General features: G+C 38.6%; 3 protein-coding genes and 3 pseudogenes across 11 annotated transcripts; all 6 read right to left on the minus strand.

Annotated features, from left to right (window-relative positions):
* Positions 1–6,444: 6,444 nt before the first annotated feature.
* On the minus strand, positions 6,445–10,096 carry LOC138898878 (small ribosomal subunit protein uS5x-like; annotated as a pseudogene).
* An 11,208-nt stretch (positions 10,097–21,304) lies between these two features.
* Positions 21,305–30,480, minus strand: LOC138899382 (uncharacterized). Of its 2 annotated transcripts, none has more exons than XM_070185571.1 (7): positions 30,304–30,480; positions 26,578–27,444; positions 26,283–26,495; positions 26,117–26,209; positions 25,895–26,011; positions 22,418–25,815; positions 21,305–21,592 (listed from the first exon to the last, which is right to left on the minus strand). In XM_070185571.1, exons 2-6 carry the CDS (start codon positions 26,842–26,844, stop codon positions 25,606–25,608), a joined length of 900 nt encoding a protein of 299 aa, XP_070041672.1. In that variant the 5' UTR covers positions 26,845–27,444; positions 30,304–30,480; the 3' UTR covers positions 21,305–21,592; positions 22,418–25,605. The 2 variants fall into 2 exon arrangements, with proteins under 2 accessions (XP_070041672.1, XP_070041673.1); XM_070185572.1 differs by lacking the exon at positions 30,304–30,480 and adding an exon at positions 29,972–30,075.
* A 1,096-nt stretch (positions 30,481–31,576) lies between these two features.
* LOC104098487 (uncharacterized) lies at positions 31,577–65,117 on the minus strand. Of its 8 annotated transcripts, none has more exons than XM_070185567.1 (14): positions 64,558–64,734; positions 61,738–62,031; positions 61,165–61,389; positions 60,870–61,082; positions 60,704–60,796; positions 60,482–60,598; positions 60,160–60,402; positions 57,499–57,679; positions 57,112–57,181; positions 56,213–56,276; positions 55,558–55,621; positions 55,383–55,438; positions 52,080–52,142; positions 31,577–31,991 (listed from the first exon to the last, which is right to left on the minus strand). In XM_070185567.1, the coding sequence occupies exons 2-8, from the start codon at positions 61,819–61,821 to the stop codon at positions 57,500–57,502; spliced, it is 1,155 nt and encodes a 384-aa protein (XP_070041668.1). In that variant the 5' UTR covers positions 61,822–62,031; positions 64,558–64,734; the 3' UTR covers positions 31,577–31,991; positions 52,080–52,142; positions 55,383–55,438; positions 55,558–55,621; positions 56,213–56,276; positions 57,112–57,181; position 57,499. The 8 variants fall into 8 exon arrangements, with proteins under 8 accessions (XP_070041668.1, XP_070041667.1, XP_070041666.1 ...); XM_070185566.1 differs by having other exon boundaries at positions 31,577–32,021; XM_070185565.1 differs by lacking the exon at positions 31,577–31,991 and adding an exon at positions 39,028–39,616.
* On the minus strand, positions 36,283–38,246 carry LOC138899383 (uncharacterized; annotated as a pseudogene).
* A 10,233-nt stretch (positions 65,118–75,350) lies between the features above and the next one.
* Positions 75,351–78,128, minus strand: LOC138899533 (uncharacterized; annotated as a pseudogene).
* Positions 78,129–96,295: 18,167 nt separating this feature from the next.
* Positions 96,296–97,219, minus strand: LOC138898879 (uncharacterized). Its single transcript, XM_070184984.1, has one exon. The coding sequence runs from the start codon at positions 97,217–97,219 to the stop codon at positions 96,296–96,298; it is 924 nt and encodes a 307-aa protein (XP_070041085.1).
* Positions 97,220–144,179: the final 46,960 nt, after the last annotated feature.

The following is a 144,179-nucleotide window of genomic DNA, read 5'->3' on the forward strand; positions in this document are numbered from 1 at the left end:
AAGGAGATCCTTGCAAAGAAAAGGAAGATTGAGGAGACATCGGTAGTCAAGCTCACAGAGCATTGCAACGCAATATTGCAAAACAAACTCCCACAAAAGTGTGGAGATCTAAGGAGTTTTACTATACCGTGATCGTTAGGCCCTCTAAATTTTGATAAATATTTATGTGATTCCGGTGCCTCAATTAATTTAATGCCTTTGTCTATTTACAGGAAGCTGGAGCACAAGATTGGAGAGATAAGGTCCGTACCAATTTCCTTATAGCTAGCTGACCAAACTACTTTGAAAGCTGAGGGGATAGTTGAAGATGTATTAGTTCGGGTAGATAAGTTTGTCTTTCCTGTAGATTTCATTGTGGTAAAGATGGAGGAGAACAAAGAGGTCTCCCTTATCTTTGGAAGGCCATTCTTAGCAACAGGCAGAGCAATATTAGACATACATGATAGAAAGCTCATGCTTAGAGTGGGTGAGGAGACAATGACTTTTGAGATGAACGTGGAGATGGGGGTGAGGAAGGAGAAGCCAACTGCGAGTGTAGAATGGAGAGTGAAAGGGTTGAAAGATAAGGTTTCAGGGATTGAGAAAGACAAATGTGGGGTGTACCCCAAGAAGGTTGAGAAGAAGCTGTCTGCATGGATGTGTGCACTAGTTTGGGCGAGAAGAATGGAGCCAGACTTCCACTCAGACCCCGACTAGAGATTCAGGGAAATTTCTTCTACCTTACACTTTTTAATTGTGTGTCATGGGGACATGTTACAAATTAAAGTGTGGGGTGGGGGACATTTGTATGTATGTATATTAGTTTTCTTTTTGTTAGTTGTAGTAGTTAGAGATATAAAAAATTGAAAAAAAAAACATACAAATTTTAAAATATTCGATTTTACCCGACGATGGATATCATATCAACAGGTTTCTTGAGGGATTAAAGTCGAAAGAAAAAGACAAAAAGATTTTCTTTTGTAGTTGGTGTAATAACTCCCCCTTGGTTTTTATTTGTGCCGTGGTTCCTTTCCAAGGGTTTGTTTGAACCGGGTGTAGTTAGTTTTTATTTTTTGTTAGAAGTAGGAAACCTTGTGCTATGATTTGAATTAGAAGAAATATCTCTTTGACTTTATAATGCCCTGAGAATAGTAAGTGCTTTAGTTGTGACGCTTAGGCTCAGTTTTTGACTCTTGCATAAGTACTTTAATTTGTATAAGTTTAACTTTGTTTAACTACTTTGACTAGAGTCTTGATAGTCTAATCCAGAGTGAGTTATGTGCCATGTGTGTGTGAGGTTTGTGGCATTCTGTGCATTGCATATGATGTCTAGAACATGCCCTGTGTGCTTACAAAGAGAAATAGTAGTTTTGTTCATTCTTGGAAGTGATATAGGAATTTCTTTGTTGAGCCAGATATATGTTTACCCACCTGATTGTTATATATCTTAGTTAACCTCTTTGAGCCTATAATCTTGTTTCTTTGGCAACCACATTACAAGCCTTACCCATTTATTTGAATTGACCATCTATTTGAACCATGTACCTCTCATGAGCACTTGAAATTTTTATAAACTGTGTAAAAGTTGAAGTGTGGGGTGATTGGTTTGGATTTTGAGTGGAACTATTGAAATAAGGAGAAAGGTGCACGGTTTTAAAAAAAAAAGAAAACAAAAGAGCCCCTTGAATTGTAAAAGAAAAAAAAATTGTATGGTTGTGGAAAATATTCTTTGATAGTGGTAACTCTTGATGTAATTGTGCTTAAAGAAGTAGCGAGTTAATGTATATTGATGTGAAGATGGAGTTATCGTTTGACATAAGTGTGGGGTTTTAAATGTTAAAGTGTATGTATTAAAGTGCTTAGGGAGGTATAGTCACTCTTATATCTAACTGTATCCTACCCGTCCTGCAGCTTACTTTACAACCAATTAAAGTCCTACTTGATCCTTGACTAAATGATCTCAATTAGTGGAGTAATACACTACGGCAAGCTTATGGTTCATCCTTTGTGGCATATAAATTTTATTTCTGAGAGTGAGTGAATTCTATCTATCTGAGTTCCTAATTGTTCTTAATTTCTAGCGTGTGTGGAACTACTCTCTTTTGTTGTGAGGGCACTTGATTCATGAAGTAAAGGTAATGCTTGACATCTATGTTGGAGTAAGTGAGCGGGTTCTAAATACTGCATGGTACTTTTGAGTCAAATCATGAGGTGAAGATGTTACACTATTTTGCTTAGTCTATTTTTAAATATTCTTGGTATGATGAGTTATCAGAGTTGTGTAAGGAGGTCGTGTCATTATAAAGTGTAGTTTGATTGCTCGAGGACGAGCAATGGTTTAAGTGTGGGGTGTTGATGGTAGGCTATAACTGTGTGTTTTTGTTGCTTGTTGTACTCTAATTCACTGCACTTTAATTGCATTTGAGCTTTAATCGCTAGTGTTTTGCACTAATTTTATGTTTTATGTCGTGTAGGGATGTTTTCGAGCTATGTAGATGTTATAGGATGAATTCACGCTATTTTGGAGCTTTGAAGTTTGAGTAAAACCCCAAGGACTTAGTTGGGATCAAGTTCGGGGATCAACGGACACTAATGCATTCAAATAGAGAAATGAAGAATCGAGCCGGGCATCACCCGGTGCGCGATCGCGCACTGGGCGCGCATATGAGGAAAGACGCTACACAAAGTGCGCGGCCTAATGCACGAGCACCTCCCCAGGTGCACGGTCGCACACGTCTTGTCGGGGAAAATTCCTATTTCATGAAGGAGAAGGTGTGTTTGTTTGGGCCCAACCCTACTTCGTATATATACATGAAAAAATAGTATGTTTGACACTTTTGACATAATTGAGACCTAAGAGGCTAAGGAGAAGTGGTAGAAGCAAGAGCACAAGGATTTCATCCTTCAATCCTCACTCAAGACAAGGGTTTGGATTGTTTTATGTTTTCCTTTAACTTAAACTTAATTGTGATGAATTTCTCCATATCTATGGAGTAATTCTTCTTTAGGGATTGATGGATTTGGTGTTTTGAGAATTGTTTGTGGATATTAACTCTAGTTTTTATGTATTGAATCATTTTGGGTGTTTTAATTGTTGCATATATATTCACATGTTTATGTAATCGAAAGAGGCGTAACTAGTGATGTTTTTTTTGTATTATCTTGTTGGTTGAGTTCATTGATTCTTCTTAGTAATCAAAAGAGGCTAGTTGAATTACTGTTTAGACCTAGTTAGGAGAATAATCAAAAGAGGTTCTCCTAAGGATCAATCCACTACGAATTCTTGCATATTTTCACCGAGCTTAACTTAGTTTATATTGCGAGGTTGAGACTTAATTGGGAGAGGAGTTTCTACTGAACGTTTGAACTATAATTGAGTGAATTCGAGAGACTCACTTGAACCTTAGAAGTGAATCAACTAGAGTTAATTCCCAAACAAGTATCTTGCACTTATCCAATCAACCCCTATTTTCTCCCATTGATATCTTTTTTGCTTACTCTTGTTGCGATTGTCATTAGCCAATAGTTTAGACTCTTAGTTAATTTTAGTTTTAAATCACACAAATCAAAATTGTTGATCATCTTTTATATCAATTAAACTAAAAGCTACGAAAATACTATTTAAATCCAATCCCTGTGGATACGATATTTTCTATACTATATCCGACTAGTGAGCCTAAGTTTTATACACTGGTTTTGCGCTCGTCACTCGTGCAGTTAAAACACCAAAAATAGGTCATCTTGACCCGATATTGACCACGGTCAAACTTCAAATCCTTAACTTAACTAGTTTCGCAACCAATAATCCAAAACACACCCCTGTCCCTCGGGACTCCATTCAATCATACCAAAAAGTACAAATACATTATACAGACTTATCCAAAGCCTCAAAACAACCTTAGAAACATCACAACAAAGAATCGAGGCTCAAATCGAATAGAATTTCTCTTAAGTTTTTAAATCTTCATTCTTTCAAAAGAGTGTCTGAATCACACTTAAACACTTTAGATTACTTCCAATCTTTGCACACAAGTTAAATTCAACTATATATAACTATTCAAAATATTGGAACACCAATTAGAGTCCAATAACATCAAAGTCAATTCTTGGTCAAACTTCTGAACTCTTAAGTTCTTCAAATTGCCAACTTTCGACAAATAGTGTCGAATTCTTCAACGAACCTCTGAAACCAAATCCGAACATACGTATAATTCGAAAATCATCATACAAACCTATCAGAACAATCAAAACCCGATTCTAAGTCCGTTTACCCAAAATTCAAACCTTGGTTAACTCTTCCAACTTACAACTTCTAAAATGAGAATCATTCCTCGAAATCAATCCCGAACCGCTCAAAAACAAAAACCAACCATCCACGCAGGTCATAATACATAATATGAAGCGACTCAAAGTCTCAAACCACTGAATGGAATGTTAAAGCTCAAAATGACCAGTCTAGTCGTTACATCTTTATTTGAGCTTCATTTTGACTTCTTTTCAGTTGGTTTCTTTCCCGATCACTTCTAAATCACATTAACATGTAAAATAGAAGTAAACCATAGTAAATGCACCTTTTTATCAATTTAAAATGGCAAAGGTCTAAGATTAAGGAAGAGATAAGTGGGTAAAATTCCAACTTATCAAACCTGTAATGACCCGGCCGGTCATTTTGAGTATTTTAGCCCCGTTCCGCTATTTATTGCCTCCTCTATATTATATTGTGGTTATGTGACTTTCTGGGATGGTTGGCTTGGATTTCGAATGAGTTTCAGAGTGAATTGGAACACTTAGTCCCAAGGTAGGAAGCTTAAGTTGAAAGAGTTGACCGAAGTTTGACTTTTTTATAGACGACTTTGGAATGGAGTTTAGATGGTACCGATAGCTTTGTATGGTAATTTTGAAAATAGGAGCATGTTCAGATATTGATTTGGAGGTCCGTAGGTCATTTTGGCTTGAATTGGTGAAAGCTAGAAAGTTGATGGTTTGGAAGGTTGAGAAGGTTGACCGAGAGTTGACTTATTGATATTGGGGTTGGATTCCAATTTTGGAAGTTGGAATAGTTTTGTTGTGTCATTTATGACTTGTGTGCAAAATTTGAGGTTAATCAGAGTTGGTTTGATGCGTTTCGACGTTAGTTTTGGAAGTTGGATGTTCATGGTTTAAATATGTTTGAATTGGGTTGAGATTCATAGAATCTATGTTGTTTGATGTGATTTTAGGCCTCAAGTAAGTTCGTTATGTATTTTGGAACTTGATGGTATGTTCGTACGGGGCTCGCGGGGCCCCGGGTGTGAATCAGATTGAAATCGGGTTCATTTGGACTTAGGTTATTGGCTGAATATATGCTAAGTCTAGTGCAATCGCACTTGCGTACTTTGGGCCACAGGTGCGGCACCACAGAAGCGTCCTCCGAGCTGCAGGTGCGAAGGGGATCTGAGTTTTTCTGGTATCACAAGTGCGGACACCTGAGTGTAAGTGCGCACCCACAGAAGCCGTTTTTCCTCTAGAGAAGTGGACTTTGGTCAGTTGCTTAAGGACCGCAAGTGCAATCAATCTTCCGCAGAAGCGAGCAGTTGTTCGCAAAAGCGAAACCGCAGAAGCAGTTTGTGTCCGCAGAAGCGGAAAGTTCTAGGCTTAATGAAAAGCCGCACCTGCGATGGATTTTTCGCGAGTGCGGAGCTGCATAAGCGGATGTTGGTCCGCAAATGCAGAATCACTGGGCTGAAAAGGGGAAGATCGAGGGTTTTAATCCATTTTCCATCTTTTGAGTTAGAGACCTCACCTTTGGGTGATTTTGGAAAGGATTGTCCAGGTTTTGATCGGGATAAGTGATTTTGACTCGGTTTTGACTATTATACATGAATCCATCATTATTTTTATCATTTATTTAGTGTTTTAAGTTGGAAAAATTGGGAAATTTTGTGAAAACTTCCTAAGCTATAATTTGAGGATTCGGAGGTCGATTTGCTATTGGAATTGAATAACTTTACCGTGATTGGACTCGTTATTGAACGGGTGTTCGGATTTTATTTTCCATTGTTGGGTTCCGAGATTCGGGCCCGGGGTTGACTTTTTGATTTTCTTTAAAGATTGCAACTTTATTATTCGGAATAGTTTCCTATGGTTTGTATTTATGGTATAAAGTTATTTTTGGCTAGATTCGAGTTGTTCAAAGTTGGATATTCGTGGAAAAGGTTTACTAGTGGATTGAGTTAGCTTGTTTGAGGTAAGTATCTTGCCTAACTTTGTGTGGGGGAATTACCCCATTAGGATTCGAGTTATTTTGTGTCATTTTTGGTACGTGAAAGTCGTGTACGCATGGTGATAAGTTGATACACGGGCTATATGTGGTAATTGACTGGTTTAGGCTATTTAGATTCTTTTCATGCCTATAAACGAATTGTTATAACGTGTTATATCATTCATCATTGTTTTTCAATCAAGCGTGGAGAAACTTCATATATATTGATGTTAAAAAAGAAAGCATTATCTTTTGTGAGTCTGCATAAAACATCCCTCGGAACAGAAAATAAAATTTAGAATACTAACATTTCATACTAGAAAACTACCAAGTAGAACCAAAAGAAGGGAGCATGACATCTAAACAATCATCAAGCCTCAACCCTCTCAGGTGCTGGTGCCTCCTCAGTGGTGTAGACAAAAACCTTGCTGGAACATTTAGACAAGATAACAGCGTACTCTTGGAAAGGGGATTTGGTGAAGCGGGTCTCCTTCCAGAAGTCTGGAGTCAAGAACCCATAAGTCTTCATCAAACAATCAAATATAGCCCTCACGAAGTTACCGAGGGTTTTGGTGGATCCACGAGAAAAGATGAATACATCCTCAATACCAACAAACTGAAGCACCTTCTTAGGAACATGCGCAGCCATAATACCAGCACCACGAGGAGCATGCACTATCCTCAAAATAACTGACCCACATTTCCCAGTTACCTTACACGGCACTGTGTGGCTTTCCGATCTTGTTACCACAGTATCCTCTCCTCACTGGAATCACTGATAACTTAGCCAATATAATTGCACCGCGTATAGAAGTCACCACTTCCTTCGAGCACTTCACTCCCAAACCAATACGACCAATCCTATCACCGACGACAACAAAAGCCTTGAACTGGATTCTCTGACCGGCCCGGGTCTGTTTCTGAACAGGCATGATTTTCATCACCTTGTCCTGTAGTGATCATCCGAGGAGTGTATCAATGATTTGGAACTCCTTAATAGGGAGTGAGTGGAGGTAAATTTGCTCCTCTCTCTGCCATAGTTGTTGCTATTTACGGCTAGGTTTCAGTAGATACTTGAGTCTTACTTGTTATTTTCCCTTACATGCTTAGTTGAATTTATTGTTTCCTTATGGCCTTGTTAATTATTTAATTGTTGAGTTACCTTTCTCGAAGTTTTTATTTCTTGGAATATCTTATTGGTGAGTTTTGATGTTGAAGTTGTAAAACCCGTTATCACTTGAGGCTAAGTTGTTAATTGTTGAGATATCATTCTAGTTGAGCTATTCAACATCATTTTGTTAATGTCGAGATTGTTGTACACATTGTGGTTGAGCCATGGTCTATTTGTTGTGGAAACAATGGTATTGTTGATTCTTTTGGCAAGTTGTGGCATATGGTCACTTGTGATGTGAGTTGTGATTATGTTATGATAGTGATGCACATACGAAGGTATAAGGATATGGGTTAACGTGCATGGGCCAGCATAATGTGGGATTTTTGTGTGTGTTGCTAGTACAGGAATTACTTGAAGCCACGCGACGACATAAGGTGGGCTAAAGTGTGTGTAGATGTCTCGAGAAAAATGTTTACAAACTATCTAAATGTAAGTTTCACACGGCGGTATAAGGAAAGATTGTGATTGAAATTGTGAAAAGTGAATACGAGGCGGTACCTCGGTTGTGATTCTTGGTGATTATCTTTCATTTCCCTCACTTGTAGTTGCCTGCATTGTTTTCTTGATGTTCTTATTATGTGTTTCTTCCGAGTTGCCTTTATTACTTTAAATTCAGTTGTAGCTTATTATGTTGTATTACTTTATTGCCTCATTTTCTTAGTTTTTCCTCATTAGACGGTACTACACTTGTTCATCTTATTTTTCTTATCCTAGTAAGTGTCTTGACCAAGCCTCGTCACTAATCTATCGAGGTTAGGCTTCATACTTACTGGGTACCATTGTGGTGTACTCATACTACGCTTCTACACATATTTTTGTGCAGATCCAGGTACCTCAAATCAGGCTAGGCACCAGTGAGTAGAACATTCAGTTTGGAGACTTCAAGGTATACCTACCCGGCGTTCGCATGTCTCAGAGTCACCTCTATCCTTATTTTTCCATTGCATACTCTTAATTATCCATTGTCAAAGAAAAGGTTGAAGGCACAAGAACGGTGCAAGGAAGGCCTAACATCATTTTTCAAATCAAGTTAGTCTAAGATTTCACCTTGAAGCACATTCCGAGCAAGTTCCTGGCTACAAATAATGCAAAAGAACTCATAACAAATCTCACCATACATGGCACATGCAAACTTGTGTGAAATATAAATCCAAAATTCAATTGAAACCAATGACCTCGAAGAAAGTAAGAAAGTCACATATAGCCTAAAAGACTTTTTAATGAATCAAAAAGCCAATAGTGTAACCTAAAAGTCACAACAAGGATTTTCACTTCAATCATTTTTCATTTCAAATCATCAATAATTCATATGCTAAAGTGTAAACATGTTGGTATCAAACAAGCAACATGTTGGTTTATGAACAAAAATCACACCCAATAACCATTCTATTCACTACTAGCTACGAAACTAATTAAAAATATTTTGCTTAAAAGGGAAAAACTAAACAGGACTAATCCCATGAAAGTTGTCGTGCCACTAATCACAGGAAAAAGTCACCCAGTTTGACACAAATTATTTCCTTGCAAAAGAATCGCGTCATAAAGAAAAACCAAAGAGTTTAATTAATACTACTAAAACTAATGCTAACATGCTAGAAATAAACTATGCCAACATGCAAGAAATAAACTACAACTTATCACCAATTAATTTAAAAAGTTAACCAATCTATCAAGTTCACAAAATAGTCATGCTCCACATACATCCATCATATATAAATGAGCCACCCCCAATAGAAAGTGTTGCACTGTCCTTAGCATAACTAAACAAAACAAGGTAAAATAGTGATAGGTGCTCCCTGAAATCGATATCACTCGGAGCTTTAAGTGGAGGAAAATGTGAGCTCCAAATCCTCCTCCTCCTCCTCATCATCTAAGTCATGTTTACAATATAATTAACTCAGCTTTTGCATCATTTTGGTCAGGAATTTTGCTCTTCTTTTTATCATGCTCCTTGAACTTTAGCTGCTGCCTCTCAATCTTTAATTGCCTCTAGCTCATGTCCTCCAACCTGCTTTTGAATACTCTTTGATATTTAACTACATCACCTAGAGAAGGATTTTCATCAGTCCCAGTAGACGTGCCCTCTGCAGACAAACCAGAAGGAAGGCCACCTACAAGTCGCCAAATATGTGCATCGACGACATAGATTTGGCTGGAGAAGTGGCATATAGTGGGAGGTCCTAAAGGAAGTGGTCCAATGGGTCATAAGGCTCTATTGCAGCCATGGAAGAACTATCAGGACCGGTGGTAGTCTCGGTATGCTGCCCAAATAAAGGAGATAAGATATCAATCATCCTCTTCTTCTGCTCGCCACTTGGTCACTTTTTGAACAATGAATAAATTACCTTGTCTAGGCCCTTCTCAAAATCATTTGGGTCATTTAGCACCCCCAAAATCATAACACAACTGAGTAATCAACGATGGAAAGAATAGACTCTTAGACCTCCCGTTACATGCTTCCTCAATCTCACCCACCATATACTGGCCCATATTCATTGTTAAGTCATCCGTAATAGCAACAATCATCAATGCTTTATTAGGTGTCACCTCAAACTCATGTCTATTATGGCACCAATAATGGACATCCAAGTCTTAACTTCAACTAAGAATTTAGAAGACTCAACCTTTTTGTGCAATCTTTCCTAATTCGGGGTTACCCTATCATGAAGCTTTTCCACCAACCACTGGCTTCCTCTCTCCATTGCCCTGGCTTTGTATACCTAATTGTGAGCACTAGGAAGGCCAAAGTGTGCATGTAAAAATTTGGCCTACTATTTTGAGCATTTTTATTTAGTTTGGTGATTTCAGATCTTGAGTAGCTGCATATGAGGTATTATGACTTGCGTGTATGGTCATTTTTGGATTTCGAGCGGCTCAGGATTGATTTGGAAGAATGATTCTCAATTTGGAAACTTTAAGTTGGAAGAATTGACCAAGTTTGATTTTTGTGAATTTGACCTCGGAGCAGAGATTTTATGGTTCCGTTAGATCCGGATGGTGATATAGGACTTGGGTCTATGCCCAGATTTGCATTTGAATGTTTCTAGAAGGTTTTGGCTCTAATTGGCAAAGTTTGGCAATTTGAAGGTTTGGAAAGTTCATAGGTTTTGCCTAGAGTTGAATTTGATACAACCACAATCACATAGAATACTACTGGGTAGTGCATATAAGATATTATATTTGAAGGTTTTACTCATTTTATCATATTTTGAGATTGGGAGCACAGATTTGGGCGATCTTTGAGGCGATTTTCTCCATTTGGATTGGGGGTAAGTGTTCTTGAATATGTTTTGATTATTATTCGTGATTGTATCTTTGATTTTGTCATTTGATTGTGAATATAAAAGAGAAATTGGGGGGGGGGGGTTGTCAAAAATCTTTTCTAAAATGAATAATTGAGTTTTGAACATTGATTTAGAGTCGGAATTGGATGAAACTTGTATGGTTGGACTTGTATACGAATGGGTTATTGGAATTTGTGAGTTTCGTGGGGTTTCGATGTGTTGCCAGGGTTGAATTTTTGGTTGAATTTGAGTATTTGATTAAAGATACGACCTTTATTGTTTGGGTTTGATTCCTATGGCATTATTTGGTGTTTATGAGTTGCTTTTGGCTAGTTTCGAGCCGTTCAGAGATCGATTCGCACAAGGAGGCATTTTTGGAGTATGGTTTTGGCTTATTTGAGGTTTTTATATCACCGAAATTTGGTTGAGGCACTAATTTCCTGAGTTATTGTGATAGTTACGTTCTATGGATGGCACACATGTGTGGGGTTGAGCCCGTGTGCGTGCACCAGGGTATTATTCATCAGGGGTAGTTTTTAGGCTATGATATGTGTTGAATTGATTGCTAAGCTTCATTCTGTGATGGTTCTTATATTTATACCCCTTGTGTGAGCTATTGAACCATGTTTGAGGTTACATAAAGGTTAATCTCCTGATTGAACCTGATAATTGCTACTTTCGTGATGTAATTGCCTGATTTGAGCTATGATAGCACACTTTGCACATGCATACACTTTAGCATGTCACTTATACCAGTCCGGGAATATGAAATTTGATAATGATTGATCATGTACATGGCATCTTATATATCTGCTTTCTATGTGCTATGGATTGGATTGGTGGCACGTGAACTCGCCGTGCGGATCGTGATTATTAGAACGTGAACACGTTGTGTGGATTGTGATTTTGGAACGTGAACACTCCATGCGGATTATGATTATTGGCACGTGAACACACCGTGCGGTTGATATTTATGGAACATGAACACGCCGTGAGGTTGAGATAGGATAACACGTGAGTTGTCCGTGTGGATCCAAGATATTATTGTTATTGGCACATGAGTTGTCTATGCAGCACGTGAGTTGTCCATGCGATTGATATACTATTGGCACATGAGTTGTTCGTGCAGTTTGTGGATATGGATTCATCCCCCTAGGGTCACTCTCTCATATTTCTCTCTTGATGGCGTAAATGCGGTATGAGGAAAGTTTATCAGTGGTTTAGTTCGGTTATGGTATTTCTGTGGAAAACTGGCCTATGTTTTTTTTGGTTATGGCATTTCTGCTCTACTTGCAATTTCCTTTGATGTATACGTGATTTTACTATATTTCCTATCTACTTTCTAGTTTTGGAGTGTATAATGGTGTTACACATATCTTCTTTATATTCCACCTTACTTGATGATTTAACGACATTGGACACATATCTCTTTATATGCTGGGTTGTTAACTCAAAAAGAGCATGTTATGTTATTCTTAGGCACCGAGGAATCTTTATTTGTGGTTTATGACTTGATAACATTTTTGTTGTGTACTTGTGAGATATATGAATCGAACAGGTTATTTTGTGAGTATCATTAATAATTCTTGCCATTATTAGCTCACCGAGGTTTGTTATGATACTTGGTGAGTACATGAGGTCGGTTATACTCATACTATACTTCTGCACCTTACATGCAGATCTTGGAGTTGATGCTGCTGTGGATGGCGGGAGTTGGCATTGAAGATGTACCTGCTTTCCGGATATAGTTACCCCTTCTCCTTGGTAGTTTTAGTTTCCTATTCCGTTTATGTATATTCCAAACAGATGTCATATTTATTTTCATACCAGCTTTATAAATTTAAGTCTTAGGGGCTCATGACTTGTACTACCAATCCTTGGATTATTGTATGGAAATTTTGTTATTTCACTTATTAATTTCTCATTATTTTATTAGAGATATGTTGACTGTTGTTCAGCTTACCTAGCAGGTTGGGTTAGGTGCCATCATGACTAGGTTAATTTTGGGTCGTGATAAGTTTGTATCAGAGTTCTAGGTTCATAGGTTCTACGAGTCATAAGCGAGTGTCTAGTAGAGTCTTGCAGATCGGTATGATGATGTACATACCTATCTTCGAGAGTAAAAACGTTCTAAAAGATAAATTGATGGTTTGAAGGCCGATTTGAGTTTGGAATTGAATGATTTTGGATGGTTGGACTCGTATAGAAATGGGTGTTCAGATATTGTGAGTTTTGTTGGATTGCGAGGTGCGAGCCTGGGGTTGACTTTTTTATTTTAGTTAAAGATTGAATATTTATTATCCGGAATTGTTTATGGCTTTTATTTATGATATGAAGTTATTTTGGCTAGATTCGAGCTATTCGAAGGTGGATTTGCACGGGAAGGGCTTAGTAGTAGATTTATTTAGCTTGTTTGAGGTAAGTATCTTGTGTAACTTTGTGTTGGAGAACCTACCCCTTGGAATTTGGGTTGATTGTACTATTTGAATTATGTGGAAGACATGTACACGAGGTGACGAGTGTGTAGGCGGGCTTATATGTGGTATTTGATCAATTTAGACTCTTAGACTCCTTTCATGCATTTAATTGAAGCTGTCATTTCATGTTATATTCTCTATTGTTAGGTTTTCTCTTACATGCTTTATTTGAAATTGCTAGTACATGTTCTATCTTTTAATGTCAAGTTTACTCTTATATGCTCTAATTGTAAATTCTAGTTACTTATTGAATTCATGTCCTTAGCCGTTACGTGCCTTAATTGTTAATTGATTCTTTCCAACGATGTCTCTATTTATGAACTGTCATCACTTGCTATTTGAATTTTTGAGCTACCATATTACTATTTTATCCGCTTTGTGACTTTCTTTGTTTAGTTCCTTTATGCATTTAATTTTGTGATACGCCGTAGTTGGTTGTAGCTTGTACATTTGATTCATATTATTTGGGTATCGGGTTGCACGCCGCAATGGTATTTATATGAAAGAGACATGTTATGAAGAAATAAGGATGGAATATAATGATATGGTGGGATTGGGTTGCGTGCCGCAACGGGTTTGATATGTTATAATTGTTTTAGACTGCAAAGTTATCCTCGATTGTGATTCTCATTGTACATTCTATGTTGGAAGAACTTGATGGTTGAGTGGTTATTGTTTTTCCTTGAATTATTTCACTTGCAATTTTGTCCTATTTGGGTATTTGTTGTTATTCTTGTCTTGGGATGATTTGGACTTCTTATTGTAACGACACGGCCGGTCATTTTGAGTATTTTAGCCCCGCTCCCCTATTTATTTCCTCCTCTATGTTATAATGTGGTGACGTGACATGCCGGGGGTGTTTGGTTTTTACTTCGGGTGAGTTTCAGAGTGAAATGGGACTTATAGTCCCTAAGTTAGAGCTTTAAGTTGAAAGAGTTGACCGTAGTTTGACTTTTATGTAGACGACTCCGAAATGGAGTTTTGACGGTTCCAATAGCTCAGTATAGTGATTTTGGACTTAGGAGCATGTCCAGATGTTACCTTTATTGAAATCGGGGTCGAATTTTGATTTCGGAAGTTGGAATAGGTCTGTCATGTCATTTATGACTTGTGTGCAAAATTTGAAGTCAATCAGAGTTTTTTTGGTATGAATCGGCATTAGTTTTGGAATTCAGATGTTCAAAATTTCAATAGGCTTGAATTGGGTTGCGACTCATAGAATTGATGTTGTTTGATGTGGTTTTTGGCTTCGAGTAGGTCCGTTATGTATTTTGGAACTTGTTGGTATATTCGGACGGGGTCTTGTGGGCCCCGAGTGTGATTCGGATTGAATCCGGAGCATGTTTGGACTTGTTTTATTGCTGAAGTGTCGCTAGGACTGGTGCAATCGCACCTGCACCTTTTGGGTTGTAGGTGCAACACTGCAGAAGCGACGCTCGAGCTGGAGAAGCGGATATTGTCTTACCCAGCTGGGACCGCATGTGCGGTCCATATTCTGGAGAAGCGGAAGGGTATCATAGGAGTGGAGTTGAGTGAGCAGGGGAAGGACCGCAGGTACGGTCGAAACTTCGCAGATGCGGGCTCGTAGAAGCGTTAGCACAGGTGCGCTTGGGTATCCGCAGATGAGCATACTTAGAACATAAGTCATCGCCACACCTGCGATGGAATTTTCGTAGGTGCATAGCCGTAGGAGCGGCTGTTGGCCCGCAAAAGTTAGATCCCTCGGCAGAAAAGGCCTAATTTCGAGGGTTTGATCTCATTTTCATTTTTGGACCTAGAGATCTTGGTTTGTTGTTATTTTTCATGATATTTTCAAGGTAATAATTGGGGTATGAAATTATAACTCAGTTTTGGCTATATTACACAAATCTATTGTTGTTTTCATCATTTAATTAGTGTTTTGATTTGGAAATTTGGGGAAAGATTTGTGAAACTACTTAGGCTAAATTTTGGGGATTTGAAAGGCGATTTGAGGTCAGATTTGAATAATTCTTGTATGGTTTGACTCGTTACCGAATGGGTATTCGGATTTTGTAATTTTGGTCGTGTTTCGAGATATGGGCTCGGGTTGACTTTTTGAGTTGACTTTTTGTTTCTTTGGAAAGATCGTAATTTTATTATTCGAAATAGTTTCCTATAGTCTATATTTATAGTATGAAGTTTATTTAGCTATATTCGAGCCCTTCGAAGTTGGATAATCAAGGGAATGACTTACTAGTGGATTGAGTTAGCGTGTTTGAGGTAAGTATCATGCCTAACTTTGTGTGGAGGAATTATCCCTTATGATTGGTGTTATTTTGTGATAATTGTGATGTGTGAAAGCCGTGTACGCAAGGTGACAAGTGTGTACACGGGCTAAATATGGAAACTTACTGGTTTTAGCTATGTAGATTCCTTCCATGCCTTAATTGAGTTATCTTAACATGTTATATTCATCATCATTAGTCTATTTTTACATGCTCTACTTGTCTTATCTCTCACTTGTTAACTGCTCTACATGTTTAGTCGAAGTTCTTGTTTCCTTTATTCCATATTCATTATTTATTGTTGAATTCTTTACCTGAAGTTGTTATTCTTGGAATATCTTGTTGTTGAAATTGATAGTGAGTTATAAAGGTCGTGATTCACATTTAGGCAAAGTGTTAAGTTGCGAAATACTATTCGTTGAGTTATTCACTTCCAGTTGTTATTGTTGAGACTCTAGTATACATTGTGGTTGATCCATGGGCTATTTATTGTGAAACACCATTATTGTTGATTTCTTTGGCAAGTTGTGATATTGAAAACTTGAGGTGCGATTTGTGATACGTTGTGATATCGATACGCATACGGTGGTATAAGGTTTTGGGATTAAAACGCATGCTGTGAGATAAGGTGGGCTTGAAACGCGTGCTGCTAGTAGAAAGCTTTTGGGCTAAAATGCGGGATGCTATTTTAGAAAAATGATTTTCAAAACTAAATGCAAGGCTCCCGCGGAGATATAAGGAAAGCTTTTGAATTGTTTTTGTGATTTGAGACTATGAGGCGGTACCTCGATAGTGACTCTTGTTGATAGTTCTCCATTACTTCACTTGTCTTTGGTTGTTTCGTTTCCTTGGCATAACATTCCTTGGTTTCTTTCGTGATGCATTATTTGCCTTAGTTCAGAGTAGTTAAATCTTGGATATCTCTTACTTTATTTCATTTCCATTGTTACTATTATTACACTGTTAATTACTCGTTCTGTTTCTTATTTATTCCAGTAGGGCGTTTACCTGACCTATCACTACTCTACCGAGGTTAGGCTTGACACTTACTAGGTATCGTTTTAGTGTACTCATGCTACACTTTTGCACATCTTTTTGTGTAGATCCAGGTACCTCTTACTAGTCTAGGCATTAGCTCAGCTTCAGAGACTTCAAGGTATACTTGCCGGTATCCGCAGGCCTTGGAGTCCCCCTCTACCTAGTCTATATTATTTCCTTATCCCTTTATGACACTAATGTATAGGGGATGTTTGGTACCATCTTATAGAGATTGTGAATTGTATTCGCTGGGTTTTGGGAAGTTGTATATACTGAGTTGCGGAGTTTCTTTATATTAGTTGTTGAGTTATTGAGACTTTAATCATTGTTTCCATTATTTCTGCATGAATGTAAGCCTTACCTACTTTTATAGAGTAGGTGCCATCACGATATCCTACATAGGGAAATTAGGGTCATGTCTAGTTGGTATCGGATCTCTAGGTTCATAGGTATTATAAGTCACAAACAGGTTTAACAGATTCTTGCGGATCGGTACAGAGACGTCTGTACTTATCCTCGGGAGGCTATGGAACTATTAGGAAAAGCTTAACTTCTTTGATTCCTTGTGGTGAGAATTTGCTAACTTCAAAACTCTAAATCTATGTCTTTCTATTCTCTCACAGATGGTGAGGACACGCACAATTGGATAGGATGATCAGACACCAGCGCCCCCTGCTAGATCCGCGAAAGTTCGGGGTCGAAGACGGGCACGTAGTGCAGCCAGAATACCTGCCAGAGCTATAACAGAGGAGCCACCAGTAGCTTTAGTTAGGGGGCAGGCACCTGAGATGCTTGTTGCTGCCCCTACACTTCAGGAGACCATCGCCTAATTTTTCAGCATGTTTGGCACTCTTGCTCAGGCAGGGTTGATCCCACTTGCTCCTACCACATCTCGAGTCGGGTGAGGAGCACGGACTCCTGCAGCCCATACCCCAGAACAGCGAGTCGAGGTTGATTAGGTCCTAGAGGTCATACTAGTGCAGTCGGTTGTCCTAGTTCAGCCTGAGGTTAGGGCAGCAGCTCAGGCTTGAGAGGTACAAGAAGTACCAGCCTTCTACTTTCAGTTTGGCTTCATAGGACGCACATGGTTTCTTAAGGAGTGCCACCGTATACTCCATACTATGGGTATTGTGGAGTCGAGTGGAGTTTCTTTCACTACGTTCCAGCTTAAGGGAGCGGCTTATGGCGAGCGTATGAGTTGGGTAGCCCGGTCGAGGCCGCTTCACTCAGCTTGGCTCAATTCTCAGAGATGTTCGTGAGAGATTTTGTTCCCCAGAGTCTTAGGGATGCATGGCGCGCAGAGTTTGAGCAGCTGTGCCAGGGTACTATGACCGTATTGGAGTATGTTGTCCGGTTCAACGAGTTTCCAGACATGCACCTGCATTAGTTTCCACTGTCAGAGAGCGAGTTCATCGATTTATTGAGGGGTTCAACCCTGGTATTAGATTCAGCATGGATCGAGAGTTGGAGACTAATACCCCATACCAGCAGGTAGTGGAGATCGCTAGGAGTTAGAGAGTATATCGTGTCAGGCGAGAGAGGATAGGGAGGTCAAGAGGCCTCGAGATTCTGCCACATATAATGGTGCTCATTCCTCAGTTGCAGCCCCGTCATGGTAGAGGCTATGTGAGGCATCCTGTTCATTTAGCACTCCCAGCTTCCAATGGTGTTTCGGCCACTACTAAATCTCAGGTCACCCATTATGCACCGCCACTGTCTAATGGACCTCCTGCACGGGGTGATTTCAATAGTCAGTCTAGCCGACTAGGCCCGAGCTAGTTCTAGCAGCCACGTCCTCTAAGAGCTTGTTTTGAGGGGTGCACATCCATAGACCACTCAGGCTCCACATATTCCACAGGGCCCCCAGACTTTTTAGGTCGTGGTTATCGCACAAGTTGCCACTCCACTTGAATAGCCAGCTAGAGGTGGAGGTCGGGCGGGTAGAGGTCGCCCTAAAGGAGGAGGCCAGGCCAGATGCTATGCTTTTCCTACTAGGACGGAAGCGGTTGCATCCGACTCAGTTATCACAGGTATTGTTCTAGTTTGTCAAAGAGATGCATCGATCTTATTTGATCCAGGCTCCACTTATTCCTATGTATCATCTTACTTTGCTCCATATTTGGGTATATGACTTGATTCCTTGAGTTCTCTTGTCTATGTGTCCATGCCAGTGGTAGATTCTATTATTTTTGACTGTGTCTATCGGTCGTCTTTAGTTGTTCTTGGTGGGTTTGAGACCAGAGCTAACTTATTGTTGCTTAGTATGGTAGATTTTGATGTTATTTTGGGCATGGACTGGTTGTCACCCTATCATGCTATTCTTGATTGTCACGCCAAAACGGTGACGTTAGCTATGCCAAGGTTACCGCAGTTGAAGTGGAAGGGTACTTTGGATTATATTCCTAGTAGGTAGTGTCTTTCCTTAAGGCATAACTGATGGTTGGGAAGGGGTGTAAGGTGTATCTAGCCTTTGTGAGGGATGTCAGTGTTGATATACCTACCGTTGAGTCAGTTCCGGTAGTGAGGGATTATCTAGATGTATTTCCGGCGAATTTTTCGGGCATGCCGCCCGATAGGGATATCGATTTTGGTATTGATTTATTGTCGAGCACTCAACCCATTTTTATTCCACCATATTCTATGGCCCCAGCGGAGCTAAAGGATTTAAAGGAGCAGTTTCAAGAGTTCCTTGATAAGGGTTTCATTCGGCCTAGTGTATCACCTTGGGGTGCTCCAGTCTTGTTTGTAAAGAAGAAGGATGGTTCTATGCACATATGTATTGATTATCGACGGTTGAAAAAAGTTACAGTGAAAATTAGGTATCCATAGCTACACATTGATGACCTATTTGATCAGCTATAGGCTGCCAGAGTGTTCCCAAAGATTGATTTGCGGTTAGGCTATCATCAGTTGAAGATTCGGGAGCTAGATATTTCAAAGACTGCATGCAGGACTCGGTATGGTCATTACGAGGTCCTTGTGATATCATTTGGGCTGACCAACACCCCAGCAACATTCATGCACTCGATGAAAGAGTTGTCCTGGGATCAGAGCTCTAGGTATCTAGATACCAATCCTAGCCAAAGCCCCCAAATCCTATTCTAGGTATCGACTATTCAAAAATAATGAATAGTCGATACCAATCCTAGCCAAAGCCCCCAACTCCTATTCTACTTCGCGAACACGACAAACACTGAATTTCTCTAATACCATGTTTGTCACGACCCAGACAAGGGTCGCGACTATTCATATCTTTGAATAGGTGACAACAAGAATAGTTGGTATCGCCTATTCATTACTTTCCACCAGAACAAGTATCGAATAACTCTATATATCCATCGAGGCTTAGTCAGTAGAGATGTTAAATAAGAAGAAAATAACCAAAGCAAGCATGGCGAGTCCCCATTCATTAGCTTCTGCTACGGAAAACATCACTTGAAAAGCCAAGAAGACCCTACCGGTGAGTCAGTTACGTTTGCTCTGCTTGGGCCATATGATATGGTGGAATAGAAATGGGCTGAGTGATCGGTAATAAATCAATACCAAAATCGATATTCCTATCGGGCGGCATGCCCAGAAAATCTGTCAGAAATACATCTGGATAATCCCTTACTACCGGAACTGACTCAACGGTAGGGATATCAACACTGACATCCCTCACAAAGGCTAGATACACCTCACACCCCTTCCCAGCCATCTGTTCTGCCTTATTGAAAGACGCCACATACTAGGAACATAATCCAAAGTATCCTTCCACTCCAACTACCGCAACCCTGGCATAGCCAACGTCATCGTCTTGGCGTGACAATCAAGAATAGCATGATAGGGCGACAACCATAATAGTTGATATCGACTATTCATTACTTTCCACCAGCACAAGTATCGAATAACTCTATATATCCACCGAGACTTAGTCAATAGAGAAGTTAAATAAGAAGAAAATAACCAAAGCAAGCATGGTGAGTCCTCATTCATTACCTTCTGCTACAGAATGCATCACTTGAAAAGCCAAGAAGACCAAAATAAGAAACAACAATCCCCATTTCGTAAACTCATATCCAACTCTCATTCTTGTTGTGATACAAAGAGATCTAGGTATCGACTATTTAAAAGTTGTTATGATACCAAGAGATCTATAATTTCAATTGAGAAATTAAAGAGCTTGTGACTTGTATTCAGTAGGTTTTGGGAAGTTGTATATACTGAGTTGCAGAGTTTCTTTATATTTGTTGTTGAGTTATTGAGACTTTAATCATTGTTTTCGTTATTTCTGCATGAATGTTAGGCTTACCTAGTCTTAAAGACTAGGTGCTATCACGATATCCTATGGAGGGAAATTGGGGTCGTGACACTTATGTTAGTCATGCATTCTCCGTAATTTGTTGTGTTGCTCTAAGGTGCCAACCTCTGCCTCTGTATTAGTTGGTGAATTGATTGTTAAGATGAATTTATTTACTTGGACTCATTATCTTATACTCTATTGAGTTGTTGGTAACATAACGAATTTAAATAAAAGAACTATTAACATGCTTACTTTATGTGACTCTTAAGTTAAAATCGCCCTGACGAGGAATCAAGAAGGGAAGTGCTCCTAACAGCCCTACAACCTCTAGAAGATAAGTACAGACGTTTCCGTACAAATCCGCAAGACTCTACTAGACTTGCTCGTGACTCTAGATACCCAAGTGAACCTAGAGCTCTCATACCAAGTTGTCATGACCCAAAAGCCACAATAGGTGGTGATGACGCCCAACGTCGCCGTTAGGCAAGCCAACGATGATTTACCAACTTGATTATCTATTTTATTATTTTTGAAATCATAAGTTTTTTTAAGTAAATAATTCAATGCATTTAAAGATCATGAATACATAAAACATTTGTAAGATATAAAGTAAAAGGTGACAATATCGAACCGAACCATAAACATCTACTAGGATATCCCAAAACCCAGCGTCACAAGTGCATGGGCATCTGCTAAAGAGTGTAATAATAATAATACATCTGTTTGGAATATGAAATAGATAGAATAAAGTAAATAAGTAAGATGGAGACTCTGAAGGCTGCGGTACGTAGAGAAGAGAACAACTCACCATAAAGTCTCATCAGTAGCTACGCCTATGCGCCAGGATGACCATCAAATGAACCTGTCAGATCTGCACATTTAGTGCAGAGGTGTAGCATGAGTACGTAAATCATCGCGTACCCAATAAGTATCTAGCCTAACCCCAGAGAAGTAGTGACGAGAGGTCGACATTGACACTTACTAGTGATCCAATAAATAAAATGCAGAAATCATAAAGAGACATGAAATACAACGGGATCAACAGAATAAGGAAAAGTAGATAACGAACAATTATTATCAGTAAAAACAAAATGCCCCAAAGGCCACATGTTATATACACAAATAGGAACCCTCAATTAGATATCCGATCTCATGTCATAAAGAATGTATTACGTAACTTCCAAGTTTAATTAAGAGGGTAATCTCGTGGGTATTCAGACTCTTAGCGATTTTATGCACAAATTACGCCAAGGTCATTCGGCCCTATCCATATAGTCGTGTATATACACTGCCGAGGCGTACAAACCGATTCATGGATGCATCCCATATATATATATATATATATATATATATATATATATATATATATATATATATATATATATATACATATATAAATATCGCCGAGGCTTGCGGCCCGATCCACAGGAATAGGAAAACTCTTCGGATTCGCGAATTATGTATTTACAACTCCAAGGTAAGCCCAAAAAGGATATAAATTCTTATTAATGATTAATAGCCCGCCAAATCTCTAGATAATGAGCTCATTTTAATATAATCTTTAGCCATTTTCTTACTTATTAATTCAAACAATTTAAACTACCAAATTGGGTTCAAATAGTGCAAGTAATAGCATAATAAAGGCCTACGTTTACCTAGACATAACATGAATCTAGCATAATAAAGGACTACTTACGGAGTCTCGTCACCTCGTACGTACGTAGCCCTTACAATAAGTAGCACATATCAAATACATCACCTAGGTGGTAGTTTCCCCCTCCCAGAGTTAGACATGAGACTTACATCGCTCCAAAGTTCCATAACCGGCTCCAGTGCCTCTCTAACTCCTCCACAAATGCCAAACGATTTGAAACTAGTTAAACAGCATGCAAACCAATCAAAATATACCAAAAACATCTTAATTAATTAATTTATACCAATTCTCAACTCCACTTGAAAAGTCAACTCTCGGGCCCACGTGCCTGGATTTCAAACATTTTTCGAAGATAAACGTTACCCATAACATCACAAACTCAAATATATAATTTATTCTAAATTCCATATCCAATTTCGTGGTTAAAATTAAAAAATTCTAGGTTTTCTCTTAAAATCTCACAATTTCCACAAATTCCATGTTTAAATCCAATTATAACTCATGTACTTAGTTCATAATGTGTAGAAGTTCCTTACCTCAAGGTAGATGATGAAGTTGGCTCCTCCAAATCGCCCCAAATATTTCCCAAGCAAGAGAGGAATGAGTGAAATGAGCAAATATTCTGATTAGGTAACATATATTCTGCCTAGGCATCTTCGCACTTCTGGGCACCCCTGCCGCACCTGCAGCTACGCTTCTGCGGAAAAATGTCTGCTCCTGCAGTTGGAATATAGATATGGCTTGATACAGCTTGTTCAGGCTTATACAGTGTATAGATGCGAGAATCGGGTCTTATAATAAATTTCGAATGTTGGAGATTGGGTTCCAAGGTTTATGGACTAAGGTTGAAAAATGAATCTTTAGTTGGGTGGTGTTGACAGGCTTATGTTGATTGAGGTGACATGGGATCACCCATGGGTAAGTGTAAGGTTAGTTTATATGGAGTTTTGATGTCTTTGGAACGACTCTCGGCACGTTCGAGGACAAACATATGTTTAAGTAGGGGAGGATGTAACGACCCTATCGGTCATTTTAAGCATTTGCACTCCATTTAGTGGTTTGAGGTCTTGAGTAGCTTCATATGAGGTATTATGACTTTCAAGAGAAGAGTGGTGAACCCATGACGCAGAATTAGATAAGCAATCACAACCTACCTGCTGGAAGTAATGAACGAAGGATGATCAGGAGGCAGTTCAAGTTGAAAATGTGAAGGATCAAAATAACCCCTACAATTATGATCTCGGTAATTTGGTACGGTCCTTCCCAGTTTGGTCCTAATTTACCTTTGTTCGGGTTTTGGGTGCTCAGTGTAACTTTTCTTAGCACCAAGTCCCTTGTATTGAAGTGTCGAAGGTTGGCCCTTCGACTGTAATATCTTTCGATCCTCTATTTTAAGATAGCTAGCCGGAGAAGGGCGGCTTCGCCCATTAATCTAATAGCTCTAGGCCCGTACTCATAGCCTTATCGTTCGATTCCTTTGTTGCATATCGGAATATGATGCTTGGTTCTCCGACCTCGACTGGTATTAAAGCTTCGGTGCCATAAACCAAAGAAAACAGGGTGGATCTGGTATTAGACTTCGAGGTTGTACGGTACGCCCATAGGACCCCAGGTAGCATTTTCTTTCATTTTCCTTTGGTGTCGATCAATCTCTTTCTTAGGTTTTGGATTATGGTTTTATTGGTGGATTCTGCTAGTCCTTTTCCACTAGGGTGGTAAGGAGTGGATAAGATCATTTTGATCTTATGGTCTTCGAGAAACTTGCTTACTTTGCTGCCAATAAACCGTTTCCCGTTATCACACACAATCTCAGCCGGTATTCCGAATCGACATATGATGTGGTCCCGAATAAAATCAATGACTTCTTTTTCTCTGACCTTTCATATGCTTGTGCTTCCACCCATTTAGAAAAATAGTCAGTCATAAATAAAATACATTTAGCCTTACCAGGTGCCCATGGAAGGGGGCCAATGATGTCCATCCCCCATTTCATGAACGGCCAGGGTGACAAGACCAAATGTAGCGGCTCTCCTGCTCGATGAATCATCGGAGCATGCCTTTGGCATCCATCGCATTTTCAAACGAATGCCTTTGCGTCTTTTTCTATGTCGATCCAGTAGTAATCGGCTCTGATTATTTTTTGAACTAGTGATTCGACGCCCGAATGATTTACACAGTACCTTCGTGGACTTACCTCAAAACATATTTGGTATCCCCCGGTCCCAAACATATAGCGATCGGGCCATCGAACATTGTTATGACTAAGGTTCCATCCTCGGACAAACTAAACCGGGTTGCCTTCATACGTAGGGTCCTCGATTCTTTTGGGTCCGAGGGAAGTTTTCTTGTCCTGAGATATTCCACGTACTTATTCCTCCAGTCCCAAGTAAATCTCGTTGAGTTGATCTCGGCATGACCTTTTCCATCACCGATCTCATAAGCTGTACAATTTCTCCCGAGCGACGATCCTATGTTAGCGAGGGCATCAGCTTCGCTGTTTTGATCCTGAGGTGCATGTTGCAAAGTCCATTCTTTGAACCGATATAATGTCACATGTAACTTGTCCAAGTATCTCTGCATTCGTTCTTCCCTGACCTAGAATGTCCCATTAACTTGGTTTACCACAAGGAGTGAGTCGCACTTGGCTTCGATCACCTCTGCCCCCAAGCCTCATATTTGGCCTCGTTGTTAGTCAATTTCACAATCTTAATAGATTGTCTAATTATTTTACATGTTGGTGGCTTTAGTACGATGCCAAGTCCGGACCCTTCTACGTTTGAGGTGCCATCCGTAAAGAGGGTCAAGATTCTCGAGGAAGTCCTCGAGTTAATCAGTAACTCTCTTTCGACCTCGGGTAGTAAGGTCGGCGTAAAGTCGGCCACGAAGTCTACCAAAATTTGGGACTTAATGGTGGTCCGGGGTCGGTAATCAATATCGTAACCACTTACTTCCACGACCCATTTGGCCAATCGGCCCGAGCGTTCGGGCTTATGCATAACGTTCCTTAACGGGTAAATTGTTACGACACATATGGGGTGACATTGAAACTATGGTTATAGTTTCCTGGAGGCGCTTAGCAAGGCGAGCGCCAGTTTTTCTAGGTGAGGATATCTAGTTTTGGCCTCAACTAAGGTCCTACTAACATAATAAATCATAAATTGTGTACCTCGTTCTTCCCGAACTAGGACTCCACTTACCGCTATCTTCGAGACCGCTAAGTACAAGTACAGTTATTCGTCAGTCTTTGGTGTGTAAAGCAGCGGCAGACTCGATAAGTACTTCTTTAGTTCGTCCAAAGCTCGTTGGAGGCCTCTTTCTGTATCCTTTTCCACGAACATAGCCAGTTCGTTCACAAATACAGTGGTTAAAATCTCATCTGCACTCATTGGATACTCATTCTCTTCAAATTGTTGTTGAACCATAATTTCTTGGAGCTGACCCTACAATTATGGATAACAGTTTATACTATAAAATAGGAAGAACATTACAAAAAATAAAATACTGATGTCAGAAAATTACATGAATTTGTTGTGACTTTGGATCCGACCACACCAATTCTCCTTGGTCATTTTTACGAGTGTTTTGGAGTTCCCAAACTCGATCGGGTGCTGCCTTTGTTCTATTATCAGGATTTCTCTACGATTTATAACAACAAATGAAAATGGTTTATATTTATAACCTCATAATAACATCAATGAATTAGAAATAATTATATAGTGGTAGGGGTAAATGCATTTGTACCGTCGATTCCTCTACTTCAGCAAATGACTTTGAGCCACATGAGTGCTTAGTTATTTGTTTCCCTCTGTTTAGTTTGTTCCTCTCACTCACAGCCTGCAATTAAATAAATTCATTAAGAGCCAACATTTAAATTATAATTTACTATGCATTTTTATTATCAAGTTACCTTGAATGCTGGACTTCCAAAATGTTCTACCAGAAACACCCAATCTTCAGGTGTAATATCATCTGGCCTATAAGACAATCTCTCTTCATCAATATCATAGAGGGAGTAGTCAGCATGCAGTCGAGTCTTCCATGCTCTAAAAAGCCTTTGCATAGTGTCGATCAAAAGAGCTTGCAACACATGTTGTCGCATACCACTAGCTTCAAATTTATCCTAAGATAAATATGTAAAGCTATTGAAAGTAAATATAACGTGTGAGACAAAAGTCGATTTGACATTGAAAGTAAATTGTTACCTTAACCTTCAACCACATTGCTTCTCCATGTTTTGCAATTATTGCCTGCCAATTACCATCTCTAAAAGAGATAGTGCTTCGCATAATCAAGCCACAATAGTTAACAATATCCCTAGACCCAGGACCCACGGCTCTCATAATGTCATCTGGAATGACAATAGGAATTTTACTTCCGTGCTTCGTTTTCATGTCCACTTGTAACGATTTATATTTCCCTCTGCCTTTCTTAGATTTGTTGCACGAAGTTGTGACGCAAAAAATCCACATAAACCGTTGTTAATTCACTATTATCATTGTTATTTTGCTTTATAGAATCACTTTAAGCATTTAAAAAAAGCATATGGCAAGATATTTAAAAAAAGCATATGGTAAAAAAAGCATATGGTAATTCACTAGTTTCAGGAAGTTTTGCTCAATAAATGTGGATGAATATTCAAAGGCTAGTTTCCAGGAAGCCAAATAGTTACCAACATGTTGAGAGGTAATAGCCAACATGTATTATTTTCACAAATCTTCATATTGCTCCCTGAAATACCAACTGAAATCATAATTCGATTTCAATAGAGAACTAACCTGGGCCACTATTTTCAATATCCGGTGTTGGATGTGCACTTTCAACAAAAATCTGATTTGAGTGTGACTCAATCCGAAGTCCATGACGAGAGTTACTTGATCCAGATTCTATTGAAGCTTGTGTTTGCGACTGAAATGCTTGTGGCGGTGACTGTCGTTGAGATACTTGTGGCAATATTTGTCTCTGAGATACTTGTGGCTGCGTTTCTGTCCGAAATCCTCCAATGTTGCCACGTCCACGGCCCTTTCCATCCCTTCCACTTCTACCTTGTCCAATTCCTGTCATTTAATTTCCTGCAGTATCATATAAGAAGTATGAATAAAGATTCATATTTTAGCATAACCTATGCATAGTCCAGGAACTATAGAGAAATTTTAGATTGAATAAAAATATATTGAGAAAAAGAAGCCAAATATCGGATCTGCATAGGAAAATAAGCAAGATATATCAATCAGAACAGAAAAGAATAATAGAATTATTCTCTTATAAAGAGAATCAAAACCAGCAAGATATAACAATCCAAATAGAAAAGAATAATAGAATTATTCTCTTCCAAATAAGAACCACTGTTTATCTAAGTCCCACAAAAAAGAGCAGCCAAAAGTTATATAAGAAAACTCCACAAAAAGACATAAGAAATCTATTTTTTGGTCACTCCACATCATTGTCCTCTATGTCAATGTCATCTTCTTCCCTTTCTTCACCCTCTGACATATTTATATCATTGTCATTAATAAAATCATCTTCCGCATTATGCACACTCTTCTGAGCTTGTTCAGTTGCATAATTATGAGTAATGCTTTGTGGATCAACATCACCCCTATGTAAAGATACCACAATATCATTTTCTTGATCATCGGTACACAACATATTAAATTCAACTTCATCTTGTTGATAAGCTTCTTCATTCATTAATGCTTCATCATCAATCTCTATACCACTATCATCCTTTTCAGGCATATTAAAAAGGTCGCGAGTACGACTATATCCCACAATTCTTTCAACTCTTCAATCATTGTTTGTAAGTATACATCTATATCATTGCCTGGACACTTAGGGCCAGGAATAAGTAGTGTCATAATGAAATATGAAGTCTTCATGCAATCCTATGGCGGCAAATTATACGGAGCGAGTACGACTGGCCATATACTATGATTGGTACTCATGTTCCCATAAGGTTGGAACCCATCACTTGCTAAACCTAGTCGAACATTTCTTAGTTCTGCTGAAAAAGTGGGATGTCGATCGTCAAAGGGTTTCCAGGCCATGGAGTCCGACGGATGTCTCAAGACACCGTCATCAATACCTTCCTCGTTGTGCCATCTCATCTTTTTTGATGTCTCTCTTGCCATGTACAATCTCTGTAGTCTTGGTTTGATTGAAAAATGCCGCAAGGCTTTATGAGCTACTTTCTTACCTCCATTTTCTTTTGACTTCCATCTTGGCTAACTACACTTAGGACATGATTCGGTATTGGCATACTCGCGCCAATATAAGATACAATCATTCTCACATGCATCAATTTTGTTATACCCCAAGCCTAAGTCTCGAAGCACTTTCTTCGCTTCATAGAATGAATTTGGTATCAATGATCCCTCTGGAATAACTTCTTTAAATAAGCTCAACAATGCATCTACAGATTTATTGCTCCAATGATTAAGAAATTTCAAGTGAAGTAGTCTAACTATAACAGACAACTTCGACACTTTCTTACATCCAAGATAAATCTCCGTTTCGGCATCTTCCAATAACTTATAGAATTTTTTTGCATGCACATTTGGCTCTTCATTGTCCCTTGGATGACTATTCATATCCTCCATGTTCGTATACTCAAAACCGTCTTTGTTTGCAACATTAGAATTTTCAACTCTTATTAACACTTCTCCATGCAAGTCCCACACTTTGTAACTCTCCCAAAAGCCCTTACCCAACAAGTCTCTTCTTACTTGGATTCTTGCCTTGAATACGGTATTTCTACATCCTTTACAAAGACAACGAATCACGGTACTCACATTTGGTTGACTGTATGCCCAATCAAGAAAGTTGTCTATCCCTTCAATGTACCTGATGTCACATCTATCCTTAATATTTAACCAACTTTTATCCATCTTTATTTTCTACAATAAAAAATCCAACCAATTAATAAGTAAAAAGTGTAATATGATCAATAATCAGAACAAACAAAGTTATATAGGCTTGTGTTTAACTATGCAATTCTGGCCGTGTACAAATACTAGCAAAAATACTTCTAGTAAAAAAGAATTCAAGTTCACATATATGACTATACAAAGACTCTCAACCCACATCTCATATAAGGAATAATAACTGCTACTATTAATTAGGTAGTTGCTTTACAAAATAAAATAATTTCAGTTCTTACATACAAAAAAAAAAAAACAATAGACACTACCTATTAAAAGGTTTAGACAGAAATTTAATTACACAAAACTACTTTTATTAGCTTAATTTTAACTTATTAATAATATTTAAAATTCAATGATAAAAAACAAATCTAGACACCCCAGCAGTAGCAAGAACAGAGAAACCAAATAAAGAAAAAAGAAAAATAAGGTGAACATAGAAGTGAGAGAATCAATAGAAGCTTTTGCTTCATAGCTTCAGCCGTAGAAGCTTTTGCCACCGGCAAAGTCGAAACATTCATCTTTGAACACAACCAAACTCGCTAATAAATTCAGACTCAAATACCCAAGATTAACCATTCATATATAGAGAGATGGATCAAAAAATAAATAGAGAAAAAAAAATTCAATAAACCCACAAAACATCACAAAATTTTAGGAAATAGAAAGAGAAACTAACCCAATTTGGTGTGCAAGTAGAATTAGAAACAGGCCTAGGACTATATATTTTATGTGGCGGCTTTGCGGAATCTCCTCCAAATCCCTTAATTCGGTGGTAACAAATTTAGTCGCCACTGAATAGCGCCATTGAAAACCTCATTTCTTGTAGTGTAACTAGCATCACATTCTTCCTAATTCCAATCTCCATATTTACTACTTTAGATCAGATATAGGAGCGGTCTTCCTCAAGAAGTTTTTTCTGACTATTATCTAGTTTGTTGCTAGTTATTAAACGGATAGCAAAAATTATAAAGTTATTAAACGGAAAGCAAAAATTTCATAAAAACTTACAAGTTTTTAGCAGTTGTAACCCTAAACAAACGAACTTCCCAATTGAAACTGATGTCCACCAAACCCAAATAAAGAGGGTTTTGACTTTTGAGAATAGCAATTAGAAGAAATTAAGCATCTCCATCAGCAATTATCACAAAATCTACCATAATATTCTTAACTAGATGATTAGAGCCCGTTTAGGGACTAATCTACTTAACTAAATGATTAGAGCCCGTTTTAGGGAAGAAGAAGTACGGGAGTTTTCAATGTAATTTGGATAAAAGTTAACTTAGTGGGATATTTTTGGGCATTATTATTTTTTGAGGGGAGAAAAGATTTAGGGGAAAAGTTTTGGCGGGAATATTTAGAGAAATATTAGAGCACGCTTTTATGGGGTAGCTTATACAAAGTTAAATTACCACGCTCAGTAAGCATCGTATTACATTTGAGTAAGTGTAGCCAATTATTTTGTTATTTCAGAACACTTGTAAAGTGTAGTGTTTACCCTTAAAAGGCACGCTTCATAAGCGTTGCCTAAAATCCGTATCCAAAAGTGCTTGACAAAGGCCACCCCTTATGAAGCGTCCCACAAATACTTTTGGCAACACTTTTCAAGTGTTGTCTAAAAAAGTGCGGCCTTAGATCAAATTTGTTGTAGTGGGAATTAGGGAAATGAGGGATCGGGGTTGGGACATGAGGAGTGTTGTATGTGTGTGTGCAAAGTGAGGTGAGAAACGCAAGGGGGGTGGGGATTTGGGATTGTTTATCTTTATTAAATCATATTTTTACGTTAGCTTCATTTAGTTTACTTTTTTTTTTGTCTTTTATTTTAAAAGATAAATTAAATTATAAAGATAAGAAGATTAACCAACATTTCTTACAATATAGGAAAATTAAATACTTACATGTACTAAATGATACTAAGAAAGATTCCATAACTAGCTTATTAAAATTCTAATTAAAAGAAACTAAATATTTTTTTTGTAAATTTTCTTTTCTCCATACAATTAGAAATAAAATTTGTACTATAAGTATATGAACATTTTAATTTAATTTAATTAATTTGTTTTTTAAAAACAAACCTATTAAGAGTAAGATAAAAGTTTAAAATATTAAGATTAGACCTAAAAGAAATATTTACACTAAAATAGTATAGAATTTAGGTGTGGTTAAAAATTAGTTGTTCACAGCATGCCCCTCTTTGCTTGGAAATATGAAGAGTTTTCAGGCAAAGAAAATGAACAAGGTGACTGATTTTTGACCTCACTATTATTTAAAAAGGAAAAGAAGATAAAAGAAAAAAATGTGATCGAGCCTTGATTTTAGGAAGTCTACATATCCCGGGTTATAAGGGAATCAGGTCACGTGTAGTTCAAGTGAAAAATGACTGATAGAATATGCTTAGATGGAGAGCCGAGCGAAGTTCCGTCGAGGTTCCGATCCGCGGTTCTTACTATTACATCAAAATGAAAAGAAAATTACATTCTCTTGAAATCTCAGAGTTATAAAATTTCTATCTTAATGCCATCTGGAGTCTTGTCTTGATTCTTGACATGCTTCCCCCATTGACGTTAGATTGAAACTTGATGCTCTCGATGTAACAGACTATAAAATATTCTCACAAGCTTTTTTCTTGATCAGATAATGAGAAGGTGGATTCTTGAGACCCTATGTCTCCGCATGCAATTGGTCAAAGTTGGTTGCACCTGGTATTGAGATCAAATATTCCACTTTCTCTGTCAAGAGCTGGAATCTTATTATTACACATCCAATCCGTACTTTGCAGAAAAACTTACAAGACATCATAAACAAACAAAACGAACAAAAAATTGATGTCACAGTTTGCACTAGGAAATTTTTGTGAATTATTGAAAACACAATAAACTAACTTTGCTATTGCAGAATGAAGAATTGAAAAAGATATCATTTTTTTTATAATATGGGAGCTCGTACCTTGTGTTCACAAGAAGGACGGCAACCAGGGGATATACTACCATGTGTTGACAATAAGATGGGGCTCGTGGAACTCTAGGATGCTATTAGTGAATGTCGTACCATATGTTTAAAGCATGAAATAAAATTAGGAGATGTAGTACCCTATGTTGACAATAAGATGGGGATCGTGGAACTCTAGGATGCTACTAGGGAATGTCGTACCCTATGTTGGCAGAAAGTAATACATCCAGGGGTTGTAGTACCCTGTGTTGGCGATAAGATAAGGCTTATGGCACTCTAGAGTGCTACTAGGGAATGTCGCACCCTATGTTGGCAAAAATATGAGGCTCGAGGCACTCTTAGATGCTACTAGGGAATGTCGTATCCTATGTTAGCAATAAGAAATGCAACTAAGGGATGTAGTACCCTGTGTTGGAAACAAGGTGAGGCTCTTGGCTTTCTAAGATTCTACTAGTGAATATCGTACCCTATGTAGGAAAAATGTAATGTCGCAAGGGGATGTAGTACCATATGTTGACAATAAGAGGAGGCATCATAGCGCTCTAAGATGCTATTAGGGAATGTCGTACCCTATGTTGGCAGAATACGAGGCTTAAGGCACTCTGCGATGCTACTAAGGAATGCCATACCGTATGCTAGCAATACAAAATGCAACCAGGGGATATAGTACCCTGTGTTGGAAACAAGGTGAGGCTCTTGGCTCTATAAGATTCTACTAGAAAATGTCGTACCCTATGTAGGAAGAAAGTAATGCAGCCAGGGGATGTAGAACCCTATGTTTACAATAAGATGAGGCATCGTGGCACTGTGAGATGCTATTAGGGAATGTTGTACCCTATGTTGGCAGAACATGAGGCTTGAGGCACTCTAAAATGCTGCTAGGGAATGTCGTACCATATGTTAGCAATAAAATACAACCAGGGAATGTAGTACCCTGTATTTGGGATAGGGTATTGATTGTAACGACCTGGCCAGTCGTTTTGAGTATATTAGCCTCGATCCCCTATTTACTGTTTTTCCCGTATCTGTTTCTACTTATGTGAGTTGACGGGAGGTCTTGTTTTTGGTTTCAGAGTGTTTTGGGACACTTAGTCCCTAAAACGGAAGCTAAGTCTCAAGATTTTGACCGTAGTCGGAATTGTGTGAAGACGACTCCGGAATGGAGTTTTGTCGGTTCTGTTAGCTCCGTTGGGTGATTTTGGACTTAAAAGCATGTCCGGACTGTGAATTTGAGGTATGTATCTAATTTAGGCTTGAAATGGCGAAAGTCAAATTTTGGAAAGTTTGACCGGAGGGTTGACTTTTTAATATCGGGGTCGAATTCTGATTCCGGAAGTTAGATTAGGTCCATAATGTTGAATATGACTTGTGTACAAAATTTGAGGCCAATCGGACGTGGTTTGCTAGGTTTCGGCGTCGTTTATGGAATTTGTGGAATTAGAAGTTCTTTAGGCTTGAATCCAGGTGTAATCGGTGTTTTAAAACCTTTAACATTGATATCAACCAAATTCAAACTTATATCCAACCCTAATTATTTATTCATGTATACTTAACTAACTAACAAAATCAAAGATCAGCTATATGAAACCATGAACAACTAACATGAACATATATATATTACCGAACAACTTATGAACTGACCGTGGAAGCTATTTTGAAATAAGGCCACAATAACAAATTAAAATTAACTAATAAGCTACTCCTCTTGCTTTCCATCACAAGAACCAAACAAAACATCACACAAAAGACTATATTAGCTAAATAATAGGTGTAGTAAAGAGAGAGACTGGACCTTTAAGCCAAATAATTTTCCATAACTTGATCTGGTGGAAAACTCCAAGTGAGATTTAAAGAAGAGTAAAGACGACAAAACATGAGCGGCGAACAACAAAAATAGCTTGAACGCCTTTGACTGGAAACTCGAACAGCAACCTCGGACGACATTAGCTAAACCTCAACCGCTGGAGTTATCTTGGAGTTGCTTTTCATGGTATTTTTCATTTAGTATAAGAGTGATTTACAACTGGTTTTGATGGAGGATGGTGGCTAGTTTGAACTCGGGTTTTAGGGGATGTTTCACGGTGGTTTAGGGTGGTTTTGGGGCATGAAAAAGGCTAGTTTTGGGACAGCTTTGTGGTTGAAAAAGGGTGACATTTTGTGATGACCCAAAATGTCATCTTATGTTTTAGAACTCGAATTTGCGCTCTTAAGCCTTAAAAATCTCATTTTTACCCCCCTCAATTTACGTACACAGTCCGGGCATGTTTCCTAAAAGCTATTATGTTGAAAATAAGAATTTATGCCTTAAAAGTTTATTTTAGTTGACTTCGGTCATTATTTTTGGTAAACATGCCCGAATCCATATTTTGACAATCTCGGTGGGTCCGTATCAAATTATGGGACCTGGGAGTATGCCCGGAATCGAATTCGGAGGTCCCTAACTCAAGTTATGAACTTTTGATGAAAATTAAAAGTGTGAAAATATATTTGTTTTTAAGAATTGATTGATGTTTGACATTGTTAGTGTCGGGTCCGTATTCTGGTTCCAGATCCCGATACAAGTTCATTATGATATTTAAGACTTGTATGTGAAATTTTGGTGAGAAACGGAGTTGATTTGACGTGATTCAGACGTCCAGTTGAGAAGACATGAATTATAAAGTGTTCTTCAGAATTTCATTTGATTTGGTGCTAAATTCGCAGTTCTAGGTGTTATTTTGGCGATTTGATCGTACGAGCAACTTCGTATGATATTTTTAGACTTGAGTGCATGTTTGGTTTGGAGCCCCGAGGGCTCGGGTGAGTTTCGGGTAGGCCACGAGATGTTTTGGACTTTGAAAATCTGGTATTTTGCTGTAGCAGGTGTTCTGGCAGGTCCTTCTTCGCGTTCGCGAAGGTACTCTCGCGAACGCGAATAGTAAACTGGGCAGCTGAAGTTTTCTACTTCGCGAACGCGAAGCGAATGGGGTGTTACCCTTCGTGAATACGACCAGCTCCTTGCGAACGCGTAGTGTTAGGCACACTTGGGGGAGGGTTGGTCGTTCCTTCATCGCGAACGCAAGCAATGTCTCGCGAACGCGAAGGCCAGGGAGGAGTAACCATTGCGAACGCGAGCAGGGTCTCGCGAACGCAAAGGCTTGGCAGCCAGTACCCTTCGCGAACGTGACAGTGGCCTCGCGAACGTGATGCACACTGTCGCCCAGTGCATAAAACAGAATCAAACACGGGTTTAAGCCATTTCTTCAATATTTTTCAAGAACCAAATGGGTAGAGGCAATTTTGAAGAGTCACTTTCTCCCCCAAAGTGTTGGTAAGTGATTCTAAATTATTTTCTTTTAATTACCCTTTATATTTCTTGAATTATCAACCTAAAATCTAGGGTTTTCATGGTAGAATTAGAGGTTAGGGTAGAAACTAGAAATTTTGCAAATTTGTGGATTTAGACCTCAATTTGAGGTCGGATTCCAAAACCAATTATATATTCGGTCTCGGGGGTGAATGGGTAAATGAATTTTGGTCTAAACCTCGAGTTTTGACCAAGCGGGCCCGGGGTCTATTTTTGACTTTTTGGAGGAAACTTTATCCAATATAATTGATTTCTTTAGCAATATTGATATTATTGAGTCATTTTTGAATAGATACGAGTGGTTTAGAGGTGAATTTCACAGGAAAAGCAGTGATTGAGAATTAAGTGGCCTTCGGAGCGAGGTAAGTGTCGTGTCTAACTTTGGCTTGAGGGAATAGGTATTATCTGTTTATTTTCTACGTGTTTGGTTGTTAAATACGATGTATAGGTGAGGTGACGAGCATCTATGCGTCGTTGTCGAGTCATATCATGCGAGTGAAATTCTATTCTTGTCTAATTTGTAGCCTTAAATTCTATTATCCATACTTAGCGGGTTATTTGAAATGTTGGGTGACTTATATTTGGTACCTTTCGAATATTGATTCAAGGTTGAGGTTACATTATGCTATTGATTATGGGTAAAATAATGGTTTCTTTGTGATACTCCTATCTATCCGTTATTATTGATTCTATGATTTGTGAACAGAAAATAAAATTTAGAATACTAACATTTCATACTAGAAAACTACCAAGTAGAACCAAAAGAAGGGAGCATGACATCTAAACAATCATCAAGCCTCAACCCTCTCAGGTGCTGGTGCCTCCTCAGTAGTGTAGACAAAAACCTTGCTGGAACATTTAGACAAGATAACAGCGTACTCTTGGAAAGGGGATTTGGTGAAGCGGGTCTCCTTCCAGAAGTCTGGAGTCAAGAACCCATAAGTCTTCATCAAACAATCAAATATAGCCCTCACGAAGTTACCGAGGGTTTTGGTGGATCCACGAGAAAAGATGAATACATCCTCAATACCAACAAACTGAAGCACCTTCTTAGGAACATGCGCAGCCATAATACCAGCACCACGAGGAGCATGCACTATCCTCAAAATAACTGACCCACATTTCCCAGTTACCTTACACGGCACTGTGTGGCTTTCCGATCTTGTTACCACAGTATCCTCTCCTCACTGGAATCACTGATAACTTAGCCAATATAATTGCACCGCGTATAGAAGTCACCACTTCCTTCGAGCACTTCACTCCCAAACCAATATGACCAATCCTATCACCGATGACAACAAAAGCCTTGAACTGGATTCTCTGACCGGCCCGGGTCTGTTTCTGAACAGGCATGATTTTCATCACCTTGTCCTGTAGTGATCATCCGAGGAGTGTATCGATGATTTGGAACTCCTTAATAGGGAGTGAGTGGAGGTAAATTTGTTCCAGTGAACGAATTTTGTTGTCTTTCATGAGCCTTACGAGCTTTGTGATTGGGATCCATTTCTCCTCCTCTGTCTCATGGCGGGGATGACAGCCACCACAACCGCATCCGCCGTGGTCTCTGCCTCTTCCACCATGTCCTCCAAACCCACGACCAAAGAAACCTCTCTCCCCTCCTCTCTCTGCCATAGTTGTTGCTATTTACGGCTAGGTTTCAGTAGATACTTGAGTCTTACTTGTTATTTTCCCTTACATGCTTAGTTGAATTTATTGTTTCCTTATGGCCTTGTTAATTATTTAATTGTTGAGTTACCTTTCTCGAAGTTTTTATTTCTTAGAATATCTTATTGGTGAGTTTTGATGTTGAAGTTGTAAAACCCGTTATCACTTGAGGCTAAGTTGTTAATTGTTGAGATATCATTCTAGTTGAGCTATTCAACATCATTTTGTTAATGTCGAGATTGTTGTACACATTGTGGTTGAGCCATGGTCTATTTGTTGTGGAAACAATGGTATTGTTGATTCTTTTGGCAAGTTGTGGCATATGGTCACTTGTGATGTGAGTTGTGATTATGTTATGATAGTGATGCACATACGAAGGTATAAGGATATGGGTTAACGTGCATGGGCCAGCGTAATGTGGGATTTTTGTATGTGTTGCTAGTACGGGAATTACTTGAAGCCACGCGACGACATAAGGTGGGCTAAAGTGTGTGTAGATGTCTCGAGAAAAATGTTTACAAACTATCTAAATGTAAGTTTCACACGGCGGTATAAGGAAAGATTGTGATTGAAATTGTGAAAAGTGAATACGAGGCGGTACCTCGGTTGTGATTCTTGGTGATTATCTTTCATTTCCCTCACTTGTAGTTGCCTGCATTGTTTTCTTGATGTTCTTATTATGTGTTTCTTCCGAGTTGCCTTTATTACTTTAAATTTAGTTGTAGCTTATTATGTTGTATTACTTTATTGCCTCATTTTCTTAGTTTTTCCTCATTAGACGGTACTACACTTGTTCATCTTATTTTTCTTATCCTAGTAAGTGTCTTGACCAAGCCTCGTCACTACTCTATCGAGGTTAGGCTTCATACTTATTGGGTACCATTGTGGTGTACTCATACTACGCTTCTACACATATTTTTGTGCAGATCCAGGTACCTCAAATCAGGCTAGGCACCAGTGAGTAGAACATTCAGTTTGGAGACTTCAAGGTATACCTACCCGGCGTTCGCATGTCTCAGAGTCACCTCTATCCTTATTTTTCCATTGCATACTCTTAATTATCCATTGTCAAAGAAAAGGTTGAAGGCACAAGAACGGTGCAAGGAAGGCCTAACATCATTTTTCAAATCAAGTTAGTCTAAGATTTCACCTTGAAGCACATTCCGAGCAAGTTCCTGGCTACAAATAATGCAAAAGAACTCATAACAAATCTCACCATACATGGCACATGCAAACTTGTGTGAAATATAAATCCAAAATTCAATTGAAACCAATGACCTCGAAGAAAGTAAGAAAGTCACATATAGCCTAAAAGACTTTTTAATGAATCAAAAAGCCAATAGTGTAACCTAAAAGTCACAACAAGGATTTTCACTTCAATCATTTTTCATTTCAAATCATCAATAATTCATGTGCTAAAGTGTAAACATGTTGGTATCAAACAAGCAACATGTTGGTTTATGAACAAAAATCACACCCAATAACCATTCTATTCACTACTAGCTACGAAACTAATTAAAAATATTTTGCTTAAAAGGGAAAAACTAAACAGGACTAATCCCATGAAAGTTGTCGTGCCACTAATCACAGGAAAAAGTCACCCAGTTTGACACAAATTATTTCCTTGCAAAAGAATCGCGTCATAAAGAAAAACCAAAGAGTTTAACTAATACTACTAAAACTAATGCTAACATGCTAGAAATAAACTATGCCAACATGCAAGAAATAAACTACAACTTATCACCAATTAATTTAAAAAGTTAACCAATCTATCAAGTTCACAAAATAGTCATGCTCCACATACATCCATCATATATAAATGAGCCACCCCCAATAGAAAGTGTTGCACTGTCCTTAGCGTAACTAAACAAAACAAGGTAAAATAGTGATAGGTGCTCCCTGAAATCGATATCACTCGGAGCTTTAAGTGGAGGAAAATGTGAGCTCCAAATCCTCCTCCTCCTCCTCATCATCTAAGTCATGTTTACAATATAATTAACTCAGCTTTTGCATCATTTTGGTCAGGAATTTTGCTCTTCTTTTTATCATGCTCCTTGAACTTTAGCTGCTGCCTCTCAATCTTTAATTGCCTCTAGCTCATGTCCTCCAACCTGCTTTTGAATACTCTTTGATATTTAACTACATCACCTAGAGAAGGATTTTCATCAGTCCCAGTAGACGTGCCCTCTGCAGACAAACCAGAAGGAAGGCCACCTACAAGTCGCCAAATATGTGCATCGACGACATAGATTTGGCTGGAGAAGTGGCATATAGTGGGAGGTCCTAAAGGAAGTAGTCCAATGGGTCATAAGGCTCTATTGCAGCCATGGAAGAACTATCAGGACCGGTGGTAGTCTCGGTATGCTGCCCAAATAAAGGAGATAAGATATCAATCATCCTCTTCTTATGCTCGCCACTTGGTCACTTTTTGAACAATGAATAAATTACCTTGTCTAGGCCCTTCTCAAAATCATTTGGGTCATTTAGCACCCCCAAAATCATAACACAACTGAGTAATCAACGATGGAAAGAATAGACTCTTAGACCTCCCGTTACATGCTTCCTCAATCTCACCCACCATATACTGGCCCATATTCATTGTTAAGTCATCCGTAATAGCAACAATCATCAATGCTTTATTAGGTGTCACCTCAAACTCATGTCTATTATGGCACCAATAATGGACATCCAAGTCTTAACTTCAACTAAGAATTTAGAAGACTCAACCTTTTTGTGCAATCTTTCCTAATTCGGGGTTACCCTATCATGAAGCTTTTCCACCAACCACTGGCTTCCTCTCTCCATTGCCCTGGCTTTGTATACCTAATTGTGAGCACTAGGAAGGCCAAAGTGTGCATGTAAAAATTTGGCCTACTATTTTGAGCATTTTTATTTAGTTTGGTGATTTCAGATCTTGAGTAGGTGCATATGAGGTATTATGACTTGCGTGTATGGTCATTTTTGGATTTCGAGCGGCTCAGGATTGATTTGGAAGAATGATTCTCAATTTGGAAACTTTAAGTTGGAAGAATTGACCAAGTTTGATTTTTGTGAATTTGACCTCGGAGCAGAGATTTTATGGTTCCGTTAGATCCGGATGGTGATATAGGACTTGGGTCTATGCCCAGATTTGCATTGGAATGTTTCTAGAAGGTTTTGGCTCTAATTGGCAAAGTTTGGCAATTTGAATGTTTGGAAAGTTCATAGGTTTTGCCTAGAGTTGAATTTGATGTTATCAGGTTTGGATTGTTGTTCTGGGAGTTTGAATAGGTTCGTTATGTCATTTGGAAGTTATGTGCAAAATTTGAGGTGATTCCGAATTGTTTAGACATGTTCATCGTAAGTTTGGAAATTTGGAAGTTAGAAATAGTTTATTAAGCTTGAATTAAGGTGTGATTCGTGATTTTGATATTATTATGTGTGATTTGAATCTTGGAGTAGGTCCGTGTTATGTTTTGGGATGTTTTGGTATGTTCGGACGGGGTCCAGAGGGGCTCGGTTGTGTTTCGGGGTGGTTTCAAATCATTTTGGATCACTTTGAGTTAGTTGTTGTTCTGGTGTGTTGTTGTTCTTCGCATCGCGATCAATATGTCGCGTTTGTGAATTTTATGGTCATTGTTTATTGTTCATCACGTTCGTGATGAAGAGGTCGCGTTCGTGAAATTTTGTGGTTAGACGGGGTTTTGGCTAATGTGTTCGCGTGGGTTGCACCGCGTTGGCAAAAGACTGGGTAGTGTAGACCTCCATGTTCACAAGGAAGTCTCATTCGCAGTGCTTTGTTGGGGATAGAGACAGTTTTGGCTTCACGATCACGAGGATACAACCACAATCACATAGAATACTACTGGGTAGTGCATATAAGATATTATATTTGAAGGTTTTACTCATTTTATCATATTTTGAGATTGGGAGCACAGATTTGGGCGATCTTTGAGGCGATTTTCTCCACTTGGATTGGGGGTAAGTGTTCTTGAATATGTTTTGATTATTATTCGTGATTGTATCTTTGATTTTGTCATTTGATTGTGAATATAAAAGAGAAATTGGGGGGGGGGGGTTGTCAAAAATCTTTTCTAAAATGAATAATTGAGTTTTGAACATTGATTTAGAGTCGGAATTGGATGAAACTTGTATGGTTGGACTTGTATACGAATGGGTTATTGGAATTTGTGAGTTTCGTGGGGTTTCGATGTGTTGCCAGGGTTGAATTTTTGGTTGAATTTGAGTATTTGATTAAAGATACGACCTTTATTGTTTGGGTTTGATTCCTATGGCATTATTTGGTATTTATGAGTTGCTTTTGGCTAGTTTCGAGCCGTTCAGAGATCGATTCGCACAAGGAGGCATTTTTGGAGTATGGTTTTGGCTTATTTGAGGTTTTTATATCACCAAAATTTGGTTGAGGCACTAATTTCCTGAGTTATTGTGATAGTTACGTTCTATGGATGGCACACATGTGTGGGGTTGAGCCCGTGTGCGTGCACCAGGGTATTATTCATCAGGGGTAGTTTTTAGGCTATGATATGTGTTGAATTGATTGCTAAGCTTCATTCTGTGATGGTTCTTATATTTATACCCCTTGTGTGAGCTATTGAACCATGTTTGAGGTTACATAAAGGTTAATCTCCTGATTGAACCTGATAATTGCTACTTTCGTGATGTAATTGCCTGATTTGAGCTATGATAGCACACTTTGCACATGCATACACTTTAGCATGTCACTTATACCAGTCCGGGAATATGAAATTTGATAATGATTGATCATGTACATGGCATCTTATATATCTGCTTTCTATGTGCTATGGATTGGATTGGTGGCACGTGAACTCGCCGTGCAGATCGTGATTATTAGAACGTGAACACGTTGTGTGGATTGTGATTTTGGAACGTGAACACTCTATGCGGATTATGATTATTGGCACGTGAACACACCGTGCGGTTGATATTTATGGAACATGAACACGCCGTGAGGTTGAGATAGGATAACACGTGAGTTGTCCGTGTGGATCCAAGATATTATTGTTATTGGCACATGAGTTGTCTATGCAGCACGTGAGTTGTCCATGCGATTGATATACTATTGGCACATGAGTTGTTCGTGCAGTTTGTGGATATGGATCCATCCCCCTAGGGTCACTCTCTCATATTTCTCTCTTGATGGCGTAAATGCGGTATGAGGAAAGTTTATCAGTGGTTTAGTTCGGTTATGGTATTTCTGTGGAAAACTGGCCTATGTTTTTTTTGGTTATGGCATTTCTGCTCTACTTGCAATTTCCTTTGATGTATACGTGATTTTACTATATTTCCTATCTACTTTCTAGTTTTGGAGTGTATAATGGTGTTACACATATCTTCTTTATATGCCACCTTACTTGATGATTTAACGACATTGGACACATATCTCTTTATATGCTGGGTTGTTAACTCAAAAAGAGCATGTTATGTTATTCTTAGGCACCGAGGAGTCTTTATTTGTGGTTTATGACTTGATAACATTTTTGTTGTGTACTTGTGAGATATATGAATCGAACAGGTTATTTTGTGAGTATCATTAATAATTCTTGCCATTATTAGCTCACCGAGGTTTGTTATGATACTTGGTGAGTACATGAGGTCGGTTATACTCATACTACACTTCTACACCTTACATGCAGATCTTGGAGTTGATGCTGCTGTGGATGGCGGGAGTTGGCATTGAAGATGTACCTGCTTTCCGGATATAGTTACCCCTTCTCCTTGGTAGTTTTAGTTTCCTATTCCGTTTATGTATATTCCAAACAGATGTCATATTTATTTTTATACCAACTTTATAAATTTAAGTCTTAGGGGCTCATGACTTGTACTACCAATCCTTGGATTATTGTATGGAAATTTTGTTATTTCACTTATTAATTTCTCATTATTTTATTAGAGATATGTTGACTGTTGTTCAGCTTACCTAGCAGGTTGGGTTAGGTGCCATCATGACTAGGTTGATTTTGGGTTGTGATAAGTTTGTATCAGAGTTCTAGGTTCATAGGTTCTACGAGTCATGAGCGAGTGTCTAGTAGAGTCTTGCAGATCGGTATGATGATGTACATACCTATCTTCGAGAGTAAAAACGTTCTAAAAGATAAATTGATGGTTTGAAGGCCGATTTGAGTTTGGAATTGAATGATTTTGGATGGTTGGACTCGTATAGAAATGGGTGTTCAGATATTGTGAGTTTTGTTGGATTGCGAGGTGTGAGCCTGGGGTTGACTTTTTTATTTTAGTTAAAGATTGAATATTTATTATCCGGAATTGTTTATGGCTTTTATTTATGATATGAAGTTATTTTGGCTAGATTCGAGCTATTCGAAGGTGGATTTGCACGGGAAGGGCTTAGTAGTAGATTGATTTAGCTTGTTTGAGGTAAGTATCTTGTGTAACTTTGTGTTGGAGAACCTACCCCTTGGAATTTGGATTGATTGTACTATTTGAATTATGTGGAAGACATGTACACGAGGTGACGAGTGTGTAGGCGGGCTTATATGTGGTATTTGATCAATTTAGACTCTTAGACTCCTTTCATGCATTTAATTGAAGCTGTCATTTCATGTTATATTCTCTATTGTTAGATTTTCTCTTACATGCTTTATTTGAAATTGCCAGTACATGTTCTATCTTTTAATGTCAAGTTTACTCTTATATGCTCTAATTGTAAATTCTAGTTACTTATTGAATTCATGCCCTTAGCCGTTACGTGCCTTAATTGTTAATTGATTCTTTCCAACGATGTCTCTATTTATGAACTGTCATCACTTGCTATTTGAATTTTTGAGCTACCATATTACTATTTTATCCGCTTTGTGACTTTCTTTGTTTAGTTCCTTTATGCATTTAATTTTGTGATACGCCGTAGTTGGTTGTAGCTTGTACATTTGATTCATATTATTTGGGTATCGGGTTGCACACCGCAATGGTATTTATATGAAAGAGACATGGTATGAAGAAATAAGGATGGAATATAATGATATGGTGGGATTGGGTTGCGTGCCGCAACGGGTTTGATATGTTATAATTGTTTTAGACTGCAAAGTTATCCTCGATTGTGATTCTCATTGTACATTCTATGTTGGAACAACTTGCTGGTTGAGTGGTTATTGTTTTTCCTTGAATTATTTCACTTGCAATTTTGTCCTATTTGGGTATTTGTTGTTATTCTTGTCTTGGGATGATTTGAACTTCTTATTGTAATGACACGGCCGGTCATTTTGAGTATTTTAGCCCCGCTCCCCTATTTATTTCCTCCTCTATGTTATAATGTGGTGACGTGACATGCCGGGGGTGTTTGGTTTTTACTTCGGGTGAGTTTCAGAGTGAAATGGGACTTATAGTCCCTAAGTTGGAGCTTTAAGTTGAAAGAGTTGACCGTAGTTTGACTTTTATGTAGACGACTCCGAAATGGAGTTTTGACGGTTCCAATAGCTCAGTATAGTGATTTTGGACTTAGGAGTATGTCCAGATGTTACCTTTATTGAAATCGGGGTCGAATTTTGATTTCGGAAGTTGGAATAGGTCTGTCATGTCATTTATGACTTGTGTGCAAAATTTGAAGTCAATCAGAGGTTTTTTGGTATGAATCGGCATTAGTTTTGGAATTCAGATGTTCAAAATTTCAATAGGCTTGAATTGGGTTGCGACTCATAGAATTGATGTTGTTTGATGTGGTTTTTGGCCTCGAGTAGGTCCGTTATGTGTTTTGGAACTTGTTGGTATATTCGGACGGGGTCTTGTGGGCCCCGAGTGTGATTCGGATTGAATTCGGAGCATGTTTGGACTTGTTTTATTGCTGAAGTGTCGCTAGGACTGGTGCAATCGCACCTGCACCTTTTGGGTTGTAGGTGCAACACTGCAGAAGCGACGCTCGAGCTGGAGAAGCGGATATTGTCTTACCCAGCTGGGACCGCATGTGCGGTCCATATTCTGGAGAAGCGGAAGGGCATCATAGGAGTGGAGTTGAGTGAGCAGGGGAAGGACCGCAGGTAAGGTCGAAACTTCGCAGATGTGGGCTCGTAGAAGCGTTAGCGCAGGTGCGCTTGGGTATCCGCAGATGAGCATACTTAGAACATAAGTCATCGCCACACCTGCGATGGAATTTTCGTAGGTGCATAGCCGCAGGAGCGGCTGTTGGCCCGCAAAAGTTAGATCCCTCGGCAGAAAAGGCCTAATTTCGAAGGTTTGATCTCATTTTCATTTTTGGACCTAGAGATCTTGGTTTGTTGTTATTTTTCATGATATTTTCAAGGTAATAATTGGGGTATGAAATTATAACTCAGTTTTGGCTATATTACACAAATCTATTGTTGTTTTCATCATTTAATTAGTGTTTTGATTTGGAAATTTGGGGAAAGATTTGTGAAACTACTTAGGCTAAATTTTGGAGATTTGAAAGGCGATTTGAGGTCAGATTTGAGTAATTCTTGTATGGTTTGACTCGTTACCGAATGGGTGTTCGGATTTTGTAATTTTGGTCGTGTTTCGAGATATGGGCTCGGGTTGACTTTTTGAGTTGACTTTTTGTTTCTTTGGAAAGATCGTAATTTTATTATTCGAAATAGTTTCCTATAGTCTATATTTATAGTATGAAGTTTATTTAGCTATATTCGAGCCCTTCGGAGTTGGATAATCAAGGGAATGGCTTACTAGTGGATTGAGTTAGCGTGTTTGAGGTAAGTGTCATGCCTAACTTTGTGTGGAGGAATTCTCCCTTATGATTGGTGTTATTTTGTGATAATTGTGATGTGTGAAAGCCGTGTACGCAAGGTGACAAGTGTGTACACGGGCTAAATGTGGAAACTTACTGGTTTTAGCTATGTAGATTCCTTCCATGCCTTAATTGAGTTATCTTAACATGTTATATTCATCATCATTAGTCTATTTTTACATGCTCTACTTGTCTTATCTCTCACTTGTTAACTGCTCTACATGTTTAGTCGAAGTTCTTGTTTCCTTTATTCCATATTCATTATTTATTGTAGAATTCTTTACCTGAAGTTGTTATTCTTGGAATATCTTGTTGTTGAAATTGATAGTGAGTTATAAAGGTCATGATTCACATTTAGGCAAAGTGTTAAGTTGCGAAATACTATTCGTTGAGTTATTCACTTCCAGTTGTTATTGTTGAGACTCTAGTATACATTGTGGTTGATCCATGGGCTATTTATTGTGAAACACCATTATTGTTGATTTCTTTGGCAAGTTGTGATATTGAAAACTTGAGGTGCGATTTGTGATACGTTGTGATATCGATACGCATACGGTGGTATAAGGTTTTGGGATTAAAACGCATGCTGTGAGATAAGGTGGGCTTGAAACGCGTGCTGCTAGTAGAAAGCTTTTGGGCTAAAATGCGGGATGCTATTTTAGAAAAATGATTTTCAAAACTAAATGCAAGGCTCCCGCGGAGATATAAGGAAAGCTTTTGAATTGTTTTTGTGATTTGAGACTATGAGGCGGTACCTCGATAGTGACTCTTGTTGATAGTTCTCCATTACTTCACTTGTCTTTGGTTGTTTCGTTTCCTTGGCATAACATTCCTTGGTTTCTTTCGTGATGCATTATTTGCCTTAGTTCAGAGTAGTTAAATCTTGGATATCTCTTACTTTATTTCATTTCCATTGTTACTATTATTACACTGTTAATTACTCGTTCTGTTTCTTATTTATTCCAGTAGGGCGTTTACCTGACCTATCACTACTCTACCGAGGTTAGGCTTGACACTTACTAGGTATCGTTTTAGTGTACTCATGCTACACTTTTGCACATCTTTTTGTGTAGATCCAGGTACCTCTTACTAGTCTAGGCATTAGCTCAGCTTCAGAGACTTCAAGGTATACTTGCCGGTATCCGCAGGCCTTGGAGTCCCCCTCTACCTAGTCTATATTATTTCCTTATCCCTTTATGACACTAATGTATAGGGGATGTTTGGTACCATCTTATAGAGCTTGTGAATTGTATTCGCTGGGTTTTGGGAAGTTGTATATACTGAGTTGCGGAGTTTCTTTATATTAGTTGTTGAGTTATTGAGACTTTAATCATTGTTTCCATTATTTCTGCATGAATGTAAGCCTTACCTACTTTTATAGAGTAGGTGCCATCACGATATTCTACATAGGAAAATTAGGGTCATGTCTAGTTGGTATCGGATCTCTAGGTTCATAGGTATTATAAGTCACAAACAGGTTTAACAGATTCTTGCGGATCAGTACAGAGACGTCTGTACTTATCCTCGGGAGGCTATGGAACTGTTAGGAAAAGCTTAACTTCTTTGATTCCTTGTGGTGAGAATTTGCTAACTTCAAAACTCTAAATCTATGTCTTTTTATTCTCTCACAGATGGTGAGGACACGCACAATTGGATAGGATGATCAGACACCAGCGCCCCCTGCTAGATCCGCAAGAGTTCGGGGTCGAAGACGGGCACGTAGTGCAGCCAGAATACCTACCAGAGCTATAACAGAGGAGCCACCAGTAGCTTCAGTTAGGGGGCAGGCACCTGAGATGCTTGTTGCTGCCCCTACACTTCAGGAGACCATCGCCTAATTTTTCAGCATGTTTGGCACTCTTGCTCAGGCAGGGTTGATCCCACTTGCTCCTACCACATCTCGAGTCGGGTGAGGAGCACAGACTCCTGCAGCCCATACCCCAGAACAGCGAGTCGAGGTTGATTAGGTCCTAGAGGTCATACTAGTGCAGTCGGTTGTCCTAGTTCAGCCTGAGGTTAGGGCAGCAGCTCAGGCTTGAGAGGTACAAGAAGTACCAGCCTTCTACTTTTAGTTTGGCTTCATAGGACGCACATGGTTTCTTAAGGAGTGCCACCGTATACTCCATACTATGGGTATTGTGGAGTCGAGTGGAGTTTCTTTCACTACGTTCCAGCTTAAGGGAGCGGCTTATGGCGAGCGTATGAGTTGGGTAGCCCGGCCGAGGCCGCTTCACTCACCTTGGCTCAATTCTCAGAGATGTTCGTGAGAGATTTTGTTCCCCAGAGTCTTAGGGATGCATGGCGCGCAGAGTTTGAGCAGCTTTGCCAGGGTACTATGACCATATTGGAGTATGTTGTCCGGTTCAACGAGTTTCCAGACATGCACCTGCATTAGTTTCCACTGTCAGAGAGCGAGTTCATCGATTTATTGAGGGGTTCAACCCCTGGTATTAGATTCAGCATGGATCGAGAGTTGGAGACTAATACCCCATACCAGCAGGTAGTGGAGATCGCTAGGAGTTGGAGAGTATATCGTGTCAGGCGAGAGAGGATAGGGAGGTCAAGAGGCCTCGAGATTCTGCCACATATAATGGTGCTCATTCCTCAGTTGCAGCCCCGTCATGGTAGAGGCTATGTGAGGCATCCTGTTCATTTAGCACTCCCAGCTTCCAATGGTGTTTCGGCCTCTACTAAATCTCAGGTCACCCATTATGCACCGCCACTGTCTAATGGACCTCCTGCACGGGGTGATTTCAATAGTCAGTCTAGCCGACTAGGCCCGAGCTAGTTCTAGCAGCCACGTCCTCTAAGAGCTTGTTTTGAGGGATGCACATCCATAGACCACTCAGGCTCCACATATTCCACAGGGCCCCCAGACTTCTTAGGTCGTGGTTATCGCACAAGTTGCCACTCCACTTGAATAGCCAGCTAGAGGTGGAGGTCGGGCGGGTAGAGGTCGCCCTAAAGGAGGAGGCCAGGCCAGATGTTATGCTCTTCCTACTAGGACGGAAGCGGTTGCATCCGACTCAGTTATCACAGGTATTGTTCTAGGTTGTCAAAGAGATGCATCGATCTTATTTGATCCAGGCTCCACTTATTCCTATGTATCATCTTACTTTGCTCCATATTTGGGTATATGACCTGATTCCTTGAGTTCTCTTGTCTATGTGTCCATGCCAGTGGTAGATTCTATTATTTTTGACTGTGTCTATCGGTCGTGTTTAGTTGTTCTTGGTGGGTTTGAGACCAGAGCTGACTTATTGTTGCTTAGTATGGTAGATTTTGATGTTATTTTGGGCATGGACTGGTTGTCACCCTATCATGCTATTCTTGATTGTCACGCCAAGACGGTGACGTTAGCTATGCCAAGGTTACTGCAGTTGAAGTGAAAGGGTACTTTGGATTATATTCCTAGTAGGTAGTGTCTTTCCTTAAGGCACAACTGATGGTTGGGAAGGGGTGTAAGGTGTATCTAGCCTTTGTGAGGGATGTCAGTGTTGATATACCTACCGTTGAGTCAGTTCCGGCAGTGAGGGATTATCTAGATGTATTTCCGGTGAATTTTTCGGGCATGCCGCCCGATAGGTATATCGATTTTGGTATTGATTTATTGTCGAGCAATCAACCCATTTTTATTCCACCATATTCTATGGCCCTAGGGGAGCTAAAGGAGTTAAAGGAGCAGTTTCAAGAGTTCCTTGATAAGGGTTTCATTCGGCCTAGTGTATCACCTTGGGGTGCTCCAGTCTTGTTTGTAAAGAAGAAGGATGGTTCTATGCACATATGTATTGATTATCGACGGTTGAACAAAGTTACAGTGAAAATTAGGTATCCATAGCTACACATTGATGACCTATTTGATCAGCTATAGGCTGCCAGAGTGTTCCCAAAGATTGATTTGCGGTTAGGCTATCATCAGTTGAAGATTCGGGAGCTAGATATTTCAAAGACTGCATGCAGGACTCGGTATGGTCATTACGAGGTCCTTGTGATATCATTTGGGCTGACCAACACCCCAGCAACATTCATGCACTCGATGAAAGAGTTGTCGTGGGATCAGAGCTCTAGGTATCTAGATACCAATCCTAGCCAAAGCCCCCAAATCCTATTCTAGGTATCGACTATTCAAAAATAATGAATAGTCGATACCAATCCTAGTCAAAGCCCCCAACTCCTATTCTACTTCGCGAACACGACAAACACTGAATTTCTCTAATACCATGTTTGTCACGACCCAGACAAGGGTCGCGACTATTCATATCTTTGAATAGGTGACAACAAGAATAGTTGGTATCGCCTATTCATTACTTTCCACCAGAACAAGTATCGAATAACTCTATATATCCATCGAGGCTTAGTCAGTAGAGATGTTAAATAAGAAGAAAATAACCAAAGCAAGCATGGCGAGTCCCTATTCATTAGCTTCTACTACGGAAAACATCACTTGAAAAGCCAAGAAGACCCTACCGGTGAGTCAGTTACGTTTGCTCTGCTTGGGCCATATGATATGGTGGAATAGAAATGGGCTGAGTGCCCGGTAATAAATCAATACCAAAATCGATATTCCTATCGGGCGGCATGCCCAGAAAATCTGTCAGAAATACATCTGGATAATCCCTCACTACCGGAACTGACTCAACGGTAGGGATATCAACACTGACATCCCTCACAAAGGCTAGATACACCTCACACCCCTTCCCAACCATCTGTTCTGCCTTAATGAAAGACGCCACATACTAGGAACATAATCCAAAGTATCCTTCCACTCCAACTACGGCAACCCTCGCATAGCCAATGTCATCGTCTTGGCGTGACAATCAAGAATAGCATGATAGGGCGACAACCATAATAGTTGATATCGACTATTCATTACTTTCCACCAGCACAAGTATCGAATAACTCTATATATCCACCGAGACTTAGTCAATAGAGAAGTTAAATAAGAAGAAAATAACCAAAGCAAGCATGGTGAGTCCCCATTCATTACCTTCTGCTACAGAATGCATCACTTGAAAAGCCAAGAAGACCAAAATAAGAAACAACAATCCCCATTTCGTAAACTCATATCCAACTCTCATTCTTGTTGTGATACAAAGAGATCTAGGTATCGACTATTTAAAAGTTGTTATGATACCAGGAGATCTATAATTTCAATTGAGAAATTAAAGAGCTTGTGACTTGTATTCAGTCGGTTTTGGGAAGTTGTATATACTGAGTTGCAGAGTTTCTTTATATTTGTTGTTGAGTTATTGAGACTTTAATCATTGTTTTCGTTATTTCTGCATTAATGTTAGGCTTACCTAGTCTTAAAGACTAGGTGCTATCACGATATCCTATGGAGGGAAATTGGGGTCGTGACACTTATGTGAGTCATGCATTCTCCGTAATTTGTTGTGTTGCTCTAAGGTGCCAACCTTTGCCTCTGTATTAGTTGGTGAATTGATTGTTAAGATGAATTTATTTACTTGGACTCATTATCTTATACTCTATTGAGTTGTTGGTAACATAACGAATTTAAATAAAAGAACTATTAACATGCTTACTTTATGTGACTCTTAAGTTAAAATCGCCCTGACGAGGAATCAAGAAGGGAAGTGCTCCTAACAGCCCTACAACCTCTAGAAGATAAGTACAGACGTTTCCGTACAAATCCGAAAGACTCTACTAGACTTGCTCGTGACTCTAGATACCCAAGTGAACCTAGAGCTCTCATACCAAGTTGTCATGACCCAAAAGCCACAATAGGTGGTGATGACGCCCAACGTCGCCGTTAGGCAAGTCAACGATGATTTACCAACTTGATTATCTATTTTATTATTTTTGAAATCATAAGTTTTTTTAAGTAAATAATTCAATGCATTTAAATATCATGAATACATAAAACATTTGTAAGATATAAAGTAAAAGGTGACAATATCGAACCGAACCATAAACATCTACTAGGATATCCCAAAACCCAGCGTCACAAGTGTATGGGCATCTGCTAAAGAGTGTAATAATAATAATACATCTGTTTGGAATATGAAATAGATAGAATAAAGTAAATAAGTAAGATGGAGACTCTGAAGGCTGCGGTACGTAGAGAAGAGAACAACTCACCATAAAGTCTCATCAGTAGCTACGCCTATGCGCCAGGATGACCATTAAATTAACCTGTCAGATCTGCACATTTAGTGCAGAAGTGTAGCATGAGTACGTAAATCATCGCGTACCCAATAAGTATCTAGCCTAACCCCAGAGAAGTAGTGACGAGAGGTCGACATTGACACTTACTAGTGATCCAATAAATAAAATGCAGAAATCATAAAGAGACATGAAATACAACGGGATCAACAGAATAAGGAAAAGTAGATAACGAACAATTATTATCAGTAAAAACAAAATGCCCCAAAGGCCACATGTTATATCCACAAATAGGAACCCTCAATTAGATATCCGTTCTCATGTCATAAAGAATGTATTACGTAACTTCCAAGTTTAATTAAGAGGGTAATCTCGTGGGTATTCAGACTCTTAGCGATTTTATGCACAAATTACGCCAAGGTCATTCGGCCCTATCCATATAGTCGTGTATATACACTGCCGAGGTCGTACAAACCGATTCATGGATGCATCCCATAATATATATATATATATATACATATATAAATATCGCCGAGGCTTGCGGCCCGATCCACAGGAATAGGAAAACTCTTCGGATTCGCGAATTATGTATTTACAACTCCAAGGTAAGCCCAAAAAGGATATAAATTCTAATTAATGATTAATAGCCCGCCAAATCTCTAGATAATGAGCTCATTTTAATATAATCTTTAGCCATTTTCTTACTTATTAATTCAAACAATTTAAACTACCAAATTGGGTTCAAATAGTGCAAGTAATAGCATAATAAAGGCCTACGTTTACCTAGACATAACATGAATCTAGCATAATAAAAGACTACTTACGGAGTCTCGTCACCTCGTACGTACGTAGCCCTTACAATAAGTAGCACATATCAAATACATCACCTAGGTGGTAGTTTCCCCCTCCCAGAGTTAGACATGAGACTTACATCGCTCCAAAGTTCCATAACCGGCTCCAGTGCCTCTCTAACTCCTCCACCAATGCCAAACGATTTGAAACTAGCCAAACAACGTGCAAACCAATCAAAATATCCAAACACTCTTAATTAATTAATTTATACCAATTCTCAACTCCGCTCGAAATGTTAAAAAAGTCAACCCTCGGGCCCACGTGCCCGGATTCCAAAAATGTTTCAAAGATAAACGTTACTCATCACATCACGAACTCAAATATATAATTTATTCACAATTCCATATTTAATTTTATGGTAAAAATCCAAAAATACTAAATTCTAGGTTTTCTCTTAAAATTCCACAATTTCCACAAATTCCTTGTTTAAAACCATATATAACTCATGTACTTAGCTCAAAATGTATAGAAGCTCCTTACCTCAAGGTAGATGATGAAGTTGGCTCCTCCAAATCGCCCAAGTAAGAGAGGAATGAGTGAAATGAGCAAAAATCCCGATTAGGCAACATATATTCTTCCCAGGCGTCTTCACACCAGCGGGCACCCTAGCTGTACCTGCGACTCCGCTTCTGCGGAAAAATGTCCGCCCCTGTGGAAGTCACTTAGGCCCCCGACCAGCCACACGTGCGGCCCAAAGCACGCACTTGCGAGGTCGGTTTTACGACCCTTCCCTCGCTTTTGCGCTCCCGCGCCTGCATGATCCCATCCGCTTCTGCGAAGCCAGCCACACCTTCTCAACTCCGCATCTGCGGAGCCTCATCGCATTTGCGAGCTCGATGATGCTGAAATCCTCCTCTTACCTGTGACCACTACCTATGCCACCCAGAACTGCTTCTGAGACTGCTTGCCCGCTTCTGCATTCTCGCACCTGCGGCCAAAAACCTCGCAGGTGCGATCACACCAGAAGCCATAAGCTTCAGCAATTCTTTAACTCCAAAACTCGACCCGATTCCAATCCGATTCGCACCCGAGGCCGTTGGGACCCCATCCAACCATACCAGCGCATCCTAAAACATGATACGAAATTAGTCGAACCCTCAAATAACGTAAAACAATATCAAAATTATGAATCGATGATCGAAACCTTTCTTTAAACTTTCAAACTTTGACGAACGCGTTCGATTCATACTTAAACATTCCGGAATGATGCCAATTTTTATGCACAAGTCACAAATCACGATACGAACCTATTCCAAGGCTCGGAACCCCAAACGGACATCAATAACACCAAAGTCCACTTCAAATCAAACTGAGGAAATTCTAAAACCTTCAAAATATTAACTTTCTACAATAAGCGCCGAAATGCTCCCGGGCCACCCGATACTCAACCCAAACACACGCCCAAGTACGAAATAATCATACGAACCTATTGGAACCTTCAAATCCCAATTCTGAGGTTGTTTACTCAAAAGTCAAACCTTGATCAACTCTTCCAACTTAAAGCTTCCGAATTGAGAATTTTCCTTTCTAAACAACTCCGAACTTCCCAAAATTGAATTCTGACAACACGTACAAGTCATAATACATGAAGTGAATCTACTCACAGCTCCAAACGGCCGAAGGATGCACTATAGCTCAAAACGACCGGTTGGGTTATTACATTCTCCCCCACTTAAATGTATGCTCATCCATAAACTTGCCAAGAACTGTTCCGAAGTTTCTCAAAATCGTTATTTAATACCTTGTGCATCTATCTGTGCCACCACAATCCACACGAGCACACTAGCTCGAGCCAGACTAAAGATCTTTCCTTTATCTTTGCCAACAACCCTTAGAACCAGGTTCCAACATCCGGAAGTCTCCACAAGACCCGATTTTACATACGAACACTACATCATTCAGCATACACTGTACCAAAACATGATCATGCTCCTACTTAAAATCACACCATGCACCACATTTACGGTACCACTACGACTCCTCGATGCCCAATTGACAACGGGTGCCCAACATCGTAAAAGAATGAATAGGAAGGAAATAAAGACATAAGCTTCATTAGAATCAAATCGCCCGACGAGTAATCAAGAAGGGAAGTGCTCCTAACAACCTTGCAGCCTCTCGAAGATAAGTACAGACGTCTCCGTACCAATCCGCAAGGCTCTACTAGACTTGCTCATGACTCGTGATACCCGAGTGAACCTAGAGCTATGATACTAAGTTGGCACGACCCAAAACCCATAATAGGTCGTGATGGCACCCAACGTCACCGTTAGGCAAGCCAATGGTGATTTGCCGACTTGATTATCCATTTTATTATTTTTGAAATCATAAGTTTTTATTAAGTAAAGAATTCAATGCATTTAAAGATCATGAATACATAAAACATTAGTAAGATATAATGTAAAAGGTGACAATATCGAATCGAACCTTAAACATCCACTAGGATATCTCAAAACCCTGCGTCACAAGTGTATGAGCACCTGCTAAAGAGTGCAATAATAATAATAATACATTTGTTTGGAATATGAAATAGACAGAATAAGGTAAATAAGTAAGATGGAGACTTTGAGGGCTGCGGTGCATAGTATAGAGAACAACTCACCATAAAGTCTCCTCAGTAGTTATGCCTACGCGCCAAGATGACCATCGAATGAATCTATCAGATCCTACACATTTAGTGTAGAAGTGTAGCATGAGTACGTAAATCAACGCGTACCCAGTAAGTATCTAGCCTAACCACGAAAAAGTAGTGACGAAGTGTCGACATCGAAACTTACAACATGATTAATAGAATAAGGAATAGTAGATAACGAAATCCCTTAACAACTTGCTCATGATTCGTGATACCCAAGTGAACTTAGAGCTCTGATACCAAGCTGTCATGACCCAAAACCCATAATAGGTCGTGATGGCACCCAACGTCACCGTTAGGCAAGCCAACGGTGATTTACCAAATTGATTATCCATTTTATTATTTTTGAAATCATAAGTTTTTATTAAGTAAAGAATTCAATGCATTTAAAGATCATGAATACATAAAACATTAGTAAGATATAATGTAAAAGGTGATAATATCGAATCGAACCATAAAAATCCACTAGGATATCCCAAAACCCTGCGTCACAAGTGCATGACTATCTGCTAAAGAGTGCAATAATAATAATACATCTATTTGGAATATGAAATAGACAGAATAAAGTAAATAAGTAAGATGGAGACTTTGAGGGCTGCAGTGCGTAGCATAGAGAACAACTCACCATAAAGTCTCCTCAGTAGATGCGCCTACGCGCCAAGATGACCATCGAATGAACCTATCAGATCCTGCACATTTAGTGTAGAAGTATAGCATGAGTACGTAAATCAACACATACCTAGTAAGTATCTAGCCTAACCCCGGAGAAGTAGTGACGAGGTGTCGACATCGACACTTACAACATGATCAATAGAATAAGGAATAGTAGATAACGAAATCCCTTAAAAATTATTATCAGTAAAACAAAATGCCCTCAAATGCCTCATGCTATATCCACAAATATGAACCCTCAATTAGATATCCGATCGCATATCATAAAGAAAGTATTACGTAATTTCCAAGTATAATTAAGAGGGTAATCTCGTGGGTATTCGACTCTTAGCGATTTTACGCACGAATTACACTGAGGTCGTTTGGCCTGATCTATATAGTCGTGTATATACACTACTGAGGTCGTACGACCCGATCCATAGATGTATCCCATAATATATATATAAATATCGCTGAGGCTTTTGACCTGATCCACAGGAAAAGGGAAATTCTTCGGATTCGCGAATTATGTATTTACAACTTCAAGGTAAACCCAAAAAGGATATAAATTCTCATCAATGATTAATAGTCTGCCAAATCTCTATATAATGGAGCTCGTTTTAACATAATCTTTAGCCATTTTCTTACTTATTAATTCAAATAATTTAAACTACCAAATTGGGTTCAAATAGTGCAAGTAATAGCATAATAAAGGCCTACGTTTACCCGGACATAACATGAATCTAGCATAATAAAGGCCTACGTACGGCCTATCGTCACCTCATATATATGTAGCCCCTACAACAAGTAGCACATATCAAATACATCACCTAGGGGTAGTTTCCCCCTCAGAGGGTTAGACAGGAGACTTACCTCGCTTCGAAGTTCCATAACCGGCTCCAACACCTCTCTAACTCCTCCACCAATTCCAAATGATTTGAAACTAGTTAAACAGCATGCAAACCAATCAAAATATACCAAAAACATCTTAATTAATCATTTTATAATAATTCCCAACTCCGCTTGAAAAGTCAACTCTCAGGCCCACGTGCCTGGATTTCAAACATTTTTCGAAGATAAACGTTACCCATAACATCACAAACTCAAATATATAATTTATTCTAAATTCCATATCCAATTTCGTGGTTAAAATTAAAAAATTCTAGGTTTTCTCTTAAAATCTCACAATTTCCACAAATTCCATGTTTAAATCCAATTATAACTCATGTACTTAGTTCATAATGTGTAGAAGTTCCTTACCTCAAGGTAGATGATGAAGTTGGCTCCTCCAAATCGCCCCAAAAATTTCCCAAGCAAGAGAGGAATGAGTGAAATGAGCAAATATTCTGATTAGGTAACATATATTCTGCCTAGGCATCTTCGCACTTGTGGGCACCCCTGCCGCACCTGCAGCTACGCTTCTGCGGAAAAATGTCTGCTCCTGCAGTTGGAATATAGATATGGCTTGATACAGCTTGTTCAGGCTTATACAGTGTATAGATGCGAGAATCGGGTCTTATAATATATTTCGAATGTTGGAGATTGGGTTCCAAGGTTTATGGACTAAGGTTGAAAAATGAATCTTTAGTTGGGTGGTGTTGACAGGCTTATGTTGATTGAGGTGACATGGGATCACCCATGGGTAAGTGTAAGGTTAGTTTATATGGAGTTTTGATGTCTTTGGAACGACTCTCGGCACGTTCGAGGACAAACATATGTTTAAGTAGGGGAGGATGTAACGACCCTATCGGTCATTTTGAGCATTTGCACTCCATTTAGTGGTTTGAGGTCTTGAGTAGCTTCATATGAGGTATTATGACTTTCAAGAGAAGAGTGGTGAACCCATGACGCAGAATCAGATAAGCAATCACAACCTACCTGCTGGAAGTAATGAACGAAGGATGATCAGGAGGCAATTCAGGTTGAAAATGTGAAGGATCAAAATAACCCCTACAACTATGATCTCGGTAATTTGGTACGGTCCTTCCCAGTTTGGTCCTAATTTACCTTTGTTCGGGTTTTGGGTGCTCAGTGTAACTTTTCTTAGCACCAAGTACCTTGTATTGAAGTGTCGAAGGTTGGCCCTTCGACTGTAATATCTTTCGATCCTCTGTTTTAAGATAGCTAGCCGGAGAGGGGCGGCTTCGCCCATTAATCTAATAGCTCTAGGCCCGTACTCATAGCCTTATCGTTCGATTCCTTTGTTGCATATCGGAATATGATGCTTGGTTCTCCGACCTCGACTGGTATTAAAGCTTCGGTGCCATAAACCAAAGAAAACAGGGTGGATCTGGTATTAGACTTCGAGGTTGTACGGTACGCCCATAGGACCCGAGGTAGCATTTTCTTTCATTTTCCTTTGGTGTCGATCAATCTCTTTCTTAGGTTTTGGATTATGGTTTTATTGGTGGATTCTGCTAGTCCTTTTCCACTAGGGTGGTAAGGAGTGGATAAGATCATTTTGATCTGATGGTCTTCGAGAAACTTGCTTACTTTGCTGCCAATAAACCGTTTCCCGTTATCACACACAATCTCAGCCGGTATTCCGAATCGACATATGATGTGGTCCCGAATAAAATCAATGACTTCTTTTTCTCTGACCTTTCATATGCTTGTGCTTCCACCCATTTAGAAAAATAGTCAGTCATAAATAAAATACATTTAGCCTTACCAGGTGCCCATGGAAGGGGGCCAACGATGTCCATCCCCCATTTCATGAACGGCCAGGGTGACAAGACCAAATGTAGCGGCTCTCCTGCTCGATGAATCATCGGAGCATGCCTTTGGCATCCATCGCATTTTCAAACGAATGCCTTTGCGTCTTTTTCTATGTCGATCCAGTAGTAATCGGCTCTGATTATTTTTTGAACTAGTGATTCGACGCCCGAATGATTTACACAGTACTTTCGTGGACTTACCTCAAAACATATTTGGTATCCCCCGGTCCCAAACATATAGCGATCGGGCCATCGAACATTGTTATGACTAAGGTTCCATCCTCGGACAAACTAAACCGGGTTGCCTTCATACGTAGGGCCCTCGATTCTTTTGGGTCCGAGGGAAGTTTTCTTGTCCTGAGATATTCCACGTACTTATTCCTCCAGTCCCAAGTAAATCTCGTTGAGTTGATCTCGGCATGACCTTTTCCATCACCGATCTCATAAGCTGTACAATTTCTCCCGAGCGACGATCCTATGTTAGCGAGGGCATCAGCTTCGCTGTTTTGATCCTGAGGTGCATGTTGCAAAGTCCATTCTTTGAATCGATATAATGTCACATGTAACTTGTCCAAGTATCTCTGCATTCGTTCTTCCCTGACCTAGAATGTCCCATTAACTTGGTTTACCACAAGGAGTGAGTCGCACTTGGCTTCGATCACCTCTGCCCCCAAGCCTCATATTTGGCCTCGTTGTTAGTCAATTTCACAATCTTAATAGATTGTCTAATTATTTTACATGTTGGTGGCTTTAGTACGATGCCAAGTCCGGACCCTTCTACGTTTGAGGCGCCATCCGTAAAGAGGGTCAAGATTCTCGAGGAAGTCTTCGAGTTAATCAGTAACTCTCTTTCGACCTCGGGTAGTAAGGTCGGCGTAAAGTCGGCCACGAAGTCTACCAAAATTTGGGACTTAATGGTGATCCGGGGTCGGTACTCAATATCGTAACCACTTACTTCCACGACCCATTTGGCCAATCGGCCCGAGCGTTCGGGCTTATGCATAACGTTCCTTAACGGGTAAATTGTTACGACGCATATGGGGTGACATTGGAACTATGGTTATAGTTTCCTGGAGGCGCTTAGCAAGGCGAGCGCCAGTTTTTCTAGGTGAGGATATCTAGTTTTGGCCTCAACTAAGGTCCTACTAACATAATAAATCATAAATTGCGTACCTCGTTCTTCCCGAACTAGGACTCCACTTACCGCTATCTTCGAGACCGCTAAGTACAAGTACAGTTGTTCGTCAGTCTTTGGTGTGTAAAGCAGCGGCAGACTCGATAAGTACTTCTTTAGTTCGTCCAAAGCTCGTTGGAGGCCTCTTTCTGTATCCTTTTCCACGAACATAGCCAGTTCGTTCACAAATACAGTGGTTAAAATCTCATCTGCACTCATTGGATACTCATTCTCTTCAAATTGTTGTTGAACCATAATTTCTTGGAGCTGACCCTACAATTATGGATAACAGTTTATACTATAAAATAGGAAGAACATTACAAAAAATAAAATACTGATGTCAGAAAATTACATGAATTTGTTGTGACTTTGGATCCGACCACACCAATTCTCCTTGGTCATTTTTACGAGTGTTTTGGAGTTCCCAAACTCGATCGGGTGCTGCATTTGTTCTATTATCAGGATTTCTCTACGATTTATAACAACAAATGAAAATGGTTTATATTTATAACCTCATAATAACATCAATGAATTAGAAATAATTATATAGTGGTAGGGGTAAATGCATTTGTACCGTCGATTCCTCTACTTCAGCAAATGACTTTGAGCCACATGAGTGCTTAGTTATTTGTTTTCCCCTGTTTAGTTTGTTCCTCTCACTCACAGCCTGCAATTAAATAAATTCATTAAGAGCCAACATTTAAATTATAATTTACTATGCATTTTTATTATCAAGTTACCTTGAATGCTGGACTTCCAAAATGTTCTACCAGAAACACCCAATCTTCAGGTGTAATATCATCTGGCCTATAAGACAATCTCTCTTCATCAATATCATAGAGGGAGTAGTCAGCATGCAGTCGAGTCTTCCATGCTCTAAAAAGCCTTTGCATAGTGTCGATCAAAAGAGCTTGCAACACATGTTGTCGCATACCACTAGCTTCAAATTTATCCTAAGATAAATATGTAAAGCTATTGAAAGTAAATATAACGTGTGAGACAAAAGTCGATTTGACATTGAAAGTAAATTGTTACCTTAACCTTCAACCACATTGCTTCTCCATGTTTTGCAATTATTGCCTGCCAATTACCATCTCTAAAAGAGATAGTGCTTCGCATAATCAAGCCACAATAGTTAACAATATCCCTAGACCCAGGACCCACGGCTCTCATAATGTCATCTGGAATGACAATAGGAATTTTACTTCCGTGCTTCGTTTTCATGTCCACTTGTAACGATTTATATTTCCCTCTGCCTTTCTTAGATTTGTTGCACGAAGTTGTGACGCAAAAAATCCACATAAACCGTTGTTAATTCACTATTATCATTGTTATTTTGCTTTATAGAATCACTTTAAGCATTTTAAAAAAGCATATGGCAAGATATTTAAAAAAAGCATATGGTAAAAAAAGCATATGGTAATTCACTAGTTTCAGGAAGTTTTGCTCAATAAATGTGGATGAATATTCAAAGGCTAGTTTCCAGGAAGCCAAATAGTTACCAACATGTTGAGAGGTAATAGCCAACATGTATTATTTTCACAAATCTTCATATTGCTCCCTGAAATACCAACTGAAATCATAATTCGATTTCAATAGAGAACTAACCTGGGCCACTATTTTCAATATCCGGTGTTGGATGTGCACTTTCAACAAAAATCTGATTTGAGTGTGACTCAATCCGAAGTCCATGACGAGAGTTACTTGATCCAGATTCTATTGAAGCTTGTGTTTGTGACTGAAATGCTTGTGGCGGTGACTGTCGTTGAGATACTTGTGGCAATATTTGTCTCTGAGATACTTGTGGCTGCGTTTCTGTCCGAAATCCTCCAATGTTGCCACGTCCACGGCCCTTTCCATCCCTTCCACTTCTACCTCGTCCAATTCCTGTCATTTAATTTCCTGCAGTATCATATAAGAAGTATGAATAAAGATTCATATTTTAGCATAACCTATGCATAGTCCAGGAACTATAGAGAAATTTTAGATTGAATAAAAATATATTGAGAAAAAGAAGCCAAATATCGGATCTGCATAGGAAAATAAGCAAGATATATTAATCAGAACAGAAAAGAATAATAGAATTATTCTCTTATAAAGAGAATCAAAACCAGCAAGATATAACAATCCAAATAGAAAAGAATAATAGAATTATTCTCTTCCAAATAAGAACCACTGTTTATCTAAGTCCCACAAAAAAGAGCAGCCAAAAGTTATATAAGAAAACTCCACAACAAGACATAAGAAATCTATTTTTTGGTCACTCCACATCATTGTCCTCTATGTCAATGTCATCTTCTTCCCTTTCCTCACCCTCTGACATATTTATATCATTGTCATTAATAAAATCATCTTCCGCATTATGCACACTCTTCTGAGCTTGTTCAGTTGCATAATTATGAGTAATGCTTTGTGGATCAACATCACCCCTATGTAAAGATACCACAATATCATTTTCTTGATCATCGGTACGCAACATATTAAATTCAACTTCATCTTGTTGATAAGCTTCTTCATTCATTAATGCTTCATCATCAATCTCTATACCACTATCATCCTTTTCAGGCATATTAAAAAGGTCGCGAGTACGACTATATCCCACAATTCTTTCAACTTTTCAATCATTGTTTGTAAGTATACATCTATATCATTGCCTGGACACTTAGGGCCAGGAATAAGTAGTGTCATCATGAAATATGAAGTCTTCATGCAATCCTATGGCGGCAAATTATACGGAACGAGTACGACTGGCCATATACTATGATTGGTACTCATGTTCCCATAAGGTTGGAACCCATCACTTGCTAAACCTAGTCGAACATTTCTTAGTTCTGCTGAAAAAGTGGGATGTCGATCGTCAAAGGGTTTCCAGGCCATGGAGTCCGACGGATGTCTCAAGACACCGTCATCAATACCTTCCTCGTTGTGCCATCTCATCTTTTTTGATGTCTCTCTTGCCATGTACAATCTCTGTAGTCTTGGTTTGATTGAAAAATGCCGCAAGGCTTTATGAGCTACTTTCTTACCTCCATTTTCTTTTGACTTCCATCTTGGCTAACTACACTTAGGACATGATTCGGTATTGGCATACTCGCGCCAATATAAGATACAATCGTTCTCACATGCATCAATTTTGTTATACCCCAAGCCTAAGTCTCGAAGCACTTTCTTCGCTTCATAGAATGAATTTGGTAACAATGATCCCTCTGGAATAACTTCTTTAAATAAGCTCAACAATGCATCTACAGATTTATTGCTCCAATGATTAAGAAATTTCAAGTGAAGTAGTCTAACTATAACAGACAACTTCGACACTTTCTTACATCCAAGATAAATCTCCGTTTCGGCATCTTCCAATAACTTATAGAATTTTTTTGCATGCACATTTGGCTCTTCATTGTCCCTTGGATGACTATTCATATCCTCCATGTTCGTATACTCAAAACCGTCTTTGTTTGCAACATTAGAATTTTCAACTCTTATTAACACTTCTCCATGCAAGTCCCACACTTTGTAACTCTCCCAAAAGCCCTTACCCAACAAGTCTCTTCTTACTTGGATTCTTGCCTTGAATACCGTATTTCTACATCCTTTACAAAGACAACGAATCACGGTACTCACATTTGGTTGACTGTATGCCCAATCAAGAAAGTTGTCTATCCCTTCAATGTACCTGATGTCACATCTATCCTTAATATTTAACCAACTTTTATCCATCTTTATTTTCTACAATAAAAAATCCAACCAATTAATAAGTAAAAAGTGTAATATGATCAATAATCAGAACAAACAAAGTTATATAGGCTTGTGTTTAACTATGCAATTCTGGCCGTGTACAAATACTAGCAAAAATACTTCTAGTAAAAAAGAATTCAAGTTCACATATATGACTATACAAAGACTCTCAACCCACATCTCATATAAGGAATAATAACTGCTACTATTAATTAGGTAGTTGCTTTACAAAATAAAATAATTTCAGTTGTTACATACAAAAAAAAAAAACAATAGACACTACCTATTAAAAGGTTTAGACAGAAATTTAATTACACAAAACTACTTTTATTAGCTTAATTTTAACTTATTAATAATATTTAAAATTCAATGATAAAAAACAAATCTAGACACCCCAGCAGTAGCAAGAACAGAGAAACCAAATAAAGAAAAAAGAAAAATAAGGTGAACATAGAAGTGAGAGAATCAATAGAAGCTTTTGCTTCATAGCTTCAGCCGTAGAAGCTTTTGCCACCGGCAAAGTCGAAACATTCATCTTTGAACACAACCAAACTCGCTAATAAATTCAGACTCAAATACCCAAGATTAACCATTCATATATATAGAGATGGATCAAAAAATAAATAGAGAAAAAAAAATTCAATAAACCCACAAAACATCACAAAATTTTAGGAAATAGAAAGAGAAACTAACCCAATTTGGTGTGCAAGTAGAATTAGAAACAGGCCTAGGACTATATATTTTATGTGGCGGCTTTGCGGAATCTCCTCCAAATCCCTTAATTCGGTGGTAACAAATTTAGTCGCCACTGAATAGCGCCATTGAAAACCTCATTTCTTGTAGTGTAACTAGCATCACATTCTTCCTAATTCCAATCTCCATATTTACTACTTTAGATCAGATATAGGAGCGGTCTTCCTCAAGAAGTTTTTTCTGACTATTATCTAGTTTGTTGCTAGTTATTAAACGAATAGCAAAAATTATAAAGTTATTAAACGGAAAGCAAAAATTTCATAAAAACTTACAAGTTTTTAGCAGTTGTAACCCTAAACAAACGAACTTCCCAATTGAAACTGATGTCCACCAAACCCAAATAAAGAGGGTTTTGACTTTTGAGAATAGCAATTAGAAGAAATTAAGCATCTCCATCAGCAATTATCACAAAATCTACCCTAATATTCTTAACTAGATGATTAGAGCCCGTTTTAGGGACTAATCTGCTTAACTAGATGATTAGAGCCTGTTTTAGGGAAGAAGAAGTACGGGAGTTTTCAATGTAATTTGGATAAAACTTAACTTAGTGGGATATTTTTGGGCATTATTATTTTTTGAGGGGAGAAAAGATTTAGGGGAAAAGTTTTGGCGGGAATATTTAGAGAAATATTAGAGCACGCTTTTATGGGGTAGCTTATACAAAGTTAAATTACCACGCCCAGTAAGCATCGTATTACATTTGAGTAAGTGTAGCCAATTATTTTGTTATTTCAGAACACTTGTAAAGTGTAGTGTTTACTCTTAAAAGGCACGCTTCATAAGCGTTGCCTAAAATCCGTATCCAAAAGTGCTTGACAAAGGCCACCCCTTATGAAGCGTCCCACAAATACTTTTGGCAACACTTTTCAAGTGTTGTCTAAAAAAGTGTGGCCTTAGATTAAATTTGTTGTACTGGGAATTAGGGAAATGAGGGATCGGGGTTGGGACATGAGGAGTGTTGTATGTGTGTGTGCAAAGTGAGGTGAGAAACGCAAGGGCGTGGGGATTTGGGATTGTTTATCTTTATTAAATCATATTTTTACGTTAGCTTCATTTAGTTTACTTTTTTTTTTGTCTTTTATTTTAAAAGATAAATTAAATTATAAAGATAAGAAGATTAACCAACATTTCTTACAATATAGGAAAATTAAATACTTACATGTACTAAATGATACTAAGAAAGATTCCATAACTAGCTTATTAAAATTCTAATTAAAAGAAACTACATATTTTTTTTGTAAATTTTCTTTTCTCCATACAATTAGAAATAAAATTTGTACTATAAGTATATGAACATTTTAATTTAATTTAATTAATTTGTTTTTTAAAAACAAACCTATTAAGAGTAAGATAAAAGTTTAAAATATTAAGATTAGACCTAAAAGAAATATTTACACTAAAATAGTATAGAATTTGGGTGTGGTTAAAAATTAGTTGTTCACAGCATGCCCCTCTTTGCTTGGAAACATGAAGAGTTTTCAGGCAAAGAAAATGAACAAGGTGACTGATTTTTGACCTCACTATTATTTAAAAAGGAAAAGAAGATAAAAGAAAAAAATGTGATCGAGCCTTGATTTTAGGAAGTCTACATATCCCGGGTTATAAGGGAATCAGGTCACGTGTAGTTCAAGTGAAAAATGACTGATAGAATATGCTTAGATGGAGAGCCGAGCGAAGTTCCGTCGAGGTTCCGATCCGCGGTTCTTACTATTACATCAAAATGAAAAGAAAATTACATTCTCTTGAAATCTCAGAGTTATAAAATTCCTATCTTAATGCCATCTGGAGTCTTGTCTTGATTCTTGACTTGCTTCCCCCATTGACGTTAGATTGAAACTTGATGCTCTCGATGTAACAGACTATAAAATATTCTCACAAGCTTTTTTCTTGATCAGATAATGAGAAGGTGGATTCTTGAGACCCTATGTCTCCGCATGCAATTGGTCAAAGTTGGTTGCACCTGGTATTGAGATCAAATATTCCACTTTCTCTGTCAAGAGCTGGAATCTTATTTTTACACATCCAATCCGTACTTTGCAGAAAAACTTACAAGACATCACAAACAAACAAAACGAACAAAAAATTGATGTCACAGTTTGCACTAGGAAGGTTTTGTGAATTATTGAAAACACAATAAACTAACTTTGCTATTGCAGAATGAAGAATTGAAAAAGATATCATTTTTTTTATAATATGGGAGCTCGTACCTTGTGTTCACAAGAAGGACGGCAACCAGGGGATATACTACCATGTGTTGACAATAAGATGGGGCCCGTGGAACTCTAGGATGCTATTAGGGAATGCCGTACCATATGTTTAAAGCATGAAATAAAATTAGGATATGTAGTACCCTATGTTGACAATAAGATGGGGATCGTGGAACTCTAGGATGCTACTAGGGAATGTCGTACCCTATGTTGGCAGAAAGTAATACATCCAGGGGTTGTAGTACCCTGTGTTGGCGATAAGATAAGGCTTATGGCACTCTAGAGTGCTACTAGGGAATGTCGCACCCTATGTTGGCAAAAACATGAGGCTCGAGGCACTCTTAGATGCTACTAGGGAATGTCGTATCCTATGTTAGCAATAAGAAATGCAACTAAGGGATGTAGTACCCTGTGTTGGAAACAAGGTGAGGCTCTTGGCTTTCTAAGATTCTACTAGGGAATATCGTACCCTATGTAGGAAAAATGTAATGTCGCAAGGGGATGTAGTACCATATGTTGACAATAAGAGGAGGTATCATAGCGCTCTAAGATGCTATTAGGGAATGCCGTACCCTATGTTGGCAGAATACGAGGCTTAAGGCACTCTGCGATGCTACTAAGGAATGCCATACCGTATGCTAGCAATATAAAATGCAACCAGGGGATATAGTACCCTGTGTTGGAAACAAGGTGAGTCTCTTGGATCTATAAGATTCTACTAGAAAATGTCGTACCCTATGTAGGAAGAAAGTAATGCAGCCAGGGGATGTAGAACCCTATGTTGACAATAAGATGAGGCATCGTGGCACTGTGAGATGCTATTAGGGAATATTGTACCCTATGTTGGCAGAACATGAGGCTTGAGGCACTCTAAAATGCTGCTAGGGAATGTCGTACCATATGTTAGCAATAAAATACAACCAGGGAATGTAGTACCCTGTATTTGGGATAGGGTATTGATTGTAACGACCTGGCCAGTCGTTTTGAGTGTATTAGCCTCGATCCCCTATTTACTGTTTTTCCCGTATCTGTTTCTACTTATGTGAGTTGCCGGGAGGTCTTGTTTTTGGTTTCAGAGTGTTTTGGGACACTTAGTCCCTAAAACGGAAGCTAAGTATCAAGATTTTGACCGTAGTCGGAATTGTGTGAAGACGACTCCGGAATGGAGTTTTGTCGGTTCTGTTAGCTCCGTTGGGTGATTTTGGACTTAAAAGCATGTCCGGACTGTGAATTTGAGGTATGTATCTAATTTAGGCTTGAAATGGCGAAAGTCAAATTTTGAAAAGTTTGACCGGAGGGTTGACTTTTTAATATCGGGGTCGAATTCTGATTCCGGAAGTTAGATTAGGTCCATAATGTTGAATATGACTTGTGTACAAAATTTGAGGCCAATCGGACGTGGTTTGCTAGGTTTCTGCGTCGTTTATGCAATTTGTGGAATTAGAAGTTCTTTAGGCTTGAATCCAGGTGTAATCGGTGTTTTAAAACATTTAACATTGATATCAACCAAATTCAAACTTATATCCAACCCTAATTATTTATTCATGTATACTTAACTAACTAACAAAATCAAAGATCAGCTATATGAAACCATGAACAACTAACATGAACATATATATATTACCGAACAACTTATGAACTGAACGTGGAAGCTATTTTGAAATAAGGCCACAATAACAAATTAAAATTAACTAATATGCTACTCCTCATGCTTTCCATCACAAGAACCAAACAAAACATCACACAAAAGACTATATTAGCTAAATAATAGGTGTAGTAAAGAGAGAGACTGGACCTTTAAGCCAAATAATTTTCCATAACTTGATCTGGTGGAAAACTCCAAGTGAGATTTAAAGAAGAGTAAAGACGACAAAACATGAGCGGCGAACAACAAAAATAGCTTGAACGCCTTTGACTGGAAACTCGAACAGCAACCTCGAACGACATTAGCTAAACCTCAACCGCTGGAGTTATCTTGGAGTTGCTTTTCATGGTATTTTTCATTTAGTATAAGAGTGATTTACAGCTGGTTTTGATGGAGGATGGTTGCTAGTTTGAACTCGGGTTTTAGGGGATGTTTCACGGTGGTTTAGGGTGGTTTTGGGGCGTGAAAAAGGCTAGTTTTGGGACAGCTTTGTGGTTGAAAAAGGGTGACGTTTTGTGATGACCCAAAAGGTCATCTTATGTTTTAGAACTCGAATTTGCGCTCTTAAGCCTTAAAAATCTCATTTTTACCCCCCTCAATTTACGTACACAGTTCGGGCATGTTTCCCAAAAGCTATTATGTTGAAAATAAGAATTTATGCCTTAAAAGTTTATTTTAGTTGACTTCGGTCATTATTTTTGGTAAACATGCCCGAATCCATATTTTGACAATCTCGGTGGGTCCGTATCAAATTATGGGACCTGGGAGTATGCCCGGAATCGAATTCGGAGGTCCCTAACTCAAGTTATGAACTTTTGATAAAAATTAAAAGTGTGAAAATATATTTATTTTTAAGAATTGATTGATGTTTGACATTGTTAGTGTCGGGTCCGTATTTTGGTTCCAGATCCCGGTACAAGTTCATTATGATATTTAAGACTTGTATGTGAAATTCTGGTGAGAAACGGAGTTAATTTGACGTGATTCAGACGTCCAGTTGAGAACACATGAATTATAAAGTGTTCTTCAGAATTTCATTTGATTTGGTGCTAAATTCGCAGTTCTAGGTGTTATTTTGGCGATTTGATCGTACGAGCAACTTCGTATGATATTTTTAGACTTGAGTGCATGTTTGGTTTGGAGCCCCGAGGGCTCGGGTGAGTTTCGGGTAGGCCACGAGATGTTTTGGACTTTGAAAATCTGGTATTTTGCTGTAGCAGGTTTTCTGGCAGGTCCTTCTTCGCGTTCGCGAAGGTACTCTCGCGAACGCGAATAGTAAACTGGGCAGCTGAAGTTTTCTACTTCGCGAACGCGAAGCGATGGGGGTGTTACCCTTCGTGAATGCGACCAGCTCCTTGCGAACGCGTAGTGTTAGGCACACCTGGGGGAGGGTTGGTCGTTCCTTCATCGCGAACGCAAGCAATGTCTCGCGAACGCGAAGGCCAGGGAGGAGTAACCATTGCGAACGCGAGCAGGGTCTCGCGAACGCAAAGGCTTGACAGCCAGTACCCTTCGCGAACGCGACAGTGGCCTCGCGAACGTGATGCACATTGTCGCCCAGTGCATAAAACAGAATCAAACACGGGTTTAAGCCATTTCTTCAATATTTTTCAAGAACCAAATGGGTAGAGTCACTTTCTCCCCCAAAGTGTTGGTAAGTGATTCTAAATTATTTTCTTTTAATTACCCTTTATATTTCTTGAATTATCAACCTAAAATCTAGGGTTTTCATGGTAGAATTAGAGGTTAGGGTAGAAACTAGAAATTTTGCAAATTTGTGGATTTAGACCTCAATTTGAGGTCGGATTCCAAAACCAATTATATATTCGGTCTCGGGGGTGAATGGGTAAATGAATTTTGGTCTAAACCTCGAGTTTTGACCAAGCGGGCCCGGGGTCTATTTTTGACTTTTTGGAGGAAACTTTATGCAATATAATTGATTTCTTTAGCAATATTGATATTATTGAGTCATTTTTGAATAGATACGAGTGGTTTGGAGGTGAATTTCACAGGAAAAGCAGTGATTGAGAATTAAGTGGCCTTCGGAGCGAGGTAAGTGTCGTGTCTAACTTTGGCTTGAGGGAATAGGTATTATCTGTTTATTTTCTACGTGTTTGGTTGTTAAATACGATATATAGGTGAGGTGACGAGCATCTATGCGTCGTTGTCGAGTCATATCATGCGAGTGAAATTCTATTCTTGTCTAATTTGTAGCCTTAAATTCTATTATCCATACTTAGCGGGTTATTTGAAATGTTGGGTGACTTATATTTGGTACCTTTCGAATATTGATTCAAGGTTGAGGTTACATTATGCTATTGATTATGGGTAAAATAATGGTTTCTTTGTGATACTCCTATCTATCCGTTATTATTGATTCTATGATTTGTGAGGAGGAGTGTAAAGCACGAAGGGTGATGCCGTGCATGCATTATTTATATTATGAGGAAGAGTGTAAAGCACAAAGGGTGATGCCGTGTATATTACGAGAGGTTTAATGCACGAAGGGTGATGCCGTGCAGTTTTCCTTATTTATTTGGTGAGGTTGAGAGTAAAAGCACGAAGGGTGATATCGTGCAGTTTTCCTTATTTATTTGGTGAGGTTGAGAGTAAAAGCACGAAGGGTGATGTCGTGCAGTTTTCCTTTGCTGTTTTATTTGCTCAATTCGTTTAAGGATTTTCGGTTTAATTTTGCCTTTTCATTATTCTCACTCTTTATATTGTATTACCCAACTGTATGTCCCCTTCCGATTATTCCTGCGTTATTCCTTTATTTACTGTTGTTGCCACTAGCATGATTATACTGTTCAGGTTATATGTGGGTGTCTTGTCCTAGCCTCGTCACTACTTCACCGAGGTTAGGCTTGACACTTACCAGTACATAGGGTCGGTTGTACTGATGCTGCACTCTGCACTTTCTGTGCAGATTTTGGTACCGGCTCAGGTTGATCGAGATTTTGCTATTGGTCCGCTGTCCGGAGACTCAAGGTAGATCTGTCGGCATTCACAGACCTTGAAGTCCCCGTCTATCTTTTATGTTCTTCTGTTTTCTTTCATTCAGATAGTTGTATTTCTTTTGAGACTATTACTTGTAATAAATTCTAGAATGCTCGTGAATTGTGACTCCAGATCCGAGTGTTAGTAAATAATATAGTTTTATAATATTCTGCACTTATTATATTTCATCTTAGCTAATTATTGTTATTTACTGAATGGAAATAAGGAATTGGTTTAATGATTCTCTAACGTTAGCTTGCCTAGCAAATGAAATGTTAGGCGCCATCACGGTCCCCTCGGTGGGAAATTTTGGGTCGTGACAGTTGGTATCAGAGCCCTAGGTTGCTTAGGTCTCATGATTCACGAGCAAACTTAGTTGAGTCTGGAGGATCGGTACAGATACGTTTGTGCTTATTTTCCAGAGGCTATGAAGTTTAGGAACAAGTTTCACTTCTATTCTTCTTTGTCGCGCGATTTTGTTTTCTCAATGCTTATTGAACACTTCTACTCTTATTCTCTCATAGATGGCGAGAACACGTATCGATTCCTGAGCTGAGCAGCGGCCAGAGCCTTCAGTGACAGCTCCTATGCAGGGCAGAGTAAAGGCCGAGGCCGCGCCAGAGGCCGAGGCAGGAGCAGGGCTCAGCCTAGAGTCCGAGTTGCAGCCCTAGCAGTGGAGCCTCGGATAGAGCTTGACGAGAAGGTTCTAGTCCAGATTGTTCCTTCCGGACCAGCTTAGGTTCCGGTAGGGTTCATTGCCACCCCAGTACTTCAGGACGCTTTGGTCCGTTTGGTGGGCCTTATGGAGAGTGTGGCCCAGACTGGCGCATTTCCCATGGAACCACTAGTCTCTCAGGCTGGAGGAGGAGCCCAGACTCCCACCACTCCCGCTTTGGAGCAGATAGCTCCCCAGTATCAGGCTCCAGCAACTCAGCCAGTTGGATTAGTTTAGCCGGTTATTGCTGCACAGGTCGGAGATGGGCCAGCTATGTCTTATAATGCTTAATGGAGATTTGACAGGTTTATCAAGCTCTTTCCTGTTCACTTCAGTGGTGCTTCTTCAGATAATCCCAGGAGTAGCTTGAGAGCTGTCACGAGGTCCTACAAAACATGGGTATAGTGGAGACCGATGGGGTAAATTTTGCTGTATTTCAGATGACTGGTTCCGCCAAGAAATGATGGAGAGATTACTTATTGACCAGACCAGCTGGGTTGCCTGCTCTTACTTGGGACCAGTTCTCTCAGCACTTCATATAGAAGTTTCTGCCTATCACATTGAGAGAGGAGTGTCGCCGTCAGTTTGAGCATCTCCAGTAGGGTAGTATGACTGTTAATCAATATGAGACCAGTTTTGTGGATTTGGCCCGTCATGCTATTCTTCTTCTTCCTACCGAGAGAGAGAGGGTAAGGAGGTTTATTGATGGACTTGCTAAGCCTATCAGATTGCAGATGGCTAAGGAGACTGGGAGTGAGATTTCTTTTCAGGCGGCTGCTAATGTTGCCAGACGAGTCGAAATAGTTCTTACTCAGGCAAGTCAGGGGTCTGACAAGAGACCTCGTCATTTCGGTGAGTTCAACGGTGCCTCGTCTAGAGGCAGGAGTACTTTTGGTAGAGGCCATCCTCCTAGGCCGTTTCATTCAGTGCTCCAGGCATCCCACGGTGCCTCAGGTGGTCGTGGCCCTCATATGCATTATTTTGACCAGCTAGCCTACATTGCACCACCAGCTCCTATTAGTGCACCTCCACTCTAAACTTATCAGGGTGGTTATTCAGGTCGACAGGGTCAGTTTCAGGGTCATCAGTCACAACAACCGAGGTTATGTTATACTTGTGGTGATCCGAGGCTCATTGCTAGATTTTGCCCTACAACGGGTAGCTCACAACATCAGAGTTCTCGTGCCATAGTTCCGACACCAGTTGCTGCACCACCTGCTCAGCCAGCCAGAGGCAGGGGTCAAGCAGTCAGAGGTAGAGGCCAGACTGTTAGAGGTGGAGACCAGCCAGTTAGAGGCTGTCCTAGGGACATAGTTCAGGGTGGTGAGGCCCAGCCCCGGTGTTATGCTTTCCCAGCCAGGCTTGAGGCTGAGTCATCTGACGCTGTTATCACATGTACTATTTCAGTTTGCAGTAGAGATGCTTCAGTTCTATTTGATCCGAGATCTGCTTACTCCTACGTGTCATCCTATTTTTCTTCCTATTTGGTTGTGCCCCGTGATTCTTTGAGTGCTCCTGTGTATGTGTCCACACCAGTGGGACATGCTATTGTTGTAGATTGTGTTTATTGTTCGTGTGTGGTCACCATTGGAAGTCTGAGACTCGTGTAGATCTTCTACTTCTCGACATGGTTGATTTTGATATCATACTGGGTATGGATTGGCTGTCACCTTATCATGCTATATTAGATTGTCACGCCAAGACGGTGACCTTATCCTTGTAGGGGTTGCCTCGATTAGAGTGGAGAGGGAATCTTGGCCATTTTGCCAGCAGGGTTATCTTTTATATGAAGGCTCGGCATATGGCCGAGAAGGGGTGTCTAGCTTATTTGACTTATGTCCGCGATTCTAGTGCACAAGTTCCTTCCATGGATTTAGTGCTGGTTGTTCGTGAGTTTCCAGAGGTGTTTCCTGCAGACCTGCCGAGGATACCACCCGACAGGGATATTCATTTCTGCATTGATTTGGCTCCGGGCACTCAGCATATTTCCATTCTGCCATACCGCATGGGCCCGTCAGAGTTGAAAGAATTGAAGGAGCAGTTGCAAGATTTTCTTGATAAGGGCTTCATTAGACCTAGTGTCTCGCCCTGGGTTTCACTTGTGTTGTTTGTGAAGAAGAAAGATGGATCGATGATGATGTGTATAGGTTATCGGCAGTTGAACAAAGTCACCATCAAGAACAAATATCCATTGCTGAGGATTGATGATTTATTTGATTAACTTCAAGGTGCTAAGGTGCTATTTTTAATATCTTGTTAGGTATTGGGTAATTATATGTTTTAGTTTTTGCATTTAAATTTCGGTAATCTATAACCATTCTACTTTTTCCTCTTTTTTGTTCACTATGTTTATTTACTATAAATGCTGGACTTGTATGTTTACTATTACTTTCTTGTATATAATTGTTATCTAATAGTTCTTTTTATATGTATTTTAAATTCTGCTAAATCATCAAAGTTATATTTTAAGGGTTTTTGTGTTATTATACTATTTTCTTCTATTAGTTCTATTTTTATTTTTGTCTTATGTTTATTCCATCCTTGTAGGGGGTTATCATTATATAATTTTTCTAATTCATTCTGAATTCTTTTTACTTTATCTATTGTAAATATAATAATTTCTAATTGAGTAGTTGTATTTTTACTTATATTTTCTAATTTTTGTGTGACTTTTTCACTTCCTCGTATCCATTATGTAGTTTTTCTTTATTTATTATTTACTCTTTTTACTCCTACTTTATTTTTACATGGTGTGGTAAACCACCAGTGTGTCCTTGTTATTATATGTGGGTATAGTTTATCTAAAAATGGCATTCCTAGTAATATATCTTTCGTAGTGAATTCAAAGTTATATATTTCTTCTATAGTTAATATTTTATCCCATTTATTCTTTGGTAAGCAATTATATTTACATATATTAGCTTCTGCTCCTGTATCTATCATCGATGTATAGTATCTATTGTAATATCCTTCTACTATGATTTTTGCAAGTATATATATTTTCATTCTTCTGTTCTTTTTATTATTATTTTCTTATCTTTGTATGTTATGGTTAATTGCTTATCTCCTCGATTGTATGGTTTTACTTTTTCTAACCATTTTATTCCTAATGTAATATTTTCGTTTTCATTCTCTTGATATATTTTTAATTCAGGGCATAGTTGTTCAGTAGTTATTATTTCAGTTTCTGTTACTAATTCTCTTGTGATATAATTTTCTTCTTGACCTGTATTTATTAATATTTGATATTTTCTTTGTTCCATGATTCCAGTTATATAGTAATGGTATGGATTTATTTTTTCTTTTGTGTTTCTTATTAAGTTTTTTGGGATTATATATTCCCTTCTTGATGTACTTATCCTTGATGATGTTGGTGTTTCATAAGTTAATTGGTTTGGTATACTTGATGTACTTAATCTTTCTTTTACTATTTCTAAGTCTTCTTCCATGTCAATTTCTTTATAACTATATTCATTATTATCAATAACTGTAACTATTCTTTCAAATGGATTTTCTATTTTTATTTTATTAATTTTATTTTTTGCTGCTATTTTATGTTTTGTTGTTAAAACGTATAAGTTTTTACATCTAGCTGTAAATATCTTACTTCCAGGTGTTAATTCTATTCCTGACATTTTCCAGTATAATACTAATGATTTATCTATATTCCTATCGTTTATTGCTATTGAATAATTGGCACTTATTATGAATTTAAATTTTTGGTATATAAGATTTCCTTTTATTGCACTTATTATGCTTTTTTCTATAGGTTGGATTATTCTATCATCTGCTAAATATATTTCTATAGGGGTATCTATTCCTTCTCTAAAACATGCTTTTATTAATATTTCAGTTCCTCCTAGGTGTACATATTTAATTGGGTTTTTTGCCTTTATATCTTGTATTTCTTTATTTATTATTCTTTTGTTTATTATTGGTATTTTGGCTTTTCCTTTTGTATATTTACAGTCAATTATATGTTCTTTTTGGCTAACTACGTAGTATTCTTCTCTTTGTCTTTTGAACCAATTTTTTATTGTAGGTACTTCAAATATTTTTTCGACACTGAGGTCTAATTCTTTTCCTTTTATTTGTTCAAATATACTATTATCAAATATAATCTTTTGTTCTGAGGATTCTTCATCTTTATATTCTTCTCGTGTTATTATTTTTATTTCTTTTTCAGTCATTAGGTTTCATCATCTTCTTTAGTTATTTCATCTCCTATTTCATCTTCTATATCTGATATTTCATATACACTATCTTCACTATCTAGTTCATAGTCTATATATTCCATTTGCATATATTCTTCATCATCAATTATGATTTCAGTTATTTGTTTTTTCTTTAAGTTTCTAGGTGCTTTACAGTCTTTAGCTATGTGTCCTAATTTTCCACAGTTATAACAAGTACATTCTGTTAGTTTCTTTTTTGGTCTAAATGGTCTTTTATTCTGATAATTTTTTACATAATATCTTTTTCTTGGTTTTTTATTTTTATATTTTGACTTATATCTATTATATTTCTTTGTTTTCCATTTTTTATTATAATATTTATCTGTACATCCAAATTTTGGTGTTGTTTTATTTTTACAACATCTTAAGTTTTTTATTAATATTTTTTCCATTTTTGTTTCTTCTTTATATTTTTCACATAATTGTACAAACCATTGTTGTAGGAATTTTATTCTAGCTCCTAAAGTATCTGTTAATCCTGCTTCATTCCATTCTTTTATTATTTTAGAATTAAAAGGTTCTGATAATTTTGTGAAATATAATTTTCTTATTTCTTTACTTTCTTCTGTATTATATGTTCCTTTATAATAATATTCTCTAAATGCACAAGTATATTCATCTATATAACACATATTACATATTGCTAATTTTGTTATTAGATTTCTATTTGTTTGTTTTTCTTTATTTTATTCTTCAATTTCTGTAGTCATACTACTAAATTCATTTCTTATGGCTATTTCATATTTGTATAATATTTCTATATTTGTTGTTGCTATTTCACCATTAAATTTTTTATTGCTTCTTAAGGTATCTATACTTTCTCTTGTTAGATTGTGTAACCATAATTTTACGGTTCCTATAAGTGTTCTTTCTATATATCCTGGTGTTTCTGCCATTCCTATTTTATTATCTACTAATTGTTTAGATAAATATCCTATCCATAGTTGGATTGTTTTATTTATATCTGCTACGCAATCTAAATCTAAAAAGTTATATTGTTCAGATATTGGTTTTGGTGTCCATTTTTTATTTAATCTACTATTCCATAGTGTGTCATATCTATCAGATTGTTCATAGTTAGTTGTATAATAATCTGGGTTTAATCCTTTCGGATTTTTTACACCCGATGTACTAGGCTTTTTATCCATATTTACATCTCCTGTGTTTATTTCTACATTTTTTATTTTTTCTATGTTTTCTAAAAGTTCTGTATATGTTTCACTTATTTCACTTGATTCTGATTCTGATTTTTGGTCATCTATATTGTTATCTATTTTATCTATTTCTTCAATTCTGGGAATTTCTTCTGGTTGTAATATTTGTTTAAATTTATTTATTTCATCTGTTAATTCTATTTCTTTATTCTTTTCTCTTTGTTTGTTTTCATATAATATTTTTAACATGTTTAATTCTTTTTCTAATGCTATAATCTTTGTGTTTGTAGTTTCTTCTAGTTGTTGTATTTCTTTGCTTGCTTGTTTTTTAATAATTTCAATTTCTTTTTTCTTATCTATTTCTTTATTTTCTCTACTTGTTCTAGTCATAGCTGTTAAGCTATCTTCTAATCTTGCTGTTTCTTTTTCTATCATTAAGTATAATTGGTCTCCTATTTTTTTATATCTTCTGCCTAAGTTTGAAAATATTATTTTTATTTTTAATCCATCTTGATTTTCATATGTTTTTTCGTCAACAGCAAATTCTTCTTTGTTCATTTTTTAATTTATCTTATAGCTCTGATACCATTTTGAGTGTCCCTAAGTGTCCTTATTATTTTCATTTATAATTTAGTCGGATGTGAAAGCTTTTTCATAAAATTCTCTTTGTAGTGGAATTAGTCTAATTATTTCTGATATATATTCTAATACGTATTCTATATATTCTATATCTTGGGTTCTTTGATAATCTTCTATATTATCTTTTATTAGATTTTTCAATAAATTTATATTATCTGTAGTTTGTTGCCAGTATTGTAGATATGTATAATTCATTATGTGTTATCAAAATATAGATCTAGTTCATATAAGTCTGTTTCTGGTATAATTAGTTCTGTCCAGTTTTGGTTCATTATTTCTGTTATTTCAAAACTAATTAGTTTTTCATAGATTATTCTTCTTACATCATTATTAATGTTTTGTAGTATATATAGTATAAGTGTTTTATAACTAATATCGTCATCTATTAAGTAAGTATTCATCTTATCATATGATTTGCTAAACATATTCTCTTTAATCTCTATGTCTATTATCCTTATTCATCATATTATAATAAGTTATTTTAATCACCTTTTCTGGTCACTACCATGATTTTTTGCTTCAATCAGTTACCCTAACAGCGCTTCAACTTTTGTTTACTCCCCTAAACGGCCTTCTGCCTACTGGTTTCAACTTTAGGATGCATAGTCTGGGCTTACCTACTCTTAGCATATTTTCATGGCAAACTTACTCAAGATGATTTCTATAACAGTACTATTATATGATGGATAATTATAATCTACATGTAAGAGATTATCAGGAATATACTAATTTAGCTACTCATGATTATAGTGTAACATACCTATTTTTGTAGGTTCTTGGTGTCTTCTTGTTGGTTTATAGCTTTCATATTTTCTTGCTGATCTTTATCTTGTTGATCCATAGCTTTCCTTTAGTTTTCCTGTATTTTTATATTTTTGTATTTTAGAGAGAAGAGAGAGGGAAGAGAGAAGCCCTTGGCCTGAAGATGTAGCCTGTCTTATTTCATAAACGAAAAGCTTATTTAAAGATTACAAAATGACTTTTACTATTCATGAACGACCTTTACTGTTCATGAAACTGACTCTTGACTCTTACTATTCATGAACGACCTTTACTGTTCATGAAACTGACTCTTACTATTTACTTTACGACTTTTACAAAAAACAAAATAACATAAAGAAAAGAAAAGAATCTAATATATCTTTTATTTGTCTTCTAGCTTGTCGTCTTCTTCTTCAGTAATCTTCTTCTTGTTTATTCCAGTTGTACGTCTGGAACAATATTATCTTCTCCTTTGCATTTTGAGCATATGTGGTCTGGATATTTGTAACTGATTAACTTGCAATATCTTGTTAATAATTCTGGTGAAATAAAATTTGTCCTTATAGCTCTTGTGGTTGTAGATTGTTCTGGCTTCAAAAGACTTAAGACCCATTGTCTTAATTCTTCCATATCTGGTTCTCGTATTTCTCTGCAATTTGAATATATCACTGTCTGTTCTCTTGAATAATAACTCCAAATGGCATTCTGGTTTAGGTAGTTGTTTGCTAGTTCATTTAGTATAGTGGATATTCCGATAATCCTTTTATTTGCATAAAAGTCTGGAATATTTATTTTTTCTATCTCTTCTTGTTCTTCTATTTTTTCTGGTACGAGCATCTCTCTTGTAAGTCCGATCTTGATAACTTGTATGATAGGTTTTATTTCTTCATATAGTATTTCTGCTGTAGCTGAATAAAATCTTATATAGAACAATGTTCCTTTGGTTATCCTTTTGTATTGCATAAATGCTCTGTATAATTCTGGTATGGTAGCTATTTCTTGTCATGTTTGTGTATATACTGTATCTAGTAATCCGTAATTATAGCAAGTGGCTACTAGTTTTGCATTTGTATTTGGTAGTGCTATTAGTTTATTATATCCTGTTAGATAATGAGTAATATAATCTTCATCTGGATTTTGGGTAGTTTGGGATCTTGGATTTTTTTTTAGGAAGTTTTATATTTTGTATATGTTGTCTATATATGTACGGGTTATATGGTTGTATGTCTTTTTGGCTTGGTTCAGGCTTTCTTTGTAGGTGTTTATTTATGGTGGTAGGAATATTTCTTTCTGGGTATTTTGGATATTTTTCTGTATGAATGGTTTTGAAAATAAATTGTTCATATTTGTATTCGTATATCTAGGTTTGATTTCTTCCTTCTTCTTTGCAGATGAACTGCTAGCTGTGCTACTTCCTGCAACTGCATTTAACAAACTGTTATGAGTTTTTAGGTGTTTCTCAACGTCACCTTCTAGCTCTGGAATTGTAGAGACTTCCGATCGTCTTATCTCCGCATTTTTCAAGTCATGCTGCTGACCACTAGCTGTTTTCTTTAATATCTGTATCTCTTCTTCTATGCTTTCCACTTTTTTACAAAGTGTAGTCATAGCTAAGAGTAGATTTTCCATTGTATTATCTGGTTCAGTTTGGGTAGCTTTGTCTTGATAAGTAATCTGCAACAACATTCTTGTTAGTAGTGATTATTTCAATTGTAAATGTAAAATTTAATATATTTAATACCAGTCTGCGTATTTCTTTTGTTGTAACTGAATCTTGTACTTTTCTGGTTATCCACCATTTAACTTGGGTGTTATCTGTTCTTACAATAAATCTGTTATAAACTATATATGGTTCAAATGCTAATAAACATTTATATAATGCAAATAATTCTTTTCTATTTATTTCCCATCTTTCTTGTGGTTCAGTATAAGATCCTGAATAATATCTGCAATGATGTTCTATTTTTTCTTTATCATATTTATATTTAAGAACTCCTCCATAACTATGATTACTCGAATCTGTTTCTACAATATAAGTAAATTTCTTATTTTCATCTGGGAAGTATAATTTTGGTAATTTCTTGCACAATATTTTAATCTTCCTTATTTGTTCCTTATCTTTTTCATCGAACCCATATTCTACATCCTTTTTTAGTTTTTTCTGTAGAGGTTTTAGGTTTTCTGCTAATTTTGGTATATATTCTCTTACTTGGTTTACTAATCCTAAAAATGATTGTAATTTCTTTTTTGTATCTATGTTTTCATCAAGATTGATTATTTTTTGTACTATATGTGTTTGCATTTTTATTCCATTTTTATCTATTTGTATAGTCGACAAATTGGGAATGTTATAACATGTACTTTTGGAGTGAGACCAGGGTGTTTAAATTGATAAGTAGGTTATGTTATGATTTATATTAGTCATATTACATCCGTGTGTTATGTTTTTAAGTCAAGCGAGTTGTGGAACAAAAGTCGATGAAAGTCATCACAAGTTACATTCATAAGTTTTACTGAAACTTTGGGTCAAATGTAACTGCAATTTTCTCCCAATATACTTAGAGTTATGGTGTGTTCCACACATCAAATTAAAGATCTATGAGTCTATTTTCCAACGCATTAAACCATTTGTCAATACGACATCGGAGTAGAGAGATATGTGCATTTTTGCGATACTGCGCAAGCTGCTAGGTGACAAGTAGGTGTGTCACCTACTTGCTTAAATGAAAGCCCAAAAATGGGCCATTTCGGGTCGTCCAAAGAGGCCTTTTAAGGGCCTATTTTCTTCATATATTAGACTTAAAATAGAGCATAATAACCAGACATAAGCTCTGCAAAGAATCCTCCCAAAAATTTCCCACAAACCCTAATTGATTTTCTCTCCCTTTCAAGTTCCAATTGGAGGTAAAACTTAGAGTTTGAAGAACCAAGATAGGAGCTGAGTTATCCAACAAATAAGGTGAGTTTACTGCTCTCTTTCATCCATTTTTTCTGCTGTAAATTCATGGTAAGTCGTTCTATACTTGTAAGAACTCACGGGACGGTGATCGGAAGCCGTGAGTTCGAGTTATTCACTTGTAGCGGACTGTTTTGTGGACTGTTTTGTGTTGCTGTTGGGCTGCGTGTTTTACTACTATTTTGTGGAGTTTTGGAGGAGGAAGGGGGTTTATAAACACCATATAAATGTAGGGTGGTTGGCTGGTCGTTCGTCATAACATTTTCGGGTCGTTTGACACTACTACGGTGGTCGTTTTGTGTACGAAGAGATTGGGGTGTGTTGGGCTGTTTTGTAGTATTTGATGGTGTATATAGGGCTGGAAAATGATGTATATATGTTGTTATTGTTCTTTTCTTGTATTGTTGGTGTTATCTTGAATTTGGAGGAAGGGCATATTATAGGGGAGATGCTGCCCGTTTTAATACAAAATAGGTTTCTCGTTCGTTGTGCGATAGTTGTACCTTTCGTAACTTAACGATAGTATTATTATCATTATTGTAGATTAAGGTGCAAAGAGGTGAGTTCAACTTGGTGATTGGAAAGATTGTGATAAGGTATGTTAAGGCTAAGCCTTCCTTCATTTTGGCATGATCTCGTAGCTACATGTGTTAGTAATGAGACAAAAAGAGAAGTTCATATTCATGAATTTATTCACACTATTCTAGTCTCATAAGTTACAATATTATTCCTTATCGAGATTCTATATTCAATATAGTATTGTCTTCTTCCAGTCAAGAGAGCAGCAAGCCTATATATACAGTATTACAGTATTTTCATTACCATCGAGCTATAATCGATGGGCAGGCCCCTATTGGGCAACCTCTGATCAGATGGAAAGTTATATACCGAGCCTACTGTGGCCGAGCGCCTATGAGCGAGCCCAGCATGGTCGAGATACATAGCCTAGTATGGCCGAGCGCCTATGAGCGAGCCTACTATGGCAGAGCAGTTATATATACCGAGCCTTATAAGGCCGTACAATTATTTTACTTACTATATTGAAGGAGTTGAGTCAGTATCAGCAGGTAAGTATATCTCCAGATCATCTTTGACTCCCAGTTAATTTCAGTTATCATATTATCAGTTCAGTTTTAGATTTCAGTTATTTTATTGCCTTACATACTCGGTACATTATTTCATACTGACGTCCCTTTTTTGGGGGCGCTGCATTTCATGCGTGCAGGTTAAGACAGACAGACGGGTAGACCTCCTCAGTAGGTGTTTCCCGAGTTCCGCCTGATCGGTAAGCTCCACGTCTTTCGGAGTTGCCAGGTCTAGAGTTTTGTGTACATCTTATGTATATCTGTATATATGTTATGGGTAGGTCGGGGCCCTGTTCCGATCACAGTACATCTATCAGTAGAGGCTTGTAGGCATATCCTGTTGGTTAGTGCAGTATGTTGGGTTTGTATAAATTGGTGGTTTGTCAGCTGTAGTAGCTATGACGGCCTTGTCGGCCTAGCTTTATATTGATATTTAGTTAGCGCTAGTTTCCATTCAGTTTTATATTTTGCTTCGCAAATTGTCTTGCAAGGTGGCCCCATGGCCAAAGTATGACATTATGTGTTCAGAGTCCCTTAGTCGCAATTTGGTACGCCAGGTTAGGTGAGGCACCGGGTGCTTGTCTCACTCCTAGGTTCGGGGCGTGACAAACTTGGTATCAGAGCAGTTCTATCCTAGGGAGTCTACAAGCCGTGTCTAGTAGGGTCTTGTTTATAGATGTGTAGTGCACCACATTATATAAGCAAGGAACTACAGGGCATTTAGGAGTTGGTTACACTTCCTTGAAATCTAAATCGTGCTATAGAACTGAGTTATAGGAAATTTGAATTAAACTTATGTGTTGGTGTTTGCATGCACAGATGACGGTGACTAGGAAGACTACGGCTAGCCAGAGGAGAGATACAGTAGTAGGTGAGGGGACCAACAGGGTACCCCCAGTAGATGGGGCCCAGTCTGAGGCTCAAGGGGAGACCCCTACTCAGCCATTACCGGCTCCTCCACCAACTACGGAGATTCCTAGGGAAACCGCACATCCAGTTCCCCCTCCACTTCCATCAGATCAGGACTTAAGGAGTGCGGTGCATTTGTTGACACAGTTGGTAGCTACCCAGCAACATGCTAGGGCATCAGCTAGTGCAGGAACTTCTGAGGGGTCTGGGAGTTCAAGGGTCCGAGAGTTTATTGCTTTGAGTCCCCCAGAGTTCACGGGGACAGATCAGAGGGAGGACCCGCATGATTTCATAGATCAGCTTCACAGGATCTTTCGTGTTATGCATGCCACGGAGAAAGAGGCAGTTGAGCTAGCATCTTTTCGACTCCGAGATATAGCCATCCTTTGGTATGAGGGATGGGAGAGGTCCAGGGGACGTGATACACCTCCAGCTATTTGGGAGAATTTTTCAAATGCTTTCCTTGACCAGTATTTACCGCGGGAGATCCGACAGGCTCGAGTCGATCAGTTTCTAGCCCTCAAGCAGGGTAATATGAGTGTTCGAGAGTATAGTCTCCGTTTTGACTCATTGGCCAGATATGCACCATCCATAGTTTCTACTATGCGGGACAGGATTCACAGGTTTATAGCAGGGTTAGCCCCAGAGTTAACCGAGGCATGTGCCACCGCTGCATTGCAGGATAGTATGGATATCTCCCGGATTCAGGCATTCGCCCAGAATATAGAAAGGGGTAGGCGTCGGCAGCAGGGTACAGAGAGGGCTGAGCAAGGGCAACGTAAGAGGATGAGATTTCCTAGGTCTCAGGAGCAATCTCAGGGTAGTTATAGGAGCCAGTACTTCGGACGGCCACCTAGGCCTCCGCCACCTCGATTACAGGGTTATAGGTATGATCGCTATACTCAGTCAGGACCAGGTGAGAGCTCACGGGTATCGGGTTTGCAGCGATAGCGAGGATCTACGCAGACATGGTCATTTCCTCCATGGTGTGACATATGTGGTAGAGGACACTTGGGCCAATGCCGAGAAGGTTCTAATGCTTGTTATATATGTGGGCGTCCGGGGCATATGATGCGAGATTGCCCAAATAGAGATTCGGGGGGGAATGGCACAACCAGCGAGTTCAGCAACAGGATCATCTATGTCCGTGCATCCTTCAAGGCACGAGTCTCAGTCTTCGGCTGGTAGAGGTTAAGGTAGAGGTAGAGTCCCAGTCTTCGGCTGGTAATCAGAACCGTATCTATGCTTTAGCGGGTCGACAGGACCAGGAGTCTTCACCAGACGTTGTGACAGGTATATTAACCATTTGCTCTCACGATGCTTATGCTTTGATAGACCCAGGATCTACTTTATCGTATATTACCCTATTTGTCGCGAGGAAGTTTGGTATAGTGCCTGAAATACTAAGTGATCCTTTTGCGGTATCTACACCGGTCGAAGAATCGATTATTGCTAGACGGGTTTACCGAGGTTGTACGGTGACAATTTGTAGTCGTCAGACCTCAGCTGACCTAGTTGAGCTAGAGATGATGGATTTTGATGCTATCATGGGCATGGACTGGTTGGCAGCTTGCTATGCCACAGTTGATTGCCCAGCAAAGTTAACCAAATTTCATTTTTCGGGTGAGCCAGTCCTTGAATGGGTAGGTAATACACCAACACCCAGAGGTAGGTTTATTTCCTATCTGAAGGCGAGGAAAATGATCGCAAAAGGGTGCATTTATCATATTGTGCGAGTTAGAGATGCAGATGCTGAGATACCTACACTTCAGTCTATTCCCATAGTCAAAGAGTATGCAGATGTGTTTCCAGATGAGCTTCCAGGTATTCCTCCAGAGCGAGAGATTGATTTTAGCATCGATTTGCTTCCAGGAACTCAACCAATATCCGTCCCTCCGTATAGAATGGCACCTGCCGAATTGAAGGAGTTGAAGGAGCAGTTAAAAGATTTGCTGGAGAAAGGTTACATTAGGCCCAGTACCTCACCTTGGGGTGCACCGGTACTATTTGTGCGGAAGAAAGACGGCTCGCTGAGGATGTGTATCGATTATAGGCAGTTGAACAAGGTAACTATTAAGAATAAGTATCCACTTCCAAGGATCGATGACTTGTTTGATCAGTTGCAGGGAGCTAGATGCTTTTCCAAGATTGATTTGAGGTCGGGGTACCACCAGGTCAGAGTTCGGGAAAAAGATATTCCGAAGACAGCCTTCAGGACCCGATATGGCCACTTCGAGTTCCTTGTCATGTCCTTCGGGTTGACTAATGCACCCGCTGTATTTATGGACTTGATGAATAGCCTATTCCGGCCATTTTTAGATCTGTTCGTGATAGTATTTATTGATGATATTCTGGTTTATTCCCGTTCAGAGGATGAGCATGCGGACCACCTGCGAGCGGTACTCCAAACCCTCCGTGATCGTAAGTTGTATGCTAAGTTTTCTAAATGTGAGTTCTGGTTGAAGTCTGTAGCATTCTTGGGGCATATTGTATCAGATGAAGGGATAAAGGTGGACACTCAGAAGATTGAGGCCGTGAAATCTTGGCCTAGACCTACCACTCCGACAGAGGTTCGTAGCTTTCTAGGCTTAGCAGGATACTATCGGAGGTTCGTAGAGGGTTTTTCTTCCCTTTCGGCACCATTGACGAAGTTGACACAGAAAGAAACTAAGTTTCAATGGACAGAGGCTTATGAGCGGAGTTTCCAAGAGCTTAAGAACAGGTTGACCTCAGCTCCAGTTCTAACACTTCTAGAGGGTCTAGAGGGTTATGCCGTGTATTGTGATGCATCAGGTGTTGGGTTAGGATGTGTCCTGATGCAACATGGGAAGGTAATTGCGTATGCTTCAAGGCAGTTGAGGAAGCAAGAGAGGAATTATCCGACCCACGACCTCGAGTTAGCTGCGGTTGTCCATGCACTTAAGATATGGCGGCATTATTTATATGGTGTTCATGTTGATGTATTTACTGATCATAAAAGCCTACAATATATTTTCAAGCAGAAAGAGTTGAATTTGCGACAGAGGCGATGGCTTGAGTTATTGAAAGATTACGATGTTAACATTCTCTACCATCCAGGGAAAGCTAATGTTGTAGCAGATGCCTTAAGTCGCCGATCTATGGGTAGCTTAGCACATGTAGAGCCCGAGAAAAGACAATTAGCTAGAGAGATTCATCAATTGGCTTCGTTGGGGGTTCGGTTAGTAGATTCTGAGGATGGTGGAGTTGTAATCCAAAACACTGCAAAATCATCCCTCATAGCTGAAGTCAAGGAAAGGCAGTACGAGGACCCAGAGTTGGTCGAGTTGAGAGAGCGAGTTCCGCAGCAGAAGAAGCCATTGTTAGAGCTCAAGGGAGATGGGGTTCTCAGATACAGGGGTCGTTTGTGTGTTCCAGATGTAGCAGGGCTACGAGATAAGATTATGTCAGAGGCACATTATTCATGGTATTCCATCCATCCTGGATCGACGAAGATGTATCATGACATTAAGGATATGTACTGGTGGAATGATATGAAGAAGAACATTGCTGAGTTTGTCGCCCAATGTACTAGTTGCCAGCAAGTGAAGGTAGAACACCAGAAGCCCGGAGGGCTAATGCAGACTATAGAGATCCCGACATGGAAATGGGAGGCGATAAACATGGACTTTATCATGGGTTTACCTCGTTCTAATCGTAAGTTCGATTCCATATGGGTGATAGTCGATAGGCTCACGAAATCAGCTCACTTCCTACCGGTCAGATCTACATATACAGCAGAAGATTATGCAAAGTTATATATTAAGGAGATAGTGCGGCTACACGGAGTACCAGTTTCTATTATATCTGACCGTGGGGCTCAGTTTACAGCACATTTTTGGAGGTCATTTCAGAGAGGTCTAGGGACTCAGGTGAATCTCAGCACAGCTTTTCATCCACAGACTGATGGACAAGCCGAGCGCACAATTCAGACGCTCGAGGATATGTTACGAGTATGTGTGTTGGATTTTAAAAGAAGTTGGGATGAACATCTACCTCTTATCGAGTTTGCATATAATAACAGTTACCACTCCAGTATCCAGATGGCTCCGTACGAGGCTTTGTATGGGCGTAAGTGCAGATCTCCTATAGGGTGGTTTGATGTTGGAGAATCTGGGTTACATGGGCCAGACCTGGTTCAGCAGGCCATAGAGAAAGTAAAGGTTATCCGGGAGCGACTGTTGACAGCTCAGAGTCGTCAGAAGTCATATTCTGACGTGCGGCGACGAGACTTAGAGTTCAGGATTAATGACTGGGTATTCTTAAAGGTATCACCTATGAAGGGCGTGATGAGGTTTGGCAAGAAAGGAAAGCTTAGCCCACGGTATATTGGGCCTTATAGGATCATTCGGAGAGTGGGCCAACTAGCTTATGAGTTAGAGTTGCCCTCAGAATTGGAGTCTGTCCATCCGGTTTTTCACGTATCTATGCTACGGAAGTGCATTGGCGATCCTACCCGAGTGGTGCCCACGGATGATGTACAGATTACAGAGGACTTGTCATACGAGGAAATTCCAGTTGCCATCCTAGACCGACAAATCCGCAATCTACGAAATAAGGAGGTAGCTTCCGTAAAGGTTTTATGGAGGAGCAAGAATGTAGAAGAGATGATGTGGGAATCAGAGGAAGAAATGAAGTCTAAATACCCCCACCTATTTCAAAATGAAGATATGGTTCGAGATGGGACGCTACAACATAGCTCTATGTAGGCTAGCAGGTCATCAGGTAAGCTTTTATTTTTCACTTTCAATATTTATGATTTACGGTCGGTGAGGCAAATTGCTGCTATTTATAAAGATTGGCCATGTGTGGCATGCATAGTATGTTTCTGGCTACGTGCAGGTTGGTTTTAACCTAGTGTACGAAGGATACTCTGGAAAAAGTTTCCAAAGTCTCCAAGAGTAAACATTTGAGGACGAATGTTCCTAAGGGGGGAGTGATGTTACACCCTATATTTTCGTACGTAAAAATGCGTCGTAAGCAAACTAATGTAGGACCAAAAATGAGATAATATTTAAAAGTATATAAAGTAAGTTAATCATTTTACATCTGAGGTTACAAATATTGAAGATCATGAACAACAAGTACAAAGAGGGTTGGACAGTTCAGAAACTAAAGTAATTAAATAAAACAATGTTTCATCGAAAGTCGACAAGTTGGAAATGTTATAACATGTACCTTTGGGGTGAGACTAGGGTGATTAACATGATAAGGAGATTATGTTATGATTTAAATTATTTTTATGACATACGTGTGTTAGTTTTTGATGTCAAGCGAGTTGTGGAACAAAAGTCGATGAAAGTCATCACAAGTTACATTCATAAGTTTTACTGAAACTTTGGGACAAATGTAACTGAGATTTTCTACCAATATACTTAGAGTTATGGGGTGTTCCACCCATAAATTTAAAGATCTATGAGTCTATTTTCCAACGCATTAAACCATTTGTCAATACGACATTGGAGTAGAAAGATATGTGCGTTTTTGCGATACTGCACAAGCTGCTAGGTGACAAGTAGGTGTGTCACCTACTTGCTTAAATGAAAGCCCAAAAATGGGCCATTTCGGGTCGTCCAAAGAGGCCTTTTAAGGGCCTATTTTCTTCATATATTAGACTTAAAATAGAGAATAATAACCAGACATAAGCTCTGCAGAGAATCCTCCCAAACATTTCCCACAAACCCTAATTGATTTTCTCTCCCTTTCAAGTTCCAATTGGAGGTAAAACTTAGAGTTTGAAGAACCAAGATAGGAGCTGAGTTATCCAACAAATAAGGTGAGTTTACTGCTCTCTTTCATCCATTTTTTCTGCTGTAAATTCATGGTAAGTCGTTCTATACTTGTAAGAACTCACGGGACGGTGATCGGAAGCCGTGAGTTCGAGTTATTCACTTGTAGCGGACTGTTTTGTGGACTGTTTTGTGTTGCTGTTGGGCTGCGTGTTTTATTACTATTTTGTGGAGTTTTGGAGGAGGAAGGGGGTTTATAAACACCATATAAATGTAGGGTGGTTGGCTGGTTGTTCGTCATAACATTTTCGGGTCGTTTAACACTACTACGGTGGTCGTTTTGTGTACGAAGAGATTGGGGTGTGTTGGGCTGTTTTGTAGTATTTGATGGTGTATATAGGGCTGGAAAATGATGTATATATGTTGTATTATTCTGTTCTTGTATTGTTGGTGTTATCTTGAATTTGGAGGAAGGGCATATTATAGGGGAGATGCTGCCCGTTTTAATACAAAATAGGTTTGTCGTTCGTTGTGCGATAGTTGTACCTTTCGTAACTTAACGATAGTATTATTATCATTCTTGTAGATTAAGGTGTGAAGAGGTGAGTTCAACTTGGTGATTGGAAAGATTGTGATAAGGTATGTTAAGGCTAAGCCTTCCTTCATTTTGGCATGATCTTGTAGCTACATGTGTTAGTAATGAGACAAAAAGAGAAGTTCATATTCATGAATTTATTCACACTATTCTAGTCTCATAAGTTACAATATTCTTTCTTATCGAGATTCTATATTCAATATAGTATTGTCTTCTTCCAGTCAAGAGAGCAGGAAGCCTATATATACAGTATTTTCATTACCACCGAGCCTACTGTGGCCGAGCGCCTATGAGCGAGCCCAGCATGGTCGAGATACATAGCCTAGTATGGCCGAGCGCCTATGAGCGAGCCTACTATGGCAGAGCAGTTATATATACCGAGCCTTATAAGGCCGTACAATTATTTTACTTACTATATTGAAGGAGTTGAGTCAGTATCAGCAGGTAAGTATATCTCCAGATCATCTTTGACTCCCAGTTAATTTCAGTTATCATATTATCAGTTCAGTTTTAGATTTCAGTTATTTTATTGCCTTACATACTCGGTACATTATTTCGTACTGACGTCCCTTTTTTGGGGGCGCTGCATTTCATGCGTGCAGGTTCAGACAGACAGACGGGTAGACCTCCTCAGTAGGTGTTTCCCGAGTTCCGCCTGATCGGTAAGCTCCACGTCTTTCGGAGTTGCCAGGTCTAGAGTTTTGTGTACATCTTATGTATATCTGTATATATGTTATGGGTAGGTCGGGGCCCTGTTCCGATCACAGTACATCTATCAGTAGAGGCTTGTAGGCATATCCTGTTGGTTAGTGCAGTATGTTGGGTTTGTATAAATTGGTGGTTTGTCAGCTGTAGTAGCTATGACGGCCTTGTCGGCCTAGCTTTATATTGATATTTAGTTAGTGCTAGTTTCCATTCAGTTTTATATTTTGCTTCGCAAATTGTCTTGCAAGGTGGCCCCATGGCCAAAGTATGACATTATGTGTTCAGAGTCCCTTAGTCGCAATTTGGTACGCCAGGTTAGGTGAGGCACGGGGTGCTTGTCTCGCTCCTAGGTTCGGGGCGTGACAAACTTGGTATCAGAGCAGTTCTGTCCTAGGGAGTCTACAAGCCGTGTCTAGTAGGGTCTTGTTTATAGATGTGTTGTGCACCACATTATATAAGCAAGGAACTACAGGGCATTTAGGAGTTGGTTACACTTCTTTGAAATCTAAATCGTGCTATAGAACTGAGTTATAGGAAATTTGAATTAAACTTATGTGTTGGTGTTTGCATGCACAGATGACGGTGACTAGGAAGACTACGGCTAGCCAGAGGAGAGATACAGTAGTAGGTGAGGGGACCAACAGGGTACCCCCAGTAGATGGGGCCCAGTCTGAGGCTCAAGGGGAGACCCCTACTCAGCCATTACCGGCTCCTCCACCAACTACGGAGATTCCTAGGGAAACCGCACATCCAGTTCCCCCTCCACTTCCATCAGATCAGGACTTAAGGAGTGCGGTGCATTTGTTGACACAGTTGGTAGCTACCCAGCAACATGCTAGGGCATCAGCTAGTGCAGGAACTTCTGAGGGGTCTGGTGTTTGTGATGTCTCCTAAATGCTTGGATATTGAGAAGTGGTAGTAGGGGGGTTTTGGTCCATCCTATGGTCCCCAGGTTCCTCAGCACACTCATGCAAAATATGAGGAACAACCACCCCCTTTGGATCCCCATCCTGAACCACTATAGGTTTCTACTGACCATTTTTACTTCCTCCATTAACGTCACGCCCTAACCTCGAGAAGCGCGACTGACGCTCAACCGAGTGAACCCGTTTGAGAAATCCTGTTAAATACTTTCTACCCAACTCACCCATGATCAAGAAAAAAGAAGAAGACATGATTTCATTAATTAGACAGTGGGAAGTTCATACATACAATATTAAACCGTTTCATTAGTTATTTCGCCTTTAAGTCTCAAAATACACATATTCTTATAGTCTGAGTGGAACAAGTGATCAAACATAACATAACTTGTTTAACTTACTTGGGAGATTTTCGGATGCCCTCTATTTACAAATATTGGAGTCTTATATAGACTTCAGATTTTGTTAAGTTAATCTTAACCGTTTGAATGGACGATCCTAGTTTGCTGTCTATTGCTTTACTGAAGGGTCGTCTGTTGCTTTTCTGAAGAGGCAAGTATTGTTTTTGTCTTCTTCTTTTTGTCATTATCAGATGACTCTTTCTTTTCTGAAGAGTCGTTTGTTTTTTCTGGAGAATCATTTTCTTCAATCATTATTCTTCTTCTTCTGCGTAGGCCCGGTAGGCTTGGGCTATTCCGTGTGGGTCCTCCATGTCCCCATTGTCCTGGTTTTCCGTTGAGGAAGATGCTGATACTGTATCTAGCATAGCCTGTACTTCTACTGGACTTGCTGTTTCAATATTTGCTAAGACTTCTAGGAGTCTTTTCTTTAATTCTGCTTGTGAACTGGTAGATCCACTCCTGCTGGCTGACTTGGGTTTCTTGATTTCTTTCGATTCAGGAACCCATCCTTTGATCTTTGGTACTTTAACTAAATATTGAATTCGTTCGATTTGTTCTATTTCGAACGTCCAACTAATAACAAAAGAAATCCTTTTTGCAAAGTAATATTTGCAAATCTTAATGTGGTCTGGTAGGGTAGAGATTTCTTGTTCTTTCTGGAATCTCTCATAGTGAATATGGAAGCTTTGGGGCATTGACTGCTCTGTTCCTCCAAATACTTTCCACCAGTCATAGAACCATCTTGGTATGACTGACTTAGCTGCTTGTTCGCTATATTTTATGAACCATGTATGGGAGCCTGGACGTAGGTACATAAAGTTATACCATGCATCCATATAATCTTTAAAATTATATGTTTGGGGTCTGAATTGTACAGAGAGCACAATTGGAGTGTGCAAATGATCCATTCCCCATTCAAAAGGACTCATAATTTTAAGAATGGTAAATCTGGAATATTTAATGCTGTCAGGGTCTTTGTCGTCCCTGAGGGTATGTTCAAAGTTGACTGATCCTGTATCTGTAAGGATGAATTCATAATACCTTCTTGATTTGAGAGGGTCACTTGTTTCAACATAATTCCTGTTTGTATAAGAGGGTCTGATCAAATCTTGTTTGTCAAAATTTTCGTATCCTTTGTCCAATGCTATCACTTTGATTGGTGCTTTGGAAATTATTTCAAATGTTTCCTTTTCTTGAGAAACAGATTTTTTACCTTCCCTTTTGGATGGTGTCTCTGGCTTGACTGCTTGTAGAAAAGACTCTGGGGTCTTCATTTCATAATCTGAACTGGTAAGTGTTTTACCAGTTTGGCTTTTGGAAGCTTTTGAAGAAACTTGCTGGAATGGTCCTTCTGTCCTTGGAATAGTACCAAGGACTTTCATTGTAGCTGGTTTATTTATAGTGGGAACTCTCGGAGGGGTTACCATTATATTTAGAGGTGGTCTCACTGGTAAAGGGGGATAGTAATCTGCTAGTGCAGAATATCTATTTTCTCTTTTTGGCGAGGCCTTAAAAGGACCCTTCTAGTTTGGTCTCATTTTTTCCCTGTAGGAATTCTCTGGTTAGAAAGTCGGGCAAAGAATTTTCCTCACCTTTAATAAATTCAATTTGAAAATCAAAACTAGATAATAGTGCTTGCCATCTGGCGAAAATCTGTTTTGAAATGAGGTTTTTAACATCCTTTTGCAAGATTTCTTTAGCTGATTTACAATCAACTCTTAATAAAAATTCTTTATTAATTAAATCATCTTGAAACTTTGTAATACATAGTACTATAGACAAAATCTCTTTTTTGACTGTGCTATAGTTTTTTTGAGCCGAATTCCAAATTTCGGAAGTGAAACGGACCAATTGTTCTGAAGAGTTTAAGGAGACTCTTTGTTTAAGAATACCACCGTATCCTTCATCAGAAGCATCAGTTTCGACTATCATGAATGCCTCAGGATTAGGAATACCTAGACAAGGAAGTCTTTGGACAATAGTTTTGACTCTTTTGACAGTGTCGGTTTGTTCTTGACTCCATGGAACTGGATTTTTTCTGAGACGTTTGTATAGTGGTTCACAGATTTTCCTAATATCAGGAATAAAGTCTGCTACATAATTAATGCTTCCTAAGAACCTTTGTAATTGTGTTTTATCTAAGATTTCATTAGGGAATTTTGAGGAGAACTCAATGGCTCTACAGATTGGTTTGTAAGTGCCTTGATAAAGATCATGTCCTAAAAATCTAATAGTTGTTTGAAATAATTTAATCTTTTTAGCACTTATTACAAGTCCATTATGTTTTACAACTTTGAAGAATATATTTAAATGTTTAAAGTGAGATTCTATATCTTCAGAAAATATTAAAACATCGTCAATGTAAACAATCGACATATTACTGTATGGATTAAAAATGCTATTCATAATGTTTTGAAATTCTGATGGGGCATTTTTTAACCCGAAAGGCATTACGTTCCATTCATATTGTCCAAAGGGGACATTGAAGGCAGTTTTATATTTATCTTTTTCGCTAATTTGAATTTGCCAAAATCCTGACTTCATATCAAATTTGCTATAAATATTTGCTTTATAAGTTCTTTTAAATAAGTCTCTTTTATTAGGTATCGGGTACCTAATCCATTGTAAAACCTTATTTAACGGTTTGTAATTAATAACTAACCTGGGAGCTCCTCTTTCCTTTTCTGCACTTTTATTAACATAAAAAGCTGCACAACTCCAAGGTGATTTAGAGGGTCTGATAATCTTCTTTTTAAGGAGATCGTTTATTTCATTTTTACAAACTTCCATGAGTTCATGATTCATTTGGATAGGTCTAGCTTTTGTGGGTATGGCTTGTTCAGTAAAATCATTGATATAAGGAAGTTCGACTTCATGCCTTTTTCTTTCCCAGAAGGCATTGGGTAATTCTGAACAAACTTCTATTTCGAGTTTTTTTTAAAAAGATTTTATCCTTTCCTCCATTCCCGGGGTTTTTAAAGTTTGTTCAATTTTGTGAGCTTTTATATCATTTTTTAAATAATTTACCTGATTTGAAAGCAGGTTTATTTTAAAAATAGTCTTTGATTTGAGGAAATCACTTTCCTCTTTGGAGATTGAATTAAGATAAGGGAATTTTATTTCCTTTCCTAATGTTGTAGTACATATAGCTTCTAAATTATCATGAAATGGTTTAATCTGAGTTATAAAAGGTATGCCTAAGATAATTTCTTCATTAATATCTCTAGTTACCGCAAAATCATTTATAAAACAGATTCCATCATTGCAAATGTGGGCTTTTGATAGTTTATAATCTATCTTTAATTTTTTTCCTGTGGCGGAATATAACTTCGTTGTACTTTTTTTAAAGTATTTGGTTGGTATTATTCCTTCCATAATGCAGTTTCTATCTGCACCAGAGTCTAATAATGCTAATTTATGAATCATAATATCTTTTACCTTTAAGGTAATAGGAATATGATAACTGTGGGCTTTTACTTTAGTAATTTTTGCCACAGCTGTACCGCTAGTTGATTCTTTATCAATTTTTGAATCATCATCTGTGAAGTATTCGCCAATAGTTTCCTTTTTATTAGCTGCTTGTAATACTTCATTAGTAAGCTTTTTCCATTTCAATTTTGTGAAGTCTAAGCTTAACCATTTTTATTTCATCTTTTACAGATTTCAGTTCTGTTTGAAGATGTTGGATAGTTGGTTTATCGTCTTTGACTGAAAATCTATTCATAACCTCTTTCATATTAAAGGGTTCTATCTTATGATGATTTCCTTTTTGATTAATAATTATATTTTTTAATTCTTTTAAGTATTTTGTTTTAATGTCTTCATCATTTATGTGATTGATAATATCAAATAATACTTCTTTAGAGTCATTTGTAAGGACTTTAATAGAATTTTGTCCGCACACACATATTGTACCAGTGCAGTTACAGTTGTCTTCTTGGGAACTACTGCTACTGTCTGAGCTATATGCCATGTTTATCATTTCATTGTCGCTGTGAGAATAGCTTTATTCTGATGACGACGATGATGTGCTGTTTTCATTTTGTTCAAGAATAGCAAATAGCTTTTCTTTAATGTTTTCATCAAGTTCTAAGGTGTTAACCTTCTTCTTTTTCTTGTTGGTGACTGGGCATTCATTAGCTCTATGCCCTGTCTTACCACATGACCAACATTTATCACCATGTTCTTTTTTAGAACGTCTTTTAAATCTTCTTTTCTTAGGAGTTCCTTCTTTCTTTTCTTTACGCTTATGGCGTCTTTTTATCCTTTCAGAAGATTTTTTGTGTTGTTTTGCTCTTTTAGATGGAGCAGCAATTGTTTTGAAACCGAAGTCTTGATAGAAACTTCCTAATTCTGTTTTGGATTGGAGTCTGTCTTTTTTAATAAGACTTTTAAGTTTTAGGTCTGTACATAAGTCAAGGCCTGTTACATTAATAAAACTGATTAAATCCCCATATGTGAGATTGTCATAAGGGACTTGTCCGTTAAATCTATCTTTGATTTTAGTCCTTACCTTTTCGGCAAATAATCTTGGTAAACCACTGATAAATCTTTCTTTCCAGAAAGCACTACCGCAGTCTTCTCTAATCATAACTTTTTCTATAAATATATCTTTATACCATCTAAAATCTGTTAATTTTGGACAGTTAAGATTGTTAAGAAGTTCTAGACTCCTGTCTTGGAAAAGTTTTGGTTCTCCGATGAAGTGTTTAGCAATACAGTAGATTAAAGTTGCAGAAGCATCTTCTCTGGATTCTTGCTCTGCAACTTGCATTCCTGATTCAGTTTTTATTATGGTTGCTATTGTAGTAGCTCCTAGGATTTGATTTCTATTAAATTCTGTAAGATAATTATCCCACCAATTTTTTAACATTCCAGTGAACCCTGAAATTATTAAAGTTGCGGCATATTTATCCGAAGCCCTTTTCATCTTATAGGTGGTTACTGCAATACCGACTTCATGTAGTTTTTTGTAGATTTGGCTTTCAGCCAACCCATCTAAGCTCCATTATGTTATACCAGTTCCTTCGTGACTAGAACTAGTTAAATAGATATCTTCTTCAAATTGTACATCAGGGAATGAAGCCCTTCCATAGTAATTCTTTTTATTAGAATGTCGTGGATCGTTAGTAATTCTGTTAATTTCAGAATCAATGGATTTGATTGTAGAGACTGTTTCCAATTTACTAATTTCTTCAGAAGTATTTTTGGAGCATTGTATTAGAAATTCAAGTTTTTCTTTTTTACCAAGAAAATCTTCTTTTATTCTTAATTCATTATAATCCTTTTCAATAGAACTTAATTTCTTAATAAGATTTTGAAGTTCTATGGATTTATTATTAATGTTGGTACTGGCTTTTAAGGTAGTATCAGGTTTAGAGATTACTAATTTTGTTTTAAGTTTCTCTTCGATTTGTTCTAGAAGCTTATCTGTAAAATCAAATCTTTCTTCTAATTCTGGGAACTTCTCTTTAGAGTATTCAGGAAGTTTAATTAGAGGATGTGTTTCAATTTTAGAAGTTGTTATGGATCTTGTAGGGATTCCTAATTTATTGGTATCCTTTATCTGATTAGAGACAACATGTAATAGATTATTTGTGTAATTATTTTGCACAATAATTTTATTAATGTCTTTGTTGGTTGGTCCACTATCAGTATGAACACTTTCTCTTTTAAAGGGGGAAGCCGTGATTACTTCGCTTTGGACTGGTAATAGAATTTCATCTAAGGGTGGATTAATGTCTTCAATAATACCTTTATTTTTGGTATACCACTTATTGACAATCATTTTTAAAGATTCCTTTTGGTTTGGAATCTGTCCAGTTATTTCGAACCATTTAAAGAATTCAATATCACATTTGATTCTTTTTAAGTCTTTAATCCATTTATCTTTAAAAGATAATCTTTGTTCTAAAGAATAAGTATCTACATACCATTCTCGATTGATAATGTTGTTGGATTGTAACCACTGAGCATCTAGACTTTTTCAATTTATTTCAAAGTCATCGGCTCGGATTACTCTCAATTCATCAATCGTTTCAGCAGTTGGACTTTTTGGAGTAGCAATGAAGGGTCTGTTTTGATATATAACTTTTGGAACAGTTTTATTAAAATCTACTCCTTTAAGTTTTGTATCGATTTCTTCGATAAGTTCTTCATCACTCTTGCTATCCTTAGAAGCAGATTTAGTAAAGGTCATTCTTCTACTGGAAGAAGCTTCACAAGTTGAATTTAGACTTAAGAATTTTAAGTCTATTGCTCCGGAAGGATGTTGAATGACTTGTTTAATGTATGAACTCTCAGGTTCATAAATTGGTTGGGTAATGGAGTTAAAACTCCATTCGTCTTTCGAAAGAATTTCATCCCATTGAATCATTCTAGGGACGAAGGTATTACTATGTTCTTGGTTAGCTTACATGAGCATAGTAACTCCTTTGTTACTTTCGATTTTAGCTTTTGGGGCTAAAGTTGTTTTCATTAGTCTGTAATAAACTCTATATATTACAGCTATTTCTCTTGTATTAACTTTGCTGTTCATATTTTTTGTTTTTATATTAAGAGTTAATGTATCCAGATTGTTCGGATCATTGATGTCAACAGAAAAGTTTGGATAACAATTAAAGTATACTGGGCCTTGGGCTAAGTTACTTTGTAAAACTCCTAACAAAGAATCATCAAAGTTAAGAAGTTTGTGATCTCTTAGCAAGAGACAGAGAGGGGTGTCTAAACCTAATCTGTATAAAGGTTTGACAGCCACTTGTACTAATCCGATGTGAAGGAAATTGAATTTCTTCCTATAATGTTGAATGTCTTGTACAGCTAATAACTTGATTGTTTCTATCGAGTTATTGATGGCAATAGTAGATTCACAAGTTTTGATGTTATAATTTTTTATAAAATCAAACTTACCAGTATGATAAATATTACTGTAGGATTCTCTAGGAATACTCCAATTTTGTAAATCATTTTCTATTTTGGCAATATTTGTTACTGCCAGGGATTGGTTTATGTTATTCAAGATTTTGTTTTTATCTGAATTGTTCATGATAAAGTAGTTCTACTAATGCAAGTATTTATTGCTTTTAAATTCAGAAGAATATAAAATCTTCTATTTTTATAAACATACAATTTTTGTACTAAAGTTTTTAAAACTTCAGAAATTTATTCTAAACTTTGTTTTCTTGGTTCAACAAAAACAAGTTCTTTATATTTTTCAATATTGTTTTCAGCCCGAAAGATTTTCTTATTAATTTTTCTTAATCTTTTTCGGCCTATCCATCTACCTTCATTTAAAATTCTTATTTTATGAAAAATAGGATGGCGTTTCATTTGAAAAGGTTTTTCAAAATTATCAGTATTAAAGAGGTATACTATCTTTAAGGCGTAAGTCTACTATCTCTATTATCTTATCAAGTAATAATCTTTTAGATATTTCTATACTGTTCATTTCTGCATAGGTTTAGTGTTCATCTTCTTTAAAGCTTCTGATCTTACTTAGTTACTGTTCTATGTTCATAGTGTGAGGGATCCTTGTAGGATGTCGATTAAAAGTAGGTGTGTCACCTACTTGCTTAAATGAAAGCCCAAAAATGGGCCATTTCGGGTCGTCCAAAGAGGCCTTTTAAGGGCCTATATTTTTCATATATTAAACTTAAAATAGAGAATAATAACCAGACATAAGCTCTGCAGAGAATCCTCCCAAAAATTTCCCACAAACCCTAATTGATTTTCTCTCCCTTTCAAGTTCCAATTGGAGGTAAAACTTAGAGTTTGAAGAACCAAGATAGGAGCTGAGTTATCCAAAAAATAAAGTGAGTTTACTGCTCTCTTTCATCCATTTTTTCTGCTGTAAATTCATGGTAAGTCGTTCTATACTTGTAAGAACTCACGGGACGGTGATCGGAAGCCGTGAGTTCGAGTTATTCACTTGTAGCGGACTGTTTTGTGTTGCTGTTGTAGACTTTTTCCGATGATGGATATCATTCGACGGGTTTCTTGAGTGATTAAAGTCGAAAGAAAAAGACAAAAAGATTTGTTTTTATTAGGTAGTGTATTAATTCCCCCTTGGTTTTTCTTTGGGCCGCGGTTCTTTTCCAAGGATTTTGTTTGAACCGGGTGTAGTTAGTTTTTATTTTTGTTAGGTGTAGGAAACATTGTGCGATGATTTGAATTGGAAGCAATATTTCTTGACTTGGTTTTGCCTTGAGAATAGTGAGTGCTTTAGTTGTGACGCTTAGGCTCAGTTTTTGACTCTTGTATAAGTACCTTAAATTGTATGATCTTAACTATGCTTAACTTCTTTGATTAGAGTGTCTTGATAATCCAATCTTGAGTGAGTTATGTGCCAAGTGTGTGTAAGGTTTTGTGTATTCTGTGTATTGCATTTGATGTCTAGAACTTGCCCCGTGTGTTTGCAAAGCGAAATAGTAGTTTTTTCTGTCTAGGAAGTGATATAGGTATTCCTTTGTTGAGCCAGTTATATGCTTTTACCCACCTAATTGTTATGTATCTTAGTTAACCCCTTTGAGCCCATAATCTTGTTTCTTTGGCAACCACATAACCAGTCTTACCTATTTGTTTGAATTGATTATCTATTTGAACCTTGTACCTCTCATGAGCACTTGAATTTGTTATCAACTTTGTAAAAGTTGAAGTGTGGGGTGATTGGTTTGGCTTTGGAGTGGAACTAATGAAATAAGGTGAAAGGTGCACGGTTTTGACAAAGTAAGAGCCACTTGAATTGAAAAGAAAAAAGAAAAAAGAAAAAAGAAAAAAGAAAAAGAAAGTTGTATTGTTGTGAAAAATATTCATTGATAAGTGGTAGCTTTTAATGTAATTATGCTTAAAGAAGTAGGGAGATAATATATATTGATAGGAAGGTGGAGTATGGGTTGATATAAGTATGCAGTTTTGAATGTTAAATTGTATGTATTAAAGTGCTTAGGGAGGTGTACTCACTCTTATATCTAAATGTATCCTACCCATCCCCCAACCTACATTACAACCAATGAAAGTCCTACTTGATCTTTGACTGAATGAGCTCGATTAGTTGATTAGTACACTACGGGCAAGCCTATGTTTCATCTTTTGTGGCATATGAATATTATTTCTGAGAGTGAGTGAATTCTTTATATTTTGAGTTTCTTGATTGATGTTAAATTTGATGGTGTGTGGAACTACTCTCTATTGTGGTGAAGGCACTTGATTCATGAAGGAAAGGTAATGCTTGACCTCTATGTTGAGTAAGTGAGTGAGTTGTGAATAATGTGTGGTACTTTTGAGTCAAATCTTGAGGCGAGGATGTTACGCTACTGTGCTTAGTCTATTTCAAATATTCTTGGTGTAATAAGTTAGGGGAGTTGCTAAATAAGATTATGTCTATATAAAGTGTGGTTTGATGGCTCGAGGACGAGCAATTGTTTAAATGTGGGGTGTTGATGGTAGGCTATAATCTCGTATTTTAGTCGCTTATTACACTCCAATTTACTGCACTTTAATGGAGTTTGAACTTTAATCGCTAGTGTTTTGCACTAATTGTGTATTTTATGCCTTATCGGAGGATTTCGAGCGATGTAAATGTTATGAAGGTAATTCGAGTGATTTGGAGCTTTGAAGTCTGAGTAAAAGCCTAAGGGAATAAGCCGGAATCGCGTTCGGGGGTCGAGAACCACGTTGGGATAGCTAAAAAGCAAGAAAAATCCATACTCAGAGAAAGTACCACAACCACGGCTTCCCAATTTTCCCGAAGTATGTCAGAACAAACTCTCTGAACTTTCCAACAACCGCCCCGCATGGCGTATTGCCCCATGCGGCGCGTCTGTGCAATTTTTACAAAGTTATTATACTATTTCGCGTAGGAAAAGGTATTTTCGTCTAGTCCCGACCCTACTTAGTATAAATACATGTAAAAATGTTATTTTAAGGAGGGACACATCTAAGACCTAAGGAGGCTAGAGAGAAGGTGGAGAAGCAAAAGGACAAGGGATTCATCATTCAATCCTCACTCAAGATATGAGTTTGGATCGTTTTATGTTTTTCTTTATATTTGTGATGAATTACTCCATATCTGTGGAGTAGTTCTCTCCAAATATGGATGGATTTGGTGTCTTGATACTTATTTGTGGATAATTAACTCTAGTTTTATGTATTGAATCGTTTTGGATGTTTTAACTGCTGCATCTATATTCACTTGTTCGTGTAATCGAGAGAGACATAACTTGTGATATTGTTGCATTATATTTTGTTTGTTGAAGTCATTAATTCTTCTTAGTTATCGAAAGAGGCTAGTTGAATTGTTGTTTAAACTTAATTAGGAGGATAATCGAGAGAGGTGTTCTTAAAGACCAATCCACTACCAATTCTTGCATATCTTCACCGAGCTTAAATTGGTTCATATTGTGAGGTTGAGACTTAATTGAGAGAGGAGTTTCTACTAATCAATAGAGCTAATAACAAAGTGAATTCGACAGACTCACTTGAACATTAGAAGTGAATTATCTTGAGTTAAATCCCATCATTTATCTTGCACCTATCCAATCAATCCCTATTTTCTCCCATTGTATTCTTCTTTACTTACTTTTGTTTCGATTGTCATTCGTCAATTAGCTCTAGATTCATAGTTAATTTTAGTTTTTAATCACATAGTTCTCAACTGCTGATCATCTTGGATAGCAACCAAGCTATAAACTACGAAAGTACTATTTAACTCCAATTCCTGTGGATACGATATTATATTATACTATATTCGACTAGCGAGCGTATTTAAGTGTGAGTTTTGCGCTCGTCAGCACGGATTCCGATCATGACCCGATCGTCTAGGTCGTCTCATTTAACACATCAACCACAATCACAATTTCAATAACAATTTCTAGCACAAATCACCACTATGTGTGCGGCATGGTGTCCGATCACGACCCGATCGGCTAGGCCATCTCAACATAATGATATGTGGATCGGCATCATCCTTATCTACCAATCATCTCGTTTCATGCTTCTCTCACATCTTTTCATTTCATTGGCACTAGTGGCCACAATTATAAAATTATTCTTGCCACGTCGGCCGTATTTAGTATTTCATGCTCACCTTTTTCACTATCAAACATCATCAACAACAAGGCATTAAAAATCAAGGTTTTTTAATACACATGTGAGTAATTAAGAGTCTTAGGTACATAGAGGTTTTTCACAAAATTTGGCATAATATCCTTCGTTTGAACTTGACTTGAAGTCGAAATATTTTTAATGCACAACCTATACTTTGAAGACATTCTCAAATGATAACATACCATGATAAAAGCATTTTGGATACATATTGAACCTAAATCTTTCAACACAAGCTTATTCGGAATAGCCAATTTTATAATGAACAACTCGGGACTTACATAAATTACATGAATATCATGGGATTCAATTCTAAGAGATGACTTAAGCCAACATACCTCGATTTGAGCTTTCCTTAAATTACTAAAATGTACCGAAAATCCTCCCAATCCCAATCTATTTGGAGACATAACAAAATTGAACACAAATTAGGAATATTTTCATGGTTTCGACTCATTTGAGCATTTTATCTAACACTACGTGTGCAAATTTGGCTACAAGGTTCTTCTACAAGATTTCCTTGATTCCACAACCCAATCTTAACTTATTTAAGCTCAATAATCTTTCCACAAACCTTATTGGTACATGCACATATACATAATATTCTCACACCCCATAATCATACTCCCAATTACCCATCTTTTACACCCAAACTAGAAATTTAAGAAGTGGGGAAAGAAATTCTTATCTCTTTGAAGCCCTAGCAAGATCCTTGTAAAATCTTCAAGCCTTGAGCAAGAGTTGATGAACAAATGGCTAGGTCTTCCCTTTCTCTCTCTACAATACTCTCACCTCTCTTTAAAAATATCAGATGAAACCCTTACATATAACTCCCAAAGCCTTTTTTATAAAAATGGATCGGGTAAAATTTGAAAAACATAAACTTGCCGAAACCGGGTCTGCAATCAGAGACCGTGCCGCATAATGGCCGCGAAAATGATGCCCTAAAACTGGACTCATCTTACCCAGTCTGCGACAGTTCTGCGGTCTGCAGAACTGTCGCAGACTGGACCGCAGAATCATATTCTAGATTTACCCATGCCAAGTTTGCGACTGATATGCGGCCCCCGAAGTGCATATGAGATCGCATAATGGACAGCAGAAATGACCTGCAAATTCAACAATCTCTCTGCATTAATTCGCGACAGATCTGCGGTCCGCAGATCAATTCTTCAACTATAGAATGAACTGCAGAAATGCCCTATGCTTCCGAACATTCTCTTCAACTCTCGAATGCATTGTTCAACCCAAAAGATCCGAATTGTGGCTCGCAAGCCTACTTCGGCACCACGAAACCATAAATTCCTTTACAAAACTTTACGGGACCTTACACCTATTGTGAAGTATCGTCTGAATCGATATTTGTATATGCAGGCAAGAAATGCAGCGCTCCAACAAGGGGTCGTCTGTACGAATGATGTACTGAATATGTAACGTAGGCACTTCAATAGAAGATGAAATGAGAAGGAAGAGTAAGTAGGTTAACGTGAAACTCATAACAAGTCTCTAAGGGCATACATCGTCACAATCATGGATATATACGCATGTCCGTAAACATCAAGCCACTCAACAGGGCCATATAATATAGTATTCAACTTCTCATTGGGGAAATTAATGTCATATCATAATGTACCCGGCCTCGAAGATGTCTCAGTCGTACCAGGCCTTTAAAGGGACTCGGTAATATCTCAGAATATAGCCCGTCACATAGAGGACTCGATCGTACACGTCTATAAAGGGCTTGGTAATACCCAACTAACCAGTGGTTGCATAATATGTGTCATACCCGACCAAATATAGCGCAATTTGATAGAGTATAATAGATACCTATATATAAGTTCAATGCAAGCAATGTCTTTGACAGTCCTTATGGATCTAATCAAAGTGACTCAAGGTTGTTATCCTCTGATTACCGTTATATAACTAGGTTTGTATTAATTGTGTGAAAGTCAACAAAGATCATAAGAAGATATAAGATTCAAAGTCTATCGAACGGGAAGTGATCCCGACAAAGAACAGTAAGAGTCATGAACTATAACAATATGAATCAATGAGGTTCACAAGCTTTAATCTTGAGAGTAGAGTTCCTTTTGAAGTAATGGCGTTATAGTTACATTATTTGTAGATCATGCCAAAAGAAAGAAAGAGTAAGCCTTAACATACAAGTGTCGTTTACTTAACGACTCAACATATATCTTCTCCATAAATTCCTTTACAAAATTTTACGGGGCCTTACATTCTTCACCACTTAGGATCATTCGTCCTTTAATGAGAGTCAAAATCCGTCATTAGCATTCAATGTTACTTAGCTACTATAACACACACCGACAGTTCCAAAATTTTGACTAACTTCCTAAATTTCCAAATATTTTACAAGAGTCTCCCCTGTAACTAGGCCTATCCACCTGTCAGAGAATCCCAAAAACCAATCCTAACAACATATACATAATCCTATGACACAATACAACATAAAAACAACACCAACGGTGGCCTTATAAGAAATATACTACCTGAAAAAAGAACACCCTTAACATCAACTGTACAAATAATACATAACTCATAGAATGGAACTCTTAGCGTTTTCATAGAACACAACTTTATTAATACATGGCTATTCAAACAAATAAGGATACTTTTTCTTCATTTCTTCCTCAGCCTCCCAAGTGGCCTCTTCAACCCGCTGGTTTCGCCATAACACTTTCATGGAGGCAATTTCTTTATTGCTCAACTTTCAGACTTTCCAATCAATAATAGAAACTGGAACCTCTTTATAGGTCAATTCCTCATTAACCTCAATAGTCTCAACCGGAACAATGAGTGTCGGGTCTCCAACTACACATGAAACCCCGGTTTCACTAATGACATCTTAGGTGGTAGATCAAGATTGTACGCCACCTCACCGATCCTCTGCATGATTTTGTATGGTCCGACATACCTCATACTCAATTTCCCTTTCTTACCAAATCGTATTACACCCTTCATGGGGGAAACCTTCAAGAATACCCAATCATCTTCTTTGAACTCCAAATCCCTACGACGAACATCCGAATAGCACTTTTGATGACTCTGAGCAGTCTTCAACCACTCCTTGATGATCTTAACTTTTACCATAGTCTGATGCACGAGGTCTGGCCCTATCAACTCTGCATCTCCGATCTTGAACCACCTAATGGGAGATCTACATCCTGTACCATATAAAGCCTCAAATAGTTCCATCTGAATGCTAGCATGATAAATATTGTTGTAGGCAAATTCTATGAGTGGCAAATGATCATCCCAGCTACCTTTGAAGTCTAGAACACAAGCGCGCAACATATACTCCAGCGTCTGAATAGTCCGCTCTGCCTGCCCGTCAGTCTGTGGATGAATGGATGTACTAAGATTTACCTGAGTACCCAACCTTGCTGAAATTTCTTCAAAATATTAGCAGTGAACTGTGTCCCCGATCATAAATGATAGAAACTGGAGTGCCATGCAACCTGACTATTTCTTTGATATACAACTAAGTAGATTGTTCCGTTGTGTCGGTAGCCTTAACCGGCAAAAAGTGTGCTGATTTCGTGACTCGATCTACAATTACCCAAATCGAGTCAAACATACGATGAGTGTGAGGTAGTCCTACCACAAAGTCCATATTAATCATTTCCCACTTCCACATTGGAATTTCTATGTTATGTTCCAACCCACTGGCCCTTTGGTGTTCGGCCTTCACTTGCTAACAATTTGGACATCTTGCCACAACTTTCGCTACATGCCTCTTCATATTATTCCACCAATACACTTCCTTAAGATCATGATACATTTTTGTAGAACCCGAGTGCACGAAATACCTAGTAGTGTGAGCTTCGGTCATGATTCTATCCCGGTGACCATCCATGTTTGGAACACATAGTCGCCCTTGGTGCCTTAGTGCACCATCATCCATGCCAAGATAAAAGGCCATGGTCTTATGTTTATGAATCCCCTTTTTCAGTTGTGCCGACAATGGATCATTGTATTGCTTCTCCTTGACTTCCACAACAAGTGATGATTCAGCACTATTTTGCACAATCACCCCTCCTTCACTAGAGTCCGCAACACAAACTCCCAAACTAGCTAATCGGTGAACTTCCTTGGCCAATGGCCTTTTATATGCCTCCAAGTGTGCTAAACTACCCATAGATTTCTGGCTAAGAGTATCCACCGTAACATTAGCCTTCCCCGGATGATATAGAATATCAATTTCGTAGTCCTTTAGTAACTCAAACCATCTTCTCTGCCTCAGATTCAACTCCTTATGTTTGAAAATGTACCGAAACTCTTATGGTCCATGAATATATTCACATGGACCCCATACAAATAATGACGCCAAAGTTTCAATGCAAATACTACCGCCACAAGCTCTAAATCATGTGTTGGATAGTTATTTTCATGATTCTTGAGTTGCCTAGAAGCATAAGCTATCACCTTAACATGTTGCATTAATACACACCCAAGCCCAATTCTTACAGCATCACAATATACCACAAACCCATATGTACCCTATGGTAGGGTCAACACTGGTGTCGTAGTCAATCTCGCTTTCAACTCCTGGATGCTCCTTTCGTAAGCATCGGACCATTGGAACTTAATAGCTTTTTGCGACAATTTAGTCAATGGATAGGCAAGAGTAGAGAACCCATCCACAAACTTTCTATAATACCCAGCTAAGCCTAAGAAACTGCAAATCTCTATTGGAGTTGTAGGCCTCGAAAAATTCTTCACAGCTGCAATCTTCTGAGGATCAACCTTAATTCCTTCACTAGAGATGACATGACCCAAGAATGTGACAGATTCAAGCCAAAATTCACACTTTGAAAACTTTGCATATAACTTGTGCTGATATAGGGTTTGCAGAATTACCCTGAGATGATCGGCATGTCATCTCGATTACATGAATATACAAGGATATCGTCAATAAACACTATCACAAAAGAGTCGAGGAACGACTTGAAAACTCGTTTCATAAGATCCATGAAAGCTGCTGGAGAATTTGTTAGCCCAAACGACATCACCAAAAATTCAAAGTGCCCATATCGAGTTCTAAAAGCTGGTTTCGGAACATCCTGCTCTCTGTCAAATTGTTGACCCATCCTTTTTTCTTACAAATAGAACCGGTGCGCCCCAAGGCGACACACTCGGTCTGATGAAACTCTTTTCTAAAAAATCTCTCAATTGTTGCTTTAACTCTTTCAATTATGCTGGTTCCATTCTTTAGGGAGGAATAGATATAGGTTGCGTGTCTGGCATGACATCAATCCCAAGATCAATCTCCCTGTCTGGCGGGATCCTAGGGAGCTCATCCGGAAAGACCTCCGGAAATTCATTCACAACAGGCACAGACTCAAGTGTAGGTGCCTCAGCATCAGTGTCTGTAACCCGAACCAAATGGTAAATACACCCTTTGTTGATTATCTTTGTGGCCTAAAGGTAAGAAATAAACCTACCCTTTGGCACCGCATCATCCCCATTCCTCTTAATAACTGGCTCATTTGGAAATTTGAACCTAACAGTCCTGGTTCGGCAATCGATCTTGGGAAAATATGAATAAAGCTAGTCCATCCCCATTATTACAACAAAATCGACCATCCCCAATTCAATGAGATCGGCCATAGTGTCCCGACCACACAACGTGACAACACAATTCCTATAAACCCAAGTGGCCAAAATAGGCTTCCCAACCAGAATAGATACAGAGAATGGCTCATGAAGTTGTTCCGGTTCTATCATAAATTCCATAGAAATATAAAGAGTGACGTATGACAAGGTGGAACCGGGATCAATAAGAGAATGCACATCATGAGATTGGACAGTCAATATACCTGTGACAACATCTGGAGAAGCCTCTGAATTCTGGCGACCCATCATAGCATAGAAACAGTTGGATCCTCCCGAACTCTATGCTCCACCCCTAACTGCACCACACCTTGCGGGTGTTGAAGTGCCTGGAGCTGGAGGAGGTGCTACAAATGTAGTAGCTATAGAACTGGCTGGTTGTGCCGTGCCCCTCCTCGTACCCTGGCGGGACGAATGACAATCTCTCTGAATGTGACCCCTCAATCTGCACCCATAGCATATGGCTAAGTCCATGTAGCATATTCCTAAGTGCATCTTTCCACACCTAGGGCATGGGGGGCTCCGCTGTTGCTGGAATCTACCACCATGCCGACCCTGCTGGTAGGAGCCCTTATTGCTCTGGCTGGGCCTGAAATGAACTGCTGCTGTTGATTGGGTCCTGACGGTGGTGCACTAACCAAAGATTGAGCGAAGGACTGAGATGGACCTGGCCCTAACGACCCTCCCCTGAATACTGACCTGCTGCCACCAGAAGAACCACCAAAGTTGCCAGCGGACCGGGCCTTATTGCTACCCTCTCGCTCCATTTTCTTTTTCAATTTGCGGGTCTCTGTGGCTTGAGCGTATTCCACCATCTTCCCATAGTTCATTTCAGGATCTAAGGTAGTTGTAGCGGCCTCATTAATTACCAAGGGACTAAGGCCCTAAAAAATCGGCGCACTCTAGCCTCCATAGTGGGCAACATGTAAATAGCATACTTGGACAAGTGCACGAATCTCATATGGTACTCCCACACACTCAGACTACCTTGCCTCAAGCACTCAAATGAAGTGGCACAGGTTGCCTTGGTCTCGACAGGCAAGAAACGATCAATAAAGGCATCGGTAAACTCACCCCACCTCGCCAGAGGGCTACCCTCCTCACGGGACTCCTCCTATACCTCAAACCAAGAATATGCCACCTCTTTCAGGTGGTAGGATGCCAACTCCACTGCCTCTATCTCAGTAACATGCATAACCCGGAGAGTCTTGTGCATCTCATCAATGAAGTCCCGGAGGTCCTCCTATGGGTTAGTATCCGTGAACACTGGAGGATCCAACTGGAGAAACCTGTTCATCCTAGAACTAGTGGAATCCCCTGGCTGGTTGGATGAAGTGGGTGCAACATTTGATCTCTAGGCCTGGGAGGCCACTATCTAAGCTAACATCTATATGGCTACCCAAAGATCCCTATAAGAAACACCGGAATCAGAAGTTGGAGCTGGAGGTGGAACTAGAATATCAGTTGGAGGGACCGTTGCACCCTTAGTAGAAATAGGGGCAGGTGCGGTCCGATCAGTTGTAGTAGAATCAAGCAGTGTAGTAATTATGGGAAAATCACCACCCCTTGGGTGCTTAACCGCATCATAAAATATAGAATCAATTGCCACTCCTGGGGTGTATTGGCTCTCTGGCCAGTTCTTGCCTTCTTCTTAGGTGCCATGTACAGAAAATTAGAGCAGCGCACGAGTTAAAGGAGGAACAATCTTACAATCAACTTTATCGCACGATCGAGAACATGAAAGAAGGGTACTACTCCTCAAACACAATACACAAGGAACAAAATATACATTACCCCCAAATGAAGTGGGGCTCACCAAGTCAGCTGGGAAGAGGGTGTACCGCTATCACTGATCAATGCCTCCTCCTGTGGAACCACCTGCATCCATAGAAGATGCAGCGCCCCCGGAAAAATGGACGTTAGTACATATGGAATAGTACTAGTATGAATGACAAAACACCATCCCAATGGAATGATAAAAAATAGAAGCAAGAACAATCATAATATCAGTGGAAGCCACAAACAACAACAAACCTCAAATTAGCATCAAGACAGTGTTCAAATAAATTTCCCTATCTTAAGATGGGAGAGTTTTAGTACCAATATGCCACCGTTCACAAAACCAATACCACCGTACTTTTAGCACGGAGTCTGATCACGACCCAATTGGCTAGGCCATCTCATTCTAGACATCAACCACAATCACAATTTCAATTACAATTTCTAGCACAATCACCACCATGTGTGCGGTATGGCGTCCAATCACGACCCCATCGGCTAGGCCGTCTCACCATAATGATGTGTGGATCGACATCATCCTTTTCTACCAATCATCTCATTTCATACTTCTTTCACATCTTTTCATTTCATTGGCACTAGTGACAACAATTATAAAATCATTCTTGGCACGTCGATTGTATTTAGTATTTCATGCTCACCTTTTTCACTTTCAAACATCATTATCATCATCAACAACAAGGCATTACAAATCAAGGTTTTTAATACACATGTGAGCAATTAAGAGTCGTAGGCACATAAAGATTTTTTACAAAATTTGACATAATAGACTTGGTTTGAACTTGACTTGAAGTCGAAACATTTTTAATACATAACCCATACTTTGAACACATTCTCAAATGATAACATTAACTGATAAAAGCATTTGGGATACATATTTAACATATATCCTTCAACACAAGCTTATTTTGAATAGCCAATTTTATAATGAACAAATTGGGACTTACATAAATTACATGAATACCATGGGATTCAATTCTAAGAGAGGAGTTTAGCCAACATACCTCGATTTGAGCTTTCCTTAAATTACTACAATGTTTCGAAAATCCTTGCAATCCTAATCTATTTTGAGACATAACAAAATTGAACACAAATTAGGAGATATTCATGGTTTCAACTTATTTGAGCATTTTATCAAACACTAGGTGTGCAAATTGGTCTACAAGGTTCTTCTACAAGATATTCTTTATTCCATAACCCAATCTTTACTTATTTGAGCTCAACAATCTTCCCACAAATCTTATTAGTACATGCACGTATACATAATACTCTCACACCCCATAATCATACTCCCAATTACCCATCTTTTATCCCAAACTCGAAATTGAAGAATTGAGGAAAGCAGTTCTTACCTCTTTGAAGCCCTAGCAAGATCCTTGTGAAATCCTCGAGCCTTGAGCAAGAATTGATGAACAAATGGCTAGGTATTGTCTTTCTCTCTCTAAGATACTCTCACCTCTCTCTAAAAATATCAGATGAAACCCTTAAAAATGACCCATAAGGCCTTTTTATAAAAATGGGATCGGGTAAAATTTCCAAAACTTAAACTTGTCGAAATGATGCCGCCTAATCGATATACGGTCCACATAATTGCCGCAAAAATGATGCCCAAAAACTGGACTCGTCTGACCCAGTCTACGATAGTTCTTCGGTCCACAGACCTGTTCTGCGACCGCAGAATCATATTCCAGATGTCCTCATGCCATGTCTGCGACTGAAATACGGTCCGCAGATCTGCGGTTCGCAGATCAATTCTGCGACCGCAAAATGAACCGCAGAAATACCCTACGCTTTTGAAGATTTTTTTCAACTCCCTAACGCACTGTTCAACCCAAAAGGTCCAAGCCACTGCGAGCAAGCCTACTTGGCACCAAGAAATCATAAATTCCTTTACGTAATTTTACGAGGCCTTTCACCTATCGTGAAGTATCGTCTGATTCGCTATTTGTATCTGCAGGCATGAAATGCAGCGCTCCAATAAGGGGTCTTCAGTACGAATGATATACCAAATATGTAATGCAGGTAAAGCACTTAAATAGAAGATGAAATACGTAGGAAGAGTACGTAGGTCAACGTGAAACTCATACCAAGCATGTGAGGGTATACACAGTCACAATCATAGATATATATGCATGTCTGTAAAAATCAAGCCACTCCACGGGGCCATATAATATATTATTCAAATTCTCTTTGGGGAAGTCATATCATAACGTACCTGGCGTCGAAGATGTCTCGGTCGTACTAGGCCTTTGAAGGGACTCGATAATATCTCAGAACATACACGGACTCAGAGATGACTCGATCGTACTCGTCCATAAAGGGCTTGGTAATACCCAACTAACCAATGGTTGCACAATATGTGTCGTACCTGACCGAATATAGCGTAGTTCGATAGAGTAAAATATATACCTATATATAAGTTCAATGCAAGCAATGTCTCTGGAGGTCTTTATGGATCTGATCATAGTGACTCAAGGTTGTTATCCTCTGATTATCGTTATATAAATGTGTTTGTATTAATTGTGTGAGAGTCAACAAAGATCATAAGAAGACTTAAGATTCAAATTCTATCAAAGCGGGAAGTGATCCCGACAAACAACAATAAGAGTCATTAACTATAACAATATGAAACAATGAGGTTCACAAGCTCTAGTCTCGAGAGTAGAGTTCCTTTTGAAGTAATGGCGTTATAGTTACATTGTTTTTCGATCATGCCAAAAGAAAAAAATAATGAGCCTTAATATGCATGTGTCGTTTACTTAACGACTCAACATATATCTCGTCAAAGACTTCAATCTACATTAACACAGTAAAACGTGTGGTTAATGCAGTAGGACTTACAAACATGCTTCTAAGCTAGTTGGTCACTTATAGAAAATCAGAAAATATTTCTCCTATAAAATTCCACTTCCATCAAACTCAAACCAGCACAAAAACAATAGGAACAACATAAAAAATAATGTATCCAAGATACTGCATAAAGAACCAGCCGAAACCCAGCTCAAAAACCATTCAAAACAGTCCCATATGCACTAGCACCTCAACCTTCACTTTCAATTAATAGTTTCATATGTTTCTTTCATCAATTCAATTGATAAACAAAAAGACATGCATAAACATAGAAACCATATAGTAAACAAGTTATTTTTCCCAATTTCAAGACATAAAAACACACACATATATATATATATAGCCTAAAAAAAATCCAACAAAAGATAAAGACATCTCTTCCCCTTTCAAGTGCTATCTTGTAATCTTTCACTCCAACACCACAACCAACATGTAATTAAACATAAACACAACAAAAAGGCTGTAAATCATACAATAGGGAGTAGATAAAATTTGAATCCTAAGTTTAACTGAGCTCACCATCATTCTTCTTTACATCACAACACCATAGAGGGGTTATTCTCCATCTTTGCCTAAGGTTGATACTGGATTATGGTGTATTTTCTTGTAACTTATTTGGAACTTTGGGAGAACTATTTGGTAGGGTTTGGAGAGTGTGAGTATGGAAAGTGGTCGAATACTAATCAATTCTCATCCCCAAAATGAGATAAAAATAGGTGAAGGTCGGCCACCGACCAAGTGGGTCCCATTGGGACTGCTTGCGCAGTCTCACAAAAATATAAAATGTCTCTCTACTCCGATGTCATATTGACAAACGGTTTAATGTGTTAGAAACTAGACTTGTAAATATTCCATTTAGTAGGTGTATCACTCCGTAAATCCAAGTATATTGAGAGAAAAGCTTAGTGACATTAGACCCAAACATTATTAAGATTATGAACGTATCTTGCGATAACTTTTGTCGACTTTTGTTTTACAACTTGGTTGACTTTAAAATTCAACATAAAAATATTATATGATTCAAATAACTTAAAACATGACCTCCTTAGCTTATTAAGTAATCCTAGTTTTACCCTGATAGTACGAGTCATAACATCTCTGATTCATTTAGGCTCCAACCCTCACGATACTTTTGTAATACCTGTGTTACCTTATCATTATCTTTGTTAAGGTCCTTTAACTCTCCGACTTATATTGATTCACTTAAGACATATTCTAACAAGAATGTGCGGGGTGTAACATCCTTCCCCCTTAGGAACATTCAACCTAAAATGTTATCTCTTAGAGACTTGCAATAATTCCGCCGGAGTTTCCTCTGTACACTAGACTAAAACTAACATGCACGTAGCTAGAAAATATACTATACATGCCACACAGGGCCCATGTATATAAATAGCAAAACTTGGCCTCACACGTCCATCAATCAGAAGTACTGCAAGTCAAAAATAAGAGCTCACCTCATGACCTACAGGTTTGAACCGGGTTGTGCTATAATATTCCATCCCGAGCCATATCGTCAGTTTGAAATAGGTTAAGGTATTCATATTTCATCTCCTCAGCTGCCTCCCACATCATTTCTTAATATTTCTTAATATTTATTAACACCTTTATGGAGGCTACATTTTTTATCATAAACATACGGATCTGTCGATTTAAAAAAGCCATTCGAATCTCCTCGTAGGGTAGATCCTTCATACTCTTAACGTCTACTGGGACAACCCTAGAAAGGTCTCCAATGTGCTTCCATAGCATGGATAATGGACTAACACTAACTCTGGAGGCAATTCAAGCTCATACCCTACTATGCATATCCGTTGAATAAATTGCTAAGGCCCCCTATATCTTGGGCTAAGCTTGGTCTTCTTACCGGATCACATAACACCTTTCATAGGTGATATCTTTAGGAATACCCAATCATTTATGACTTCCATACATTCGTACTTTAGGAATTTGTATTCAATGACCTTGGCCATCATATAATTTTATTATAATGCTCTACGAACCAAATACAACCCTCACCTTGGCTCTCATAGTTCTCACTTTAATTTTATTAAGCTATGATATCATCTTGCTACTTGTAACATTGCTATTCAACCCTTCTATCGTACATAGTATAGATATATATATATATATATATATATATATATATATATATATATATATGCTCCCCTTGAGGAGTTAGTAATTTAGAATAGGCTTCAACTTCTCAATATCATATTCTAGCCTCCTAACTTATCTCGGTCTCGTAAAAATTTATACTTGACTTGTCATCATAGGTCACTCACATTCTTGATCTTTTATGTTGTTATACTTCTTTAATAGCTAGCACATTTCTACTTTTAGCATGGCTTGTCCTAACGGACACTTTCAAACTAAATAGTCGATCAGGAGAGTTGTTCATTCGTGTTATACTTTGTAGTATGCAATCATCTTTGAAGTACCGACAACATGATATCGCTCGTCTCATATCACATCTTATTATTTCTGCAGTATTCTAGATTACGACTCTGTTAACATCTGTATTCTTTATTGGAATGGCAAAAATGATGCTCCCTAGCCCTGGTAATGGCTCCGAGTCCCGCAACAATGGGGGCACATATTTAGCATGTCATCTCCACTCCATATTTTGTTATTTCTAAGGCTAGTACTCTTCTAACTTGCTTTATCATAGAGCTATTATAGAAAATAGCCGATGTATTATCTCTCTTGTACTTTTTCTATTAAGAGCGATTCTACAATGTTCAGAATCACAATTTTTATAACCATCTGAGTCTAATACTCGGGCTCTTGATTTACTTAGATGATGTAACTCTAGAGATTCTTCTTCTCTCACATCCATTAAGTAGGCTTAAGTGTCTTCTAATCTGTGGCTCAGGGTATTAGCTGTTACATTAGCCTTTGATGGATGCTATGGAACATCCATGTTATAACCCTCTGATAGTTCAAGCCTTTGTTTGTGACGCAGACTCAATTATTTCTTCCAACTTTAATCAGAGTCTCCTATAACTGTACTAATGTAAACATATATACTGAATGGATAATACTTTGAAATCATAAGTGTGTTCATAATGTAACTAACTCTGGGTCATAGATCGAATAATTCCTTTCATGCCTTCTCAATTGTCTTTAAACGTAAGTAATTACATTTCCTGGTCTTTTTTCTACTTGCTGCATGAATACTTGGTTTATCTTAGTACCCACACATACTAGAATTTCGTGTAACTTATATGATCTAGAATATTACTTTTTATTTTACTTCTCGTTCATTAGTCATGATAGGTTTCACTTTCTTACGGAGTGCATACAATATTCTAATGATTCAATTGTTACAATCATTTCACCTTTAGGTTACTATGTTTAGGTCGAACCGTTCTTCCTTATTTCCTCAACTAATCTTTTGTTGCAGTACTTAGGGGATACCCACTGACTCTTGTAAAGTTGCGAGCTTATTACATCGTATACCCGACGGAAGTTTTGATGTTCTTACTCGCCTATAATTATCCTCAATTACTGACCTCCGTGCCCTTGTGCTCGCGGTGTTACTTCTAAACTACAATTTTGATTATCTCCTAGTGGCACTCTATTTTATTTTCGTAGCACTTATACGGTACCTTTAACTACCCCAAGTCCTATCAGAATATTTCTCAAGGATTACGATCTCGTATCGGCGGGGTTCACTACGTTTTTCTTGCATGATTTGTTGATCTATATATGACTTCTTGTCTAGCCATAACTAGGCTCTTCCTGAATGAACTACTAACTACTCGTTGGTCCATTCTCGTATCTATATTCTGCGTAACCTCTCTTGGGTTATATCTTTTGTCTTTACTTACCTCTTGCACTGGCTCCTTATGTATCAAGGGCCCGTTCACACTTATTTATCAATTAATATCCTTGCCAAAAAACTCCTTCTACCTCTTCCCAGCGCCGTGCTTGTATAACGTGCTGGAAATGTGACATATCTATAGGATCTGAATAAATACAATCTCATTCCTTTTTCCTTTTTACTGTATTCCTCCTTTTTGTTCTATACATACTTGAACCACTTAACTCCAACTTAATATCATATCACACCATCTTCCCCACTTTCAGTGAGTACTAACATTTAATGCTCTAAAGTTTTACCTATAGATGTTTTACCTCTTCATCTTTGCATCTTTTGACATCTTCAATGATCCTTACTCGCCTTGAGGTAACCCTTTTGTACCAGGGATAGATGAATTTCTTACGCACGAGGGTGACACCGAGTGTAACTGGCTCACTTAGTCCCTTAAGCTTAACTCTGCTCATAGCGCTTGCTAAAGGGAAACGTCTTCCTAAATGACCTTTAAAGATTTTTCTTTTGTTGTCAATTTTATTATTGCTGGAACGCGATCTCTGAAATTCTCACGATGTCGACTATTATCAAATCCTCTAGTCCCTAACCCATGCTCTGTTTTACCTTTTTTGCTAGCTTATATAATTTCTATTACTCCAGGGGGTCTAACTTAGCCTTCTGATATTCACGTTAAAATTACCAACTCATTTCTCAAAATGATGATATGACTTTAAGGCTTATACTCTTTTACTGTCTCAAGGCATGTGTCCTCTTATCTTTTCCTTCACTTAACTATAGACTCTGTCATCCTGTCATATTTTCATGTACCGATATCACCTATTTTTCACATCTTACTCATAATGCTTCATTTACTCTCTTCTTATTCTCTTGCTAGTATTTGTGTCTATCACCTTATTTTGAAAACTTCAACAAAATATTCTTTCACTTTTAGCTCCCCTTGCTCAATCTTACTAGCTCTCCGGGTCGCCTAACATTCTCTCTTTACTAGGGGCGGGAGTCATACTAAGGTAAATATTTATTCCTTCTAGGATTCCAATGCTTGTCTTCTAAACTTTCTGAACATTCTAGTATTCATATGTGACTGTACTATTCTAGAGTGCACTACTTGGGTATCTCACAAAGGGAACTACTATCACGTTTACAATATCCTTCAGAAATGTCAGCTAATACTAACAATCTATAAACTATTTTGGGTTACTCTAACCCTAGCTAGATCCTCATATCCCATCTTTCTCTTAAACTATATATGGTAGCTCCCATAGGGCATAACTGGTGTGGCCAATTGTACGTATCTCTGTTACTGTAACTCAGAATGCTTAGATTTCTCTGCCTGAATTGTAAATACTAATAATCTTTACTAACTGGGTACCTCTTACCCTTCTTCACCTTGCTTCTTTTACTTGTTGAAAGTTGTATCTACCGTCTGATTCTCTCGTTGCTTTTTACCATATGGGTGGATAAATATTCATGTCTTAGGGCTCCTTATCAAGAAGCTTACATGTGTTAGTGGACACATGATATGCTGAAGACCTCATATTTACTCATATTAAGCATAATGCAAAGTCAAGTTCCTCTGAACCAACTCTTCCACTCTACTAGACACGGCTTTTAGACTCCCTAGGATATAGCTGCTCTGATACCAAGGTTTTCACACCCCAAACCGGAGGGGCCCGACCGACACTCGAGCCTATCTTATCGAGCACCAACAAAATGTGGATCCATAACCATGCTATCAGGCATAAATGGGACAAAAAGGCCACCATGAGATAATATGTTTAAAACATGAAAGAAAACTCGACAAAGGACAACCCAAAATGATATACATGAGACATGCGATCCTACAAGGCCTCCATGACCATCCATACACCTCAATTTTATCTACAAGCCTCTAACGAATACATAAACATCATAAGTTTGGGACATGGACACACTATACCTAACTATGTACATATATGCAACCATCATACCTACCAACTCACTAGATAGCTCCGGAAGAAAGGAGTGTAAAATCCTTCAGCTGAGTTGAGTCACCTATTGTGAAGTATCGTCTGAATTACTATTTATATCTGTGGTCATGAAATGCAGAGTCCAAAGAAGGGGTCGTTAGTACGAATGATGTACTGAATATGTAAGGTAGGTAAATCATACAAATAGAAGATGAAATACGAAGGAAGAGTACAGAGGTCAACCTGAAACTCATAACAAACCTGTGAGGGCATACACTATCACAGTCATAGATATATATTCATGTCCGTAAAAATCAAGCCACTCGATGGGTCCATATGATATAGTATCATGACACCCTTTGGGGAAAATCATATCATATCACATAACCTACCCAGCCTCGAAGAGGCTCGGCCGTACCTGGCCTACAAAAGGACTCGATAATATCTCATAACATACTCGGCCTCAAAGAGGACTCGATCATACCCAGCCAACAAAGGGCTCAGTAATACCCAACTGATCAGTGGATGCACAATAGGTGTTGTACCTGGCCAACAATAGCATGGCTTGGTAGAGTAAAATATATAAATATATGTAAGTGCAATGCAAGCAATGACTCTAAAGGGCTTATGGATCTGATCGGAATGACTCAAGGTTGTTTTCCTCCGATTATTGTTATGTAAATGTGTTTGTATGAATTTTATGAGAGACAAAAAATATCACAAGATTCAAAGGCTATCAAAGCGGGAAGTGATCCCGGCAAAGAACAATAAGAGTCATGAACTATAACAATATAATACAATGATGTTCACAAGCTTTAATTTTGAGAAAAGAGTTCCTTTTGAAGTAAACGACGTTATTGTTACGTTCTTTGTAGATCATGCCAAAAGAAGGAAAGAGTGATCCTTAACATACCTCAATCGTTTACTTAATGACTCAACGTGTATCTTCTCGAAAAATTCAATCTACATAAAGACAATAAAACTTGTAGTTAATGCCATAGAAGGACTTACAAACATGCTTCTAAGCTAGTAGGTCACTTATAGAAAATAGGATTGCACTTCCCCTATAAAATTCCACTTCCATCCAACTCAAACCAGCACCAAAACAATAGGAACAATATCAAAAATAACGTATCCAAGATACTACATAAAGAACCAGCCAAAACCTAGCTCAAACACCTTTCAGAACAGTCCCATATGCACTAGAACCTTAACCTTCACTTTCAATTCATAGTTTCATACGGTTCTTTCATCAATTCACTTGAAAAACATATATACATGCATAACCACATAAACCATATAATAATCAAGTAATTTTCCCCAATTTCCATCCATAACAACATATATGTGTATATATATCTTGTAATCTTTCACTCCAACACCAACCCAATATGTCATTAACTTTAAACATAACCAAAAGTCTGTTAAAAAATACCTTAGGCAGTAGATAAAATTTCAACCCTAATCTTAACATAGCTCACCATCATCCTTCTTCATATCACGACACCATCGAGGGGTTATTCTCCACCTTTGGCTAACTTTGATGTTGAATTATGGTGTATTGTTTTGGAAGTTGTTTGGCGCCTTGGGGGAACTGTTTGGGAGGGTTTGGAGAGTGTGAGGATGGAAGGTGGTAGCGAAATGAGTAAAGCTCATCCCAAAAATGAGATAAAAATAGGTGAAGATTGGCTACCGACCAAGTGGGTCCCATAGAGGCAGCATGTGGAGTCTCGCGAACACGCGAATATCTCTCTACTCCCATGTTGTATTGGCGAATGACTTAATGCATTGGAAAATAGACTTGTAGATATTCAATTTGGTAGGTGGTTCATCCCGTAACACAAAGTATATTGAGAGAAAAACTTAGTGACATTAGACCCAAACATTAGAATGATTATGAACTTATCTTGCGACAACTTTTGTCGACTTTTGTTTTATAACTTGCTTGACGTCAAAACTTAACATACAAATATTATATGATTTAAATAAACATGACCTTCCTAGATTATTACGTACTCCTAGATTTACCCCAAAATTATAGGTTATAATATCTTTGATTCGTTTAGCCTCCAACCCTCACGATACTTCTGTAATACATGTGTTACCTCATCATTATCTCTGTAAAGGTCCTTAAATTTCCCACCTTATATTGATTCACTTAAGATGAATTCTAACATGAATTTATGGGGTGTAACAAGTTATGCGGACTGCATAGCTATTTCGCTGACCGCATAGCCATCACAGAATTAGTAAGGGAAATATTTAATGAGGATTTGCAGCCCAATGTGTGGACCGCAGTTCCATTTCGCCGACCGCTGATCCGCCACAAATCTCTCCAGTTCTAACTCAAATATGGGAGCCATTCCACGATTTAGCGGAAAGCATAGCAGATTCATGGTCCATTCCGCAATTGCAGACCTTACTCGGAGGGAAGTTTTTGGCAAAATGTTACCTGACTCTATTTTTAATAAAAATCCAAAGGGGAAAACTTTGGTATTATGAGAGAGGGAATCACTCTATAGAGAGAGAGGGGGAGAGTTGTAACACTTCTACTCTTCAATCTCTTGATCTAATCTTAGGGATTCAAGAAAGGAAGCACACAAGGCCTTCTACATATAAGGTAACACTCCATACCTAGATCTCATGCATAGTTTAATAACAAGTTTGTAAATATAATTTTTAATGCTGGGGCTTATGAGATGGTGATCGGAATCCATATGCCCTCAATCTCGAATTTGGGTGTGTGTGGAGAAAATGAGATGTGGTTCTTGGGTTGGAAAAGGAATGGTTGGTTATGCATGTGCCAAAAGATGTTGTTGGTTACCTTAGGATAATTGTGGGAGAGTTGTTGGCTTAGAAGTTGGTTTTAGGATGAAGAAACTCTATTGTAGGTGGTTGTATATAAGAATGCACACTAAGCGTTTGATAAATATCGTAAAAGACATAAAATTATGCTAATCATTTCTAGTGATGGATTAATGGAATTATATTGAATAGAATGAAGTATTTCGAGTAGCGGAACTTCGTAGGGATGCTTAGGGAAGGCTCCATTAATGTATGTTTGGCTAAACTCCTTCCCTAGAATTGAATTCCACGAACTCCTCTTACATTCCAAATATGGTTTGCTCTAAATCCTACTTTACATTATGAATTGCCTCAAGGGAATGATGCACCTAATGCTTATGTATTCATGTCATGATTCAATTGCCATAGTTGTGATTTTTTATAAACATTTCAATTATGATTGATCTATCAAATGCTTATTAAGTTTAATCATGTTTTAAATGCAATCTCTATGCTTTCCTTGTGGAAATATTTCAATGTATTTTCAGCTCTTACATACTCATGTTTGGATACTACGATTCTCCAAAGTTTTAAATTACCTTGATGTCTTATGCTAAGCCATGACAAGAGAAAATAAATGAAATGTGACCATTTGCCAAATGGGAATGATAATGTATTGTATGCCGCAAGGGACAATTAAAAGAAAAGGTTTCCATGAAAGGCTTTATATGAAATATTTTTGGGAATATTGTTATGTAACCGAGAAGGTGTAGGTTAAAAACCCTATACCCGAAACTACACGTACCGATGTAGAAGTCGATTTTGACAAGTGCCTTTTGCACAGTTATGAGATTATGCCCCAATATTGGGATGATGTACTGTATTTATAGCATAGTCCCGTCGATCCACATAACATTGTGGTGCGAGGACTTAGCCGATCGGGCCGAGATCGGACGCCATGCCATGCACATGGTAGTTATATGATTTTATGTCGGTAACTAATGATCTCCTGACCCAAAAATGTTAATGTTTATTTGATGATTTACTTATGTTTTAACTTGACATTTTAAATACTATTGATTTGTTCACTACCTCCATGCTTCTCTCTCCTTAACCGGATACTAGTACTATTCCATATGTACTATTAGTACTATTAGGTATATAGCCTTACATACTAGTACTAATCCATATGTACTAATGTTACTTTAAATAGTACTATTAGTCAATTGGGTATATAGCCTTACATACTAGTACTATTCCATATGTACTAATGTTACTAGTACTATTAGTACCGGATAAATAGTACTAGTAAATAGTACTATTCCATATGTACTAGTAGTCAATTGGGTATATAGCCTTACATACTAGTACTATTCCATATGTACTAATGTTACTTTAACCGGGGACACTGCATCTTTAATGGATGTAGGTGGTACCTTGGCAAGTGGCATTGATAATTGATAGAAGCGTACCTTCTATCCAGTGGATTTTGGTGAGCCATATTGGGATCTTATACAGTATTGATCCTTTGTCCATTATTTTTGAGGTATATTTGGGGCCTTATCACCGCCACTTCTATACTTTTATCATGATTGTGTAGAGGCATCGTAGACATACTGTGTGTCATGTTTTGAAAGGGAACAAACTTTAAATTTTTTTCTTTTCAGTTTCTTCCACTCATGAATGATGGACTTGTATTATTTTGCCATCTATCAATGAAATTTCTTAATTAATGAAAATCCATGTTGTACATTTTTATCCTCTCAATTGACTATCTCTTGCCAAATATTCTTGAATCACTCGTGGGCATAGGCCAGATAGTAGGCACTGGGTAGGCTTGCTTGATTGGAATATCTTGGTTGTGTGTCGGTCTCGCTTCCCTAGGTTAGAGCATGACAACGAGTGTATATGTGGGTGCTATATACCTAAATGATCGGATTAGACTCTAGGCTTCTATTATGCCTTGATTTTATTGTATTCTCTCCACGATACATGTGTAATTCATTGTGGGACTACGCGAGCTTATCCTTTCATGCTAGAGATCATATTTTAAGATAATAATTTCCTAATTGGCCAAGTTGGGTATTTGTGGAATCACAACTAAATTGATTTAGCCGTAGTCATTCTCTATATATTGAACCCTAATATGCATTTTTATTATTTTTATGTCCTTGTGCACTTTGTTGACAAATTACAAGCACATGTCGTTGACGATAATTTGGTGTATTACATTGTTATGGTTACGACACATGTGGACATGTTGTGCGTATTTATTGGGTGTTGGCACGAGGATTTGTTGTGCGATTATGACTTTTATGCACATGTGGTGCAATAAGGGTGGCGTTCTTGTTGATGAAATGTGGTTTATAGGGGTGGAATTCCGGATTAAGCAAGTGAATTGTTATGCCCGTTATGCACCTTACAAGATTTCATGTTGTTTTTATATACTCTTTTATGCTTATGTTATTTACTGATAATCTTCTGTCAAGCATGATTTACCTGTGTTAAGTTGATAACTCTTGCTTCGTTGTGTTGATAGTACTACTTTTCGTTATACTCTTGTTGCCAGTTATTTGAGATATTGTACAGGTTCTTTGACTAATGAGTATCACATTAATTGAACCTCGTCCCTACTTCAGTGAGGTTTGTCCTGATACTTACTAGGTATCGATTATGGTGTACTCATACTATACTTCTACACAGTTTTATGTATATCCGGGTGTTGGATGTAGTGGCCTTCAAAAGTGAGCTTTGGACCATGCGAAAGGATTTAAGGTAATGCTGTATGGATGTTGCAGACCCTTGGAATCACCTTTTATTATTGTCGTAGTGTTGCTTTACTTTCGGACAATAATGTACTTATTGAGCCTTGTTATGTATTTTGTCTAGACCTCATGACTTAGTATTATTGAGTTTTCAGAAGTTTGAGTTATGTACCCATGTTTTGGCTTCATTGAGGTTCTTATTCCTGAGTTTATGTTAGAATTTCAATGTTATAATTTCTTATTTCGATGTTTTGTATCATTGTGTGATTGTCTTACTTAATTTTAGAGGCTAGGTGCCATCACGACCCCTTTGGTAGGATTTGGGTCATGACAAGTTGGTATCCGAGCCCTAGGTTAATAGGTTCTACGAGTCATGAACAGGTCTAATAGAGACTTGCAGATCGGTACAGAGACGTCTGTATTTATCTTCGAACGGCTACTGGGTTGTTATGAAACTTCACTTACTTTCATTCTTTATCGAGTAGATTTGTTTATTCCAATGTCTAAATCTTTACTCATCTATTATCTCACATATAGAGAGGACACCTTCTGCTGGATCAAACAAGCATGCACCAGCGCCCTTGTTAGAGTCGCAAGAGGTCGAGGCTGACGTAGAAGTTGAGGTGGGGCACATGCTGCAACTAGAGCCCCTGCTAGAGTAGCAGTGGTAGATCCGCTAGTATCTCTAGTTGAGTATTAGGAGCCTCATCATGTTGAGTAGGTATGACCCACTAATGCACTTGAGGCGCCTATTGCTACACTGGGGCTTCAGGAGACCTTGGCACAATTTATGAGTATGTTTGAGAGCTTGGCCTAGACAGGGTTAATTCCGGCTGTAACAACTACTTCACAGGATTGGGGAGGAGTCCAGAATCCTGCAACCCGTATACCAGAGTAGCTGGCTCATGTTTTTAAAAATCGAGTGTTATGCCGATGTAGCCATTAGTTGCAAATCAATATGAGGTAGGGCCAGTGGTTTCTTCTATGGAGTAGAAGAGGTTAGAAGTGTTTTAGATGCTTCGTCCTCCCCAATTCAGTGGAGGGACTTATAAGGATGCACAGGGTTTCTTGGATCACTGTCATCAGATTTTGCGAACTTTGGGTTTGGTGGAGTCCACTTTACCAATGTTTTGTATACAAGGTCGGCATGCAAATGGTGGCAGACTTATGAGGCCAGTAGGCCAGCTGGCACATCACCAATTATATGGCCCTAGTTCTTCTATCTTTTCTTGAGGAGTTTATTCCATAGACCTAGAAGGAGGAGTTGCGCAGTGAGTTTGACCATTCACGCCAAGGGGCATGATTATGTCAGAGCATGCTATGAGGTTACACAATTATCCCTCCATGCATCTCCTTTTGTATTTACTGAGAGAGAGAGAGATAGTCTATAGGTGTTTTGAGGGACTCACCTAGAGCCTCAGATTTGGGATAGCACGGAGATGGAGACTGAAATTGCATTTCATCATAATGTGAACATTGGTAGGAGGTTAGAGCATATTCGCAAGCAGGAGACGTGGGATAAGAAACCTCATGGTTTTGGGGGAATTTAGTGTCTCCTACTTTGGGGGAAAGGCCGGTAATGGTATAGGCTTTGTTAATCGACCAGTTCAGTCTGTACTTAAGGTTTCACATAGTGCCCCAACTGGCCATGGAATTCAGTGCGCTCGTACCAAGCAATAATCCTTTAGTGAACCTTTTACATTGGGTTCCTACAATGATCATTCCAATCATCCAGGGCAGGCTCAATCCTAGCAGCCACGTCAGCAACGAGGTTGTTATGAATATGGTGATACCGGTTTATGGTGAGGAATTGTCCCAGTATTCGAACGAGTGTTCCTCATAAGGAAACCCAAGTTATGTTTCCCACTCCAGATGTTGCGCCACCTACATAGCCAGCTAGGGGTTAAGGGCAGGTAGGAAGAGGCCATCTTAAAGGGGTAGGCCAGGCTCGTTGTTGTGCCTTCCCTGGTAGGATTAGGGCAACCACATAAGATGCAGTCATTACTGGTATTGTTTCGGTATTTTATAGAGAATATTTGATTTTATTTGATCCATGTTCTACTTATTCATATGTGTCATCCTCCTTTATTCATATTTTGATATGACTCGTGATTCTTTGGCTACTCATATTTATGTGTCTACACTCGTTTGGGAATATATCATGGTGGACCGTGTATGTAGTCCTTGTGTGGTCACTATTGGGGGCTATGGGATGAGGGTTGATCTTTTGTTACTTAATATAATGGACTTTGATATGATTTTGGGTATGGATAGGCTATCTTCATACCATGCTATTCTTGATTATCACGCTAAGAACGTGGCATTGGCTATGCTAGGGGTGGCGAGGTTGGAATGGAAAGGTTACTTGGGTTATATTCCTAGTAGGGTGGTTTCTCTTTTGAAGGCTCAAATGATAGTTGGGAAGGGGTGCTTGGCATACATGGCCTTTGTTAGAGATGCCAATGCGGATACTCCTACGGTTGATTCGGTCCCCGTAGTGAGAGAGTCTCTAGATGTTTTCCCTGTAGACCTACTGGGCATGCCACCCGATAAGGATATTGATTTTGGTATTGATTTGGCACCAGGCACTTAGCCCATAACTATTCCACCGCATCGCATGGCTCCAGCAGAATTGAAAGAATTACAGGAACAATTGCAATAATTTCTAGATACGGCTTTCATTAGGCCGAGTGTTTCACCTTGGGGTGCACCAGTACTATTTGTGAAGAAGAAAGATGGCTCCATGAGGATTTGCATTTAACTACAAGCAATTGAAAAAGGTTACCATCAATAATAAGTATCCAATTGCTTGTCCTTAAGGCCATGGTGCAGCACGATGATGCTAATGAGATAACTATTGGAGATTATGGTGTGTGGAGAAGTCATGGTCGAGTTTGTGTTCCTAATTTCGATGGCTTGAGGGTGATAATTCTTGAGGAGGCTCAGAGTTTGAGATATTCCATTTATCCAAGTTCTACGAAGATTTATCGTGATACCTTCTCCAAGGCATCACGAACCAATTCTGTCCCCAATAACCTAGCCACACAAGCCCAACAATGTTCATCTACATTCTTCTCCACCAATAATGCTTCTTCAAGTCACCATAAATCTTCGTATAACTTGGATAAATGGAATACCTCAAACTCTGAGCCTCCTCAAGAATTAACACCCTCAAGCCATCGAAATTAGGAACACAAAATCGACCATCACTTCGCCACACACCATAATCTCCAATAGTCATCTCCTTAGCATCATCGTGATGCACCATGGCCTTAAGGATAAGCAATTGGATACTTATTGTTGATGGTAGCCTTTCTCAGTTGCTTGTAGTTAAATGCAGATCCTCATGGATCCATCTTCCTTCTTCACAAATAGTACTGGTGCACAACACTCGGAATGATGAAACCCTTATCTAGCAATTACTGCAATTGTTCCTTTAATTCTTTCAATTCTGCTAGAGCCATGCGATGCGGTGGAATAGTTATGGGCTAATTGCCTGGTGCAAACTCAATACCAAAATCAATATCCTTATCGGGTGGCATGCTCGGTATGTCTGCAGGGAAAACATCTAAAGACTCTCTCACTGCGGGGACCGAATCAACCATAGAAGTAACCGCATTGGCATCTCTAACAAAGGCCATGTATGCCAAGAACCCCTTCCCAACCATCATTTAGCCTTCATAAAAGAGACCACCCAATTAGGAATATGACCCAAGGAACCTTACCATTTATTCTAGTCTCTTTTCTTTAGTTTTTATGTTTTTAATTAACAAATGAGGTGATTTATGTTGTGCATTACTAGATTTTCAGGTAAAGGAAGTCTCGAAGAGAATTGAAATAAAATGAAGTGGAATCGTGCAAAAAATAGAGAAAGAAGTGCAAAAATCTCTAGTGGAAACGCATCTACGCAGAACCGTCCGCATCTGCGGTCCCACATCTGCGAGAAACTGTCTGCATCTGCGAAATAAGGCATGCGAGGCAGAAATCGCACCTGCGACTAGAGAACCGCTTATGCGATAGCGCTTCTGCGCCTTTTGTCTGCATCTGTTATAGCGCTTCTGCGCTTGAAGAACGTTTTTGCGGATGCGCTTCGACGTCCTTTTAGTTGCTTCTGTGGAACATCCATTCTCCACAAAAATTGCTTCTTCGAATAGGCTTCAGCTCTAGACAACGGGCGAGGATTCTTCTGCAGGTGCGGCCAATGGGCTTCAGCTCTAGACAGATTTGGCAATTCATAGTTTCCCTATCCCAACCCATAAATATACGACCTAGTTTATTGGAAACATATCTTTTGGCTTATTTTCAGTCTCTTGACTAGAGAACACAAGTTTTGGAGCTAGGGTTCTTGCACTCACACTTGGGACTTGAAGATTTGAAAGTTTTGGTTGAGAATTTCTTACCCATTTATGTTCATTTCTTCATTTCCTTGCTTTGTATTGTATATCTAAGTGTGTAATATTTTTTCCAACACTTGAATCTTGTTTATGGGAATATTAGCATTTTAAGTGTGGATTAAATATCTTGTTGTGCTTATGTATTGAACGATTTTTATTTATTATAAATTGAGTTATTTTTTCTTTAATTACTCATGTTCTTTAATGGTTTAAAAGGAATTAGCTAACCCTAGGACTCGCCCATTCACTTCGAATTAATTTTGGGAAAGATAATTTGGGGTTAGAAAAGATTAATTAATAAGAACTTGAGGCGTTAACCCTCACTTTATAGATTCTACCTAGGGATAGGATTGAACTACTTGTAGCCATATTCGGGTGTGCATAATCTATTAACTGTTTTAGTGATAATTCAATTAGGAAGTCTTGTTAGTATTTGGAAGAAGCTAATATAGGATTATTACCCGATACTAATTAACATAAACTCGCTCATATTTGTAAAATTGCGAAATACATATGATCGTTACTTGGGTATAATTTCCATTGCATCCATACTTGTAGCCATTGATCATTTTACTTGCTTTCTAGGTTAATTTATATTTTTGCATTCAGACATAAATATTTTCACAATCACCTTCTTAGTGTCTAGCTTATCATAATAAGTGATAATTCTCTTATACGCCTAATCGCCTACATATTATTCTCTGTGGGATTCGACCCAGACTCATAGTTCGGTAAATTATACTCCATGCGACCGCGTCCATTTACTTTTTAGTAGTGGATTTGGACGTCATCAAAATTGGCGTCGTTGCCGGGGAACAATTTGGCGTATTTAGGTTGTTTGAGAAGTAAGCGTACGTGCTTTGGTCTAAACTTGTAAATATTTGTATAAATTAATTTCTTATCTTTGTTTATTTTTCTTGTTTGTTTCTTGTTTATTTTCTTAATTTTGAAAAATGGCATCATGTAATAAAAATTGGGCGGATGGTAGTTGTTCATACTTTGATGACCCTTGTCCTTTTTATGGAGGACCACACTCGTGGCAAAATTGTTTAAATTCTCCCGGAGGCAGATTGTGCGCACAATTTGAAACCCATGAGTGGATTATTTGTGATAAGTGTGGTGGTCAAAATGGCCATTGGACTAATTGTGGTTATTTGTCCTTCCCTTTCCCAAACCCACGCTATGATGATTCTACTGTTTGTGATGACAATCATAGGGATATGAAAGTAGAATAAATTGAGCATGGTCAAAATGAAGAGTTCAATCTCATGTTGGAATGCCTACTTGAAGGAGGGAACAAAGAACAAAATGCCTTGGAGGAGCTTTTGAAAAATAGTCTCCAAAATGATTTAGCTCTTGAAAGGTTGAACTCATAAATGGGAGAAATGCTTGAAGCTTTAGAGATCCAAAAATCCTCATAAGTGAATGATAGCCAAGAACCTTCCTTAGAGGTTGATGCCGAAAATCCTTCTTTGGCACTTGATCAAAATCAAGAAGAACTCTCAAATGCTCAAAATGATAGGATGATGCTCATGTTGGAGGCCATTCTTGAAAATGAGGAGAAGCAAAACTTGGCACTCGAGGACTTGAAATAAGTTTTGACTCAAAATGATGAGAATATCCGCACTTTAGAAGATCAAATGACAATATTGGTTGAGGCTCACTATGCCCACCAACTTGAGAGTGTGGAAAGAAGTTAAGAAGAGTCCAACTTCGAGAAAGAACGTGAGCTTTATTTTGAGGAATCAAGAATTGAATATCCGCTAACCGTCCATGCTTGTTGGTGATGACATGAAAAAATATGGAATTAGAGTCAAGCCGTGTAGTTGAAAATATGGTTGAATTTGACTCTAGTTCGGGGGAAAAAGAGGATGTCAAAATCCAGGAAAAGTTGCAAGTTGGGGGGCAATTATCTCATTCCTAGCATTTTTCTACTTTGGGCTTGTATGGTGATATGGGAATTGAACCATGTGAATCCATGTGGGAGTGCAAAGAAGAAATACAAGAGCCATACATCTTGCAATTTGAAAATTCAAGAACGAAAAATGACATTCCTCGAAAGGAAGCCAATAAATGAAAAATTAAGAAATTGATATTTGGCTTGATCATCTACTTACCACCCCCTGTCGCTCGTGGTCACAAGCTTGATTCCAAGTTACGTGCCCAATTCATATCGTCTAAGTGGTGAGAAAACTTGTAAAGTTGATTCGCATCGTGCCACGACGGTAAATACGGCGCTTGGTGGGAGGCAACCCATCATTTTCAAATTTTTTAGTCTTTTTTAAAATTTTCTTTTTTATAATAGCTTAGTATATTATTATTGACTAATCCGCCAAGTTTTTGATTTTTTGGAGTTGAATTGAGGAGGTTGAAGTGTTGGAATGAGCCAAAACAGTGGCTGCCCAGTTGTGGCATTAAGAAATCTGATGCAACCGCTTCTACAGAAATATTCACGCAGAAGCGTGTTATGAACAGGAGATGTGGATTTATTGTAGAAGCGGCGGATTAGTCACAAAAGCAGCCATGCAGAAGCGTGTTTGGAGCCACAGATGCAGACTCTTCGAAGAAGCGGTTCATTAACCGCAGAAGGGGTACCGCATAAGCGTTTCAAACATCGCAGGTGCGACACGGTGGGGGAGTTTAAAAAAAAAGCCCTATTGTGTCTCTCCTACAGGTAACACTCTAATTTTTTCCCCAAACTCAAAATTTCACTCATCTCTCACACAAATACTGCCCGTGCATTCCATTTCTCTCACACACATGCAATAGAGGTATCATCTGCAGCTCTCTATTCTACATTTCTCTTCTACTTTTATTTTCTCCTTTTTCATCTCTGATTTTCCATGGCCATATCCCTAATTTTCCCATTTCCTTCTGATTAATGTTAATATTAGAGGTGGCGAAATTGGTTGAGTGTAGTTGTGTGTGATGTTATTGTTGTAAAGAATTTGGGAAGTCTGAGTACCAAATTGCTTAAAAGAATCAAAAACTACTCACCGTTTGTTATGTGTTAGATAAATTGTCCGAGAGAATTTTGGTTGCGAAGTGCCTTAAAATCAGGTTTAATCAAGTCGTGTAATCATCTAGTGCACTAATTTGGAATTCTTGAGTATAAATTGTGTGCCAAAATCATGTTTGGAAGTACGAAAATTAGGCAGTTTCTGGTTTTTTTTTTAAACCTCTGATTAACACCACTGAAGCGGACATGACGCCGCAGAAGCGGCCTTGCAACTGTGACCTTTTTTTGCATGTGCGATTTCTGGTCAGTTGGCAAAGGCCGCAGAAGCGAGAATAATGATGTAGATGCAGCTTCGCACCAGCGACGTATATTCCACAGGTGCGAGTTTTGGCCAGCAATCAGTTTTCCCATAAGCAAGAGAAATTTCCGCAGAAGCGTAACAACACTTTTGCGAGGCTTTTTTCGCAGGTACGGTAACTGGGCAATTTGTACAAAACCACTGGCTATGCAATTTTGACTTGCTGGGCCCATTTGGCTTGACTCTTTAGCATAATTGCATTATTTTGAATTGCTTAACATTATTATAATTCCCGAATAACTTGGTTTTGATTTTTAGGTACTTTATTCTTCAAAAAATGGAAAACAACACAAATGAAAATGCGGCGTTTCATCATGAAAGGAAGAAGTAGAGGAGGAACAATTCTACACTGAACGATTCATGTCTGTTGATTGTCATCACTGATATTATGACAACCTTCTTACAAAGAAGGTCGTGCTTGAAAAGGGAATCTCCGAGGATAAATAGGCCGAGTTACTTCCAGACTTTTATGGCCGTCTACAGACCACCGGCTGGTCTTGTTTCATGCCTACTCCATGTAAGGCCAATGAGGAGTGGGTTAATGAGTTTTATGCAAACATTAAGTGTACAAACTTCAATGACCCACAACTCACCATCTGAGGAAAAATAGTGAGGTTTGGAACTGAACAAATCAACGATATTCTAGGGCTTCCTGACCATCCACTTGAGCCGGTACGAGAAAAAGATCATTGCTCAAACGGATATTGGCTAGTTTCTAAACTTTATGCAGCCAGCATGAGAGCAAAGTGGGCCAACAAGAGAAAGGGTTTGAAGTCCATAGACTTCATAGCTGAGGCCAAGATATGGCTTTACATCATCTGCAATAGAGTATCAGCATGTGGGAATGTTTCGGATGGCTTATATGGCATGGCCCTGATGATCGTATGCATACTTGACAGCATTTATGTGAATGTCGGTCACTATATCCTTCAGGAGCTGAAAGAGTATTTGTTAGACGACAGTTCATGCTTGATGTCCCCTTCACTCATTACAGAGTTGTGCCGGCGTGTAGATGTTGAGGTGCGTAGCACCGATCATTGGTTACCGGCCCACAAACTCTTTAATCCATTGAGGGTAATGGTCGAGGGTAGTGCAGTAAAGAGTAAGAAGAGGAAAGTCACCACTGTTGCCGGACTAGAGTCCTCCTCGCTGACAGCCCTGCCTGAGGGACCATTTGGGATGTTGAACTGACAGCTTGTCTCCATCCGTGACTTAGTGTCGCAGATCCCTAGTGGGCCCTCACAGTCCCAGCCTACACCCGAGTATTTTACTAGGTAAGAAATGAAGACCTACCTGGAGAACCAGAAGAACCAAGCAGAGTCGTAGGAGAAGTTGGCATCTTCTGTTAGCAGGCTCGAGGCAGCCTATGGCAACATGGCCAAGGCACATGTAGATCTTCAGGCAGATTTCCACATGGAGAAAGAGAAAAATAAGAAGAAGTGCAAGTTAACGATAAAGATGTGGAGAGGAATCAAGGCCTTCTTCAAATGGGGGCAGCCGAACAGAAAGATACTGGTCGAGGTCAAAGATGATACTAAAGAGTATTCCTTCCTATCGAGTGTTACTGCTGCTGATACTGATGCTACCGATGATGATGAGGCCGAGAGCTCCACACGGCAATGATTAGCTTTTTCCTGTAGTCTGCTAGTCTGATACAGACCTCAGGGAGACCCTCAAACTACTCTTATTTTATGTTGATATTGTGCAGTGAGGACACTGCAGTGTTTTTATTTGGGGTTGGCTTTAGGGAATATACTTTATTTGAACATTGATGCTTGACTTGTGCCCTTGCTGGGCTTATGCTTTTGTATGGATATTGTGTGCCCTTGCCGGACTTTTTCTACTATTGTTTATCATGTGCCTTTGTCGGGCGTAGTTTGTGATTGATGACATAATTGCGGATTAGTCATTTTTGTTATTTTATTTATTTATTTATTTTCTTTAGTAGTTTTTAATTTATGTTATTTTTGTTCCTTTAGTATTACTCGCTTTTATTCTTCTATTTTATTTTTCTGTTTACTTATTTATTTTCTTTAGTAGTTTTTAGTTATTTTATTTTTATCTCCTTAATTTTTATTCTATTTTCTTTAGTAGTTTTTAGTTTATACTATTTTTATCTCTTTAGTAGTAATATACTTTTCAATAAATTTCCTTGGGTTTTCTTTATGCTACGGTTCTTTCCCGAAGAATATTTTTGTGTTGAACCGGGTGACTTTTCCCTGTGATGGATAGCGTGAAAACTTTCTTAGGGGAATTAGTCTTGGTTTGGTATGTGAATACTTTTGGATTGTTTGGTACTAATAAAATTAGTCTCTTGTATGTGAAATGTGAATTAAGAATACCCCTCCGAATTTTGGTTGTAAATTGAAAAAGTAAGTTGTATGGGGAAGAATAAGTTTTATGATAACTTTTTGGCTCATTTTGTGACCCTTCGCCTATACTTGGCATGATATTGCTCAAATTGTTCTTATTAAGAAGTGAAATTGATCCGTCTTGATTAGTTCATGTGCCATGTGTGTTAGTTTTTATTAAAACTAATTCTTGTGTTTACTTTTATAATCTAGAACTTGCCCGGTTGGTCTTTCAATGCTAATGTTAATTATATTTGGTTGGAGGGATGACCTTAGGCATTCTTTGTGATATTTGAAAAAGCATCTTTAGCTTTTCGAGCCTACCATTGTATAAATACTATCACTAGTTAAACCCATTTGATCCTTTAACCTTTTTTTGGCTACCTCATTACAAACCTTTACCTTTACCATTGCATAAATACTATCCCTCTTTTGAACCATTCCCTCCTTGAATGTTAAGAATAAGGCTAAAAGCCTAAGTTGGGGGTATTGGTGCTAATTGGGAAATGGTGAAGATGTACATTGTGTGTAGAAGCATATACCTCAAAGTTGTTTATATGAAGATACTCAAGCTCCAAAAGAAAATAGTTGTATAAAATAATAATAATAATAATAATAATAATAATAATAATAATAATAATAATAATAATAATAATAATAATAAATATGGAGTCTTGAGAAAATTAGAGAGGTGCTTTAAGGTGGTTCTATGTTGGTAACTAGATGTCAATAAGGGATATGTGATTTAAAAAGAAGCAAAGTGCAAAAAGAAAAGACAAATGTGAGTAGTGTTCAAGGAGGATGTAGTCACTTTTATCCCAAATATTTATCTTACCCTCACCTAGGCCTACATTACAATCTTAAAAAATCCTTATGGGATCTCCAACTGAATGTTCTTGAATAGGCGGCGAATTAAAATAAGGGCAAGCTTATGGTATGATATTTTATAACACATGAAACTCTTTATTGAGAGTGAATGTCTTTGTGCATTTGTCCCTTGTGTTGTTATTGTAAATATGTTTATTTTGGGACTTTCTTAATTGTGAGGGAACATGAATTATGATGGATTGGTGACATTGATATTTTTCGAATTGAGTAAATTGAGCATATGTAGTAGACTAGTGCATTTGAGTCACTTCTTGGGGCTTGGTTGCTCTCACTTGATTATGTTAAAACTCCATTGCATTCTTGAAATTGTTTTAAATGAGGGAGTTATTTGGTTGAGATTCACATGCTTGAGCCTAATTATTAGTACCACCTAAATCCATAAGTGTTATGCTTAATTGGATAAGTGTTATGCTTAATTGGAGAATGTGATTTGGAAATGATAGCGATGCTAATTGTGCATTGAATAGTATAGCCCCATTGAGTATTTGGTTTTGATTTGCTTGAGGACAAGCAAAAGTTTTAAGTTGGGGGTGTTGGTGAGTGGTGATTTTACCATTTATTCTAGTTTCTTTTCTTTAGTTTTTGTGTTCTTTAATTATAAAATGAGGTGATTTATGTTGTGCATTGCTATATTTTTAGGTAAATGAAGTCTCGAAGAGAATTGAAATTAAATAAAGTGGAATCATGCAAAAAAGAGAGAAAGAAGTGCAAAAACTTCCAGTGGAATCGCATTTGTGCAGAACCATCCGCATCTGCAAGAAATTGTCTGCATCTGCGGAATAAGGCATGCGAGGAAGAAATCGCACCTGCGATTGGAGAACTGCTTCTGCGCCTTATGCCCGCATCTACAATCGTGCTTCTGTGCTTGAAGGATGCTTCTGCAAATGCACTTATGCATCCTTTTGGCCGCTTCCGCAGGTGTAGCCAACGGGCTTCAGCTCTGGACATATTTGGAAATTCACATTTTCCTTATCCCAAACCCACAAATACACGACCTAGCTTATTGGAAACAGATCTTTTGGCTTATTTTCAGTCTCTTGACTAAAGAACACAAGTTTTGGAGCTAGGGTTCTTGCACACACCCATGAGACTTGAAGATTTGAAGCTTTTGGTTGAGAACTTCTTACCCATTTATTTTTATTTCTTCATTTCCTTGTTCTGTATTATATATCTAAGTGTGTAGTATTTTTTCCAACACTTGAATCTTATTTATGGGAATATTCGTATTTAAAGTGTAGATTATATATCTTGTTGTTCTTATGTATTGAACAATTTTTATTTATTATGAAGTGAGTTATTATTTGTTTAATTATTCTTGTTCTTTAATGTTTCCAAAGGGATTAGCTAACCCTAGGACTCACCCATTCACTTCGAATTAATTTTGGAAAAGATACTTTGGGGTTGGGAAAGATTAATTAACAAGAACTTGAGGCGTTAACCCTCACTTTATAGATTCTACCTAGGGATAGGATTGAACAACTTGTAGCCATATTCGGGTGTGCTTAATCTCTTAATTGTTTTAGTGACAATTCAATTAGGAAGTCTTGTTAGTCTTCGGAAGAAGCTAATATAGAATTATTACCCGAGGCTAATTAACATAAACTCGCTCATATTTGTAAAATCGTTAAATACATTGGATCGTTACTTGAGTGTAATTCCCATTGCATCCATGCTTGTAGCCATTGATCATTTACTTATTTTCTTTTAGTTTATATTTTTGCATTCAGACCTAAATATTTTCACAATCACCTTCTAAGTGTTTGGCTTAGCACAACAATTGTTAATTCTCTTACCCGCCTAATCACCTATATATTGTTCTCTGTGGGATTCGACCCCGACTTATAGTTGGGTAAATTATATTGCATGCGACCGTGTCCATTTACTTTTTAGTACTGGATTTGGACGTCATAAGCTTCGAAAATGCTGGAGCTAAGCCTTCACGTCTGCGAGTGCATGATCACATTTACGTAGGACAGTGGAACTTTGTGAATCGCATTTGCAGACTAGTGGCCGCATTCACGAGGGGTTATTTGATGATGTGGGATTGGCCGCGTTCGCAAAGTGTTGTAAAGCCGCATAAAAGTCCCCCAAGGATTTCCAGTTTCATAGTGCCAAGAAAAATATAATATGTTTGGAAGATCTTAGATACAGCTCACCGCAATACGGATTTGTGGACTATGCAATGCATCTTGAAGAGGGTAAAAGAACTGGCATGAGAGGGTCATTCTACGGTCTGTTATATAACAGCTACAGAGACTAACGGTTTGGTATTTCTCTAAATATATTAGTTGTTATACATATACTATATCCAAAGTAGATTATAGTTGCCTGATACTTAAACAAAAATTATGTTGAGAAATTAAACATGCTTGAGAATTATTTACCGGAAAAATTGGATAACGTTAGATTTGTGTATGATTCTAAGGGTACATAATATCCTTTGATACAAAAATAACAATACAAGTATTTTGACTGTGAGGATAGAAAATGATGAACAGTGAAATTGAATAAGATCAAATAAAACAAGCACAAAGAGATGTCTTTTTTTTTGTCCGAGCCTCCGTGTCTATTGCAATCCTCCCCCTTTTATAGAAGAGGGTCATTACAAAAAAACAATAAAATAAAATATATAGTAGAAAGCGCATGATGATTTGTCTCTTCCTTGATTCCCGCCAAGATTCTCTCTCTTGTTGCGGTTGCAACGACTCTTGTCTGTGAGGTCGATACTAGCTCGAACTCATTACTGGGTCGGGCCCTTCGGTCTTGGATCGAGTTCGACCTTCGAGATGGGCGTCGCGCATTTTCGACCTCGAAGCAGTGCCTTGCGGATCGATTGGGTCATGGGCTCGATAGGATTATCGAGCCGCCTCCTCGAGCGACCTTCGAGCTCGAGGTTCATTAGTACCGACCTCGGAGCTTTCTCCCAAAATCTCATTCCGACTTTTTAACACTCAAAATCGCTCGAACGTAGGAAGGCCGAAATCTATTTTGACCGTATACAGATAGTCCCCTAGTTTCTCTAAAAAGGATGTGGCGAGAAACGATATGATTTCCCAGCAGCACGATTAGATATACACGGATGTTTTTATCGATCCCGACCATGACGTATGTAATGCTTATTCATCTTATGCGTCTTTACAGTTCCCAACCTAATCGAGGATACCCAAAAAATTTCTTCCCCTGTGAGAATTGCCAGTTACCTTCGGTCCTTGGTGACCGGAGAAGATCAATGAATGCGGTGGGGGCCGCCTGTCTTTTCAACGAGGCCCAACATGCTTTGAATAAGGTAACTTCTGATGGCGTTTTCGCCACCTCTTTTACACAGAGTTGTAGGTAATTATAATGTTTCTTATTTTGTTTGCAGGCTTCGATGTTGCATCACGAGGCTTTTCTCTGAATCAGGGAGGAGTATGATGCCGAGGTTCAGAGCCTCGCTGAGAAGAATGACTCGTACAAGCTTCTTAGTGAAAAAACCTCAAGCAGATTTGACAGCGGCTCGAGAAGAGCATGAGGAGATGGTTGAGCAGGCATTCCGAATATTCCATGATAGTGAAGATGAAAAAGAGATAACCACTAACGGTTCGATTCTGCAGATTCGGCAGAGGATCGAGCAGATTGGACGGCTTAATTCACTAGTAGATGCGTTGTTGGCCGAGGCAGAAGAATTTAAAAGGTGTATGGATAACCTTGCCTCAAAAAAAGGAAGTCGTCGAGGCTCAGTTGGAGCTGTCCGATGCCCAACTTTGATCTGCGAAAGAAAATGCTTTGGGGCCGATCGAAAATATGAAAGAGCTTCAGCATCGGTTGGATTTGGCCGCTTCAGATAAAGCGGATTTGGCTAAAGAACTCGAAGTGGCCAGATCTCAAGTGGTCGAGGCTAACAAAAGAGCCGATGCCAAAGTGGCTCAGTTCAAGATCGACGTCGAAGTTAATCAAGCCAAAGAAGCGGGCATGGTCGAATATGCAAAGTGGCAGGCTCGGAGAGAGGCTCTCAAAGGGGTCAAAGCTCAGGGCTTCGATATTGGGGCTGAGATTGAAGTTGCTAGGGCAGAGGAGAACAGAGCTCGGAGGTTAGCCTTTCCTAAGGAGGACTCCGATGACTCGGGGGAGTCTGAAGATGAGGACGATGCCGAGAATATGGCCTCCGATGAAGATTGAGTCATTTAGGGCCTTAGGTCGATCACTGCATTCTTGTGATACCGCTTTCGTTTTTTGTATAAACAACTTCCTTTTGGAAGAGTAGCCGCCTCTATAAAACAAATTTGTAAATACAAATCTTTCTAGTTTTTGAAGAGAAATGGCCTTTCAATCCCAATAGATAGTCAAATGTTTGTTTTAATTCGAAAAGATGAGTAGTTTTTCTCGATATAATATAGCTCGTAAGCGTAATAGTCGAGCGAGTGATTGCTCGAACTCGACAAAAAGGTAGCCTGTAGGCTTAGAAGTCGAGTGAATGATTCGAACTAGATGCAATGTAGCCCATAGGCGTAATAGTCAAAGTAGCCCGTAGGCTTAATGGACGAGTGAGTGATTGCTTGAACTCAAAATTAAGGTAGCCCGTATGCTTGGCAGTCGAGTGAATGATTCGAACTCGATGCAATGTAGCCCATAGGCGTAATAATCAAAGTAGCCCGTAGGCTTGATGGTCTAGTGAGTTATTGCTCGAACACGAAATAAAGGTAGCCCGTAGGCTTGGCAGTCGAGCTAATGATTCGAACTCGATGGAATGTAGCCCATAGGCATAATAATCAATAGACCATAGGCTTAATAGTTGAGTGAGTGATTGCTTAAACTCCAAATAAAGGTGGCCCGTAGGCTTGGCAGTCGAGCAAATAATTCGAACTCGATGCAATGAAGCCCTTAGGCGTAATAGTCAAAGTAGCCCGTAGGCTTAATGGTCGAGTGAGTGATTGCTCGAACTCGAAATAAAGGTAGCCTGTAGGCTTGTCAGTCGAGCAAATGATTTGAACTCGATGCAATGTAGCCCGTTGGCATAATAGTCAATAGCCCGTAGGCTTAATGGTCGATTGAGTGATTGCTCGAACTCGAAATAAAGGTAGCCCGTAGGCTTGTAGTCGAGCGAATGATTCGAACTCGATGCAATGTAGCTCGTAGGAGTAATAGTCAAAGTAGCCCATAGGCTTAATAGTCGAGTGAGTGATTGCTCGAACTCAAAATAAAGGTAGCCCGTAGGCTTGGCAGTCGAGCGCATGATTCGAACTCAACGTAATGCAGCCCGTAGGCATAATAGTCAAAGTAGCCCGTAAGCTTAATGGTCGAGTGAGTGATTGCTCGAACTCAAAATAAAGGTAGCTCGTAGGCTTGGCAGTCGAGCGAATGATTCAAACTCGATGCAATGTAGCCCGTATGCGTAGTAGTCAAAGTAGCCTGTAGGCTTAATGGTCGAGTGAGTGATTTCTCGAACTCAAAATAAAGGTAGCCCGTAGGCTTTGCAGTCGAGAGAATGATTCGTAATCGATGCAATTTAGCCCATAGGCGTAATAGTCAAAGTAGCCCGTAGGCTTGATGGTCGAGTGAGTGATTGCTCGAACTCAAAATAAAGGTAGCCGGTAGGCTTGGCAATCGAGCTAATGATTCGAACTCGATGGAATGTAGCCCGTAGGCATAATAGTCAATAGCCCATAGGCTTAATAATTGAGTGAGTGATTGCTCGAACTCCAAATAAAGGTGGCCCGTAGGCTTGGCAGTCGAGTAAACGATTCGAACTCGATGCAATGAAGCCCTTAGGCGTAATAGTCAAAGTAGCCCGTAGGCTTAATGGTCGAGTGAGTGATTGCTCGAACTCGAAATAAAGGTAGCCCGTAGGCTTGGCAGTCGAGTGAATGATTTGAACTCGATGTGATGTAGCCCGTAGGCGTAATAGTCAATAGCCCGTAGGCTTAATAGTCGATTGAGTGATTGCTCAAACTCGAAATAAAGGTAGTCCCTAGGCTTGGCAGTCGAGCGAATGATTCGAACTCGATGCAATGTAGCCCGTAAGTGTAATACTCAAAGTAGCCCGTAGGCTTAATGGTCGATTGAGTGATTGCTCGAACTCGAAATAAAGGTAGCCTGTAGGCTTGGCAGTCGAGTGAATGATTCGAAATCGATGCAATGTAGACCGTAGGCGTAATAGTCAAAGTAGCTCGTAAGCTTAATGGTCTAGTGAGTGATTGCTCGAACTCAAAATAAAGGTAGCCAGTAGGCTTGGCAGTCGAACGAATGATTCAAACTAGATGCAATGCAGCCCGTAGGCATAATAGTAAAAGTAGCCCGTAGGCTTAATGGTCAGGTGAGTGATTGCTCGAACTCTAAATAAAGGTAGCCCGTAGGCTTGGCAGTCGAGCGAATGATTTGAACTCGATGCAATGTAGCCCGTATGCGTAATAGTCAAAGTAGCCCGTAGGCTTAATGGTCGAGTGAGCGATTGCTAGAACTCGAAATAAAGGTAGCCCGTACGCTTTGTAGTTGAGCGAATGATTCGAAATCGATGCAATGTAGCCCGTAGGCGTAATAGTCAAAGTATACCATAGGCTTAATGGCCGAGTGAGTGATTGCTCGAACTCGAAATAAAGGTAACCCCTAGGCTTGGCAGTCGAGCGAATTCGAACTAGATGCAATGTAACCCGTAGGCGTAATAGTCAAAGTAGCCCGTAGGCTTAATGGTCGAGTGAGTGATTGCTCGAACTCGAAATAAAGGTAGCCCGTAGGCTTGTAGTCGAGCGAATGATTCGAACTCGATGCAATGTAGCCCGTAGGTGTAATAGTCAAAGTAGCCCATAGGCTTAATAGTCGAGTGAGTGATTGCTCGAACTCAAAATAAAGGTAGCCCGTAGGCTTGGCAGTCGAGCGAATGATTCGAACTCAACGCAATGCAGCCCGTAGGCATAATAGTCAAAGTAGCCTGTAAGCTTAATGGTCGAGTGAGTGATTGCTCGAACTCAAAATAAAGGTAGCCCGTAGGCTTGGCAGTCGAGCGAATGATTCAAACTCGATGCAATGTAGCCCGTATGCGTAGTAGTCAAAGTAGCCTGTAGGCTTAATGGTCGAGTGAGTGATTGCTCGAACTCAAAATAAAGGTAGCCCGTAGGCTTTGCAGTCGAGAGAATGATTCGTAATCGATGCAATTTAGCCCATAGGCGTAATAGTCAAAGTAGCCCGTAGGCTTGATGGTCGTGTGAGTGATTGCTCGAACTCAAAATAAAGGTAGCCGGTAGGCTTGGCAATCGAGCTAATGATTCGAACTCGATGGAATGTAGCCCGTAGGCATAATAGTCAATAGCCCATAGGCTTAATAATTGAGTGAGTGATTGCTCGAACTCCAAATAAAGGTGGCCCGTAGGCTTGGCAGTCGAGCAAACGATTCGAACTCGATGCAATGAAGCCCTTAGGCGTAATAGTCAAAGTAGCCCGTAGGCTTAATGGTCGAGTGAGTGATTGCTCGAACTCGAAATAAAGGTAGCCCGTAGGCTTGGCAGTCGAGTGAATGATTTGAACTCGATGCGATGTAGCCCGTAGGCGTAATAGTCAATAGCCCGTAGGCTTAATAGTCGATTGAGTGATTGCTCGAACTCGAAATAAAGGTAGTGCGTAGGCTTGGCAGTCGAGCGAATGATTCGAACTTGATGCAATGTAGCACGTAAGTGTAATACTCAAAGTAGCCCGTAGGCTTAATGGTCGATTGAGTGATTGCTCGAACTCGAAATAAAGGTAGCCTGTAGACTTGGCAGTCGACTGAATGATTCGAACTCGATGCAATGTAGACCGTAGGCGTAATAGTCAAAGTAGCCCGTAAGCTTAATGGTCTAGTGAGTGATTGCTCAAACTCAAAATAAAGGTAGCCAGTAGGCTTGGCAGTCGAACGAATGATTCGAACTCGATGCAATGCAGCCCGTAGGTGTAATAGTAAAAGTAGCCCGTAGGCTTAATGGTCGAGTGAGTGATTGCTCGAACTCTAAATAAAGGTAGCCCGTAGGCTTGGCAGTCGAGCGAATGATTCGAACTCGATGCAATGTAGCCCGTATGCGTAATAGTCAAAGTAGCCCGTAGGCTTAATGGTCGAGTGAGCGATTGCTAGAACTCGAAATAAAGGTAGCCCGTAGGCTTTGTAGTTGAGCGAATGATTCGAAATCGATGCAATATAGCCCGTAGGCGTAATAGTCAAAGTATACCATAGGCTTAATGGCCGAGTGAGTGATTGCTCGAACTCGAAATAAAGGTAACCCC

This window comes from Nicotiana tomentosiformis, chromosome 9 (assembly GCF_000390325.3).
Source record: "Nicotiana tomentosiformis chromosome 9, ASM39032v3, whole genome shotgun sequence".
NCBI classification, from domain to species: domain Eukaryota; kingdom Viridiplantae; phylum Streptophyta; class Magnoliopsida; order Solanales; family Solanaceae; genus Nicotiana; species Nicotiana tomentosiformis.

Bases quoted from the DNA above. Each gene is read 5' to 3' on its own strand.
- LOC104098487 (XM_070185567.1), bottom strand. From the start codon at position 61,821: ATGGACTTCGGATTGAGTCACACTCAAATCAGATTTTTGTTGAAAGTG. The intron at 61,083-61,164 runs GTAACAATTTAC...TATTTATCTTAG, and splicing joins CAATGTGGTTGAAGGTTAAG to GATAAATTTGAAGCTAGTGG. The intron at 60,403-60,481 runs GTAATTTTCTGA...CCATAATTGTAG, and splicing joins CAAAGTCACAACAAATTCAT to GGTCAGCTCCAAGAAATTAT.
- LOC138898879 (XM_070184984.1), bottom strand. From the start codon at position 97,219: ATGAAAAGGGCTTCGGATAAATATGCCGCAACTTTAATAATTTCAGGG.
- LOC138899382 (XM_070185571.1), bottom strand. From the start codon at position 26,844: ATGTGGATTTTTTGCGTCACAACTTCGTGCAACAAATCTAAGAAAGGC. The intron at 26,210-26,282 runs GTAACTTGATAA...ATTTAATTGCAG, and splicing joins TTGGAAGTCCAGCATTCAAG to GCTGTGAGTGAGAGGAACAA. The intron at 26,012-26,116 runs GTACAAATGCAT...TATAAATCGTAG, and splicing joins CTGAAGTAGAGGAATCGACG to AGAAATCCTGATAATAGAAC.